The following is a 144,179-nucleotide window of genomic DNA, read 5'->3' as shown; positions in this document are numbered from 1 at the left end:
ACGAACTCAACAGGAGATCGAAAATAAGAAAAGTAAATACACTCTGAACAGAAAAGCGACCACTTTCTGGAAGGTAGGACGTGCGGAGAAGTGAATCCGAGGCGGTATTCGGGAGGATAGATGGTGGGGAAGTGAGCCTCCGTCGGCCACTTCTGGCAAGTGATAGAGCCGCAGAGCACAAAATCGGAACTTTTAGAAGTCGGCTCCACTGAGGGACGTTGCTCCAGTGGCTAAGCGGGGGGTGGAACCCTCGAGGGACAGTGTGGTCTCGGGACCCTCGGGGTCACAGAAAGACCAGGGGTGCCTGAGTGCGGCAGAGCTCCCAGGTATCGGAGCGGGGAAGCCGGCTGCAGAGACAGAGCTGAGGCGCGGGCTCTCAGCTCAGGGTTGCCATAAACTGTGATCCGCGGCCCAGTCGGGCCACTTCTCCTCCAGCAGGGACCCAACAAGTGGCAGAGCTGGGGAGACTCCCCTTCCTCCCTGGGGAGGAGCGGTGCGGGAGCGCACCGCAGGGATCTGCTGGGTTTGGAGACTCCACATGGGGTCGGGTGCCAGAGATAGAAACACTCCACCACAGGCCGGGCGAGCACGGAGTGCAGCTGGAGACCGGGGAGACGGGAGTGACTGCTTTTCTCTGGGGGCACACTGAGGAGCGGGGCCCCGAGTTCTCAGCTCCTCTGGGCAGAGAGTGGGAGGCCACCATTTTCACCCTGGTCCTCCAAAGCTGTATGGAAAGCTTGCAGGGAACAAAAGCTCCTGAGAGCAAACCCGAGCAGCTTGCTTAGCCCGGATGACAAGTGCGGGGCAATTCCGCCCCCGGCAAAGACGTTTGGGAACCACGGCAACAGGCCCCTCCCCCAGAAGATCAGCACGAACAGCCAGCAAGCCAAGACCAAGTTTATCGATCAAGGAGAATGGGAGAACTCCAGAGCTAGGGGAATACTGCACATAGAATTCATGGTTTTTTACCATAATTCATTAGTTTTTCAAAGTTAATTTTTTTTAACTGTTGGTTTTTTTTGAATTTTTCTTTTTCCCTTTTTCAAACAACACCTTATCAATCCCTTTTAAAAAAAAAACACTTTTTATTTTTCATTTTTAGAGTCATATTTTTATCCCTTCATAGTAGTTACCCTTATTTTTGGCATATATATATATAAGTTGTTCTCTCTTCAAAATTTTGAGATACAATTACTTCTAACAGATCAAAATATACCCTAAATCACTAGTGTATGGCTTTGTTCTATTCTCCTGCCTGATCACATTCTCTCCCTTTTTTTTTCTTTTTTCTTTTTCAATCTTCTTTCTTTTTAAAAAAAAACTTCTTATCAATTCCTTTTATAAAATCTTTTATAATTTTCATCTTTACAGTCATCTTCCATCCCTTCATTGTATCAACCCTTATTTTGTACATATATAAGTCTTTCTTCCTTTAAAATTTTAGCCGGCACTTTCTTCTAACAGACCAAAATATGCCCAAAAGCTAGTGCGTGGCACTGATCTACACACTAGTCTGATCATATTTGATCATATTCTGCTTTTTTTTTTGTTTTGTTCTGTTTTTGTTTGTTTTTATCTTTTTCTTTTCCTTTTTTTTTTTTTTCTCTTCTTTCTTTCCCTTTCTTGTCCCCTGGTTTCAGGTCTTTTCTGATTTGTATAGAGTATACTTGCTGGAGACGTTGTTAACCTGTTCACATTCTGTTGACTGATTCATCTATTCTCCTCTAGACAAAATGACAAGACGAAAAAAATCACCTCAGCAAAAAGAACAAAAGGTAGTACCGTCTGCCAGGGACCTACACAATACAGACATTAGTACGATGGCAGACCTAGAGTTCAGAATCATGACTTTAAAGATACTAGCTGGGCTTGAAAAAAGCGTGGAAGTTATTAGAGAAAACCTTTCTGGAGAAATAAAAGAACTAAAATCTAACCGGGTCGAAATCAAAGAGGCTATTAATGAGGTACAATCAAAAATGGGGGCACTAACTGCTAGGATAAATGAGGCAGAAGAGAGAACCAGCGATATAGAAGACCAAATGCTGGAAAATAAAGAGGCTGAGAAAAAGAGAGAGAAACAACTACAGGATCACGAGGGCAGAATTCAAGAGATAAGTGATACGATAAGACAAAACAACATTAGAATAATTGGGATCCCAAAAGAAGAAGAAAGAGAGAGAGGGGCAGAAGGCATATTGGAGCAAATAATAGCAGAGAACTTCCCTAATGTGGGGAAGGAAACAGGCATCAAAATCCAGGAGGCACAGAGAACCCCTCTCAAAATCAATAAAAATAGGTCAACATCCCGACATCTAATAGTAAAACTTACGAGTCTCAGAGACAAAGAGAAAATCCTGAAAGCGGCTCGGGAGAAGAGATATGTAACCTACAATGGTAGAAACATTAGATTGGCAACAGACCTATCCACAGAGACCTGGCTGGCCAGAAAGGACTGGCATGATATCTTCAGAGCACTAAACGAGAAAAATATGCAGCCAAGAATACTATATCCAGCTAGGCTATCATTGAAAATAGAAGGAGAGATAAAAAGCTTCCAGGACAAACAAAAACTAAAGGAATTTGCAAACACAAAACCAGCCCTACAAGAAATATTGAAAGAGGTCCTCTAAGCGAAAAGGGAGCCTAAAAGCAGCATAGATCAGAAAGGAACACAGACAATATACAGTAACAGTCACCTTACAGGCAATACAATGGCACTAAATTCATACCTTTCAATAGTTACCCTGAATGTAAATGGGCTAAATGCCCCAATCAAAAGACATAGGCTATCAGATTGGATTAAAAAACAAGACCCATCCATATGCTGTCTGCAAGAGACTCATTTTAGACCCAAAGACATCCCCACATTGAAAGTGAGGGGGTGGAAAACCATTTACCATGCTAATGGAGACCAAAAGAAAGCTGGGGTGGCAATCCTTATATCAGACAAATTAGATTTTAAAACAAAGACTGTAATGAGAGATGAAGAAGGACACTATGTCCTACTTAAAGGGTCTATCCAACAAGAAGATCTAACAATTGTATATATCTATGCCCCGAACATGGGAGCAGCTAATTATATAAGGCAATTAATAACAAAAGCAAAGAAGCACATTGACAACAATACAATAATAGTGGGGAACTTTAACACCCCCCTAACTGAAATGGACAGATCATCTAAGCAAAGGATCAACAAGGAAATAAAGACTTTAAATGAAACACTGGACCAAATGGACTTCACAGACATATTCAGAACATTCCATCCCAAAGCAAAGGAATACACATTCTTCTCTGGTGCCCATGGAACATTCTCCAGAATTGATCACATCCTAGGTCACAAATCAGGTCTCAATCGGTACCAAAAGATTGGGATCATTCCCTGCATATTTCCAGACCACAATGCTTTGAAACTAGAACTCAATCACAAGAGGAAAGTCAGAAAGAACTCAAAGACATGGAGGCTAAAGAGCATCCTACTAAAGAATGAATGGGTCAACCAGGAAATTAAAGACGAATTAAAAAAATTCATGGAAACCAATGAAAATGAAAACACAACTGTTCAAAATCTTTGGGATACAGCAAAGGCAGTCCTGAGAGGAAAGTATATAGCAATACAAGCCTTTCTCAAGAAACAAGAAAGGTCTCAAATACACAACCTAACCCTACACCTAAAAGAGCTAGAGAAAAAACAGCAAAGAAAGCCTAAACCCAGCAGGAGAAGAGAAATAATAAAGATCAGAGCAGAACTCAATGAAATAGAAACCAAAAGAACAGTAGAACAGATCAACGAAACTAGGAGCTGGTTCTTTGAAAGAATTAACAAGATTGATAAACCCCTGGCCAGACTTATCAAAAAGAAAGGAGAAATGACCCAAATCAACAAAATCATGAATGAAAGAGGAGAGATCACAACCAACACCAAAGACATACAAACAATTATAAGAACATATTATGAGCAACTCTATGCCGGCAAATTAGATAACCTGGAAGAATGGGTGCATTCCTAGAGATGTATCAACTACCAAAACTGAACCAGGAAGAAATAGAAAACCTGAACAGACCTATAACCACTAAGGAAATTGAAGCAGTCATCAAAAATCTCCCAACAAACAAAAGGCCACATGGCTTCCCAGGGGAATTCTATCAGACATTTAAAGAAGAATTAATGCCTATTCTCCTGAAACTGTTCCAAAAAATAGAAATGGAAGGAAAACTTCCAAACTCGTTTTATGAGGCCACCATTACCTTGATCCCCAAACCAGACAAAGACCCCATCAAAAAGGAGAATTACAGACCAATATTCTTGATGAACATGGATGCAAAACTTCTCACCAAAATACTAGCCAATAGGATCCAACAGTACATTAAAAGGATTATTCACCACGACCAAGTGGGATTTATCCCTGGGCTGCAAGGCTGGTTCAACATCCACAAATCAATCAACGTGACACAATACATTAACAAAAGAAAGAACAAGAATCATATGATCCTCTCAGTAGGTGCAGAAAAAGCATTTGACAAAGTACAGCATCCTTTCTTGATCAAAACTCTTCAGAGTATAGGGATAGAGGGTACATACCTCAATATCATAAAAGCCATCTATGAAATACCTACAGCAAATATCATTCTCAATGGGGAAAAGCTGAGAGCTTTTCCCCTAAGGTCAGGAACACGGCAGGGATGTCCACTCTCACCACTGCTATTCAACATAGTATTAGAAGTCCTAGCCACGGCAATCAGACAACAAAAAGAAATCAAAGGCATCCAAATCAGCAAAGAGGAAGTCAAACTCTCACTCTTTGCAGATGATATGATACTGTATGTGGAAAACCCAAAAGACTCCACCCCAAAACTGCTAGAACTCATACAGGAATTCAGTAAAGTAGCAGGATATAAAATCAATGCACAGAAATCAGTGGCATTCCTATACACCAACAACAAGACAGAAGAGAGACAAATCAAGGAGTCGATCCCATTTACGATTGCACCCAAAACCATAAGTTACCTAGGAATAAATTTAACCAAAGAGACAAAGGATCTGTACTCAGAAAACTATAAAATACTCAGGAAAGAAATTGAAAAAGACACAAAGAAATGGAAAAACGTTCCATGCTCATGGATTGGAAGAACAAACATTGTGAAGATGTCAATGCTACCTAGAGCAATCTACACATTCAATGCAATCCCCATCAAAATACCATCCACCTTTTTCAAAGAAATGGAACAAATAATCCTAAAATTTGTATGGAATCAGAAGAGACCCCGAATAGCCAGAAGAATCTTGAAAAAGAAAAGCAAAGCTGGCGGCATCACAATTCCGGACTTCCAGCTCTATTACAAAGCTGTCATCATGAAGGCAGTATGGTACTGGCCCAAAAACAGACACATAGATCAATGGAACAGAATAGGAGAGCCCAGAAATGGACCCTCAATTCTATGGTCAACTCATCTTTGACAAAGCAGGCAAGAATGTCCAATGGAAAAAAGACAGTCTCTTCAACAAATGGTGTTGCGAAAATTGGACAGCCACATGCAGAAGAATGAAACTGGACCATTTCCTTACACCACACACAAAAATAGACTCCAAATGGTTGAAAGACCTAAACGCGAGACAGGAGTCCATCAACATCCTAAAGGAGAACACAGGCAGCAGCCTCTTCGACCTCAGCCACAGCAACTTCTTCCTAGAAACATTGCCAAAGGCAAGGGAAGCCAGGGCAAAAATGAACTATTGGGATTTCATCAAGATAAAAAGCTTTTTGCACAGCAAAAGAAACAGTCCACAGAACCAAAAGACAACCGACAGAATGGGAGAAAATATTTGCAATTGACATATCAGATAAAGGGCTAGTATCCAAAATCTATAAAGAACTTCTCAAACTCAACACCCAAAGAACAAATAATCCAATCAAGAAATGGGCAGAAGACATGAACAGACATTTTTCCAAAGAAGACATCCAAATGGCCAACAGACACATGAAAAAGTGCTCCACATCGCTCGGCATCACAGAAATCCAAATCAAAACCTCAATGAGATACCACCTCACACCCATCAGAATGGCTAAAATTAACAAGTCAGGAAACGACAGATGTTCGCAGGGATGTGGAGAAAGGGGAACCCTCCTACACTGTTGGTGGGAATGCAAGCTGGTGCAGCCACTCTGGAAAACAGTATGGAGGTTCCTCAAACAGTTGAAAATAGAGCTACCATACGATCCAGCAATTGCACTACTGGGTATTTACCCCAAAGATACAAATGTAGGGATCCGAAGGGGTACGTACGTGCACCCCAATGTTTATAGCAGCAATGTCCACAATAGCCAAACTGTGGAAAGAGCCAAGATGTCCATCGACAGATGAATGGATAAAGAATTTGTGGTATATATACACGACGGAATATTATGCAGCCATCAAAAGGAATGAGATCTTGCCATTTGCAACGACGTGGATGGATCTGGAGGGTGTTATGCTGAGTGAAATAAGTCAATCAGAGAAAGACATGTAACATATGACCTCACTGATATGAGGAATTCCTAATGTCAGGAAACAAACTGAGGGTTGCTGGAGTGGTGGGGATGGGAGGGATTGGGTGGCTGGCTGATAGACATTGGGGAGGGTATGTGCTATGGTGAGCACTGTGAATTGTACAAGACTGATGAATCACGGATCTGTACTTCTGAAACAAATAATGCAATATATATGTTAAGAAACAAAAAAGAAGATAGCAGGAGGGGAAGAATGAAGTGGAGTAAGTCGGAGGGGGAGACAAACCATTAGAGATGATGGACTCTGAAAAACAAACTGAGGGTTCTAGAGGGAAGGGAGGTGGGGGGATGGGTTAGCCTGGTGATGGGTATTAAAGAGGGCACATTCTGCGTGGAGCACTGGGTGTTATGCACAAACAATGAATCATGGAACACATCAAAAACTAATGATGTATGGTGATTAACATAGCAACAAAAAATTATTTAAAAAAAAAATGTACACCCACCATATGACGCAGGCCTTTCACGCCTACCTGTTTATCCAAGAGAAATAAAAGCATATGTCCACACACCCAAAAAAAAAGATGTGTTAGCAGTATTCCATCCTTTTATTTCAAACTGCAGTCTCACTGAAATCAAGAATTAAATACATGGAAAGGTAAATAGCAGGTTAGGGCACACACCTGAAATCAAGATAATGACCTAATCAGTACACATGAGTTCATTTCCCCTTGAGGCCCCCTCTCTCCGTTTAACACTGCCAGATATTTGCCATGTGTGTCCAACCTTTCCCTTGGAGAAGTGAAGAACATCTCCAGCAAGGGCAACATTGGAAACTTCCTATTCCTGGATTTATTGTTACAATCAGAAACGGATTCAGAAATCAAAGTATAGAAGCAGATATTTTTGAGAGCTCTGGCAAACACAATGATGTGGTCTGCAGCTCCCTCTTCAAGAAGAGACCCACTGTCCAGCTGTGAGGAATGTGGTTAGCTGATAACCTCCAGCTCTTAGCTTCTTCAATGTCTGCCTTAGCTTTTGATCTAAGATCAATTATTTTACATTGGCTCTCAGTCAAAGACTGATTAAAGCTAAGGACAGCACTGCCCCCCAGTCAGCTTTCCTCTAACATATATCTTTGCCCCAGAGCTCCCTACCAGGCTGGCAGAGACATTCTTATTTCTTCATGGTAGACTGATTGCTTCTTTTTTACTCTTTTCCTTTTGTAGGTATTACCCTCCAGTAAAATATTTATCTCAGCATCTGATGTCCAGATCACCCAGTGGGCATAGTTGGTACCAGGAATGGTCTGAGAAGGCAAGCAATAAGATGGGGTCTGGGTAACTGTCACTCACTCCTCAGCTGGCAATGTAGATCCCACCCTCAGTGGCAAGTGGAGCATGGACAGCCTCTGGCACAAGGAAGTATTCCACGTGTTAAAACTTTTACTTGTGGCCACCTGGGAGACTATCTGGGGAGGGCTACACCATAGTGCTGAGGATTCAGGCATTTGAACTGGATGGGGCAGGGGCAGGTGGTTAATAAATATAAAGATAATGGAATTAAATAATCTTTACTGAGTTCATCGCTGCCCTAAAAGTAGATAATGAAAAGCTGGCAGAAATTAAGAAATAATTGAAAGCTAAGTGTAAGAGCAAGAGTCTACTTGGCAGCTAAAAAGCAGCCCACCACTCATGCAGTTTGCAAGCAAAAAAAGATGAAGATCAAGATCAGTATTCAATAGTCAGTTACTGAGCTTCAAAGATGGTTGAATGTTCAACAGAGTCAGGGTTCTTATGCTGACTTCAGATCCTAGGATGCTACACCATGCTTCACATCTAATGAAGATTTTTGAGTCCCCACCATTCTCTGAATGTACAGAATGATCCCCACCCTTCCCCATTAAGAACTAGCACACCTCCCACATGGAAAGATAATATAGAGGTTTCTCCCACACAAAGCAACAGATGCCCTCTCAGGAGTTTTCCTGACCTCTTCTCCTGACCAACAGACTTAAAGTGTTAAGACACAACAATGCAGGTGGGGAAGTGTTGGCCCTAATGAGAGGGGAAACAATATCCCAAAGGAGCTATGATATGTAGCAGGCATGCACACAGGGGCCAGGGAAGAACTTAGGGAACTGGATACAGCAGGTGCTCCATCAAAAGGGCTGGACCATAAATCTGGATCAGGAAGAGTTTATTGACTTGGAGATACAATTTAATATTCTGGTGAAAATCCAGGCAATGGCACAAATTGCTGCTTGGATTTCTAGTGGAAGCCAGGAAAAAGTCACCCAGAGTGAGTGAGGTTGAACTATGTGAATTGCTTCGGCAGCTAGTAGAGGAATAGATTAAAAGTCTCAGTGATTTGGGTCTGCTGGAACAGTTATGTTATGTGAGGCCACAGTATCCAAAAGAGAACTGTATTCCTTAAGAAAGCCCAGAGAACACACTGTTTACCAAGACCATAAGGAAAGGGATGCTAATGAGCATCATTAGCATCATAAAATGTTCAGTATAATTCTCTGTAGGCCAGGGCTGATGGTAGAGGCTGTCACAGAAATTAGTTTGCTGATGGCAGTAGGGCCCTGATGTAATAAAGGTCAGGTTGTGTGACTTAACTGCCAGAAGCCAAAGGATTATAATGATTTTAATAAGCAACAATATCAGAATGGCATCCAGGAATACCTAACCTGTAGAGCATTATAGAGATGGTTAATAGAACATGTTATTCCGGGGACCAATGCTGAGCTCTCAGTATGGTACGATTTCTTGGCAGGTTGGCTACATTGGGTCCCTTCTGTTCTGGAAAGGGCAATAGTTTGTTAGTGCAGGCATAGACAACTATTCTGGTTATAGGTTTGCCTTTTCTGCCTGCAGGGCATCGATCAGAACCACTACTTAGGAGTTTACAGAATGCCTGATCCCACACAAGATGGGCATCTCAACAGGAAATCCACTTTATAATAAATGAGATACTATGGCCATGGTATCCACTAGTCTTATCCCACACAACCTAGAAGCTGCTAGCCTAAAAGGACATTTTTAAATGGTCCAATGCACACAAAGGCACCAGCTCTGAGGCTGTGAGGATGGAGTGTCAACATAAACACCCTAAATCACAAAACTTTGTAACCTGCTGTGTCCCAAAAAGGACAGAAACATGGATCTGCGAAACTTGGGATGACAGCAGGAGTGGTTCCACTGACCATCATGTCCAGTAACCCACTTGGAGATTTTCCGGTTTTGACTTCCAGTCTCCCAGAGAGACTCCCTCTCCCCAGAGGAGGGAGTAAGCATCCATTGCCTATAAGAATTGGCTGCCAATTAGTCTCCATGTGGCTAGGAATCAGTCAGCAAGAAGAGTCACCAAACTTTAATTGCCTCTTATGGCAGGAGGAGGTAGAGTTGTTCTTACAAACGGGGGCAGGCGTGATCCTTTAAGGTCTTGCTTTTAAGATTGTTAGGGAGGACCAAGCTGAGTCAGTCTAGGCTGATTATTCCCCATGTCTGAGGCAAGACACTTCTGTGTACTATTCGCAATCCCCTGTGAATCAGGAAGTTTTCTATGTGGCCTGGTGGGAATAGGCATTCTTTCCTGCCTCAGGGGAGCCCCAAGCAAGGTTACCTCTATTCTTTCAGTATTGTCCTTTCCCTAGCCCTGGGCAGTTCTTTCATACACTGGTGCTGATCTGTACTCAGTGGAATATTGGTGAGGGACCTTCTGAAGATCTCTGGAATTTCCTGGCAGCTTTCTCCTCTCTGTTATTCCGTCTTGCAAACTTTAGCCACTTTGGCCTCCCCAGACTATCCGTTCCATCTTCTTATGAGGAGTCTGCCAGGTTTTGCCTGGGATCTCTCGCTTGAAAACGCTCTCAAGGCGTACGCTGGGGTAATAATAAGACTCATCTTGTTTGTTGCTTGTTTTTCAAGGATTATTGTCCTTTATTGGGAACTAGTGTGTGTGTGTATGTGTTTTGTGTGTATGCATATATACACATTTACATCTATCAGCCCAATTTTTTATTTCCTTTGTTTGTTATTTCAGGCGGTAGCATAAATCCAGTCCCTGTTACCCCATCTTGATCAGAAGCAGATACCTTCTCACACTTAAATACTTGATAAGTACCAATTTCTAATTAAAACGGTAGTTTTATAGATTTTCTGTTATCTGTTTGTTAAAGTAACTCTCCAAAGATCACTTCCTGTTGATATTGTCAGCTGTTTCACCTTTTTCTTTAAGGTGAAAAGTGAAAAAAATTAAATCTCTCTAGGTAAGCATCAAGAGATATTTTCACTGCTCCTTATATTCAGGGTGTCCTCTTTAAATATTAACTATATTTTGAGATTTTACTGCCCACAGCACACGGTAGCTTAGGAAGCATTACTTGTGGAATTATTTTCAGTGGGTCTATCTTATTCAAAAGAGAGGAAAAGCATTTCCCCAAGGAATATTTATAAATATGTTCTTTAAGCCAGGGCAGTAATAATTCCAAAGCTTCTGGCTCAGTGTGTAAATCAAATATGAAAATCCATAAGAACTTTTGAGACCTTTTGCTGTAGGCCTTAATTCAAGCTTTTCAATAAAGCTGGATTTAACCAACTAGCACTTAGGTTTAATTCAATTAAACAAGTGTATATTGAGAATCTGTTTTGTGCAAAGTCCCAAAGTACCATGAGGAGGAGTGGGCAGAACCAGTCCTTAAGGTGCTGACATTATTACCATGGGGACATTTTCTTTAGGACAACTTCAATACAAATCAACACGGGAAATGGCTTTAAGTGGTGGTTCCAATAAAATCTCACCAAAGATCAAATTAGCTCTCAAGAAGAAATGTAAAACTTGAAATATGCCTTACGGAGTTTCCACCAGAAATAATAGGACAAGGCTGTTGAGAGAACGGGATCAAAATCAGCAAAGACACAAATGACGAATATAAGAGTGTATTTAATAAATTCAGAAAAAAATGGATGCAATTAATTCAGATTGGTAAGGGTATAGCCTACATGCATGAGAGTAAGCTGGAAAAGTGAAAGCTGCATCCTCTTTGTTGAAGGCCTTTGTTGCCAAGCAGAGAAGGAAGTTTCTGCCTAATGACAATAAGGAGCTTCTGAAAGATTTTGAACTTGAGAATAACTGTCAGAAAAACAAATAATACACAATGGTATGCATAAAATAATGGATTAGGGAATTGGGGCATTAAAAGTATATATAAGAGATACCAGAAAAAAGAAAAGTTAAGACAAAGCAAAAAATGTTTTACAGAATATTTTTTATAACATGCTGCTTTTAAAAACTAAATAAAATTCTGAAGCAGGAGAAACAACATCAGCCCAGAAAGGAGATTCAAAGGAAGAGTAACAGTGGTGACTGGTCTCTAAAAATGCTCCTGTTTACAGAAAGTGTAGGAGAATTTTTAGAAAACAAAATAGAAATGTCTAACAAACTTGAAAAATGCTTAGAAACAAATTAAAACAATAAATTCCATGTCACTTTTAAAATGATCAAATGTAAAAAAAAAAATGAGAAGACTTAAATGTTTAAGGACACCCTGTAGGCATTACATACCATGAGGCTTAAATTGTTTAAATCCTTATCGTGGTAATTCCCCTACAAGGATTCTATCCTAATGAAATAGAAACTCAGAAAAAAGTTATGTGCAAAGACAGTAAACATATTATTACTTGCATTCTTAAAGCACTAAAAATAATTGTAGGTGTTCAAGCAAAGGAAAATAATACTTTGAACCACAAACAAAGTCATCTTTTTTTTTTTTTCCAAGATTTATTTATTCGAGACACAGAGAGAGAGAGAGCATGAGCAGGGAGAGAGGCAGAGGCAGAGGGAGAAGCAGGCTTCCCGCTGAGCGGGGAGCCCGATGTGGGGTTCGATCCCAGGACCCTGGGATCATGACCCGAGCCAAAGGCAGACACTCAACCATCTGAGCCACCCAGGCGCCCGGAACAAAGTCATTTTTAACCCTTACTCCTACACCTCAGAAAGTTACCTCCCAGTCCCATCCATTTAACCATATTTCAGTAAATTATAATCTACACCACTTAATGGTGTAGATCTACACCACTCTTATACTATAATGGAAGGATATTCCTTTCCCACAGATTACGTGAGATGAAACATAAAGACTTCCCAGCACCACAGATCAAAGCACAAACACATGTATAAGAAATACAGAAAAGAAAATGACTTAAAAGAAAAAGAGGAATGAATATAAAATTATATATGAAGTAAGCATCTTTGGTAATAATTATTTTAGAAAACCCTGCAACTTAAGGTCTGCTAAAGTGATTTAGGCATTCTTCTGCTTTAAAAAGATAGGAATACAAAAGTAAATTAAATACGATCTTCACTTTCAAAGATCTCACTGACTATGGGAAGCACAAAAAAGTAATTGTGAAAATATAATTGAAAAGGTCGAACTCATGGTACTCTACTCAGATGGTCTCTCATCTAAAAAATATCAAAAAACAATGTTTTAAGCAATTTTAAATGAATAATTGTCATATGCTATTAAGAAAGTCAGTTACTTATAGCTTAGAACTAAATTTAGCACACAACTCAAATTTACAGCTATATGTGGGGGAAAAAACTTCTTTACAAATTATTTTAAGTCTTATCCTGAATATAAATTGGTAGAGAGAAAATGATTTTTTTCTTTTAGAATACTGTTCTTCTTTAGAACACAACAGATGGAATTTTGAATTTATTCAAGATTTATAGTACCCTGTTTGTAGGATCCCCATGAGCATATCTATAATTGAAATTGCAATCTTAGGAACTATGTTTTAGGAAAGGTGTTTTAATTTATTGGCAGGCTAATAATGAAAGGTGGACTAATTTGTTTTTCCATGTCACAGATGGACTGTTTCAAAAAGCAGAATTTGCTGATAGACTTATTGCTAATATTATAAGTGATACCATAACAAGTTTATAAAGTTAAACTGCTATTCCTGGAATAACTGAACATTGAGATACCTACTACCTAGAACATCATAAAAATTGAAGTGCTTATATTATAAAAGTTTAGTACCAACAGTTTATAGATAAACTATGCCATAAAGAACCAACCAGTTCTTGAATCTCTCTTTGTGTTTCTCAACCCATATAATTAAATGGTGAAAATGCTGTTATGTTTTCTACATTAGTTAAGAAAAAAAAAATAACTAATATTGAAAGTTGAATTTACTATTTGAAACATTATTCTGATTTATATTCCATACCTAATACTGTCTATACTAGCAAAAACAAATAAAAATTATATATATAAGATAAAACACTGCTCCTGAATTATAGATCTAAAACTAGAAGTGTTTTAAGGCAGGATTTTAGTTCAAAATCTGCTTTTAAGCCAGGAGACAGCAAATGACTTTTTCAAAGCCACAAAGGTAGGAAGTGTACAAGAAGATTCACGGTTGTTTCTTTACCCCTAGTACAGCAAGCACTATTTCCACAACACCGTGAGCTCTCCCAGAATTAAGAAGGAACGTAATTTTAGTTTCTTTCATTAATGAAACATTTTATATTTTTTGGCTAGAAATTTAAAAACTTATCTAGAAAGAAAGATGAAGATGTTAATACTTTATTACTATTTATTACTCTTATAACTTCTTATATTATAAAAATACCTCTCTCATCTAAAAAAATTAAAAAACAATGTTTTACATAATTCTAAATGTCAAAAAATATATGTGATGATACATTATATATACTTAAAGATAACACATGGAAACTTATTCAGTGGAAACTAAAGATAAACACTACACTAAACATTGACTATGTTTACCAACAGTTAGTATATAGGGTCAACATTAGTAAAGTTCAGAGGAGATATTTTCCAATACTGCACTATCCGTCATGCCTGCTACTGCTAATAGTAAGTAGGCCCAAGGAAGAAGGCGAGGTTGAAAACCTAAATTACAGATGCCATTTACCAACCACATTTTGTTCTATTAGGATATATGAAAATAATTGTAAAATGATCATCCAGAAAACAATGAAAGAGATGTAAAGGAGTCTTTTTTCATAAAGGTATTGTCCTAGTTGATGCACAACAAATATTCCTCATTTCTATGCCTCTAAATACAGTTTCAGTTATTGACAGAAACAACCTAATGTAATTGTTGAATTTCAGGGTTCCATTATTTACTCATAAATATGAGGGTTTTGTTATCCATTCATTTCTTTTTATTTAGCTATTTGGGGATATTTATTTGGCTATGCCTTATTTATTTTCATATTTCTATTAATATTCTCTTCTGGATTAATCATAGTAGTGTATATATACATACATATATGTAAAGAATGTCACTAATTTGCAAACATGTTTAATTCAGCAAGTTTTGAATTGTCCCAAACACTTATTCTTCCTTCTTACCAAAGAGCCAGATAAACTGATAGAGAGATACCGGATCCTTTCATATTTCATATTTCAAAAGAAAACTGTTCTTTTGCCCTAAATTAATAATTCCCAGAAATTGGTGATTTCAAGTAGTTCTTCCTCTTCTGTAGATGTTTGACAACAGAGATATTCCTCTTCTAATGCAGATATAAAAAGAAAAAAAGCCACTGTTGATCTCTAGGGCATCCCAAACTTCAGTGTATGTATGAATCATCTAGGCATCTTGTTAAAATGCAGATTCTGACTTAGTAGGCCTGGAGTGACCCTGAGATTCTGCCTTTCTAACGGTGGTGATGCCACTGTTCCATAGACCACATTGAGGAGCAAGAAATAAAACCACATTTCCCTTCTTTTTTCCTTTAGCCTTTCCCCAAACCATGTGAGTTTCAATAGCCCTAGAAATTTATTTCTGACATTATTCAGTTAGAAATCAGAATGCATTAGAGAAAATAAACAGTTGTCCTTCCTCCCAGGGTTATGATTTTACATTAAATAAACCTGGAATAGTACCATTATACCATATTTTAGGTTATTATCAGTTAAACAGTTTTTGCTGGAGTGCCTTGCAATTTAATCACCATTTATAGCCTTAATTTTTTGGAAATATAAATCCTAAAATCAAAACAACTGACTTAATAATGAGCTTTTAGAACGATGCCCATTTAATTTAGAATCCACTGTATTTTACAAATTCAAACAATAGAAATCCAAATGTACCAAGGAAATATTACAATGGGCCAGGTAAAAATACTATGATATATAAGAAGTATTTAAAAATAAAGCCCATGAACTGTATTAAACATAATTTATTTGTATAATATAGGGAAATTATGGAAAATAATAAAAAAATTGAATTATAAAGTGAAATACTGACAGAGTTTATAAAATACAATTTATATAGCAATAGAGTATATATCACATTTCTAATGCATATTCTTAATGCGTTTACCTTAGTCAAATATATTCATTCATCAAATATGTATTGAATACCCCCAACCTAGACAATGGGGATATAAGTAATAAATAAAGCATAGCCCAGAATCTCTAGAATAAGACAGTTTAATAAAAAGTTTAACACACACTATCAATGCAACATGACAGATGTTATTAGATTAGTATGAGCAAAACAGGTGGGAGTAGTTCTGCTTACTAAAATCAGAGAGGGTTTCATCGTGGAGATAGGACATGAGCAGGATCTTGAAAAACAAGAAGTTTCCTTAATGGAAGATGGAAACATCATTTGCAAAGGCACAGAGACTGGAAAGAGCTTTTAGGTGTTAGTAAATAAGTCAGTAAAATCACATCCCTGGACACCCAAGGTAGGCTCTGCTGGAGGAGAGGGTAAGGAAGGTGGGTTGTGCCACAACTAGGAGGGATCTATGCCAGGTTAGGGAGCTGAGACTTGAGGCTCTAGTCTGAGCCATTGGTCTTCACATTAGGCAATGTATTCCCTGGAGTACACAAAGACTTTCCAAGGGCACACAAGCAAAATAATCAAAGCCATATATACTCTTTCCTAAAACTGATCTAAGAAAGAGACTGAAATTCATAATTTTCTTACTCTTCTCCCTCTATTCTAAAAGAAAGGCATCCACCTAGATCCTAATATAGTACATCACCCTAAGGAGTAAAACCTTCCCTGAATCGAACAAAGGTGACAGTTGATATAATTCTTTCCTTGTTGAGAGAGTACCTCTAATACCATATAACAAAACCACTAGCAAATCATACTATGCTTTCCATGTCTTTGCTTTCAAAAATATTAAAAAGTAACCTAATTGAGTTGTCACATGATAGATCATTAAAAATAATATTTGGTGGTAGATCACCATATGATATTTGGCATATAATTCTAGGACTCTATGCAACCCCAAATTGAAGGATATTGCTAAGAAAAAGAAAACAAAATATTTCTATATCCATCTATTAGTATTTGAATAAATTTTCTCAGTTTTTCTATATATAAGAAAAGAAAATAAAAAGACCCTGCCTCCTAGTATGAGTAATATTTACTTGTGACCATATGACATCATTGATAAAAGCTTTATCAAAGCTTTATAGAGGCTATTTTCACAAGCAGTTAAACAGAAGTTCATTAGTAAAAAAACCATGACTCACTAAAGGATTTTGTGACCATTAAGAGAGTCAAAATACTTCCCTTAGATAGGATGAGAGTCCAACTGATTTGATTTTCTCTCTCTTTTCCCCTCTCCCTTCATCGATTACATGATATTCAAATTTCTGGGTCAATGTACAAAATTTTCCTTTCATGAGTTTGTCTTAATATAATGTCTTCTTTTTCCCTTCAAGTTTCAGTGTGGAAAAGATTTCATCAAGTTCCTGGTGTAGTAACTGGTATAGTAATTTGTCTCTATAATTTAATATCTACTGATTTACATTTAAATTATCTGATAAATTATTTGCTTTATAATATAGTGTCTATAAAACAGTACTCAGTGGTGGCATAAAACCGGTAGCAAGGGGAAACTGGAATAGAACACATGAAGTATTACTAGTCTGCAACAGGTAATGAGCAGCAGATTGCTAAAAATTCTAGGCTTGCTAACAATTTGCATATATGACTAATTTAGGAAATATATAGTTGAAGCAGTTGCCTACATTTCAAATATTCCTGTGAAACTCAGTAAAAAAATTACTTATTGGGGTTTGTTTCACAATCCCTGCTTTTATTACTCTACAGTTTGCAAAGAGTTTTCCCAAACAAGTTGTCAATCATGATATAAATTCAGCTCTCTTTGAAAAAAGTTATCCTCAAATAATTGTAAACTTGGAGAGACTAACTGAGTAAATCAGAAATCTGCAGCTGAAATATGCATGACTGAGAATCTTACCATAAATGATACGTATTGACAGAGATTACTAATTTTTTGGCATGGCAGAATTGTTAGATATTATTTAATTCAAATAAAAAAGAGAAAATAGATCCATACTAGATGAACTTCACATACAAAATGACAATAACTGTCTGTAGAAGATGAACTCAATACTGATTTTCTGCTGGGTACTGTACTTGCAGGCCGGTAATATCCGGTGGTCCATAAACATTGGTTAACTTGAATTTTCAGTGAAGTTACAAACCAGATACAGTTGTCTGAGACACCCTCACTCTTTTGACTGATGCCACTGATGAATATCAGGACCAAGTATTACACCAGTTGGGGTTTTTACAGTGAGTCCATAGAAAGAGTCCCCCCTTAACTGAAATTAACTAGAAGAATGTCCAGCTTCAAATTCCTGTGCCCTAGGTCCTGACCAATAAACCAGATTAACCTCACTAAAGCATCTAAATCAATTAAATTATGAACAAATCTGCTGTAAGAAAATAATTACCGTATGTAAATAATACTGCCAACTTTAAGCACTTTCATATCTCTTCTTTCATATACTCGGAAGGTTTTAGAACACAAAAACACACTCTCATCTAATCATGCTTTCCTTATAAGCATCAATTCTACTCCCTTCATCCACTCACCTTCTTCTCTCCAATCAAAAATGAATAAAATCAACTTATAGTCACTGAGGACCTACTCTGTCCCTACTCTGTGCTCTATCAGGTACTAGGAATTCAGTGGCAAGTCATAGTTCCTACCATCTTGGCATTTACATCATAGCCCCCAAAGTAGACAATAATTAAATAATTAGTTATTATAATCACAGTTGTTATTACTACTATAAAAGACTAATGTTGCCATGAGAGAGGATGACAGGGGCACTTGTTCTCTTCAAGTAATCATGGCAGATATGTTTGGGCCTTCCTGGAACTGCTATTTTATTGCTATTGATGTCTGATGGATGAGAAGTTGGCATGTCAGAGGGTGGGGATGGAAGAAGGTTGTGCACAGAGCACTCCAAGCATTGAATGAGACACTCAGTAAGAAATAGTCCCACACTGGGGCGCCTGGGTGGCTCAGTCAGTTAAGCATCTGCCTTCAGCTCAGGTCATGATCCCAGGGTCCTGGGATCAAACCCCGCATCGGGCTCCCTGCTCTACAGGGAGCCTGCTTCTCCCTCTTCCTCTGCTCGTGCTCTCTCCTTGCTATCTCTCTCTCTCTTTCAAATAAATAAATAAAATCTTAAAAAAAAAAAAAGAAAGAAAGAAAGAAATAGTCCTGCATTATCATTCCCAGGACCAAAGAGCCATTTCAAAACCATGAGAACTTAAGAGAATGTATAATTATATTTTAACCAGCTTGAGATCTATTGTTAGGCCTGAAGGAACTGAAATAAGTTAAAATTTTGTTTTCACAATGAAACAATTGCTTCTCAAAAGTTCTTTCTCCTTGTCAGTAATGCTTATGCATTTGTGAATACGAATCTGTCTTTGTGAACTATATATATAATTAAGCTGTGCACTCTATCTGGCAGCAGTTATTCACATACAACTAGCACAAATTTCAATGAAGTCCTTTTTCTATAGTAAATTGTCATTGTTCACTTAATCTCTAACAAAACTGATGTATACAGGAAGGTTTTGGAATCAAGGTAAGAAGAATAAGGATAATCAGGAATCATTGTTTTCATCTTTTAAGGTTTGAAAAGAGTTTCTAAAATGACTATAAGAATAACACAGTTATTACAATTGTGAAAATTTAATCTTCTTTGAGGTCTGTTTTATACCAGTGGAAAGAAGACCTTTAGGGGGAATTTCTAAAACATAGGGTTATGAAAACAGAATTAGGAAATGTTTTAAGTAAAAAAAGATTTTAAATACAGATAAATTGTCATATTTAACCATTATTCTTTATGAAATGCTCTGAAATTCATTTGCATGGCATATCAATTTTATGAGAGCAAGATAAAACTGAAGAAACAAAAACTAAACGTATAAAAAAAAAAAACTAAATGCATTTACAGTCTGTTATCTCCAGGTAGCTATGTATCATGGAAATATGATTGAGAATATCACAAGTTTCAAGACATTTATTATAACTATTCTTCTTTCCTATATATCTACATATATGCTTATTACACTCACATACAAAATTACTTTTAAAATACCTATACAATAGTAAACTAAATTTTTACAAAGTAAGAGATTCATTGAATTACACATTTTGTTTATGTGGCTCAAAAAGATTGGTTTGACTTATTTTTTAAATTGATATATATCTTTAAGAGTTTCACAAATTCTGTAACTTCATTAACATGGGATAAACAAAATCCCATCATGTCTTAATATGTATTATTTAATGACTTTGATAAGCATGTCATGCTAAAGTTGCAGCTGTGTGACAATCTTGCTCTCTAGATAATCCATCTAATTCCATATAATCTAACATTGGCACTGGTCTCAGGAGACACGAGATGCTGAGTATATGGTGACCAGGCCTGCCTCCTCAGATCTCAAGTTCACTTAAAAGGTCTGCTTAAAAAAGGTACACAAAGAAATATATAAAAAGAAAATTATAAATAGGGTGAATGCATGATCTGTTTTGGTCAGGATTTTCCAAGATTATACCAGTTATCCTAAGAAATATGATTAATAGCTCACCTTTCACTTTCAAATTATATAACTAGGTGACAAGACAATCACATCCAACCTAAAAAAAAATAGATAAAGGAAGGAAGCTCAAAGATCTGAGGCCCCAACATGGTATTTCCCTTAATGAAACTGGCCATACCTACAATCACAGTAAATTCAAAATGGTCTAAACACTCCAATTAAAGACAGATTGTCATATTAAACAAACAAGAAAACCAAGAAACACTTATATTGTTTATAAGAAACTTAGTTTAAATATAACCATAAAAGGGACCTGGGTGGCTTAGTCAGTTAAGTGTCTGACTCTTGATTTTGGCTCAAGTCATGATCTCAGGGCCATGAGATTGAGCCCACACTGGGTGTGGAGCCTGCTTAAGATTCTCTCTCTCCCTCTCCCTCTGCTATTCCCCCCCCCAAAAAATTGTGTATATATATATATATATATATATATATATATATATATATATATACACACATACACACACATACACATACCATAAAAGAGGCAAAAAGTAAAAGAAAGACATTATGCTAACAATAGTTTTCGTAATTAGGAGTGACTATTCATATTAGACAAATTTTATTTTATAACAAAAATATTAGGAAACTCATAAAGATAGGCAAGTTATTATTCAAATGACAAAATCCTAAAAATTTATGCACTTAATAACTGAGCTTCAAAATACATGAAAGAAAAACAAGATAGAACAAGAAAAAAACAGACAAATCCACCAATAAGTGATATATTTCAATAACCTATCTCAATAATTGATAGCACAAGTAGAATATCAGTAAGAATATAGAAAACTGGAACAATACTACCAATCAAGTTCACCTAATTTGTTTCTAGAACACTCTACCGAGCAGCAGCAGAATGCACATTCTTTGCAAGTGTCCACAGAAATATATTCTGGTCCATACACAAGTCAGAAAAATAAAAAATGATTCAAGTCATACCATGTATATTATCCGAACACAATGGAATTAAATTAGAATTCAGTAATAGAAACATATCAGGAAAATCCCCAAACACTTGGAAACCAAATAATACACTTCTAAATAACACATGGGCCAAAGAAGAAATCTAATGAGGAATTAAAGATTTTGATCTTAATGAAAATGAAAACATAACACATTGATCTATAACATCAATGTAATCACAATCAAAAGTCCCAGTAGGGTTTGCTTGGTTTTTTGTTTGCTTTTGTTTTTTGTTTAGAAATTGAGAAGCTGATTCTAAAATTAATATAGAAATGGAAAGGACTTGGAATACCCAAGACAACTTAGAAAAAGAATAAAGTTGGAAGACCACATACGGTGTGATTTCAAGACTTACAAAGCCACTATAATCTACCTTGTGATATTGACATAGAGATAGACAAATAGATCAACGGAATAGAATAAATTTCAAGCATAGTCCCACACAGATATAGACAATTGATTTTTGCCAAATGTGCAAAAGCAATTCAGTGAAGAATAGATGGTCTTTCCGACAAATGGTGCAGGAACAATTGGTTATCCATGCAAAAAAATACAGACTTCGTGTTAACTTCTTAACACATACACCCAGATACAAATAGGGAAAGGGTAAGAACTTTATGTTTAATTTTCTTCTTACTGGAAGAGAGGGAGATAAAGGCCTTATTAAAGGTTACTTTTATGAAATGGGGGGATTACTATCATTCATTAAGAAATTTGTAGCCTTGGGGTTGCATTACTCTGGGGTTTAGTTACTGTGATTCAGAGTCTAAAACAATCAAGGTGGGTCTCCAAGAGTCTCAATACCTCTTCAATCAGAAGGAAGAACTCTTTTTTATGTATTTTACATATTAGCCATCTTTTAAAAATTTCCTTTAATGAAAAGTTTCTGCTACTAAAGAAGTATTGGAAATCACTTCTTTATTCAATCATAACAATGCAAAATAGGTTTTTCATCAATAAATTTGAAACCAAATTTTTTTCTGCTTGTCTAGATTGTGTGTGTGTGTGAGTGTGAGTGCATGCACATGCACTCACACACATACACACCTCTTCCTGTGTTACTGATAAGCCAGAAAACCACTCATTTGTAGATAGGTACATCTATCTGGAAGCGATGACCATTATAGTTTCCCTTATTTTGCCACACTTGAAATTATTATGACTATTAAATGCTGTTTAGTTTAACAGGATATCTATATACAACTATAACATGGTGATATTACACAATACTAAATATTCTTGTCATTTTTTGAAAAGCTTGAACAAAAAGCAAATCTTACTCAAGAGCTTGTGCCCTCCTCCATGTTATTCTGTCTCTCCAAGGGTATAAAATCTCAAAATTTTATGGACATAAGCTCTGCCTATTGTGCGGACTACACTTTTGGAACTTGAACTGTCAAAACCGTCCTTTGAAACCTTTTTCTCTTGTCATTTTGTTCTCACTTACTTGTTCTAAGTAAGATTCTAAACACTATATGATATATTCTTTCTGGATTATAACAATAGACAGCATTTCTGTATGGATTAGGTAACACACTGTGATTTGATACCCCCTTGAAGTAGTGAAAAGTTATTCCTACCTGTATTACCAAAGCTTCCTTCTAAAGTTCAAAATGGAACTTTTTCTATCATAAAATACTTTAGTTTCCTCTTTTATTGAACAAGCAACTTTCTGCAGTAAATATAGATACCGCATAAAGGCACAATATTAAAACATGTGTTAAAAGGAGACCTACATTCACAAAATATAGGTATCTTCCAAATTCCTTATTTTAATTGATGAATTAATTCCTAATAGCAACACAAGTCCTTCATTAGTTCAATCTGGCAGCATTACAGTGTCAAAAATGTCAAAATAATGTAAAGTGTACAGACAACTGCATAACACATAAGACTGTGAGCTACTACAGGACAGGGATATTAATTAAGCCTTTTCATTGTTCTTATCCCCAGCAATTGACATATTGTCAGGCACAAAGCATATAATACACTAATAGTTCTGTGAGTTACATTCCTAAAGAAGCTTCCAGTTTTTTTCATTTTGATTTGGCAAGGAAACAACTCTATGAATCCCATAATAACACATGAGAATAAAGTTTTCCAAAACATTAATATTAAGATAAAAATATGTTAAGTAGTGAATCCTTGAATGAGATCATCCCATAACTTATTGGATATGAAGTCAAATATCTTCAGAAGAGAAAGTAGTTTATCCACTAACACTGCAAGAATTACAAATGATCGAGGAAATTAATATTCACAGCCACTCTCACATTACTACCACCCAAATTATGTTGAGTTTGCACTGCACTGGCACCCTTGCAGTTTATCATTAGTTATAAACCTAGTAACCTCTGGACTTTTAAATACATAAATATTATATTTTTTTTCTTTTTAAGGCTAGAGAATTTTGTTCACATAAGCTGCAAAATGAAAAGCATGTATTATATTCCTGAGGTAAAACAAATTGGGCTTTTAATACAGACACGGTGAGATAACTAATAACCTTAACATGCAACAGAAATAATTGAAGGGTATGGAGTGGAATGAAACAAAATGTTTCATTCACACAATATTACATAATGCATTGCTGAGGTAACCTTTGGCTTGTAGATTTGTTTTCTGGACTACAGAACAAAGTGCATTAGTGCCCTCTCCTGGCAAGTATAATGATCCTGAAGAGGAGGTTTAACTTTCAATAAAGCCCCTTACTTAATAAGCAGTCCATATTTATAACACGGTAAGTGGAGAGGAGAGGAGAAGCCCATACATTTCTCCTCCAGTTGCAATAATTACTAGTTCTTAAATACAGTAAATACAAGGAATAAAATTTTCACCTATAAAAAAGCTAGGTTGTTGTTGGTTTTTTGTTTTTGTTTTCTTGTTTTTATTTTTACCTTTTTAGTACCTTACCTCAATTTACATCATGAATCACTGTAGCTTTAATATTAAAAATATATACTGAACTTACATGGACATGTGTGAGTTGTCTCATATTATGATACTAACTTCTAGACTGAAGCCAGTAGGATTCATGCCTCATGAAAGCCAATGTAATTTCTTAACCTCTAAAATTAGAAGGAAAGATGTTAGAATCTTGTACTGAGTGTCTCATGCTCCCATACATGAGTTTTCTGTACTTTTTAAAAGTATTTTCCAATGAAAAAAGCTTTAGTAGCTTCTTCAGAAACATTTTTGTGTGTCTAATTTCTATTAGAAAGTTCATTGTTATGAGTTCTGCCACCCTCATGCTCAAATTTAGCCCATTTCTTCATATTTTTAATTCAATGGAAATATAGAGAAACACATTTTATTGGGGGGCCTGGGTGGCTCAGTTGGTTAAGCGTCTGACTCTTGATTTCTGCTCAGGTCGTGATCTCAGGGTCATGGGATCAAGGCCCCACATCAGGCTCCATGATCAGTGAGGAGTCTGCTGGAGATTCTCTCTCCCTCTCCCTCTTCTTCTGCCCCTCTCCTGCTTGTGAGCTCACACAAGCTCTCTCTCTCTCTCTTTCTCTCTCAAATAAATAAATCTTTAAAAAATTTTAAAAAGAAATGCATTTTATCTTTTTATCCATTTTAAGTTGTGGGTGGTTTTTACTGCTCTGCCATGAAATTACTAATATTTTATATCCTTTTTCAAGGAATTATACCAAACTGTATATACAATAAAATATTGTTGCCTAAATAATTAATTAGAGATTGCTGAAACTTAGTAAGCCAAAGACTAAAAATCTTCAGTGACTGTAAGTTCCATGAAGGTAAAATATTTTCTATTTGGTTCAAGGGTATATCCTCAACATCTAAGATAATATATAGTAGATGCTCAGTGTATATTTATTGATTTTTTAATGAAAGTTAATTGGGCATAGGAATTTATTAATATAAAATTAAAATTAATATAAAATTAAATCTGAGGGTTTTATTTGAACCTCTAGTTATTCCTTATGTCTCAGAGTATTTCAAATGGAATATACACACACAAATACATACTTATACACCATACATAAACTACATTAATTTACATATAAACTCTTAATATAAGGTTCTGTATTTAGCCCTCTTCTTTTCTCTGTCTGCCCATGTTTGCTTAGCAATTTTATTTATGTTCAAGGTTTCAGTTAGCTCCTCTATATGGATGACTCCAAAATCATACCTACAGCTGTAGCCTCTCCTCTATGCTCTAGTATCAACCCACATTTCAAACTTTCTGCTAAATATATCTGTATACATACCTGATATATCTGCTACATAAACTTGTTCTATAAACAGCTCAACTAGCAATATACAAACCTAAACATATGCCCCATAAATATATTTTCCCTTATTCCATATTTCTGTTAATAACAGACCATCCTCCCAGCAATTCAGATTTGAAATCCTAGTCAACCTCATATGCGTCTCCCACATCAGATATGAACACACACTTATGCACACACACACACTCACACACCCCTTTCCATTTTTGCTGTCATGTGCCCAGTTGAAACCCTGATTAATTCTTACCTCGCCACAGTCAGTAATCAGCCTCATGGCTTAGAAGCCTCTAGTCTTCCCTCACTGCATAGCCTCCTAATTCTTGTTGTCATTTCAATCATCCTAAAGCAGCATTACTTCAAAGCATCTGAAGCAAAACACCAACTCAATATGTTAAGAGAATAAAAGTCTCTGGCCAAATAAGTTGGAAAAAAACTAGATTTTTTTTAAGAAGCAAAATTGATATATTTACTTTACAGCCTGAAATATGCTAATGTGAATGTGCATTTCCAATCAGGGAAAATACTATACAGTTTTTTCCTCTCTTCCTTGGACTCTGAATTTGTTTATGTGAGACCATCTCTTCAACTATTATTCCATGGAATATGTTTTGGAAAGTACTGCGGTAGAGCATCATCATGATAACGTCTCTCCTGTGCTCAAAAATGGAATGATAAAGAGAGCGCACTCCAGAGCAGGGCTGTCCAGTCCATAGACTATTTAAATTTAAATTTAAGTTAATCAACATTAAATAAAATTTAAAATTCCAGTCACACTATCTGCATTCCAAGTGCTCAGCAGCCTCATGGGGCCAGTGGCTACCATATTGGATAGCACTGCTCCAGAGTAAGACTAACTGGGTTCAATCATTTGGTAGTTTAACCAGGGACAAGTTACGAAACTACTCAGGATTTCAATCTTCTCATCTACAAATTGAGGAAAATGATAGGAATCAGCTCATAGAGTTGTTGTGAGAATTAAATGAGTTGACGTGCTGCATGGAGCACTGGGTGTTATACGCAAACAATGAATCATGGAACACTACATCAAAAACTAATGATGCAATGTATGGTGATTAACATAACATAATTTAAAAAAGAAAAAGAAGAAAAAAAGAATTAAATGAGTTGATCCATGGCAAGTGCTCAGAACAGAAACTGGCACATAGTAATAACTCAGTAAATGTTAAGTAATATTATCCATTAGCATTATGAAAAACCAAGCTTTTTAATATGTTTTTGGTCTGTCCCCACTTGTCTTTTAGCCTGTCTTCTATTTTCTTATATGCAGATTGGCTTCTAATCCACCTCACAGGTCCCCATAAATATCCCATAGTTTGCAGGCTCTGTACCTTTGCTACACTCTCTCCTTTCCTGGAAATGCCATCTCCGCTTCCTACCATCACTACATCTAAATCCTGTTTATTCTTTAAAATCAGGATCAAATTACACCCTCACCACAAAGCAAGAAATAAACGCTCATGGCTCTGATTCCCATGGTTTGCTGTCAGAATCTGCTTTTGGAAAACCCAATCTTGTTTAATGGTTATGTGTATATGTGCTTTATTTCTTCGACATAAATTGTCTTACAAATCATAGTATATCTTATACTCTGTGAAGGTGATTAATAAATATGTTCTAAATAATTAAGTCATACTTTAATTATAAAGATCTTAATTTTGCACAGGTTAGCCCTGCCCTTACTAAATGACGTATATAGACTGCTTACAACTATACCTTTTATCTTATTCACTATCTTTATATGGCTTAAAATTCAGTTTCAGTAGACATGTGAATAGTAAGAAAATTTATTCTTCCAATGAGAAAAAATGAGATCATGAAAGTGCATTTATTTGAATTATTAAGGTGAGGGGTGCCTGGGTGGCTCAGATGGTTAAGCGTCTGCCTTGGGCTCAGGTCACAATCTCCGGGTCCTGGGATGGGTGGGGCTCCTGGCTCAGCAGAGTCTGCTTCTCCCTCGGTCCCTCCCCGCTGCTCACACTCTCTCTCTCTCTCTCTCTCACTCTCAAATGAATAGATAAAAAAATGATTAAGGTGAATAATTTCAAAAACAAATTTATTTCGCAGTACCTGAATCAAACTATTAATCATTTATTCCTTAATGCCAAATAATTTAACCAAAAACCATCTTTCATGTTTTCTCCTGTTCCATCAAAACTTACTCTTCCAGGGCAAACTTCGGCTAGTTGTTAGAAGCAACACAACTGATGTTTCCATGTGTGGAGTTGAAATGTTCACCAAGTCTTGTCCTAGTAAAACTGTGTAGTTAAACTGTCAGCCTTCAAATTTCCTTATTCTAGTGGTCATTCCCCATCAGAAACAACATCATAGTGAACACAATCAAAATCTGTGTTCAAATTAAAAATAAAAAGCATCTCATCTTTCACTAATTATATCATATGAGAGTGAGCTAAATTCAAAAGCTTTAGACAAAATACATCCTTTTACATCTAATATACCTAATTTTAATAATGAGAGAAATAAAAGAAAGGGATGTAAACATATACATATAACAAATATTAATTCATGGTCATTTTAATATAAAAACATTTGTTCAAATATTTGTGGTATATTTTAAGCATATAGAAAAGTAGAATAATATAAAACATTTGTTCATATATCTCACTTCCTTGTCATATCTTAATATTTTTCCATATTTGCTTCAAGTCATTTTAAAATTATCCTTGGATAACACTCTATGATCTTATTCTAATCATTCCTCCTCCCACATAAAAAATAGTATAATTTTTTTTATTCTAATACCTGCTTCCATACTTGACCAATTATCTATACGTACATGAAAACATATGTTTTATTTGTTTTTAAACTTTATATTTAAGGCATCCTTCTGCAAAACTCCCTTTTCTATCAATATCAATTTTATAAATTTTTTTTTGTTCATTGAAACTATAGTATTTGTGGATAAGTATATTGTATATTGCATGGACATACCTTGATTTATATTAATTGTTCTCTAGTTAGTGGACATTGAGGTGCTTTTCGGTTTTCAACTACTACAAAATGCTGCACTGATCAATTTTGAACATAAATCCTTATTTATAATGGCAACATTCCCTCTGTGGAAACGGAATTCCTGGTCAATGAATATGCATGTCTTTAACTTTACCAGTATTTACAAATTGCCCTTCTAAATGTTTGCACTAATATGGAGTTCCACTAGTAGTTTATAAAAGCTCTGATTGCTTCCTGTTCTCACTAATAATTTATATTATCATACTTCTTAATTTATGACAAATGAATGGTCATAAATTATAATCCTAATTTTAATTTGCATTTTCCAGATTGCTAATGAGGTTAAGTATCATTTCATATTTGTAGGTGGGACATTTGGTAGTCCTCTGTTATAAATTAACTCTCAATATTTGGTGATTGGGTTATTGACTTCTAAGATTAAATATGTTCTGTATACTAATCCTAATTGGTTATATTATTTTCAAAAAAGCACATTCAATCTTCCCTTTGTCTTTTTACTTTTTAATGAATTTTTTAAAGTACAGTTTTTAATTGTAATATTGCCAAATCAGTTAATCTCTAGGAGATGAGCTTTTTGTGTCCCCTTTAAGATATCTTTCACCTACAGCAAATACATAAACATATTCTGCTATATTGTTCTCTAACAGTTTATAAGTAAACTATGGGTTTTTATTCTTCCTAAAATTTATTTTGGTATATATTGTATGCTGTTGCATAATCAAGTATTCAATCTTTATCAGGGCCCAGATAAGAGATATTTGCCCAAAAATGGCTTTGCTGTCCTCCAAACCCCTACAGGCCTGCATGGTGTACATGTTCTTATTAAGGTTCCTGGTCATGGCAGAGGTGTAAGAAGGACACATATCAGAATATCTGACCTGGCTTTTCATATTACACACATGCCCTTTTCCCTCACCCCAATACCAGTTCATAATCACTGATTCCTATGAGAGATGCTATGGATGGGAGAGTGTTATACCTGTGAAGTATAGTATAGAGAAAGAAAAAGCTAAAAATCAAGCTTAAAGAGACTGGCTTTCTAGCCTGCAGCATTCTCTTGTAATTTGATTGGAAATAATATTAAATGAAAGACTGTATTCATCTTAATTGGATAAGGACAGTAGTAGAACATGGAAAAAAGGGATGCTCAGAGGTAAATTTTGGTAACATTAACCCATAGAAAAGTGTCCCCCTCCATGTCAAGTATCCTGTCAGCTGTCAGGGATACTTTATTGGGGCCATTAAACACTTGAGTCTTATAGATGGTAACCTTGTTCTGATTTCATTGAGTCTGAGAGAATTAAAGGCCTCCATGTAACATGCTTACCAGGAGTGAATGCACTGGTATGATTAACAAATATCCAGTCCACCTCCACATTTTTATTCTAACTAAACTAAATTGAAATCTTGATTTTCTGGGCACCTGGGTGGCTGAGTCAGTTAAACAGTCTGCCTTCGGTTCAGGTCATGAGCCCAGGGTCCTGGGATCGAGTCCTGCATCAGGCTCCTTACTCAATGGGGAGCCTGCTTCTCCCTCTCCTTCTGCTGCTCCACTCACTTGTGCTCTCTCTCTCTCTCTCTCTCTCTCTGTCAAATAAATAAAATCTTAAAAAGAAAGAAATCTTGATTTTCTACACTGGGTTCTTCTGAAATTTAATAATATGTCAGCTTCCTTAAATGCAGTTAGTTCTCAGAGCACTTATGAGAAGGAATTCCTGCCCTCTCAGTACGTGAAGAGTGTGTATCTGGACAGTGAAGACATCACAAGGTGAACATAATGACATGGATCGGAGGGATGAAAAGTCAGGTTTCTCCAGGCAACACATGCCTCGGCCCCTTCCAAGTGTTCTTCTTACGGTCTTCCCGCGTGTTTTCTTCCATGTGAAATGGCCTTTGTTCAACTAACCACAAACCAAGCCTGCCCTTCAAGACACAGTTTAAAGATAAAGCTATTAAAAAACCGTTCCTCTTCTCAAATTCAGAATTATACACCATGACTCAGTATAGCCTTGGCACTTTATGTACACATTAATCTCTCCACTTTACTTGTAACTTGCTCAAGTTAAGAACTATACCATATTCCATGTCTTTGGTCCTAAAAGAATCTTGAAGTATGACTTATATAATAGTAATTTCATAAATCCAATCAATTAGAAAAACTCAAGGTTCTCTACTGCACCTTGATTCATACAGCATATGGAAAAACTTGACATCAGGTATTTTCTCTTCTTTTTTTTCTTTTAAAGATTTTATATATTTATTTGAGAGAGAGAGTGAGCACAAGTAGGTGGGAGGGGCAGAAGGAGAGGGAGAAGCAGGCTCCTCACTGAGGACAAGACCATGGGGGTCAATCCCAGGACCCTGAGATCATGACCTGAGGCAAAGGCAGAAGCTTAACTGACTGAGCCACCCAGGCGCCTCAGGTATTTTCTCTTCTAACTATGAAGCATTCTTACCAATCAAATAGGAAGAAACAAACACAATATAAAATAATAAATAATGGTAATTAATAAAATAACCACAAATGTGTAAAAAAGTGTATGTTCATGGATGTTCAGCAGAACATTCTGTGTTCTCTTTTTTCTCTTAACATTGCAGCATGAACATTTTCCATTCCTATAAAAATCCTTTATAAATATATTTTAATATTTATTTTATCATGTATGTATAATGTCCCCTTAGAGTGCCATACTATGATTTACTTAGTATCACTTTAATGTTAAACATTCAAGTTATTTCTACATTTTCATCATTATAAATAATGCTGCAGTGAATATCTTTTTCTGCATATTTCTTTACAATAAGGTCCCTGAGGATAAAGGGTAAGAATATTTAAGCCACTTATACACACTTTCAAATTGTTTTCTAAGTACCTTTGAGTGTTCCAATTTAAGCTCTAGCCAGCAACACGTATGAATCCGTCTCTCCATGACGTCCTCAGTTGTGAGTATGGAAGTTTTTAAGCCTTCTTTTTACGCAGATGAAAAAATGGTTTACTATTACTGCCATGTTTCTTCTTCTTTGATTACCTGTAAGGTTAAACCTTTTCTATATTTATTGGTAATATTTATTTCAAATTTTATAATTTGTCTTTTCTCTGCCTTCAGTCATCTTTCTGTGGTCCTTAGGGGTGCCTCTCATTGATTTGTATGAACTTTATATAGCAAGAATATTACCTTTTTGACACATGCAGGTTTTATAATTTTATGTGTTCAGATCTATACTTTTCAAGATATATATTAAAGATTATATGTTTAGAAAATACTTGTCTGGCAACTAAACAAATATTCATCTACATAGATTTTTAAATTATTTACATCTATGCTTTAGCTCACCTGGACTTTCCTTGGAGTACACTCTTAAGTGAAGGTAGGGTTCCAAATAATTTGCTAATTTTTCCAATGTCATTTGGTTAATAATTTTTAAAAAAACCCTTCCCTTCTTATCTAATATATGAGGCCTCCTCTATTCAATATTAATTTCCTATACAAATCAGAGTCAGTTGCTGGATTATATGTTTTGTTCTATTGTTTTGATTCTCCTTCCACCATTTTGACAGTTTTCATAATTTGGTCTTTGTAATCTATGTTTTAATATCTATTAAAGCACATTCCCTGTCATTACATCTTAAAGACTGAGTATACAGATGGACAAAGGTCAGACCATCTATGACAAGAAAATTCTAATGGACAACCACTGCAGCAACCATCCTGGGAAGCCCACCCCCAACCCTTGCAGCCACTGAAGAGTAAGGACTTGATCAAGGACCGCGCCTTCCCTATTCTGCCGCCACTTCCAACTCAGAGCCAACCAGAGAAAGTCAAATAAATGTGCTTCCTAAACCAATCACCTAAGCTGTCTTCTTCTAGGTCGCTCATCCCCGCTTCTCCAGGCCAACACCTCCACTTAGAGCTACCGGAAGCTGTCCCTTCCTTTCACTCTACAGTCTTCCCACTTCCTGCTTGCCTCTGAATTTTGCAACACAGACACAAATACCAGGGATGGTGGCTACCTCCCTTTCTGTGGCAAGCTCCGAACAAACAGCCTCCGTTTTCATCTAGGTTTTCTTCATTTATTTCCACGCAGCTCTTTTTCAAAATTTTCATACCATTAATATCTCTTAATACTTCAGAGAACCACTTTTGAGGCTGCCTTTCCCGAAAGAATATTAATCTTAAACACCAAAGAATTCCCACGTGTTGTGTTTTTATGTATAAAACTAAAATTTTTCCCCAAGGGTCAATCCTTAAGTCAGGTAGCCACCTGGGCCTGGGGGACCTTTTCAGAGATGTTATAATGGATAGTGCCAGAAGCTCTACCAGGGCCTGTTGCTTTTGTGTTGGGTACAGATTATTGGACACAGAAGCAGCCTTTATTATTAAAATGCTGTGTTTGCCATTTGAAATATATAAAAGTATAAGATTAAAGAGAAATTTTCTAGTACATATATTGAGCCTTTCTTGGCAGCCAAGAAAGGCCCAATATGTACAGTAAATTATATTGCTAACTATAACCTTCAGTAGTCTTCAGTCAAGCCCTTGAAGAGTTGACCAAGCTGGAGGTCTAGGAAAACAGAATCCTTACAAACTGATATGTCAAAAGCTTAGGCTCAGACTAGATCCTGCTTGCTGGGATAGAGATGACCTGCCTTGGAGACAGAGGTGGGGAGGGAGTGATATGTGGAGGTACAGAGTGGAGGGAATGAGGGAAGAACTCCCTGCCCTCACATAAACACAAAGAAGAGGAAGGACTCAGGTCCCAGGGGTAAAAGCATTCTAATCTAAAGCCCAGGAGATGAAGAATCAAGTTGAATGTTAATCAGGCTTTGTTTTGTATTTTTTTTTAAATTCGGCTGAACTAAACTATAAAAGTAAACACAAATATGTCTGATAGCTTTTAGCAAGTGCCTTGAGCTAACTTCTAGAGCCTTTTTTTTTTTCTGACTTTAATGTTTAAAATGACTTCTATATGTAACCTGGAGTAAAAAGTATGTATAATGTAGTTCTGTTGGAACATACAATAAGTCAACTCTTTCTTATTATTATTTACCAAAACAATTATTCGAATCAAATAAAAGTTATTGATTTCCTCTTCGACAAAGATGTTATAAATCCTGAGATTGCACTAAATTATATAGGATACAAAGTACTTCTTTGAGGAAAATAACTGCATTTTTGTTTCTCTTGCAGAGTCTAATGTTTAGAAAAAAATCACTTAGGCAGCAGGAAGCAATGCTAGAGGCTATACAACCCAGCAAAATGATAGTAAATGTCAGATCCCATAGGGTTTAATGAGGCTGAGGTGGCTGGAAGATACAGGGCAGAGTTCCAAAGAGAGAGGAGAGCTATGCAGAAAAAGAGTCCCACTCATCACATACGGGTGCCCCTGAGTGTTAGGACAGGGCATGCATGCAGTGAAACACCAAGAGCTGGGCAAAAAAGTTAGCGGAGTTATAAACTAAACAATTCCCAGATGTTCCATCTCTGCAGCCCAGAATGGAGTCCTCAATTATTCTGCAGGACATTCAGTCATCAGAATCCCCAGAAGGACCAAAGACAGATATATTGTTTATATAACATATATACATACACATGTATGTATCTATATGCATATATAGGGAGATATACATTATATTACATATTGTATATATGATGATATACTCTGCATATGTGCATGCATACATGCAGATATTTGTGTGTATATATATATATTGCATATGTGTGTGTCTATACATAGACATATATATATATTGAGAGAGAGAGAGAGAGAGAGAGGAGAGAAAGCAGTTACCTACTTGATAATCCAACCTCCCAAAAAATTATTCTTCTCTAGATTGGTTGAAGTTCTCCTTGAATTCCTATTCATGCCACTGTTATGTTTATAGCTTTCTTATTTCAAACAAAAACACTCCTGGGAAGTACGGTTAAACCATTAACACCTTGGCCCTGAGATTCTAAGATCACTGATGAAGGACCCTCCAGAAAGTCTGGGCAGAGCTCAGTATTTAACCCTGACTTCGAGGAAGGACCAATTCTGGCTCTACACTATCCCACCATACAAAGGCATAGTTTAAACTCTACAAATGTGATTAAATTACACTCCATACTAATGAAGAGACTTTAAGAATTGCAAAGTGCCACATCATCAACGGCTAATTTCTAAAAGGAGTTTTAACAGCATGTGGTCATTAAGTTTTTATAATTCTTAAATTAGTTGAAAAGAGAACAAGTCATGTCTGATCATTTTTTTGTGTCTGCATGTCAATCGGCCAGACTGATGGATTCTGAAACAGAACTAACCATCTTCTTGATTTCCTCCTAATCAAGATACTTACTTTCACATCTCATCTCACCCCATTTAGTCTAATCAACCTGCCCTCCTGTGTATCTGAGCCTCTTACCATTGTCTCTGAATCAGCGTTTATAACCAAAAATGTGTATGTTGTAAGTGCCCCCTCCAACATATCTCTGCAATTGTAAAGGACATTATGCAAAGAAACAAAGAGAGCAACATGCATGGTGTTGCTTTGAAAGTACAGAATTATTTTAAATTAAATAATTTATTAATAATGATATTACTTATGGAGCCTGTGGTAGGTTCCTGACACACTTCTCACATGTTGGATTCTCATGCCAACCTGGAGAGAAGATACTGTTATTCTAATACACACTCTGCAAATGAGGAACGTGAGAGGAGGAGATTCTAAATAATGTAGACTAAGGTCACTTTTGTAAGGTCATTTTAAAAGCCAAATAGATCTATTCATTACATTTTGATTTTTAAGTATTTGAAGTATTTATTTTGACAGAAAAATCCTCTAGGACTAGAAATTGATAACTGTTAATACTGTAAGAAGATAAGGTAGTAGTTATCCTGCAGCTAATCAAATTAGAAAGTGGAGGCCCAAGCATGGTATGTTTTTATCTGCTTTCTAAAAATTAACCCCAGGCTGCTTTTACCCTTAGGAAGCCTGCAGTCCCTGTAGCCCGCCATCCCTCTCCCACAGGAGACTTTTCCAGCAGAGTAGAGCAGCTCTGGCAAATTCTAACTGCTCTCATACACTCAAAAAGGACTGTTTTTCACAGGTTTAGTCTGACCTCTGTCCCACCAGTAAGAAAATCAGACTAAATTTATGGCAAACAATTTTTAATAACTTTGATGAGAAATATTTTTACCAACAGCAGCCTGGTCTCTATCTAACCTTTGGCATATTTCCTCATTAATAAATATCAGCACACAACCAAGAAAACTAATTTTGTAAACAATTTAGTAATTTTTCCCTGTTGAAAATTCTAATCTATTTGGAAAATGATTCCATGGTTATAATTTTAAAACAGCCAAGAATGCTACATTTGTGGACGTTAATAGATATTTACTTGTTTTTGTTTCGTGTTTATGGTCCTTGAGCATCATCTGCAGAACAATGAGTCCAATTAGAAGTGTTACTATCTGTCCAATTAGAAGTGTTACTATACAAAAATTGCTGGTTCAGATGTGGACTAACTTAAAAGATATTGAGTAACCACCATGTGGCAAGCTTAGTTCTATGTGCTTTTCCATACTTTATCTAGGCCTTTTTTTTGTTTTCTAACAACTCAAAGCTCCAGGTGGCTGGCCATTTCTGTAGAGCAAAACTCAATGCAATCTAAAGTTATAATAAAACTTACATATAAATAAAGTTTCTGAATATTGCCATAGAATTTTTCATAATGGGATTTTAGCTGCTATTTAAAATATTTAGCATGAACTATTCTTATATCAGCATGAACAATGGACAATGATTATAATTCTTACTCAGGCTCCAGGGTTCAGGCTGGTTTAGAGAAACCAATAACTCTGCTCTGGTGTGACAAACTTTGTTCAAAATCCAGGAAAATTCTCTGTGTCACTTGACCTGGGGTCTTCAAAACAAGGGTAAATGAATCCAAGCACCATAATGGTTTAAGAATAGTGCTATTATTGATATAGACATCAGAAACAAATTGGAATATGGAGGAGGATTTGAGTAGTAGAAACATTTAGGAAAGAGGAAAGACAAACCAGTTAACTTGTCAACTCTTTCCTCACAGAAAGCATGAAGGAAATGGATTCTTCCATGAGTAACTAATATTTCCAAGTAGTGCCAATTGCCTATTTTTTCACTTCTCATTTTGTTCCAAATGGAGTTTGCAGAGATATTAAAAAATTAGGGTAGTATATGAAACTCTTGCATATGGCAGTTAGAGAATTTTTGCAATATTAAACAATTCATATTACTATTTAAGTCATATAAATGTTAGTCTAGAGGAACATGCATGAATATAATACTGACTATTTTGCAGACTAGATACTGAATGCCTCCCAATGATGAACCTTCCCATTGCTCCACACCCTTGTCAACAATTATTATTTTGAGTCTTTTTAATTTTAGCCATTTTGGTAATGCTGTAGTTTTGCTGGTAAGGGGAAAGTTATGAAAGCAGTAATTTTCCCTTAAATCCAGATGCATTCTTTGTGCCATACATGGCAGCCAATAGTTTGGATTTGTTACTAGGCAAAATGGTCATGATGGTAGCTACAGCTCTGACAGTCATCAGAGCAGTTCAGAGATAACACATAATATTTTATGAATCTGCTCAAAGATGAAAAATCTTGAGTAAATGTAAATCAAATTTGACATTACAACAACTTTTGGGCATATGATAGAAAGGTCAACTAAATCCTGGTAAAGGAATTAGAGTTAATTTAGACACAGAACAAGATGACATAATAAGAATTAAGTGAAACAACAGAAGATCTTCAAGGAACAAATTTGTGGTCTTTCACATAAAACAAAATTAATTTTGAATTTGTAATATCCAGGGCTATTTAATATGAACTATACACTATTGATAGTGTAAGGAAAATCTATAAAAACAAAATCCAAACAGGTCTAAATTTGGCAATTTCTCTTTTAAAACAACATTTTTTTTTCATTTGGAGAAAGTGTTTTTTTAATCAAAAGAAATTTCATATGAAATATGCAAAAGTCATAGGTAGTTAAATATAAGAACAATATTATGAGACTATATTAGAACAATAAAACAAAAATAGTTTGCATGACCATGAAAGAGAATATTTACAAATTATCTTGAAACTAATTTTTATGAAGAATATATTTCTGGTATTATGGATCAAAGTATACACCTTAACTGAAGAGAGAGTTTAACAATTTGAGCAACACAGAATAAGTTGCCAGATCCAACTCCCGATTCAGGTTAAAAGCCATGGTTCAAGTGGAAACAAACCATAGGCTCTTGAGGATTATTTCTCAAAAAGAAAAAACTGGAGTGGATCAAATCTATTTTCTCTCTCTCTGTTCATCAAAGATGTCAGTTGAAGATCATAAAGAGATGCTTAGACCCTGGGATTGAGAGGTGATAAGGAAGGATCTTGTATAGAGAAGGAATAAGAATAAGGTAGTGAGAGAAGAGGAGGGAACAGACTCACCAAGATAAATGGAAATGAGAGACCAGGCAAGCTCATAGTAGAAAGTGGTTGGGGAGCCTAGAGATCTGAAGACTCTCCAGCTCTCTGTTCCAAGTGAACTTCTTCCATGAGAATTCTAAGAGATTTTCCTATAAAGAAACCTTGGTCCTATAACACTTGGTTCCATAGTACTTACCTCCTTGTGATTGTTAGTTTCCATTTCTGTCTCTCCAGCAGACAGCTCTAGGGGGAGTAGAATCTGAATCTGATTTCCATTTCCATCTCAATGCCTAACACATACTGAATGCTCCAAAGCTGTGTAAAAAATTAATAAAAACTGATATCATTTAAATCAAACCCCAAGTCCTCCCACCCTTTAAACTTTGCCAATCAAAGCAGAAGAACAGAGCTAATAACATCACAAGTTGAGACATGCAGCGGGGAAATAGAGAGGGAATTGGGAGTTGGGAGACGGGGGAGGAATTGAACAGAAGGAAAAGAATTTTAACAGTACTAGCTGAAGGCAGTGCTTCTCAGACTTTATATGCATCAGAATCACTTGGAAGGTTTGTGAAAATTCTGATTACTGGGACACATCCCCAAGTTTCTGAATCAGTAGATCAGAGGTAGGGCCAAGAAAGTTCATTTCCCAGGAGTTCCCAGATACTGCTCATACTTCTGGCCAAGGACCTTATGTAGAAAACCACAGGCTTAATTAAGGGAATGGGAGGTGGGGGAAAGATTGAAGAAGAAATAGAGGACAATAGGAGAATTATAATTGGCTTCATAGATTAAGAGGCATTAAGGTATAATTCTCTGTCAGAAAAACTGATTAAGAGGCTGTAATTGGTATCTTGGAATTGATTGGTAAAGTTTAATTGGTATTACTGTTTTAAGCAAGTAGACTTAAGATGACCATATGTCTAGGTTTGTCTGGGAGGGTCTTGATTTTCTCCTATATCCCAGCATAATAATTAATAGCACTCCCTTTCTCTCTCAGGAGTGCCCCAATTGGGACAATAAATTATATGGTCACCTTGCTTACTTATAAGAATGAAATACAAAATGCGTGCAAGCTGTGAGGGGTGTTGCTTCTTAGTCTATCTGGGCAAGAGAATGAATGAGCTGGTGAAAAGGAGAAACAAAGATCTTTATCTGTTTAGTGCCCTTTCTAAAGGATCTTTGAAAAATACTAGTAGCAGACACTGTCCAAAACAGAGAGACAGCACTCTGAAAACCAGGCAAAGAAAAAAATAAGTGCCAGACCTGGAATCAGGATGATTAATGGCTAGGTTTTTCTTAGCCCAGAAGAAAGGTATGCCTTTTGATGACTAGGCCTTTTCAGGACACACTTAAAAGGAGGAGAAAATATTAATCCCCAGATATCCTGACTCAGAATGGCTGGTATGATGGCTGAGAGAGAATCCAGGAAGGAATTTGTTTTCTCCACAAACATTTCAGGAAATTCGGATGCATGTCATCCATTGAACATACTTTAAAAAAATTTTAATAACGTGGGCTAGGTCTAATGTGTTATTCTTTCCAATAGCAAGGACATTTTAAAATCTTAACCCAAAGAGGGGTCCTTGGGTGCCTCAGTCGGTTAAGCATCTGACTCTTGGTTTTGGCGCAGATTATGATCTCAGGGTCGTGAGATAGAGCCCCAAGTCCGATGAGTTTCTTGCTCCCTTTTCCTCTTCCCCTTCCCCCACTGGCGCTCTCTCTCCTCTCTCTCTCTAAAACAAATAAATAAAATCTTTAACAAATAAAAATAAAAAATAAAAACTTAGCCCAAAGGAATAAATTTATAATAGAAGAAATCTAAAAATGAGATGAGTGTACAAATTCTTCTCTTCATCACCTTGATAATCTCAATCCCATTCTTCATTACTAAAACAGGAGAGCAGGCTGGAAGGAAAAAAGTCATCACAGGGACAGGCCTTGGAATTAGAGCATTTTAACAGCTTCATCCTCTTCATGAAATTAGAAGTAAGTTGCCTAGTACTATCAACAAATCATGGTGAAAGAATTACTTCCATAAAACTCCCTCAAGTCCAAGGACATCAGGCTTTGTCAGTGGGGGTGGGGAAATGCCCCAGAGTTGTCACTGGAGATATGATAGCACCTTATAATCTGAAGGCACCTTGACTGGCATAACTTGAAATTATCTTTATTCAGTAGAATTAACATAATCTTTACCGAAGTTTTCTGACTTGATTTCTCTTCTCTCAGTAATATAACATTTGCATGACTCAATTTCAGCATCTTAAGAAGATCTACATAAATATGCATCTTCCATTGAATTTATGATATAGCCATGCAGAGCATATCCTTGGACATCATGTCACCTTCGTGGTCACACATTGACATTATAATGTTATTTATTATAAAATTGCATTGACAGCATCTTAGGAGTATTGTGACAGCATTGTAGTCACCATCAAAGTGAATAATGAAAGCACATTCTGACAATATTCACTGGGAGGAAAAAACCCACTACCGATTTGGCTTCAACATAATCATTACAGTAGCTACATACATACACATACACATACACACATAAAGATGGAAAACAATTTAACTATTGAATGCTAATTAGCAGTTTATTGTGGATGAGGAAATGAACTTTACTGGGAAGGTCTTCCTCAAAAAATCTAGAAAGGAAATTCATCTACCCCAGGAAGCAGGACAGAAGCCAGAACCTCCTGCTTTTATATTCAAGTACAAGGCAATATTATTACCCCCCTCTTCATAGGTTTTGCCAGATCATTGTATTTAAAATGATAATCCATATTGTAATAGGTATTCTGTAAGTGTGCATTTAAAAATACACGTTTCAGTATAGAGTTAAGCAGCATAGACTACCTCTAAAATAAAGTCATTTTGTTTTAATTGTAGAGTAGGTCAACAATCTGTTTAATCCCAGTGATTCACTTTGAACACATTTTTCAGGTTTAAATTGCCAGTATTCCCTCTTAGACTTATTTACCTGTTGCCTTCACACCACATGCTGCTAAGTATTTTTTGCAGCAGAGAGGAAGAAGAAAAGGCAAAAGAGTAATAGCTAGCATTTATGGAGAGCCAGCTATGTCCTAACCAAGTGCATTGCATACAAAATCTCATTTCAAGAATAACAAGAATTTCATGGGGAAATGCAATTATTATTCACAAGCTATAGATGAGGGAACTGGGCCTTTGAGAGAAGAAACTTTTCTTTTTTTAGTGAGTAAAGCGATCGATAGTTTATTAAGTGAAGATACAGAAAAAGCTCTCATATGTGCTTCTCAAGGCACATGGCCAGTAAATAGTGCAGCTGGGATTTGAAAAATGCTGGCTTCGGTGCCCCTACTATCATTCCTCTTTGAAAGGAGTGAAAGGGGGAAAAGTGAGGCCAGAGGCATATGTATGGTAGGGAGTGGTTGAGCACATCCGCAAATGCTTCCAGCCTGTGGGCAATATTGCCATTTTCTTTTCCATTGAGAAGCTGGTGGAAGGGAAATATCTCTCACCCACAGCAATGTTGAGGATTTACCAGACCATTTTTGAAAGGGATTGCTTAGGGTCATCACCTGAGAAGTGTATTCAGAACAGACCGTCAGAGCAAGGGAGTCCAGGGTTCCTACCAGAAGCTTAGTGAATGGTCTGATAGCCAGGAAAATGTGGACAGCTGGACAGGAGTCCCTCTAAATAAATATCAAAGACAGCAGCAGCTGGGCCTCACAGGTTGGATCAGAGTCAGTAAATTATGCATATCTATTTAATGCTCAATTATGGGCAGCCATATTACCCTAAGGGCTTAGGTGAGATGTGATTTTAGTACCAAATTCTTCTTTTCTTACGGTTAGCTAAAATATTTGTCAGGACCTTCTGTCCACAATATAATCCTGTCAAGTACCATCCAGGTTAATTTCTGAACATCAGTGACTTCTTTCCTAAGAATGTCATTTGCTGAGCCACCAAGGGACATGTGAACAAGCATTTGACTTGAACTTATTTAGGACAACAATTATGTAAACTTCTTTCTTGTTCACTTATTCAACACTAGGATACAAATTAAATTCTTCAAAAGATTGAACCCACTCAATATTGTTAAGATGGTTGATATGAGCCTGTAATATACTGTCAGCTTTCTGCATAAACCCTGCAAGGCACTCACAGCAAAGATTGGGAGAAGCTTGAGAAGTCTCTCTCATAGGGAGGAACTGGATGGGGAAGAGCACCAACATGGTGCTCTATATATTCATTATATAGTCTATGAAATTCATTATATAGTCTATGAAATCTCCTTTTATATCACTGGATCACTCTCTCCAAAAATCTGATGTTCTGCTGATTTTCTTGGTACTTATATTAACTCATCTCATTATTTCTTAGATACCTTAGAGTCCTCTTCAAATTCTAACATTTTTGACAGCTCTTTTGAGACATAATAATTGACATACAATTAGTTTCTGATTTTGAAATATTTCAAATTTAGATATTTTAAATTTAGAGAAGAGCTCTAAGAATAGTACAGAATACCCCTATATCCTTCACCTAGAATTTCCTAATGTTAACATTGTGCGGTGATCAAAATTAAGAAATTAAAATTGGTATAATACTATTTACTAAACTGGAGACTTTATTTGGGTTTCACCAGTTTTCCCCAAAGTGTCCTTTTTCTGTTTCAGAATCCAGTCCAGGATCCTGCATAACCTTTAATTGTCATAGTTCTCCTCCAATCTGTAATAGCTCCTGAGACTCCTTATCTTTCATGACTTTGACACATTTTAAAAGCAATTGCAGGTATTTTGTAGAAAGTTCCTCAATTTTTAGTTTGTATGATTTATCTTTATAATTAGAATGAGATTATAGATTTTTGAAATGAATATCATAGAGGTGATATGCCCTTCTCAGTGCACAATTTCAGGGTGTACATGATGTAAATATCTATTATTACTGGTGATGTTAAACTTGGTCATTTGGTTAAAGTGATGTCTGCCATATTTCTTCATTATAAAGTTATTTTTGTCCCCCTTGATAAACAATATTTAGTAGAGATACTTTGAGACTATGCAAACACCTCATTTCTTACATTTTTTGCTTAACTGATTTTTAAAGATCTTATTCAGATACCATAGCTTTCAACTCAATAAGTTGGCCCTCTTGGTAACGCAAGTACTTCCCTGCTTCTCAACCACGGATAGATTTCTCTGGTTCTGTTCTCCAGCTGTAGTCTGTTTTCACTAGTTGTTCTAAAAGCAAATCTCCCCACAGAGGAGACAGAGGAAAAGGGTCCTGATGGAGTTTAATGCCCCTACTACATTGGTGCTCTTGCCCATCCAGTTTTTCCCTATGAGAGAGACTTCTCAAGCTTCTCCCAATCTTTGCTGTGAGTGCCTTACAGGGTTCATGGAGAAAAAACCTGCACTAGGATGCAGATTTCATTTCTCCTGCAATTTGTTCTCTAGTTCTAATATTTCTTCTCATTATTTTTAGGCTCACTCATGTTCATAGTGTATTTAAGTGTCTAATTGTGCACATTTAAGACTGAAGAAACAGAAACATTTATTGCAAGCTCTGTCTATGGAGAGAGGCTTGTGGATGGCAGGCCCTATTTCAGCATGAGTTTATGGGGCACCAGGTCATAGGTACTCTATGCTGATGGAATCCTATGTAGACAAAATGAAAAGGGTTTTGTCCCTAGCATTTACTAGAGGGAGGGTTGGGAAGATGACTGGTCTTCATTTGGATTTTAATCTCTCTGTTTTCCACCTCCCGGGTATCACCTCTCGCAAATTCAGGGGTCTCAGATTCTACCAGGCAGGTCAGGCCCCTGTTAATCAACATACCTCTGAACATATTCTAGGCTGTGACTTTCTCATACTGTTTCATTTGTCTACACTCTTCAATAACTTTTTTACTTCAGAAATGTATTTAAATCTATTATCTGCTGATTGCTTACATGTACATTTTTGTAGGTTTGTATGTCTTCTAAAATATCCTTTATCATTTTTATGATTTCTTAGAAAAAAAAGTATTAAACATGAGCAATCGATTGGGCATCTTGAACCAAAGCTAAAAGTTTCATTTCTGATTTAATAAAAGACTGATATCTTCAAGGATGAATTTTAATCATAAATATGGTGATTAGTGGTTGTTACTCATCAAATCATAGATTTTACAAGTTCTTAACCCTTTTTTTTTTCTTTTTGGCGTTACTGTAAATGGAGGCATCCAGAAACAGGTATATAATATGAAGGACTTTAAACTATGAAACAAAGCAGAACGTTTCCTTTGGAAAATGTTATGTTGCAAATACTTTTCTCCTTTCATAAGTTTGCATGAGTAGGCAGTGGGATAGAGTGAAATGAGCAATGGTCTTGGAGTCAGTAGACCTACATTCTAATATCTACCTCAGTCAAATCTCAGCCTTCACATATTCGGTAGTTTGCCATGATAATTACTAAGGTCCTTTTCCATTCTAAAATTTATTGTTCTAAGCCTTTGATCCCCTTATTTTGTTGTCTTCAGTGAGGTTCTGAATCCTTGAAGCCATTAATTCATCTTCATTTGTCAAAGTTGTTTTTTAATTTTTCATCACCTAACTTACATAGCAAACACAATTTTAACTATTTAAGCATTGTGCATGCCTTCCTATACTGCACAGTATAACCATAATGCCTCCCACTTCCACAGTCCTTTTCTAAGAAAATTTTCCCTATACATAAAAATTTAAGGCAGGATGAGGGAGCAACTTCAAGTAGTTCATTACCTACAGGAAGCCACGTTCTATACTACAGCATCCTGCCACTTAGGAAATGGACCAGGAAATAGCAACTGACCAAAGGAAAGCAAACTTACAGGTTGGCCAGCACTAGAGTGCTAACCCAATGTGCATGATGGTAATTAGATAACTTATCAAATTTCTCCTTTAGGAATCTAAACATGTGCTATAGAAAGAGTTGAAGAGTTGGTAGCAAGAACAGGAGCTGAAAATATGCTCTTGAGTGGAGGTTATGAAGGATCAGGGGTCAGAGTGGGCCACAAGTAAGAATATGGTTATAATCATATTAAAAGTTGAAACTGAGATCTATAAAAGATGTTCATAATAGTGAAGAAAGTGATTAGAGCAGAAGGAGAAACAAAGAAGAGTGTATATTTCTGCAGCAGGGGATGGAAGATCTACTGATAAGGGTTAAAGCTTAACTGGATTTGCATAGATTCTAAACTATTTTGCTCTCTCTATGATCTCTGACCTGTTTCTGGATTCCCATTAGACTACACTGTCCTCATTCTCATGTGCAACAAACTGTCATCTTACTATTAAATGTAACCTGAGTGAATCTCTCTTTCTAGGCACCAAAATAACCTAGCACATTTTCCCAAGTAGATCATAGGCTCCTCATGTATGGGACAGTGTCTTCTTTGTACCTACTGCATCACTTCGGGTATAAACATCAGGGCTTCTTGTCATGGTCTGTTGAGGATTCTAGAGACTTGAAGAAATTTGATACTCCAATTTAGGTACTAGAGAAGCAGTGCACATACCTGCACTCTTTCATACTACTATCAAGTATCAAAACATTTACTCTTGATATACACACTACAAGAGTAATTGGAGTTTACTTAAAGTACAAAATGTGACAGGCCATAACTTGTACTGGTTATCACCAAACCACCATACTTTGAGACATTCTAAAACATTCCTACAGTGAATCAACAGGAATCTATAAATCTAGTTAAGATGCTTGGATTTGTCCTCCCTCAGAAGACAGTAATGCAAGACAGGTTGCTGCCTGAGGTCATTATGCCTTTGATTCATAACATTTTTCTTGTTAGGTTATATCTGCTAAAAATGAATAGTCTGAAAGTTTCTTACACAGAAGTAATGAAAAAATGGGAAAGGAGATGTTTAAACTAAGAAAGGAACAGAAATGAAACATAGAAAAAGAACTTGTGGTATAATCTTGTGATGTTAAAATGTTTATAATAAAAAATAACTTGTATGACATTTTATGATGTTTGGCTTCAACATAAAAGTTTTATCTTTAATATTACTTCAAAACATATTACTATGTGCCAGTGAAGGGTTATCTATAAACCCTAGTCTACTTTACTTTAATACATGGATATTTTACATATGAAAACAGTTTTATTATTAATCACATTAACATAATAATAAGTTTTGCTTGTTTTCTCAATATTCCACATATGTAATAAGAAAGTTACATAGATTCTACATAGTTCTAAATTTTAAAAAAATCCCAGTGAATATCACATTTTGTTAATATTTTCATTTGGAATTCAGGACTGAATTTTCATTTCCAATGAGATGAGTGAAGATTTTTTTACAATCCACAATAAATAGACCCCATCTGTTTCTTCAATAAGGTCGTGTAGTATATAAGCCATCGTTACTTCCACTATGATTAAGAAGATAAAAATAGAGTGCTTTAATATGTGTTTATAAAGTTGAATTAATATAAATTGTCAGTTGTCCCCAAAATTTATTTTGATAGCAATAGTTTGACTATAATATGATTTACTCTCTAAGAAAATGGCCTTTTTCTTAGACCTTGATATTGAGAGCAATTCACTATGAATGAAGACACTCCCCGAGAGAAAAGTGGGAATGCCATTGACTGAACTGCTACATGGCACACATTTGATAGGCTTTTTCGCAACCTCTGTGGGGAATTTCAAAATTAATATTGTGACCTTGTTCCTTAGAAAAAAAGATTGAGAGTCATACTTAATATATTTAAGTTTGGATGTTATATTTTGGTACCACTTGAGGTGAGTAATTTAGAGATAAATCTATGCTGTCCACAAGGCCTAGCCACAAAAAAAGTGTCAATTCAGAATATTTCTAAGTTTAGTCAGCATAAACAAGATTAAAGACCAAAGGGTAAGGGATAATATAGGAGCCTGGTCAAAAATTGAGACTACAGCTTTTTTAACACCCTTCCTATTTAGATGAAATTCTGAGATCATAACAAGCCAAACTATTCAGTGTTATAATGCTTAGCTCTAGAGAGTTAGTAAGCCCAGCAAAGTCATGATCTCAAGATGGGTTAATAATATCCCAGTTGCTTCTGTCTTGAAGACAGCAGACCATGAGGCTATCCTGCTTTTAATTAAGGTGAGAAACTGTGTTGGAACAAAGGATTAGTGCAAGTCCTTCTCTCCCCATAGCACCAATAAATCTCCCTCCTACCTTTTAAAATCAATCCATGTAAATGAGATGGAGTTGATTAAAATAAGATCTTTCCTAGAACTCTTAAATCTTGAACCAAATTTCAGGGACCACATAGAATAACAACTTCTGAAATATCACTCACAACCATCCCATATGGTGGGTCCACTGATAAAAAGACTGAAATAACTTTCTGAGCAGGATACTCTCAGTAAATGGCAAGAAAGAGGCGATGGAGCCTTGGCAACCAATTCCAAAGTTCCTGCTCTAACCCTCTGCTGAGTTTCAACACCACAGTCAGCTATAAATATGGTGAGACTATGTAGACAGGGAACAAATTTCTACCTCTCCTGCAATTCCAGAGTTCTTTTTTTTTTTTTTTAAGATTTTATTTATTTATCTATCTGAGAGAGTGGACGTGCGCGCAAGAGAGAGCATGAGAAGGGGAAGGGGCAGAGGGAGAAGCAGACTGCCCACTGAGCAGGGAGACTGATGCAGGGCTCAATACGAGGCGAAGGCAGATGCCTAACTGACTGAGCCACCCAGGTGCCCCAACTCCACTAAGTTCTTTTGGGGATGATCTTCTTGACTTTAAAGTATAGGTCTTGGTCTGGATGCCCTGCTATGTTTTACACACATGCATACATGTTTGTATATGTGTATGTGTTATCTATGTATGTATGTATTCCAAATATGTGCCATTCATTGAGGCTATTCAGTATGGATAAATTCTCTAGAGGAGCAACTTTTCATATTCCACTCTTTCTTCTGAAGTCCCTGTGAGTCTTGAACACAGGAGAAGAGGGGCCCTGTGCATGAGCTTGCTAGAGAAAAAGCTAGAATAAGGATAATAAGTTAATAAACACTTATGTTTTCAAATAAATATCCTCTGTAAGTAACTTCAGAGCATATAGATACTTCATATATTGCATAAAATGAGAAGGGTAAAACTTTTATAATTAATCATTCATCACCATATGAAAAATTAAATTCTGTAAGTATGCATCTTAGGTTGTACATTCCAATATTGTATCCCAAGTGCTCTTCCAGAGGAAAGGAAGAGAAATGAAGCATTAAGCAATGAGAAAAGAAAACTGAAGGATGAAACGTTGGGTATATTAGTGATAACCAAAAATATATTTTTGGTTTCTAAATATATTTAGAAGTCATGGATACTAGATACTAGACTTTTATAGTAACTTTCCATCTATATTTAGTAAATAATCTTGGTTTTAAATTTCAAACCCTATGTTTGTGCCAACAGAACTAACAAGTCCCACCAAGATTAAAAGGAGAAATTACTTCTCCCTCAAGACCACTTTTAACTTGGCTACAGGAACATGGTAATATTACAGACAAGCTACTAAAAGATATATTTAAAGAAATCTATTTACTCTGACAATATTGCCTTTGAGTAAGTGGAAAATGCACAAACTTTGAAATCCTCAAGAATGAAAATTCAGGAAAAGTCACTTCTATTGACATTAAAAAATTAGAAGTCATCATAGAAGAAATGACTGGCTAAAGCTACCACCTGCTATTCTGCTTTCAGAATTTAAACAAAGACACAAAATAAATAACACCATCAACTCTGCACACAATAGAATAATTGTATTATTTAACTCTAAACTTAGAAGCAGGAGTTAAGTATTTAAGTAAAATGCTGAAGAATGTAAGGAACCTGAGTCTCATTCTTTCCCTGCACAAAGAACAGAGAATGGATCAGGAGCCTCAGGAAGACTCAGCAGAGGCTGCGCAGAAGGAATGGGAAAGGTATGTAAACACATCCTCTTGCCCTCTGATCTATGAAGAAAAACTTTCCTTAGCTATTCTACAAAGTCCAGACTGTGGCACTTTAATATTAATTTAGACGTTTAGTTGGGACTCTGGTAAGGGTCTAACATTTATTGACTTCCTAGTATGAACTAAGGCCAATGCACAGCCCTGAGCAATCAGAGATGACCGCTGCCTTACAGGACCAGGTAACCTGGTAGGGAGATAGTCACCAGGGAAAAATAATGTCAAAGTAATTCAGAAGATATTATAGCAGTGATAATTACTGGTAATTATATAAATAATATTAAAATGTGATCATTGGAATTGTAACATTTATTACATACTTATAATGTGCAGGGCACTACTCTAAAGTAATTTATAAGTATTACCTCACTGAATCCCATGCAAGATAAAAACTACTACTGTTATGAATATCCCATTTTACTGCTGAGGGATGGGAGGCCTTGAGAGGTTCAAGTTACCCAGATAGTAAAGGGCAGATTGTAAGATCAAACCTGGCCTGAGCCAGGACTATCAATCATACCGTTGTCCTGCCAACCAAAGAGAAGTTCAGAGTCCTACTCAGAAGCCTAGAGAGGGAGCTAGCCTCACTAGCATTCTGAGAAGATGTTATAGGAAATAGGAACAGATGGCAGGAGTGTGGAGGTATGAAATAGTCCCAGGGGTGTCGCACGACCACAGCATGAACTGAATGAGGCTGGAGGCCCCAGTAGATCAGGGAGAGGGGATGTTTGGATGTTTGACCTCCTTCTGGTGGGATACCAAGAGCCTTTAAAGGATTTCTAACAGGGGAATAAATATCGGGTTTGCATTAAGAGAGATCTGCTCAGGAGCTGTGTGTCAGAGCATGGAGAAGGCTTTGAAGGGAGTCAGACGGGGGAGAGGGGGTGAGTGAGAGCCCAGTGAGCAGCAACAGAGGACAGTGTTGTTAATTTATGTTTGCAATCCAACACATAATAAGTGTGGAGGACATGTTAGGCTGTTACATTTCTCCCCCAAATAACTCAGGCCTTAATAAATTACCCACTAATCATGTATTTCCTCCCTCTGCCCTCAGTTGACAATAACCTAAATCCAGCATAGAGATTAAGATATCCTTCCAAATAAGCAAAATATATTAGATTTGTCTTCTATTGTATTGCCAGAGGAAGGAGAAAGGAAGAAAATCCACATGGTCAGTGCCCCAATCTGCTATCTCAATGCTAGTTCCCGCCTCCTCTACAGAAACAAAGCTCAGAAGAATCCAGGGAAGCTGGATGAATGACTAACCACATAAAAGTGAGTTGGAAACTCAGAGTGCTAGATAAATACAAATGAATACCTAAAATTCTGCATATTAAATATTTATATTTACCAGCTCTGTTTGATTGCTCAAGTTGTGGCTTAAAAGATTAGCAGAAAAATGAAAAAACTAATGTCTTTAATCAGTCTGTGAATGCCATAACAGAAACCTTGGAATTAAAAACACAAAAGTGCTGAACCAAGAGAGGATCCCTTTATTGTTGAAATCCCAAACCTGCTTAGACATTAATAGCATCTCAAGACTCTATTAACGTTAAAATAAAACTTGTGAAGAAAAGTCATCTTTTATACATGTATTTGTTTCATTTATGACAGTCAAGTTTCTATTAGCAATAAAAGAATGCATACTTAAGAGTGAATTCTTTCTAAATAGTTTTGTTTTCAAAAATAGATTTTCATTTGTTTATGCGACTGAATAAAAATCATTTGAAGTTATTATTATAAATATAATTCTACCTAACCATTGATGGGGTTTTCATAACTTTAAAAAATATTTTTAATAGAAAAAGCTAACTACCACAGTTATTTCATTTCAGATAAATGGATATTTTAATGTACATCTTTCTTGTTTATCTTAAATTATTATTCCTATTTCCTATATATAACTCCTTCTACTGAGGTTCTTTAATATTTAATTCACTGGACAATAGCCATGCTAGATAAAATATCTACTAGCTTAATGTTTCCACATGGTTAACAATATAGATTATGTCTCAAGGTCAACATCAAAGCATCCATACATTGGAATCTACTAGGATATTTTGCTTCTGACTGGGTTTTTCATCCTCTGTTTAAAATGTTACTCCATGCTGTGTGTACAACATACTCACAAGCTCCAAATCAGGGCCAGGGATGGCCCCACTGAATATTTACCAATAAATAGATTGAGTCTGATATCAGTGAAGCACCAGGTAAAACCTTCCTGTCTTCTTTTTGTGTGTTTATTACTAATTACATAAATACAACCTGTCAAATTCTGGAAGCAACAGTAGGGAAACAGTAAGAATCAAGGATCTGAAGTGTAAGGAAATCAAATCTACAGCTGTTTATCAAACACCCACCATGTGCAGCATCCTGATAAGACCACAAAGTACATGGGAATTTGGGATAGGGGAAGACCAGATTTCAGAATCTAAAAACCACTAAGTAGGACATCAGAGTAAACCGGAATCAGAAACAAAGCAAGCAAATCCCCAGCAAATGCAGCAACTCAAAAGTCAGGAGAAAGAACTGGGTTATTTACCAGGAAGAGGAGCAAGAAGGAAGTCAGGGAAAGTGATCAAATAACTGGGAAAATTCCTCAGAAACAAGGGTACACAGAGTAACTGAAAATGTCATGCAGATTGGAAGGTGAAAAAATGTCAGACACACTAACAAGGGCAATCAGTGCCTATGTGGAGACAAATACTAAATCCAGCGGGCAGCACCTAAGGTAAGACATTTTGAGGGTTTAGGCTCTTGATTTCCTGCCCTAGCCTTTCCAGAAAGTTCTTGCATATAGTTTTCTTGGGTAAAGGTGCACCAAATTTAAATATTACCCATATTGGTACCTAAAAGGTGAAAAATAATAACTCAAAAGATAACTTATTCCATGTCATCTTAACTGAGTAATATAAAAAGCACAGTAAAACCAACCAATTTAGAAAAGCATGCTTACTAAAAAGGCAAAAAATATCCTAAAAATTAATTCAAAGTTTGCATAGCCAGTATTTTTTTTTCTGCAGCCATCAAGAAAAGTTGTTGTTATTGTTGTTGTTACCTGTTTAAAAACCTTATCAGCAATGGTAAAGGAAAATTCAAGTTTGTTTTGCCCCTACTAGACGCCAGAAACTATTTAAGGTGTTTTACATATGTTATCCCATTTAAGAGCTTTTATGTTAGAACTATGAGGAGACTGTGTCACTCCATTGAAGCTGGGTAAAGATGTTTTGCAACAGTTTATGGTGCAAGAAGACTCGAGGTCGTAATTACAATAGACACTTTTATTTGGTGCTAGACAACTCGTACTTATTATCCATTTCAGTCATAGCTTCTTCTCTTGCTGTGTTTAACTGTGATACTCCCCATGGCTTTGACAAGATGATGCAAAACTAAGTAATATCATTAATCTCAATCCATGACCAGTTACTTTGACCTAAACTAATTTATTATGTACATATTCCTGACTATCTTACATTTAGCTAATAAGAAATGATAGCCTAAATACTTTGAAAACAAGATTAAGGAGCTAGTTAACAAAGTACAGTTTGCAAGGCTTCATACCATAGAGAATATATAAACACAGAGAAATTTCACCCATCAGTTATCTGACCCAGATCACACAACCTATTTGTGAAATTAGAAGACTCTTTTCCTTAGCCACTTAAGTTTAGTAAGTTGACTACATTCTCCCTTTAATACATAAATTTCTTTCTATCACAAAAATAGCTCCTTAAGTTTTCTGCATACTTGAGAGAATGAACTTTGCCCAGGGATGAAAAAAGTGAACCAGAAACCAGGGTTCATTTACCTTATTTTTCAACTGTACTGATCCTATGATATTGAGTTGAAAATAATTTCACTACTCTGCATTCTTATTTATTTAATTGTCAAATATGAACAGTACACCCCACAGTTATGATGGGAGAAAAATTCTTACTTATGTTTTTACCAAATGTTGTTTTTTTTTTTACTGTAGACAGATTCTGTATAAATTGTTCATCAAATAAGGGGGCAAGAAAACAGTTATAGAAGGCATGTAATTAAAGAAAGATGCTCCCAAGAAATGGACCTCCATAAAATTCAAAAGCATCTCTTTATATGTCTCACGTGGTCCCAGAAATAGCTCATCTCTACATCCCAAGTTCCTTGTGTTAATATCAGAAGTCCATTTTATTCCTGTTGTCCATAATGTAAATTTCCTTCTTTCCTTCAGTTATACAGATCATAAAGTATAGATGGACATCTCAGAACACTGCCTTTAGGATTAATGCTTGGGAGACCCCTTATTCTTTCTTAGGTTGCCAAATAGGCATTGTTGTCTGAGTAGAGTCTAAGGATAAGTTCAACGTTCACTGACTGGAGTCACTTTGGTTTTAAGGGAAATGTCAATACTAATCTCAGGTGGTGCTTTCTCTTGACTTTTTGTCTGGAAAAATACTTTGATGGACATCTTTCAGCATGAAAGATAACTGCTGTATTTATACCTCCACTATTGTCCAGGGTGTGATTTGGAAAGAGAGGATAGAACAAAGAAAAACATAAAGGTTCTGCATAACTAAGAGGGGAAAATGTGAGGTTTTGGGGAATAGCCCAAGAGAAAGGAGATAGTGGGGGGGGGGGGGAACTAGGTCCAGCAATATGGTAGGAGGAGAGGAACATCCATAGAGACATGGCAAGTGAGAAAGACCAAGTGTTAATAATGGCAGGAAGTTTCTAGGAACACTGATAAGTGATTAATTGTTAAGTTTTTTTCTAGGCTCTCTGCAATCACCACAATGTCAATAAAAGACTGCCAGGTGTGACAGTCATGGGATGATTCTGTGGAAAAGTGAAGGAAGAGGGATGGTATCCAGCATGAGATGAAGCCATACAGGGAAGAAGGAGAGTAGTGGCAGGTGCTGGGAGTGACAGCTAAGTCACTGATTGACAAAGATGAAGGGTTACCTCTAACTCCCTTTAAGCAGGAATCACCAAAGATATGATTGATGGTAAGGGCACCAGTGGACTTCCCCAAGTAAGCACTATGGATGTCAGTATATTCTTTTTGAATTTTAAGATAAGGTGGCCTGACAACAGTAGAGGACAGGGAGGTAACAGGAGAACCCAGTGTGATTCCTTCAAGTCCTGGCTTATGATTCATTTCTCCAGCAGCCATGACTATTGCAAATATCCACATGGAATCAAGAAAACATTTTGGTAGGACACTTTATTATAGCCACATATATTGGGATGAACAAATCATGTTCATGAGCTGTTTAATTAAAGAGAATCACTTTGGATATTAACATACTTTTACTGCATTTCCTTTTCTGCCAGATTATTATCCTCCAAAAAATTTTCAGGTCATTATGTAAATGATGGCTATACTAGTGAATCCTAAGCATAATTATAATCATAAAATCATTTGTTTCATTTAATAAATTTAGAATATATGATAATTAAAAGATGGAGGTAAAGTTTATATTTCCCTGTCAATATTAAAGAGTCACCAAGAAATTAGTCATAAAATATGTAGATAGAGTAATTTTTATTTCTTAAACAATTTCATATATAATAGCTGTCTTTGCAAATGCAAACAACTCACTAGAAAGGGTAGTCGAACCTGATGGCTTAATATACTGATTTTACTGGGTTTTTAGTGTTCCTCCAAAACTGTCTACCTGGATCCTCAGAAAATCACCTTACTTAGAAATAGGGACTTAGTACATGTAGCTAGTTAAGGTGAGATCACTGGAAGGGGGCTGGCTCCGATCCAATGACTGGTGTCCATATAAGATGAAGGAAGAGGGATATGTGGACACAGAGAGACCCACAGAAGAATGCCATATGAAGATAGAAGGAGAGATTGAGGTGATATATTGACAAGACAAGGAACAGCAAGAATTGCCAGCAGCAACCAGAAGCTAAGAGAGAGGCATGGAACAAATTGTATCTCAGGGACTCAGAAGGAACCAACCCTGCCAACACCTTGATTTTGGACTTCAAGCCTCCAGAACTGTGAGAGAATGAATTTCTATTGTTTTAAGCCACCCAGTTTGTGGTACTTTGTTACCAGAGACCTAGAAAACTAATACATTGATCATGAACCATTTCCATCTGATAATAAATAAAGACATTTAATAAGGATGTATTTTAAGCTTATTTGAGTAACTGTGTGAATTTGAAATGAACTAACCTTCCTTTATTTAAATCAATTTTGAAACTCAGTTTTTCCAGTCATTCAAACCAGTGTTCTGTCAATTATTCATGTTAGTAAAGCTCTATTAATATTTTTAGTTTTGAGACATTTTTTTTCCTGTCATTTTAATTCTTGCCTCTTGACTTGTAGATGAACTCCTAGGTAGCAGTGATCTAGAAATCAAGAAAACAGGAAACTATTACCTACTTATCTCTCTAAGCTGTTCATTTCTGGTTTAGTCATCATGAAAGTTACCCCTCAGCTCCCTTCTTCAGTAACCAAAAGAGTCTCTTGGAATAATAGTGTATATACCTGATGTTTGGGCTGTCCACCTGTCACATCTAACTAGATGGCACAGAAGCAGACAGGTTGTTTCCTGATGGTGTCCAGTCACTTGCTTTCCTTGTGAAGTTGACTGAATTTAAAAAGTGTTGCTCAGGAGTTCTTTTTCAGTCAACTCTTTAAGAAAGCAAAGGAAAAAGATGGTTCATTGACTTTTGGTCTTTTTATGCTCCTCCTGGGGCCATCAAGATAAAAAGGCAATCACAAAATTCCTGAATCCTAAAAAAATATTATTATCAGTGTTCTCTAGCTGTACTGTCTACTTTCCTCTCATCATAGAAAATAATCATATTCATACAGCACACTGGGGTAACCAGAAAATGCCCCAACTGTCCTCTTCACAGCATGGTAGTATACAATGATGGGTGGGAAGTTTGGTCAGGCCATTCTATTAAAAGTATCAAGGAAACACATTGTTATGTGTGTGTGTGCATTTACTGTAAGATTATTTAAATCTTTTGAAGAAAATAACTAAAAGAAAATTCTCTCCTTCCTTAAATTCAGCATTTGCTTATTTAAAGCATCATCTGAATATCTATTAATAACGTATATCCATATGAATATCTTGATATAATTTTTTACCCCTTTTTTTCTCTTTTTAGCTTACTGCGTACCATCAACATTTGGAAGAAAAAATGCACACACACACATATTCTAAAAGATGTAATGCATAAAATCTTTTTTTCCTCCAAATTTGATGCAGTATGAAGTGGCATATCCATTGTGGGATTACAAATCTTACATAATAGTAATAGAGACTCTAAAATCAATCTTACATAAAAATAATAAATCTTGACAATAATGTAGTCAACATAAGAATGACCCAACACAGTTATGAAATGTTCTTTCCAAGCATCTGTACTAAAAGCTAGGTGATTTAATTTATTCTGTTTTTATTATAAGCAAATTTCCTTTCATCTTTATATTACCTCTAGGAAATGGGAGAAATTAACCTTCCTTCCACAAGTTTTCATCCCCACAGAAGTCAACCAATTCACTAATTCACATAATTCATTTATTTCTTCTACTCTATTGACTGGTTCTTGTTTTGTCTTTATGACACCATTTTAAGGAGCTAGCAATTGAGGGGAAGAAAGAAGAGGAACTGAGTATGAGAGAGAGATTGAATTTAAGAATAAAATTAAACATGAAAGGGGCAGAGCAAGATGGCGGAGGAGTAGGAGACCTGGGTTTTGTCTGGTCTCAGGAATTCAGCTGGATAGGGATCAAACCATTCTGAATACCTACAAACTCAACAGGAGATCGAAGAGAAGAATAGCAACAACTCTCTAAACAGAAAAGCAACCACTTACTGGAAGGTAGGACGTGCGGAGAAGTGAATCCGAGGCGATATTCAGGAGGAGAGACGGCGGGGGAGGGGCCTCCGTCGGCCACTTCTGGCAAGTGCTAGAGCCGCGGAGCACAAAATCGGAACGTTTTTTTTTTAATTTTTATTGTTATGTTAATCACCATATATTACATCATTAGTTTTTGATGTATGTTCCATGATTCATTGTTTGTTCATAACACCCAGTGCTCCATGCAGAATGTGCCCTCTTTAATACCCATCACCAGGCTAACCCATCCCCCTACCCTCCTCCCCTCTAGAACCCTCAGTTTGTTTTTCAGAGTCCATCATCTCTCATGGTTCCTCTCCCCCTCTGACTTACTCCCCTTCATTCTTCCTCTCCTGTTATCTTCTTCTTTTTCTTTTTTCTTAAAATATGTTGCGTTATTTGTTTCAGAAGTACAGATCTGTGATTCAACAGTCTTGCACAATTCACAGTGCTCACCGTAGCACATACCCTCCCCAATGTCTATCACCCAGCCACCCCATCCCTCCCACCCCCAACCACTCCAGTAACACTCAGTTTGTTTCCTGAGATTAAGAATTCCTCATATCAGTGAGGTCATATGATACATGTCTTTCTCTGATTGACATATTTCACTCAGCATAACACCCTCCAGTTCCATCCACATCGTTGCAAATGGCAAGATCTCATTCCTTTCGATGGCTGCATAATATTCCATTGTGTATATATACCACATCTTCTTTATCCATTCATCTGTCGATGGACATCTTGGCTCTTTCCACAGTTTGGCTATTGTGGACATTGCTGCTATAAACATTGGGGTGCACGTACCCCTCCGGGTCCCTACATTTGTATCTTTGGGGTAAATACCCAGTAGTGCAATTGCTAGATCGAATGGTAGCTCTAATTTCAACTGTTTGAGGAACCTCCATACTGTTTTCCAGAGTGGTTGCACCAGCTTGCATTCCCACCAACAGTGTAGGAGGGTTCCCCTTTCTCCACATCCCCGCCAACATCTGTCGTTCCCTGACTTGTTAATTTTAGCCATTCTGACGGGTGTGAGGTGATATCTCATTGAGGTTTTGCAAAATCGGAACTTTTAGAAGTCAGCTCCACTGAGGGACGTCACTGCAGTGGCTAAGCGGGAGGTGGAACCCTCGCAGGACAGTGTGGTCTCAGGACCCTCGGGGTCACAGAAAGACTGGAATGCCTGAGTGCAGCAGAGCTTCCAGGTATCAGAGCGGGGAAGCCAGCTGCAGAGATGGAGCCGAGGCGCGGGCTCTCAGCTCGGGGTAGCCATAAACTGTGATCCACAGCCCAGCTGGGCCACTGCTCCTCCAGCAGGGACTGAACAAGCGGCAGATCCGTGGAGACTCCCCTTCCTCCCCCGGGAGGAGCAGCGTGGGAGCACACCACAGGAATCTGCTGGGTTTGGAGACTCCACACGGGGTCGGGTGCCAGAGAAAGAAACTGTCGGTCATGGCCAGATCACTCCCTAACACGGGAGTGACTGCTTTTCTCTGGGGACACACTGAGGAGTGGGGCCCCGAGTTCTCGGCTCCTCCGGGTGGAGATTGGGAGACCACCATTTTCACTCCAGTCCTCCAAAGCTGTGCCGAGAGCTTGCAAGGAACAAAAGCACCAGAGAGCAAACCTGAGCAGATTGCTTAACCCCGACCAACGGGGGCGGGGCAATTCCACCTCCGGCAAAGACATTTGGGAACCACGGCAACAGGCCCCTCCCCCAGAAGATCAGCACGAACAGCCAGCCAAGACCACGTTTACCAATGAAGGAGAACGGGAGAACTCCAGCGCTAGGGGAATACTGCACATAGAATTCATGGCTTTTTTACGATGATTCATTATTTTCAAAGTTGATTTTTTTAACTGTTTTTTTCTTTTTTTGAATTTTTCTTTTTCCTGTTTTCAACCAACATCTTATCAATCCCTTTTTAAAAAAAAATTTTATTTTTCATTTTTTAGAGTCATATTTTATCCCTTCATAGTAGTTACCCTTATTTTTGGCATATATATATAAGTTGTTCTCTCTTTAAAATTTTGAGATACAGTTTCTTCTAACAGATCAAAATATACCCTAAATCACCAGTGTATGGCTTTGTTCTAGTCTCCTGCCTGATCACATTCTCTCCCTTTTCTTTTTCTTCTTTGTTTTTTAATCTTCTTTCTTCTTTCAAACAACTTCTTATCAATTCCTTTTATAAAATCTTTTAGAATTTTCATCTTTACAATCATCCTCCATCTCTTCATTGTATCAACCCTTATTTTGTACATATATAAGTCTTTCTTCCGTTAAAATATTAGGAGGCACTTTCTTCTAACAGACCAAAATATGCCCAAAATTTAGTGTGTGGCACTGATCTATACACTAGTCTGATCATATTTGATCATATTCTGTTTTTTTTGTTTTGTTCTGCTTTTGTTTGTTTTTATCTTTTTCTTTTTCTTTTTTTTTCTCTTTCTTTTTTCTTTCTTTCCCTTTCTTTTCCCCTGGTTTCAGGTCTTTTCTGATTTGTATAGAGTATATTTGCTGGGGACGTTGTTAACCTGTTAGCATTTTGTTCTCCCATTCATCTATTCTCCTCTGGACAAAATGACAAGACAGAAAAAAATCACCTCAGCAAAAAGAACAAGAGGTAGTACCGTCAGCCAGGGACCTACTCAATACGGACATTAGTACGATGTCGGACCTAGAGTTCAGAATCATGACTTTAAAGATACTAGCTGGGCTTGAAAAAGCGTGGAAGTTATTAGAGATGCCCTTTCTGGAGAAATAAAAGAACTAAAATCTAACCAAGTCAAAATCAAAAAGGCTATTTATGAGGTGCAGTCAAAAATGGGGACACTAACTACTAGGATAAATGAGGCAGAAGAGAGATTCAGCAATATAGAAGACCAAATCATGGAAAATAAAGAGGCTGAGAAAAAGAGAGACAAACAACTACAGGATCACGAGGGCAGAATTCGAGAGATAAGTGATACGATAAGACAAAACAACATTAGAATAATTGGGATCCCAGAAGAAGAAGAAAGAGACAGAGGGGCAGAAGGTATATTGGAGCAAATTATAGCAGAGAACTTCCCTAATGTGAGGAAGGAAACAGGCATCAAAATCCAGGAGGCACAGAGAACCCCTCTCAAAATCAATAAAAATAGGTCAACATCCCGACATCTAATAGTAAAACTTACGAGTCTCAGAGACAAAAAGAAAATTCTGAAAGCAGCTCGGGAGAAGAGATATGTAACCTACATTGGTAGAAACATTAGATTGGCAAGAGACCTATCCAAGAGACCTGGCAGGCCAGAAAGGACTGGCAATATATATTTATAACAATCTACTTCTAAAGATAAATTCTTCTTATACATACACATTTAAATGACTGTATACATGAAGAATATATCATAAAGAAAAATAAATATATTCATGAGGAATATATTGATAAGAATTCTTTATAACAAAAAACATGCCCTTAAAGGAGCTTGGGAAGATGGCAGAGTAGGAGCACCCCGAGCTCACCCTGTCCCACGTTTTCATCTAGATATAATCCACGTCCAAGTCAACAAGAAACATGCCCTTATGCCTACCAGTCTTTCCCTCTCTCTGGCTTTTGGTCTGTAGCTCCAGTAGAAGCAAAAGGAACATTGCGTAGCAAATTGGAAGAGAAATGAATTGATCATTACTTAAAAAGCTGTTGAAGACAAAATCAAAACTATTTGACTAAAACTAATATAGTTAAAAGAAATAAGGTCATTTTAGTGAAATTGCTTTTGGCTAATTGACCTACAGCCCATTTCTACATAAGCTTGGCTCTTTAAAAATGATGTTAGCCAACATTTTAATAGAAGTGGCTGAAGCCACGTTATGCTTCATTTAAATAGGTAACAGTCCTCTCATCTGCTCCCCATTACAGTGTGTTTTGATATAATCCTCACTGGGGATCAGTTTATTTTCATCTTTCTCTTTCTGCCCAATTTTATTTTATCACTCAGATATTCTCTGCTCATTGAGCATAGAGAAACTTACAGGGAACATCACAATGAACAGCCCTCTATTCAAACAGCCTGATATCTCCAGAATCCCCAGGAAAATTATATTATACTCATTCTACTTTCTTTGAAGGGGATTGGCCCCACGCATTAGGCATATAGATATTTATTTATAGAATTAAAATTTGTTTTGGGTTTTTAGAAGTTCCTCATAATCATTTTCTATTCTCAGTTTGCTGAAATTTTGCTTTTAAGTAGCCCATTTGGTTGTTCAGAAAAATCTGCTGATTTGTCATTGCACACAACTTCCATTACAGTTATTTGAACATTTAGATGTATCCATTCTCATTCCCTCATCTCTGCCATTCTGATAGATATAATAGCCCTAATAGGTATTCTTGTGGGGACCCCTCCCCAAAGTGGATCCTTATAAGCTTGAGTAAACTGTATCAGTGATTATGTATTTTGGGGATTCTCCAACTGATTTTATAATAATAAGCTGTTTTTCTCTAAGTTTCCAGGAGTTGCATTTCAAAAGCAAATTTCAAGATTATATTAATGATTACCTTTAAAAAAAAGTATCACAATTTTGTTAATGACATCTCACTTTCAAATCAAGGTGATAACATTATAAAACATAATTTTCACAGTAGCAGAAAAAGGTAGCAACATCTCTAATACTTTAAAAATGAATTCTATATGTACCTAACAAAATGACATCAGTAGAATATTAATTTAACTAAATAAATAAATAACTTACCTTGAAATATTTCTAATATTCTAGTAAATAAAATTTCAAAGTCCAGTTTGATGTATGGCAGTTCTAACATCAGCATCACAGTGTTTGTAGGGTTTTTACTACAAAGTGTTTGCAAAATTTGAAATATCACCAGAGCAGAATGAATAGCTTCTTTATCTAATCAGAATAGTCAGAGCAGCTGTTTGTTAAAAAGCATTTCAAAATCCTTTTGTTTAGAGCCTCTTTCTCAGAATTTTTCAAACTGGACCAGCATCTATGCACTTCATTTTTAATAGATAGACATGCCAGTGTTTTAAATTTTAATATAATTTTAAAATTTAAGGTTCAAATAAAATAATACAATGTTCTTATACATATTTATAACTCCTACATATAGAAGGACATTGGATTTCTTTTTAATACTCAACTCCCATTCTCTTTCCCTTGATCTGATTTGCTGCCAGCTCATTTTAGAATATATACACAACTAGAATAATACCAGAATTGAAAACAAGGAGACAACTACTAGACATAGTTAATTTAAATATCTCTATATTGAATTCTTGGATCTGGGGTAGAAAGATTTGTTTTCAACAGTGGAATATTACTGAATCACCATTTTTCCTTTATGCCCTAAAAATACTGGGCTTATCAATATGGGAGGGTGACATTTCCCTCTCCACAGAAACAGAAAGAAACAATGACAAGATCATGGTTTGAGAGGTTTACTGAAGACAGGTCTGAATCTAGAGTTAGACTCTGGCCAGCCTACCCTCCAAATAAATATTCTTTAACATTATATTCAGTCTTTGTTAATGGGAAAAGTTTTAGTTAATGGAGTGCTAGTTCTAGTTGATTGGCAGAGAAGGAAAAATAAAGGGAGATGGGAAGTTGGAGCCAGTGTGTAAAAATGCCTCTTAAAAGAAACTGGGTATTTAAGGAGAGCAGAGGAAAGACAAGTCTTCAGCAAGGCATTTGGCGAAGTCTTTCCTGACATCATCACACACATGCCAAAAAAAAAAAAAAAAGGCACCAACATAAGTTAGATATAGGTATAACCAAGTGGACAAATACATAGGTGATTGTTCATACCCAAAGGGTACTGAATAATGTGTTATGAGTCATTCTAGAGTTTTTTAGTCAATGCCACATGGCTGTCTTCAGACTTTTCTTATTTAGCATTTTAATCCCTGATACGAACAAAGACACAAATTTTATCACTTTTACTCACACAGTCAAGTCATTGTAAATGCATTGGATAATAGAATCAAAATCTCATAAAGACCTTACAATGTTAAAATAATATACTATATATTTCACGATGAAAAATTAAAAAATGCAGAGTCCTACACTTAGATAAATGATAATTACAATAATTCAAGGTGGAGACTATGGTTTAGTGACAGACCTTATAGAAAAGAGTGAAGGTGTTCATTAAGTATACTTCTCTAATATGTATTTTTGTTTGGTTGTTTCACTGTTTTATTTGCCTAGAAGAGACTCCAGTGTATAGTATGCATTCAATAAATATCATTTGAATAAATGAGTCAGTGTAAATTGTAACTACAGAAAGCCATTAAAACCTTAGATTGCTTTAATAGAAATGGACAGGCATAGAACAAGAGAAGATACAGTCCTGTTTGCGCTCTATAGCCAGACCACAGACATAGTAGGACTATGTCCTTTTCTGAACAAAATACATTAAAGTTGTATATATAAAGCCAGACTATTCAGAGGGAATTTGCCAGAATAATGATGGTATTCAAAACCCAGCAGAAATTCCAGAAATAAGACGTGAGTCGTCAGGGTCACTGTCTTTAAATGTACAAAAATTTGTTTATATAGAAGAGGGGTAGATTCATTCTGGATGGTGTCAGTGTGGAGGACTAAAACAAGTGATAAAGAGTTCAGCTCAGTATAGAGGAAGGATCTTCTAGAACTAAGACCTATCCGAAGATGCCAAAGATGCCTTAAGAAGTAAGAAGCTCCTGCATTTTGAAGTATACAAGAATAGGATGGACAGCCAGTAGTCAAATGTTAGAAGAAGGATAAGAACAGCATAAATTATTGGACTTCAAACCTTTAAGATACCTCCAGTCCTTATTCCTTTAATAATTTCTAAATAACATTATATCAAAGGTGAAAAAACTGTTCTTACAACTCACAAAAACCATGAAAAGATAAAACAGAAAATACAACAAATCCATTTATCAATAAGTTATATATATTTCAAAAATATGAGCCTGGTGTTTTTATCTGAGGAAACTTGATGGGCTAGAATATAGTGATATAAATATATTTGATTTTCAGCTGTTGTTTTCTAGAAGCAGTTATACACTTATAAATAAGTGGACAAGAATAAAAATCATTTTATTCTAATGCCTTCACAGTTAACCTATGATAATAATAAATGTAATAAAAATGATAAAATTATAAAATATTAATGAGAGAAGGGAACTTAACAGTTAAGATATAAGCTAAGCCAATTCCTTATAAAAGTTCCCCAAAGCATCAGTCTAGACTCTGATTAAACACTGACAGTGTGGAGAAATTCATTACCTCAATCCATTTTGAGGTCTGGCCTAATAGTTAGAAATTATCTTATGTAAAGTCGTATGTTCCCTTGTCAGAATTTTACCTATTCATCCTGCTTCTGTCCTTCAGAACTTCATAAAATTAGTCCAAACCTCTCTATACGTGAGCAGCCTGCAAATAATCAAAAACAGTTATCAGGTCCCTACTTCTTTCCTTCACCAAGCAAACTATCTTCAGTTCCTTCATGTCTGTCCCCATTGACCCAAAACCATGCTCACTGCCTAGCCATGTACACTACTTGTTTTTTTAAAGATTTGTTTATTTATTTTTGAGAAAGCGAGAGAGAAAATGAGCAGGAAGGAGAGAGACTCTCAAGCAGACTCCACGCTGAGCACGGAGCCCAATGCAGGACTCAATCTCAGGACCCTGAGATCATGACCCTGAGCGGAAACCAAGAGTTGGATGCTTAACCAGCTAAGCTACCCAGGTTCCCCTACACTACTCAATTTGATTAAAGGAAGGCCTTTAATTAAAAGAGGTCCTTCAATCAAACTGAGGAGTTCACATGGCCAGGCAACGAGCTCAGAACACAGTGGTCTGGTGACATCTGCCCATCATGGAGTTGAGAAGCTATATCCCTGCCTTCACCATGGATATTCAACTCCTCTTATTTTCAACTAGGATTAAAATACATCTCACTCCTCAGTATAAATCACTACCTTACCTACCAGTGATATTGATCAGGCCAAGGAGTTGTGTAAGTAGTACCATGAGATCCCTCCATATTATTTTCAGTCATGTGTGGGGTATAACTCAATCAGTCAATAATGTGTAGGAGGCAAATATTATCCCCATTCACAGATATAAAACATGAAACCCAGAGGTTGAATGATTCAGTCAAGGTCACACAGCCAAGAAGAAACAGTAGTAAGTCAAGAATTCTCTGCATCTAGTGAGTGCGCTGCACTTTTCACTGCACGGTGCAACCTTCCTCTGTATCGCCTATATTCTTCATCTATAGAATAATTTATAACAAAATTATTCACATATTGACATAGAATTCGTTTACAAAATAATTTAAACATATAACTTCACTGTTTTTAATCCTCCTGAACATTTTAAAAGTATCTGAACAAAAATTTTCAGCTTATTTGGTACTTCCAAACAGCAAGGTTTTCATACAATATTTTTAAAAAGAGGCTACCTTTAATTCAACTGGCAGGTAATTTTTCTTAAGGGTCTAGAATGATGAAAGTAGCATTTTATGCTAAGGCTCTTGAGACTGTAAACAAAATAAGAAGAATTATGTGTTTGAACCAAAAATTATGAACTATGGATTCAGAATTTATTAGCACAGACCTAAAAGCCATTTAAGAGATTGAAAATGATGCAGTTTTTACTAGCTTTTCAGTTTCTTTCCAGGAGGGAATTGACAATTCCATTAGAGCCATAAACCTATGTCTACAGAGAAGGTTCAGGTAGGATCCTACCTAACAAAGTGTACCAGATGCCTAGGAAGAAAAAGGAAGCCTGAACTAGAAAACCAGAAGAACCTGGTGTGTGAAATTTACACACCACCCAATGGTCCTAGAAAATCTATTTCTCATCAGCCCAGAGACATGTAGATGCATTTACAATGATTTTTTTTAACTGCTGTGGTATATTCGGGGATGATGTCACAAAGTTCATTTGACAGAGAACCACAGTCTCCCCGAATTCACTGAGATTTCTGTTCCCAGTCCTGGTGCAGCTTTGGGGAAAATTAGGTGAGAGCCTGTTGTTTCCACCTACTCAATTTCTCTCAAGAGTGGGGGCACCCTAGTCAGTTATATCAGGGTGACCATTATGGCTTAGCAAAAGATGCTTATTTGTAACACATTCGGCTATAATGACTGCCTCCCACCTGCCCAGACCATGATACTCTCCAAGGTCATCTGAAGGTCAGGCATTTTACATCATCGTATTTTACCATATTCTTTTACCTCTTGCTCTCAGACACTTCCTTTGTCCCTGTTTGACCTTGATTCACACCCCACAACCGAGAGTTTTCTCCTATAAAACATTGATTAAGTTGTGGAAGAAAATTTTTCCTTATAGTTTTATTCTCTCAAAAACAACTGAGCAAAGCATCTTCTCCCAGGAGGATTTAATCACCTTTCCTCTAAAGATGCCTAGCTTGTGACAGCCACAAACCTCCAAAGTACTGTGGTATAGTATAAAATCATGGAAAGAGCACTGAACTTAAAATCAGAATATGTGACCTTGAATACAGTCTCTGTTACTCAGCTTGGTAATATTACTTCATCTCTCTGAGTCTGGGTTTTATTCACTGTTGGGTACAAAAACAATACCTGCTTCCAAGCTATTGTGATCAAAAAAATTAGACAAATCATCTAAAAAATAAGCAGGTATCTAAAATGTGTGAATTTTCTAGTTAGAGATATAAGTTTTCCAACTAAGGCTATTGACTTTTTAAGTCCTCAGAGCTCCAACTGCATTGTAAATGTTCATCAAACAAAAATTATTATCCAGGGAAGTAAAAACCAATATGGTAACAGAAGGTAGTAAAATCTCTACCGAGCAAATTAAATGTATGCTACTGACTGCATTTTACATATTGAAAACCTTATTAGAAAAAAATCACAGGGGTATTATTACCTCCCAGACTTTTTTTTTTAAGCCAGGAAGATTTATTTTCAAAAGTCCATATTTTATATTCCATCAGTCAGAAATAAAAGTTCGAAACCTATAGTAATCAAAGACTTAAGTGCAGAGTTATATCTTTAGGTCACAGGGAACTGAAATTTGATTAAAAAAATACTTTCTTAGCTCTTGCTCCCTCCCCTATGCCCCATCATTTTCTTACTAATAACTCTTATCATACTTAGGTCTTGTTGGCAATATGGCATGAATCAGGTCTAATTTTCTATGATTAATTGGCTATACATTTTAAAAATAGAATGCTCTTGATATCAAGAGATGTCTGCTTTATCTTCCTTAAAAGAGATAGGGTTTCCTGCAATTATGCCTCTAAGGAATACTGGTGGAAAAAGAGTTGGGTGACTCTGATTTATTTGCTCTAAATTAAGAAATCTCCTGCTTCAATAAAATGCTCAATACTTAGGAGGAATGTAGCTACAGGGTTGTTATCACTGAATATATATATATATATATATATATATATATATATATATTTCTGTTTTCTATTACATCATAAAGAAAAAAAGGTTTTTTTCATGGAAAAGTCGAGATTGGGCAATTCTGCGTCCTCTTCTATCAATCCTCAGAGAAGTCATGGCTCTTACTGTTTAATGGGACAAAGAAGGGCATTAAAGACCTTTATCTGTACAATCTAAATAATGGAAGATTTATTCAGAAACTTTTTAGGGCACTCATGTGTTTATAAAATGAATATACTGGCAATAGAAGGGGACATATTCTCATTATTAATATAAACTTTTTTTTCTCCTGAGGAATGAATGATAAAGCTACTGACAATTTCCAGGTCTTTAAAAAAAGCCCACAGCAAGCTGGATGCTTTACGTGAGTTCAAATTAAAAAGAGGCCATCCAAAGTTTCCAAATGGAAACACTTTGATTTTGGCAAGGGGGGCCCCGAAAGCCTGAAATCCTAAGGTAAAGTGGAACAATGATCCCTGTGGGATGTGCATCTGACATAGACTTTGTTGTATCATTATCCTGATCTTCCCAACCACTGGGCCATTCCTCGAAGGCCCCAGTATATTAAACACACAGAACAAAGCAAAATTACCATTAACTCACCCAAACTGGAATTTTCCTTCAAATTTGAAAATAATTGTTTGCTTTCCTCCCTAAAGAAATTTTGTTCTACTTTTATTTATTGCTATGGGTAGAATTGTATCACTTACCTATCAAATAGTACAGAGAGGGTTCTACAAGCTGCTAATTGACTTTGACAGTTTCTCTCAATGTATATTCGCATTACTTTAACAGCGATGCATCATGAAAAAATTATTTTCCTTCTATTTCTCACAGCATGTGTTATTTTACAATGAATCTTAAGTAGTCTACTTCTCATTCAACATGTATATGATTACATTCAGTTATTAGTTTTCTGTGCTTACCTCATGTGCTATGCCTTGTTTTTAAATATTAGTATATATTTTTCTATTGAAAACTGGCAAAATATTCCGAGGGAAGCATGCAATCACAGTTCTCTTGTACTTGAGAAAACTGAAATACTCACTATGATTTTAGTGAACTTTTCTTTCTTTTTCAGATTTTATTTATTTATTTGACAGAGAGAGACGCAGCAAGAGAAGGAACACAAGCAGGGGGAGTGGGAGAGGGAGAAGCAGGCTCTCCTCCGAGCAGGGAGACCAAAGTGGGGCTCGATCCCAGGAACCCTGGGATCATTTTCCTGGGATCATGACCTGAGCCAAAAGCAAGCTCTTAATGACTGAGTCACCCAGGTGCCCCTTTAGTGAACTTTTCTTTGAGTTTGCACACTAATTTTATTATGTCTGTCCACATATTAACTTTTACATTATATTTTGTCCCTATTAAAGTCTTTATCAGGGGCATTAGTTTCAAACTATTTTCTGTCCCTATTAGAGCTTTGTTTAAAAAGTTGGTAAGTTGTCACTGATATGAGGAATTCTTAATCTCAGGAAACAAACTGAGGGTTGCTGGTGTGGAGGTGGGGTGGGAGGGATGGGGTGGCTGGGTGATAGACATTGGGGAGGGTATGTGCTATGGTGAGCGCTGTGAATTGTGCAAGACTGTTGAATCACAGATCTGTACCTCTGAAACAAATTATGCAATATATGTTAAGGAAAAAAAAAAGAAGAAGAAGAAGAAGATAGCAGGAGGGGAAGAATGAAGGGGGGAAATCGGAGGGGGAGACGAACCATGAGAGACAATGGACTCTGAAAAACAAATTGAGGGTTCTAGAGGGGAGGGGGGTGGGGGGATGGGTCAGCCTGGTGATGGGTATTAAAGAGGGCACGTTCTGCATGGAGCCCTGGGTGTTATGCACAAACAATGAATCACGGAACACTACATCAAAAACTAATGATGTAATGTATGGTGATTAACATAACAATAAAAAATTTTAAAAAATAAAAAGTTGGTAAGTTGTGCTCCATATCTTTTCTAATGCTTCAAAGATAAATCCAACCCATTTAAAATCCCTCAGCATAAAATGAATTATTTCTACCAGAGATAATGATTTTTGAAGCTAGAATTTTTTCACTTTCCCAGGTCATCTCCTTTAGAGATGTGTCATATACATATAGCAGTCTTAGTCCCCATGTTACATCACCCTACAAAATTGGAGTAATATAAAAAATCACAAGCATATGCAATTAGAAAATTTGTCGAATGTAAGACAAGGTAGTTTCTTTTCTAAATATGTGGAGCTCAGCTTCAGAAAATCTATGTCTTCTTGAAGCATTTTTTTAAAATAGCAGAAACCAATTTTGTTTGGTAATGTGGTGGGAGGAGAGGAAGGACAACCAAGAACAGAAAAATATTCACTTATGTGTAAATGGATTGACCAAGTTGTCCAAATATAGATAACTGCAGACAATAAATACTTCCTCTATATTTTCCTAAGGAGCACTTCCTGGAACATTTATACTTTTGCATTTCCCAAGATCTGGAAAAGAACTCTTGAACTTTTATTCTACTAATAGACATGGGGGAGGAAGAAAAGGGCTCAGTTAATGACATTTTGCACTCTTTCCTCTGGCCCAGCAAGTAGTCAAGCAGTCCCTGGGCAGCAGGACAGGGGCTGCTGCTAGGCTGGCTTACCATACTCCCACAGATTTGGCTGGCAAGGGGATAACTAGTTCAAGTGGATTTAGATAGTTTATTGCCTATGACACAGCAGACAGCATGATCTTCATGTTTGTACTGGTTCCCTTCACTCCCATCAAGTCCACAGGGTGATGAAGAGGCAGGCCCAGGTAGCTGTTGCACACACAGCAAACCTGTGTCACAGTTGAGAAACGCTGTATTTAGAAAGTGCCCAGCCTGCCATCCTGGCTCCATCCAGCATTGTGTATTTAAGGCCAACAACCTGTAGGCTCAGGTCTATCCAGAGCCTAAAATGATCCTGCCTGACTAGTCCAGCAATATTTCCTTGGTTAGGTTTAAAATTTATTTTCCTGCCTCAAGCCTGGTGCACCTAGGGGAAGCCTCAGAACCATTTTATCAAAAGGTTAAAATGAGCTACTATATGTAAATTACCCAAATTACAGTAAGTATCCTAGTACCTCTTTAACCCCAAGAGGTTTTGTTTCTGCCTTCCTTATGACAGTTTTGTCTTTACAAATTTGGTTGCCCTCCAGTTTCCCCTGTAAAGCAAAGCAAAACAAATACAAACCTGGAAGCCTACATAAATCCCAGTCCATTTGGCTGATATACTGGTGTCTTATCTCACTCCTATTAGCTCCACAGTCTTATATCCCAATCCCCACAAACTGGAATGCTACTATAACACAGATATCTTCCAAGTTCAGACCATCATCATATAGCTGACAATAACCACTACTTTTTCCTAAGATGCCTCTTACCACCCTATAGCCTTGGACCAGTTCCACTGTGACACTGACACCAGCCAAGATGGTAAACAAATTGCATCTCATGCTGGGATACAACTTTCTGATCATTCTATAGAGGACTGTACCAGAAGATTAAAGAGCTTCCCCAAACCCAACTACATCCCTGCCCTACTCATCCTTTCTCTCCTCCTTAAGTTATAGCACATCTCAAGTGCTGACCTTTTACAAACTCTAAAGCAATGAGAAATAGGACAGATCCTAATTTTTTTATATCTCCTACAAGTTCCTTTCATCCATTTACAGAAAATTTTCCTTTCAGGAAACAGGTATAGAATTTCTGCTTCTAGTATTACTAATTATTCTCCTACTGGATCAACCTTTCTGCAGATAATTATGAACACTGGCAGGAAAAAAATCTTTGAAGACACTGGAGAGTGAACACTCATAGATTTTGGAGGAGAGTCAACACATGGAAGAAGGGAACCTCACAGGGTGAGTTTTCCATTTTTATGACTTTAGTCTGAGTACAGCCAATAATTGGCCCCTGACCAAAAACCTACATTCTCTGTGGTCTGAAGAGCCAAGAGACAGAGTTTGGGACAACCAAATCTGCTATAAAGTGAGTGAGGTTCCAAGAAAGGAGAAAGCCAGAGAGTGAACCCAAAGTTGGAGTAAATATCCTGCCAAAATCTCTTGTTGAATCCTGAACCATGTATGAACAATTGTTCTGAAAGATAAAGAAGTGAAAAAAAAAAAAAAAACCCAAGTTAATAGAGTCTTATGTACCTGTATGAGAAAATCAAAGTTTAGCATACATGTAATGCAAATCCCAGAAAAAGAAGACAGAGAGGGGGACAGTAAAATATTTGAAAAAATAATGGCTCAAAGCTCTCCAAATTTAGTTAAAGACATAAATTTATATTTTTAAAAGATTTAACAGTATTTAAATATGAAGAAAATTATGACTAGTCACATCACAAAGGCCTTAAACCAAAGATAAAGTGAAAATATTGAAAGCTTCCAGAGATAACACATTATATATGAGGAAACAATGGTTAGAATTTTTACTGACTTCTCATTAGAAACTAGGGAGATGAGAATATAGTAGAACATCTTTAACGTGCAGAAACAAAAATACTGTCAATCAAGAATTTTAGATCCAGCAAAAATATCCCTCAAGAATTATGGGAAAATAAAACATTTTCAGATAAAATAAGACTAAAGAAATTTGTTACCAGAACTTTATTATAAGATATGCTAAAGTAAATTCTTGAGGCTGAAGAGAAATGATTCCAGAAGGAAAAATGGATTTTCAGGAAGTAATGAAGAGTATCAAAAATGATAAATATTTGAGTAAATATAAAATAGTATTTACCTGCATTTCTTAAAATGCATATGACCAGTTTAGACAAAAATTATATATTGTCTTGTGGATTCTATAGTGAATATAGAGATAAAACACATGACAAAAGAATGGGAGGCCAGCAAATCAACCTATAAAGTGGTAAATTTTCTCTACTTCATTTTATGTAAATAGATACAATATTAACTTTAAAGAAAAGGTACTAGTGTGGACAGGGAGGGAAGTTATTTTTAAAAAATTGTTTGCTTCTTGAATTCTTTTATATAGCTAGGCCATTCTCTTATTTGGTTAACCAATGTGGCAGAGAATGAATGGCAGAGAAGAAAGGTCAGAAATAAAATAGTCTTTAAGAAATTTTCTAAGCTTTAGCAGTCACTATAAAGACTTTCAAGAGATCCAAGAGCAGAGGAGGAAGAAGATATGCCTCACCTTGCAAAAGATCTCTCTGGATGTTTTGTTGAGAATAAACTGAAGGCAAGACTGAAGGCAGGAAGTCTGATTGAGAGGGTATTATAATAATCCAGGTGATCGATGGTGGGAGTTGGACCAGGGTGGCAGCAGTAGAGAGAGTAAAATGTAGTTGTATTCTGGGTATATTTCAGGATGGTATCCTATTAGTGAAACGAGGAAGTCTAATTAGAGACCAGAGAGGTGGGCAAGACAACACAAGTTTAGACAGATAGGTATGGGATGCTCTAAGTGCCTTTAACCTTGACAGCTGAAACGGCTCAGGCATTTCCTCAAGGACACTGTCTAATAAAGAACTTCTTCAACCTTATCCTGCTGCCCGGCTGTATGATGATTAAATGAATCACTATTCCTTTATCTATTTGAAGACCTGTATTATAATTTCCCTTGAGAGGAGCCACACATATAATTTTAAAGTCTATGCAAACTTCAATTGGATCCAGCTGTATAAATGAACTGCGAGGGTATATGTATATACATGTTGGACTATGTTGTACTGACTATGGTAGAAATATGGTAGCAAGTCCAAGACATGCCTCAAATGGTAATGAGATGCTTCACAGAGAAAGCATCCTAGATCAGTGATCTAAAGATGTAATAATACATGGTGGAAGGAAGGGAAGATTTTCTAGGTGAACTTGACAAGGACACTGGAACCATGGCCATTTCATGGGACACTTAATGCCCTTCTCTGACTTCCCAATCTTCTGTATATTGAGATGAGTGATTTTCAATGGGGTGGGAGTTGGAGGCCTTTAGTGGGAACTCCTTCGAAGGAGAATGTTCCATAATTTGTGGAGGATAGGTAATTGGAAGAAGCACATCTGCCAAAGATCCCAGCCATAATCTAAAACTCTGGGTTCAGATGATTTACAAGATGGTTCAATGAATGGAAATATAAAGTCAGAACTTTTAGTTTCTCAGGCCAAGAGGAAATGTTTAGCAGGCGTGGTACTATGCAATCCAGGGAAGAAAAACATAATCTGTATTTTTTTAAAGAGACTATCACATATAAGACACTCTGTTAGGTGCTTTACACTGTTAGTTCATTTAATCCCCCAAACAAGTCAAGAAGTAGGTATTGTCACCCTCATTTTACAGATGAGGAAACCGAGTCTCTGTAAGATCATGTCACTTGTCCAAGACCTGAAGCTTAGATTCAAACACAGGACTGCCTGATGCTCTTTCGAAGTACTAGTGCTTTTTCCACCAGTTCTTTTTTTTTCCTAGCAGTCCCAGCCCCTTAATTCAAAGTATTTTTCTCCTGTTTTGCTTGAAAGTATTTATACACACATACACACACACATCGAGATAGGTATTGATATAGATAGATAAAAATGAATTTGCTACTCATAAAAAAAGTGAAGTGATCTGTAACTTAAAGTACAGAAGATTTCATACCATTGCTTTGTACCCTAACATCTAGTGGGACATATTTTACTATTATATCTTTTTTAAGATCTTATTTATCTATTTATCTATCTATCTATTTATTTATTTAGAGCATGAGGGGGGAGGGACAGAGAGAGAAGGAAAGAATCCCAAGCAGACCTCGAGCAGAGCCCAACACAGGGCTCAATCCCATGACACCGAGACATATTTTACTATTTTAAATGATAACTGAAGTTTTCAAAGCACTTATCCCCATAAGCATATAATGAATGTTTATTAAATTTCATTGTCTCTCACCTCCTACTATTTTGTTTTTACAATATATTATTTGTCTTAAATGTTACTAATTATAACACTGATCCTTTAGGGGGAAATGTTGTTCTCCTTTAGAAGTCGCTGCTTCAAATTATGGTTTCTATGAGTACAGCAAGGTTAAAAAAGCAGGGACTGAACATAGTTTCATTTCAGAAAACATCTGGAAAAGGAATGTGATAAGCAGCATTAAATTTCTCCAAGACAGTTCCTTCTGCAAGCAATGTAAGTTTCTTTCTTATATGTGCACAGCTTCTGCTATCCTTGAAGTATATATCTTTGTCCTTAGAAGAGCACTCAGAAATGGGACTGCCATCTTTGGAAACACCCACAGCCACAAGCTGCCACTTGTGCATATTTCTTTTTTACCACCTAGTTGTCCTTTCTTTCCACCTCCTTCATAAACGCCTTCTCATTCGTGTCCTCTCTACAGATCCTTTTATGCTTGTTTCCCAAAGTCTTTAACATCACCTGCCCTTATAAGCTCCAGGTGATTTATGATTTAATTCTGCTCAAATTTCCTTTCCAGTCTCTGTTCTCCATTAATATGTTCAGCCTTAAGACAACCAGGAAATCATGTGTCCCTCCTTCTCACATATTTTGTGAATAATGGCATTTTGGTTGATCACTTCTGTGACCTGGCTTCTTATATCTAAAGCTCTCCAAATGCCAGGGCTCATGCTCAGATGCTCTCATATTTTAAATATGTGTGGAAGCCCTATAAATGCAATGACCTCTTTCTTCCTCTGTTAAATTTTTGCATTAAATATCTTACTCCTTTTTCATTTTTTCATAGATCTGTATCTACCAAAATCTAGCCTTCCCATACTTAGTTAGGCATCCTTCCAGTTTTCATATTATTTTGCATTATTGTTATAGCCATATTATAATGCTCCTATTATTGTTTCATTTTAGAACAAAATGTAATCCCTGCTGGCTTAACAACATTACCATTCAATTTCTCTAACATTATCTTCCTTGTTTCGGGGCAAACCCTTTCTAATATAATTCAAGAATCAACTTTCTATATTCTGGATACAATGTGATGTTCAAATATTTTCTCCTGGTCGGTGGCTTGTCCTTTCATTCTCTTAACTTCTTTTCAGAGAAAATGCTTTTAATTTCAACATAGATGTGAATGTTTATATCAGCACTCTTTACAGTTCCCTAAAATTGGAAATAACCCAAATATACTTCAATGATTGAATGAATAAGCAAACAGTGGTACATCCATACAAAGCAGTTCTAGTCATCAACAAAAATGGATGAACTGTTGCTGTACACAATAACTTGAATCTCTAGGGCATTTTCCTGAATGAAAAAAGCAAGTCTCATACATACCAAAGTTACAGTCTCGTACATACCAAAGTTACATACCAAATGATTCCATTAATGTGACATCCTGGAAAAAATAAATATTGGAACAGAGAACAAATCAGTGGTTTTCATGGGTTAGGGGTAGGGGAGAGGTTCTGATTTAAGAAATCAACCAATAGAGAAGTATCTGGCATGTTGCAATTGTGGTATAACCAGGTGACAAGTAGCTACAAAAATCTACATATGTGTTAAATCTCATAGAACTCTATGCCCCAAGCAGTGAATACTACTGTATGTTTGGTTTTTTAAGAGTAAGATACTAAATGCTTGAAAGGAAATCAAGTTTGACTCTGGGCACAGGCATCCATCAGCCCCACCTCATAGTTTCCTCCACAGGATTGTAAAACCTGAGAAAGGAAGCACTGCCCTCTATGCTAGCTAAACAGTTTATGCTGACAATTGCGATTATGTTTAAATTAATTACCACGAGTTATTCCAGTTGAAAAACAAATGCTTATAATAATTATCATAATCATAATAGTTATAATATTCAGAATGGAAACAATATATGACTGACTAATTTAGGATGGTATCCACATGAATCTTTCTTTTCTAAAGTCTTTGGCCTTCCACCTGCAGACTTACAGCTGTGTATCTTTACTAACTTTCCTTAGCCTGTTTCATCTGGAAATGTTATTGTTATTTTCCCATGTGCATATTCCAAAATTCAATAATCTTTATTTCTTTCTTTCCATTAAATTGCAAACTCAGTCAGAGAATAAACAGGATCTTAAAATTCCTTTTGTATCTACCACTTTACCTAATTCAATGCTGGGCACACCAAAAGAGCTCAGTAAACACTTGTATTTAATTATTTATTGTATATTTCTTCTATCACCTGATGACCCAGTCTACTTCTGGACCTTGTTCCCACACTGGAACCTGCTTCTTTTCAAAATACAAATTGGATTTTTCTACAACATACTTAGATATTTACATATCAGATACATGTTGGAGTCCCTTTAATTTGTAATATTACATATTCTCCAAACTTGAACCAGGGTCCTTACTAACGCTGGTAGTATAATACTCTTATTATCATTAGCTAGCATTTATTGAACAATGATTTTGTGTCCGATACTATGGTAAGCAACTTATAGTCATTATTGCTTTCATCTTGTTTGCTGCCTTCTGATGTCTTAGGAAGATGACAGTCATACTGGTGGACATTTGAATTACTAATGGGAAGCACCTGAACAAAATAAGTTGCCATTGGTCCCATGTGCAACTTTCCAAGCATTGTAATTAGCTGGCATTGACTTTTGAGTAAGTCACTGGTCATGAAAAGGTAGACACAGATATAGATTAGAGGACTTGGCTCTTTTTTTAAGCTTTGTTTTTGTTTTTGCATTTCCCCATTATGTAAACTCAAATGCACATCTCAGATATCTCTCTCTTTTTTTTTAAAGATTTCATTTATTTGAGACAGAAAGAGAGAGAGAACATGAGCAGGGAGAGGAGTGGAAGAGGGAGAGGGAGAGGGAGAAGCAGGCTCCCCACTGAGCAGGGACCCCCTCTCTGGGCTCCACCCCAGGACCCTGGGTTCATGACATGAGCCGAAGGTAGACGCTCAACCAAATGAACCACCCAGGCACCCCTCAGATATCTCTTTAAATGTTTTTGTTTATTCATTTTTTTCTTGTATGAGAGGAAGACACAGCACATCAAATTGATGGAGTGGTAGTCGGTCCTCATTTATAAATAATGATTTTTGTGAAATGTTTGTTGGAATATTTAGGTGTCTAGCAATTGATGAACACCTAACAATAGGAATTATAAATTAGTAAATTTTGTATTGATCATTTAATTTCTAACCAATTTATTCACTTAACAAATGGTGGTGGTCATATTGAAGGGATAATGAAACATAAAGATGATTGTTCCTGAACTTGAAAATATCTTGGAAAAGTCAGGAATTAGACAATAGCTTTATTTCATATGAACTCCAAGGCATAGAAAAAGAATTACACCTAGGAACATGAAAGTCTGGAATTGATGCTGTCAAATATAGTAGGCACTAACATGTGACTACTTAAATTTAAATTAACTAAAATTAAACATAATTTAAAAATTCAGTTCCCATTCATACTAGCCACATGCTGAGCGCTCAGTAACCACAGAGTGGCTCCCTATTGGAGGACACAGATGTAGAACATTTCCATGATTGCAGAAAGTTCTGTTGGCACAACAGTAGATAGTGTGCATGATAATGCATGAATGAAGAGCTGTTGTTCTTTGGAGCAAATCTGTGACTTAATTTATAAAGTAAGTTTAAATTGTTCAGATTTAGAATTCTGTTAAGTAAATTTTGGTTAACTAAATAATAATTATACTAAAAATTGTACAGAAGTACTAAAACCAAAATTAACTTCTATACTCACTAAATATATATGGAGTACCTCATAACTAATATATTTTCAAGGAAAAATATTAAAAACTCCAAAGCTTCTATGACTTCTAAGAATTTTTACTGATGTCAAAAATGTAAATCTTTGTAATTATATAAAAAAGCCCCTTTTCCTGTAAATAAGAATGCTTAAAAGTCACAAGATGAACTACACACTTTTATTTTGGTCAAAAATAATACTTGACTACTTTAAAATTAACTTTAACTGTAAGTTAAATTCTTCTTCACTGATATAGTGAATTTTCCATGTCAAGAATTAAAATATGATTGTATATACATAAGCCCTTGCCAAAATCAGACATTTGCTATATTTGAATCTTGAGTAATGCAATATAATCTTGGATGTTTGATCATTCATTCAAATGGAGCTGAAATATACCAATGCACTCTCAATAAAGAATGGCTTTGCCAAACAAATTGACTTCCCAAATTGATAAATGATCTCCAAAGTCATTTTTAGCACTAAAATTCTAAATCTAGTTCCACTTCTTAAAAAAAATAAATTGTATGGACTTTTAGAAAGCTTAATGCTTAAACCAAAGTAGATGCAAGTATTTACAAATGCAGTTCCATCCATTTGTTTTTTAAAGCAAGGACATTGAGATTTCTACCTGGAATTATCTTAGCAATTAAATTACTGCATATGCTTGAAATAAAAAATGTTCTTTTTTATAAGATTCCTTAATTTACACATTTAACATCATTCTAAAAAATGAATCCTTCCAGCCATACCCCAAAATAATGAGTTTTTGCTATAGTAGTGTATAAAAACAGGATAAATATTAAGGCAGCTAACCATAACTGGGAGTATTCAGAATATTATCTTAAATGGAAACTATAAAGTAATTTTGTCCAGATAGGGCAATCTGCAGAGTTCCCAGAAAACTGGTGGTTACTTTTCAGGTTTCAAATGACTTTCCTCCAAATTTGGGTGTTGACATAGCTATACTTTTCCAGTTGAGAATGATGATTAGAGCCAAAGAGAACAAAGTTTTAGGACATGGGTTTAAAAGTGAGTGCTGGATGTTAATATTACAAATGTTAGGAAATATATTGAATGTGATTTCAATGTAAGAAAATGGTTGCTGATAACTTTATATAAATCTGTTTATTTTCTCTATATTAAATTATTTCTCAAGTAGCATAATTTCAAAAAGTCTTATTGACTATGTTATTTATTTAATATCTATTACTTTTGTCAACTATGAGGAATTATCTTTACAACAAAAAGGTCTATCATTTGTTTTTGGTTCGTTCTTAGGATTTCCATCTTTCTGCTTACATTGCCCACCCATTCTTGCATGCTGTCTACTTTATCCATTAGAGTCCTTCACATATGCATCACGGTTATTTTAAATTTCCAGTCTGATAATTCTAACATACCTTCCATGTTGTTCTGATGCTTATTCTGTCTATTCAAATTGTATTGTGTGCCTTTTGGTGTGCCTGGTAATTTTTTCTTTTTGTGTGTGTTTTTGTCTTTTGTTTGTTTTTTAGAGAGAGGGATGGGGGGCGAGGGGCGGAGAAAATCTTAAGTAGGCACCACGCACAGCATAGAACCTGACATGGGCCTGGATCTCAGAATGCTGAGATCATGACCTGAGCTGCTATCAAGAGTCAGATGCTTAACCAACTGAGCCACCCAGATGCCACGATATGCCTGGTAGTTTTTTCTTGATAGCTATGATGTGGTTTTGGAATATCGGTGAGGTGAGGTCCGGAGAATTCTTGAGACGTCTTTGGTGCAAATAGGTGGTTTATTAAAGCACGGAGACAGGACCTGGGGACAGAAAGAGCTGCTGCACCGGGGTTGTGAGGGGTGGCTGGTTATATACTATGGGGTTGGGGGGAAGGTAAGGAAAAACGGAGGTTTCAAAAGAACTTTCATATGCTAAAGAAGATTCACAGGACACAGGAGGCTTTGCCATTGTCAAGTTAAAGTTGTTTTTCCCTCTAGCAAGGTATCAACATGAAGATAGTTGGGAACTTCCTGGAGGAACATTAACACTTTGCCCACTTCAAGTATCTGTCAATGGGTTGCAGATTATAAGGACATTTAATTGTATCTACATTTTTTTCTGGCAGCTAGGCCATTGATAGAAATGCTTTGTTCTTGTAAATTGCTAAGACATTTGTAAAACTGAGGGAGACTCTTGTCCTGCAGGATTGTGATCTCCATAAGTAAACTATTTTTTTTTCCTTCAACCAGGAGTGCCTGGGTGCCCATGGGGGCAGTTGTGGGGTGTCAGCTTCTGCTTTGTCCTCAGCTTGCCTTCTGTTCCCTCATCAGCTAGACAGAATGTACCAGTAAAAAGAAGTGCTTAAATGGGACTTTAGTAATGTGGTGGTTATTTGGGGGGGGAAGGGAAGCATTTGATAGTCCTATGATTAGATCGGTCTTCTCATGAACCTTTGCCCCTGGACTGTAGACTTCACAAATTAGTTTTTTTCTTTCCACGTTGGTGAGACAGGAGGCTAAAGTGGGCTGGAGTTGGGTACTTCCCTTCCCCAGGTGTTGGGCTCTGATAATACCCCAGCTGGTTAGGCCTAGGTTAATTAGTTTACCCTGAGGGCAGGCCTTGTTAGTAGAACCGAACGCTCTGTCTCATTTCAAAATGGTTCCTTTTCCCCTCCCTCTGCTAGAAGTACGAGGGGATTTTTTCCATTATTTACTGTGAGAATCTGGTTGAATTCCTGGAGGTAAATCTCACGATATTGTGGGGGTCCTATGACTGGATCCCCCTGGAGTTTTAAACTCTGACTTGTCCACACGGAGCCTCCAGCAATTTGTCAATTACACTCCCGGTTCTCAGCCCCGCCCCGCCCCGCCCCGCCCCGCCCCGCCCCGCCCCGCCCCGCCCCGCCCCGCCCCGCCCCGCCCCGCCCCGCCCCGCCCCGCCCCGCCCCGCCCAGTGTTTGTTGTGGAGGCAGCTTCTGTTTGTGAATCCGGTAAGTCGTGGCTCCCTGAATTCAACTGTCTCTCTAATCTTGAGGAAGGAGGTTTGCCCTGTGGCCTCCCCTCTCTTAAGGACCCAAAAAGAGTTGTTGATTTTTTTCAGTCTGTTGAGCATTTTCAACCAAGCTCCTTATGATGTAGTTTTGGAATGTTGGTGGGGTCCGGAGCGGACAGCCAAGAAAGAATTCTTGAGGCGTCTTTGGTGCAAAAAGCTGATTTTATTAAATCATGGGGACAGGACCCATGGGCAGAAAGAGTGGCATGACAAGTGTGAGGGGTGACTCATTATGTACTTGGGAATTGGGGGAGCTAAAGGAAAAGGGAGGTTTCCAAAAGAATTTTCATGTGCAAAGAAGACTCATGGTATACCAGAGGCCTTGCTACTGTCAAGCTAAAATTGTTTTCCCCTCCAGCAAGACATTAACATTAATATAGTTGGAAGTTTCCTGGAGGAATGTTCTATTATGCCTATCTCAAGTATTTGTCAATGGGTTGCAAGTTATAAGGAGATTTAATTTTACCTGCATTTCCTCCTGCCTTTGTTTTTAGGGCATCCAGGGGTGCCTGAGGAATGTCACACATATCCCACCTGGTTGGGGAGGGTGGCTTTGGGAGGTGTCAGACTGTGCTTTGTCTTCAGCTTGCCTTCTGCTCCCTCATCACTTGGATGCCAGAACCTGGAAGCCAGAAATTTATTCTTGGTACCTAACAAAACTAGAAACTGCTCAGGGATCAATTAATAGTAAAATGGATAAGCAAAATGTGTCGTATTCTAAAATGGAATGCTATTCAACAAGAAAAGGAAAAAAGTCATAATGCATGCAGTAGCATTGATGGATCTTGTCATGAGCACACAATGAAGGCGCACACACAAGATGTGTCTTTACACAGTGTCAGCTTTATTCAGTCATAAAGCAAAGTTAAATCACAATATAAAGCAGGTCCAGGATTCCAAACTCCATGACAATTCACCATGTGATTAAGCTTGGCTGCTTACATAGCACAGGGAGCAGGACAGATGACAAGCCACACAACAAACAAGACAACAGAAGGGTGCAGGAAGTTCATGAACCGAACGCAAAGTCAGGCTGGGGGCGCACAGCTGAGCTAAGGCCTCCGTCTGGTCCAGGTCAGCTCTCGGCACTGACTGCTTCTGATGTTCCAGCAGGGAAGGCTCTCGGTTCTGTTCGAACATCCATCAGGCAGAGCCTTCGGCGGCAGTTGCCTTTTTTAAGGGGTCAGACATAGAGGGGTCAGGTCTGAAGAGTCTGTTTTCTAACCAAATCCGTCCCTTTTTAAAGAGAATGAATCGGTTTTGGGTCTCTACAGCCCTCCTCTGGTTCTGCTCTGTTGTCAGTGCTGGGGGTTCAGCTAGCGTGGGTGCCGGCGATGTCTCCTGGCTGCAGGACCTTACCTGCTTGCGTCATTGCTTGACACAGGCTCCTGCTGGACAGGAGAGACTCCATTCTGCTCTCTACAGATCTCTAAACGGTATGCTGAGTGAAAACTTTACTGCAAAGAGTATATACTGTATCACTCTATTTATATAAAGTTCTAAATTAAGCAAAATTAGTCTAGGGTAGAAAAAAATCAAAATAATTCTATTTATTTATTTATTTGAGACAGAGAGAGAGAATGAAAGAGAGAGAGCACATGAAGGGGGAGGGTCGGAGGGAGAAGCAGACTCGATCCTGGGAGTCCAGGATCATGACCTGAGCTGAAGGCAGTCGCCCAACCAACTGAGCCACCCAGGTGCCCTGAAAAATCAAAATAATTCTGATGGAGGAAGGGGATTTGCTGGTAAGAGACATGAGGAATCGTTCTGAGTAATGTTCTGTATTTTGACAGGGATTTGGGTTGCACAGATGTATGCATTTGTGGATGCTCACCCTGTAGTTTGCTTGAGATCTGAGCATTTCATTTTATAGAAATGTTATTTTAAGATATAAATAAATACTAAACTCTAGTTAATATACATCCAGAAGTATTTGAGGGGAAGTGTACTGATGTCTGAGATTTACCTTAAAAGGCACCAATTAAAAAATGGATTAATGGATAATAGTGACCTAGATAGTTGGATATGTGATAATATGTTTTATTTTTATTTTTATTTTTTTAATTTTATTTATTTATTTCAGAGAGAGAGAGAATGAGAGATAGAAAGCACAAGAGGGAAGAGGGTCAGAAGGAGAAGCAGACTCCCCCCCGAGCAGGGAGCCCGATGCGGGACTCGATCCCGGGACTCCAGGATCATGACCTGAGCTGAAGGCAGTCGCTTAACCGACTGAGCCACCCAGGCGCCCTGATAATATGTTTTAAATAAACACAAGGATCCAGTTAGAAAGCATATATACATTCAAGTTTGCTGAATGTTTGGAGAAGTAAATAAGGGGAATTATAGAAATGTGATTAAACAGGCAGAGCTTTGGTCTTAAATTCAGAAAAACAGGTTTAAATGCCAGCTCAGCTACTTCCCATCTGTGAACTCATGAACGAGTTCCTTGACCTTCCCTCAGTCATGGTTTTCTGTTCTGTGAAATGCAGATACTGGCACTTAGACAACAGGGTTGTAAAGATGTTTAGGCAAGAGAAGATACTGGCCCTTAGCTTCAAATGCCTCATCATTCCTTGAAGTTCCTCATCAGTTACAATTCCAGGGATCACCGTGCTTTTGGAAAAGATTTTTTTTTTCAGTGAGTTAGAATATTTGAACTTGGGGACCTCTCCAGGTCTCTTTTAACTAGGATTTCATGTTTGGACAAGTCAGTGATGATACAGTTTTTGAAGTAGTGTTGATGAGGCCCATAGCCAACGGCCAAGAAAGAATTCTTGAGATATCTTTGGTGCAAAATGGTGGTTTTATTAAAGCATGGGGACAGGACCCGTGGGCAGAAGGAGCTGCTGCTGCCCCTGGATTGTGAGGAGTAACTGATTATATCCTTTTCAGTTGGGGGAAGTAAAGGGAAGGGAAGTTTCAAAAGGAGTTTCATCTGCTAAAGAAGACTCATAGGCTACCACAGGCCTTGTCCTTGTTGGACTAAGATTGTTTTTTCCTCTAGCAAGGCATTAACATTAAGACAGTTGGGAGCTTCCTGGAGGAACTTTATACTCTGCCTGCCTCAAGTATTTGTCAAATGGCTGCAGGTGATAAGGACATTTAATTTTATTTACATTTCTTTCTGCCTTTGTTTCCCACATCAGGTGATTCCTAACTGAATTTTTAATATTTTTTTTAATGAAAGGCCTCTCTACATTTATTTTTCCTTATATATGTGCACAGTTTACTCATCAGGACATTATTAAACTTACTGCTATGTACCCCTTCCACTCACTAGTAAGCTAACATGCCACACACTACTTTGAAATTTCATAGCAAAATTGTAGCAGTCCCCAAAAGAACATAGGAAGTATATTTCTTTAAAAAAAAAAAAAAGATTTTATTTATCTATTTGAGAGAGAGAGAGAAAGAGAGAGAGTGTGTGCACAGAGGGAGGGGAAGGGCGAGAGGGAAGGTGGGAGAGAATCTCAAGCAGACTCTCTACTGAGCGCGGAGCCTAAATGGAGCTCAATCTCAGGACCCTGAGATCATGACCTGAGCTGAAACCAAGAGTTGGACACCTAACTGACTGAGCCACCCAGGTGCCCCAGGAAATATATTTCTTAATCTTTTACTTGATTTATAATTTTTTCCTCAAGATTATTTATCATAATGATATGATATCAAAGAAATCACTGACACAGTGGAGGAAACTCAAGTTCTGAAAAATAAACCACTCTTAAACCTCCAAAACAAGAAAAGAACTTTGAGATTTATAAGCCAGCAAAAAACAAACAAAAAACAAAACCATCATGTTCAAAATAGAGGGTTTCTTTTTTTTTTTTTTTTAATGATTTTGTTCATTCACTCTAAAAACTTAGGACTCTGACACAGAAGTGATTGCACAGAACTCCTTGAATGAGCTTACATGAGCAGTGCTCACTTCATGCTTGGTCATAGTCATTGCCACCATCAGTTATAGCTCATTACACTGACTCCAAAAGGAAAGAGCCTGCCTTGAAACACCAACACAGCTGGGAAACACTGAAGATTTGGCATGAGAAAGCAGATTTAATTTTTGTTCCTTTCTATCAGAAGAGATTTTATAGCAAGAAGAAGTATAATAGGTGTACTTAACATAGTCATAAAAAAGGTTTAAATTTGAGACTGCTTATCTTTTGGAATGAAGCCTTTGGGGAAATAACAGTACTCTTTTATAGTATGACTTTTAGGAATTTTTTAATAATGAAGAGTTTTTATTAGCAAATTAAATGTGTTGAATATAACGTTTATTGTCTTAAAACACAGGAAAATTGTGTTTGGGTACATCTTTTAAAATATTACCTTTTGAGGAAATCTGATTTCTCTATGTTTAAAACAAACTACTTCAAAATACTGACATTTTGAATTTTATTACAATTTTTATCTCTCCTTTTTCTTTGGTGCTGAAATGGTAAAACATTTCAGCTTTGTTCTTTAAGCTAAGCTCCACTTTTCTTTTGAATTTCTATTCTCAGATATAATAGAACAATAAATTTGTATATAAACATATTCATGTAAAAATATATAAGAATAAGCTACATTTGTATATATTTCTGTTTAACCTAAAGGTTGCCTTCTTAAAAGATCCTCCCCCAAGGTTTATATCTGTCGAACTAAGAGAAATTGCTGTAATACAAAACACCATCAATGCGTTTTTCCAATGGTAAATCATTCTTCATACAAATAAAAAAGGGAACACAAAACCTTCAGTATGTGTGGTGCATATTAACAACCTATCCCAAAAGAAATTTAACTCTGAATTACATTAGCTCCTTTTAGAAGGTAGTTCTCAACTGGAGGTGATTTTCGCCCCTATGACACATTTGGCACTGTCTAGAAACATTTTTTGTTGTCATGATGAGGGCAGAGGGATGCTTACGGGCATACAGTGGGTAGAAACCAAGGATGCTGCTAGATATCCTACAATGTACAGGAAAGGCTCCCAAAACAATTATCCATTCCAAAGTGTCATTAGTTGTTACAGTTGAGAAACCCTGCTCTAGAAAAAGAAAACTCAAAGGACAAAGCCCATGTAGTCCATTAAAGATAGACAATAAGACACTTGATGAAGGTGGTAGCATACATAACAGTGTACAGTTTCGTATTCTACCAGTTCCAGTTTACATTCCCACCAGCAATATACAAGGGTTTCCTTTCCTCTATATCCTTACCAGCATGTATCTTTTATCTTTTTGGTAATAGACATTCTAATACATGTAAGGTGATATCTCATTGTGGTTTTGATCTGCATTTCCCTGATGATTAATGGTGTTGAGATCTTCTCACACCTGTTGACCATTTGTGTGTCATCTTTGGAAATATGTTTAGTTCCTTTGACCATTTTTTAATCGGGTTATTTGGTTTTTTTGCTAATGAGTTGTATGATTTTCTGAGATATTTGGATATTAGCCCCTTGTCAGATTAGTGGTTTACAAACATTTTCTCCCATTCCATAGCTTGCTTTTTCATTTTATTGGTGGTTTCCTTTGCTGTGCAGAAGCTTTTTAGTTTGATATAGTTTCACTTGTTGGTTTTGTTTTGTTTTTACTTTTGTTGCTTATGCTTTTGGTGCCAAATCCAAAATATCATTGCCAAGACCAAGATCAAGGATCTTACCCTTATCTTTTCTTCTAAGAGTTTTACAGTTTCAGTTCTTACATTCAAGACTTTAATCCATTTGAGTTGTTTTTATGTGGCATAAGATAGGAGTCCAATATCATTCTTTTGCAGGTGAATATTCAGTTCTCCCAGCACCATTTTATGGAAAAGAGTACCGTTTCCCCATTGTGTATTCTTGGAGCTATTGTCAAAGATTAATTAACTGTATATGCATGGGTTTATTTCTAAGCTCTCTATTCTGTTTCATTGATCTATGTGTCTGTTTTTATGCCAATACCATATTGTTTTGATTACTATAGCTTTGTAATATAGTTTGAAATCACTGCAAGTTTGTGCAGAGGTCCTGGCAGGCCCTTGCCATTAGCAATCAATCTGTTCTGACAATCATTCTCCCAGTCAGCTGGCTCCACTGGCCTCTGAAGCATCCACACCACCCATGGGACATAGAAACCTTCAGGGACAATGGGAGCCCTGGTTGTAAGGACAATGAGGGATATGGCAATAAGGGAAAATGAGTCATTCACAAACCCGCAAACCTCTACCCCTTCCCAGTTTCTGGGCAGACAGAGACTCTCTGTCTCTCTGTGTTCAGTAGCCTTTCCCCCTAGCCTCTCTTCTTCAAAAGTCTTAGGCTTTGGGGGTCCAATTTCATTCCTTTGCAGTGGATATCCAATTTTTCAAAACCATTTATTGAAGAGACCATCCTTCTTTGCTTTTGTCAAAGAAGACAAGAGCCTTTGAGTTCAGGCCCTTGTGCTTCACATCTTCCCCAATTCCTAAGGCAGGATATCCCCAAGCCTAGCAAACCTACTTAAATTGGGGAAGAGGGAAAACTACAGGGAGAACAAATATTCAAATTAATATTTCAGTAGATTTTCCTTTTACACATCGTTTATTTATGATTTCAGTATGTGAGCTTCACCGGGTGGTAAATGCAGATTTAGTCACATCAGTATTCAAACCACAGTGTTCCAATTACCCACCTGCTGACTATGGGAAATTCAGGCTTTGTCATAGAACCCCAATCACGTGTTGCTGTGCTAACAAATCAGGACTGATTTCACTGTCCCACAATAAAGATAGCTGAGTTCCACAGCAGAATCTGGAATTCCACTCTCATCTTTGTTGCCATACTACGGAAACTGTTGCCAAGTGAAGCTTGAAATCTGTTAACATCAGAGTTGACAAAAGTAGGCTCTACCTTTGAGACCACTGTGACTGCAGTTGCTAAGTAGAAAATCTACTTTATTGCTCTTGAGAAGAAGAATGAATCTTCTGTGTTACATTTAATAGAGGTAGGGAACTTATCCTTTGTTTGAAATCTAGAATATTCTGGTGACTAGTGGTAACAGCTTTTTCGTTGGTCGTGACAGTAAGCCAAACTGGGATTTCAAAGCTCAGGATAAGACAATTCTGTGGGGTGGCACTGCCCGTGTATAGCACACTATTTCCTCTGGTTCTAGTACCACCAACAATGCCACAACAGTGTTTCAGCAAAGATTTCCCAAGTAATGAGGTGAGAAGTAGTAAAACTGCCAAAAATCAGCTGTGTAGTTTTGAGTAGAATCTAAACTCTGCTAACCAAGCCTCTATTGCTAGATCACCAGATTCCATTTTCCCTTTTTCTCTGCAAACTAGCATTTATTGGAGCCCCCTTAACCATCAAACTGTCTGAGTCTCATTGATGAACAGAGGTTAAGACTTTTTCTTTCTGAGCTTCATGACCTCTGTGGATGTTAGGAGATGCAAATGGGTATTTGGAATTGGGGCACCACCAGAAGCCACTGAGCCACAGTATGTCAAATCCTGATTTAAAGAACCTCTCTCTGAGTATTGTTAAATCGAGATGCCTTACAATGAGGGCTCTAATTGGTGCCCAAAGTAGAAAAATTCATATAAGAAGCAACCATTACAAAAGGCTATTTTAATAAAGTTTATTTTTGTCAGTTTGCTGATTATTCAGCTATTGTCCACTTATCTTGCACCAGATAAGTTCTAAGATGCTGAAGCCTATGGACTGCATCTGTGGATTGCATGTGCCAACTGGCTCCCATTTGTAGTCAGCCAATTGGAGACATCAGTAAATTAGAGGATGCTAGAAAGAGGTTTGTGTGTTACCCATTCCCTGTCTTCTCTGAAATGTGTTTCTTGGCAGCGTTTCACATCCCCTCCACAGCTTCTGTCCTGCACTCCCTGTCTAGCAACTCCCACTCTCAGTGGGCTCCTAACAACATCTCTATATTTCTAGTCTCTAAATTCCTCAACTTCTTTGTTGGTTTCCTTAATCTTGCCATAATTCCTTAATTTCTCTATTCATTAAAGTCTCATATCATTTGAGTTTGATTCTGTTTCTTTGTAGGGTTCTGATTGTTACAATGACTATTCTACTTATTACACATATTACATGAGTTTTTTTTTTTTTTAATCACTCCATTCGTGTTATAATTTAGTCTTCTTGAACTACAGTAGTAGATGAAACTCTTCATAAACAGCACTTACCAGAAAAGGGGGGGAACTCACTGCCATCCACCACCAAAAACATTATAATAGCTCTGATTTAGCAGTTAAAGGATTAGCTTTCATATTACTCAGATTACTAGGGAACATGAAAAACAAGATCTCCTTAAGACTTCCTACAATACAGAATGTTCACTAATGCCAATAAAATTAAACTAATCTTAGCAGTAGATCATTTTGCATGGACAGCCATTTCCACTGGCGATGTGCCTATCATATCACTGTGTTATTTTCAATATATAGCAGGGCTGGAGATTTATTAGACAGTTTATAGCACCAACAGGTTATGCTGAGCTCAGCAGCATTGCCAAGCGAAAAGAAATATTTGAGGGCAGCATTTGTTCTAAACAAAAAATCTAAGCATATTTCTTCCTTATTTAAATTTGTTCATGGAAACCATTTTCCACAGGTAAGTGAACAGTGAATGTGTTTGCAATGTGCTATTGCATTCCTACCCAGTGCAGACAAGAGGGGAACCATGTTTTCATAAATAAAAAGCGACAGACCATGTCATTGGCCTCCTCTTTAACTCCTCTCCCCATGGGTGGATGTGTGGTAGGGGAAGGTTCTGCTTCACACCAGGCAGGGGAATTGAATATTGATGGAATTTGCTGACAGTTTGTGGATGAACAATTCAGCAGAGAACACAAAGGTCATGTTTGCTCTAAATTTAGTGAGTTTAATTTGATTTGGCTAGTTAATTATAAATATAGTGCTTGCAAAAGTAAATCAGGTTTTAAAAAGAACCACACTTCAAGGAATCTATATATTATTTAATTTTCAGCCATGTTCTTTCCAGTTACACAACTTTTTTGGCATGGAATCCAAATTTTAAAAGTTAATGTACTTAAAAAAAATCTGGGTATAGTATTAAATCATTTGTAAATGTCTTTGATAATTTATAGATAGCATAAACTAAGGAGTAGAAGGAAAACCATTGTTGAGACATGATTTCTTAAGTCACCTAAAATTTATTCTTTGTGTCCCACATAAGTCAAATTCACAGTGAATTCTGAGAGACTGCTCAATAAGTCATTGTGTTACCTCCCCTGTTCTCAGGACTTTTCTTTCACTTATGCTAATTATATGCAAGGTCTTAGGCAAAACATTTGCCTCATTACCTAGACCTGGCATCTACAAAGATATTTTAAAGATACCAGCCATCTCAAGTATGAAATGTAATTAGGGGCCTCCCTATCTTTCTATTACAATGGATTAAATTTATAGAAAATAAATAACTCAAAGAGGTTTAGCTACAGTAAATCCTTGGATAGCATAAAAGTAAAAGCTGAAATAAAATATAACTTCAGAGTTAAATAAAAACCATTTTGTAATCTGGATGCATAGCTTAAGAATTTATTTTTACAGATGAAAAGGCTAATTTAAGTCCTTATCTATTTATATAAACAGATTATTTGTAATAGTGCTTGACACTCTAAAGGACAAAAAGATATAAAGCACCACCACTCAAAAAGCTGTGCTTACAGAGATAAAATATATTCACATATTCCCACAAAAATTATTCAGTATCCGATGGCATATGACAATGATGTGATAGCATATTGCTGTGAAATGATGTCTTAGTTTGGGTTTTTAAACCATGCATTCACATCCTACGTTCAGTATTGGTATCAACCCCTCCCGAGGCACTTCATCAAGTGCCAAAGCCCGCCCTTCCAGCTCACTCACCTCTCCTAAGGCCGTCCTTACCTTCTCTAGTGAAAATAAGCCCTCTTCATGACAGTTTCTGCTGGTCCAAACTCCCAGCTCAAAGATCTCATAGCAATGTTTTGATCAAGTAGGGTGAGACTGACAATACAGAACATTTCTACCCTGAGTACGGAATTGCAAAGTGAAAAGAGGAGGGAAAAAGTTTTCTTCCACCTTTTTGGTTTTGGGGTTTTTTTTTCCTTCCCTTCTCTTTCTGTCTCTTTTTTTTTAATTTCCTGTAACTGACAACTGCTGGCTAGATATTACTGGCAATTTATATTTAAGACTCTTCTAACATATAACTTGAATTGATATATTGAATTCATTTTTAAAAATTTTATTTTCTAATGAACACCAAAAAAAAAAAATAAGACCCCTCTTATAGAATAGGTTACACATATGATCTTTAACTTAAATTAATTCTCATAACAGATCATGTTGTAGATGAAACTGAGGTTTGGTTTGGAGACCTACCCATGATTTCAGAGGTCAAAAATGGCTGGGCATAGATTCAAATCCAATCTCTCAATGGAAAACCTGGAATTTTTTCTACCACTCATTGAGTTAGGGTTTAGGATTTTATCCTGTTATGTTGGGGCTAAAGATTGAAGACCAGGACCCAGATAATCATAGCAAGGCTGGAAAGTGGATTTCTTCATTGGTCTCTTTTGAAGGGTTACGGGCTGGTAGGCACCATGAAAAAAAATGACAACATAAAATATATATTCAGAATAATATAGCCTAGTGGTTCTTAGGGAAGAATAAAGTCAACAGCTCTGAAAATGTATGTGAGTTTACAACAGAGAAATAACACAGAAGTCTAGTCTTTTATTATTATTACTATTGTTTTTTAACTGGGGTAGAGGTAGCCAACAAAGACCAAACATCTGAAAGCAAGAAGTGATTACTCTCACCTGATGTGGTTCCTCAGACTTTAAATAGCCCCACAATAAGTTTCAAATCCTAAGGGAGAGGAACAAGAAAACATTTGGTGCCTAAGGATATGAAAGAATGGACAAAGTTCATAGATGTGGAAGGCTAGTTCCAAATAATGTAAAATTTATTAGAAAATAAAGTTATGGTGCAGAAGCTCTTCTTGATGAAATCCTAAGAGTTCATTTTTGCTTTTATTTCCCTTGCCTTTAGAGACATGTCTTACAAAAAGTTGCTTTGTCCAAGGTCAAAGAGGTTGCTGCCTGTGTTCTCCTCTAGGATTTTGATGGATTCCTGTCTCACATTTAGATCTTTCATTCATTTTGAGTTTATCTTTGTGTATGGTGTAAGTGAGTGGTCCAGTTTCATTCTTCTTCATGTGGCTGTCCAATTTTCCCAGCACCATTTATTGAAGAGGGTTTTTTCCACTGGATATTCTTCCCTGCTTTGTCAAAGATTATTTGACCATAGAACTGAGGGTCCATTTCTGGGCTCTCTATTCTGTTCCATTGACCTACGTGTCTGTTTTTGTGCTAGTACCATGCTGTCTTGATGATCACAGCTTTGTAATATAGCTTGAAGTCAGGCATTGTGATGCTCCAGCTTTGGTTTTCTTTTTCAACATTCCCCTGGCGATTTAGGATCTTTTCTGGTTCCATACAAATTTTAAGATTGTTTGTTCCTGCTCTGTGAAAAATATTGGTGGTATTTTGATAGGGATTGCGTTGAATGTGTAGATTGCTCTGGGCAGCATAGACATTTTAACAATGTTTATTCTTCTATCCATGAGCTTGGAATGTTTTTTCATCTCTTTGTGTCTTCCTCAGTTTCTTTCATAAATGTTCTGTAATTTCTAGAGTACAGATCTTTTGCCTCTTTGGTTAGGTTTATTCCTATGTATCTAATGGTTTTTGTTGCAGTTGTGAATGGGATAGATTCCTTAATTTCTTTTTCTTCAGTCACATTGTACTTCATCAAGATAAAAAGCTTCTGCACAGCAAAGGAAACAATCAATAAAACTAAAAGGCAACCTAGGAATGGGAGAAGAGATTTGCAAATGATATTACAGATATAGGGCTTCTCAAACTCAACACCCAAAAAACAAATAACCCAGTCAAGAAATGGGCAGAAGACATGAACAGACACTTCTCCAAAGAAACATACAAATGGTCAAAAGACACATGAAAAAATGCTCCACATCACTTGCCATCAGGGAAATACAAATCAAAACCACAATGAGATACCACCTTACACCAGTCAGAATGGCTAAAATTAACAAGATAGGGAACAACAAGTGTTGGTGCAGATGTGGAGAAAGGGGAACCATCTTACACTGTTGGTGGGAAAGCAAGCTGGTACAGCCACTCTGGAAAACAGTATGGAGGTTCCTCAGGACATTAAAAATAGAGCTACCCTATGACCCAGCAATTGCACTACTGGATATTTACCCCAAAGATATAGATGTAGTGAAAAGAAGGAGCACTTGCACCCCAATGTTCATAGCAGCAATGTCCACAATAGCCAAGCTGTAGAAGGAGCCGAGATGTCCTTCAATGGATGAATGGATAAAGAAGATGTGATTCATATACACAATGGAATAATACTCAGCCATCAGAAAGGATGAATATCAACATGGATGAATATCAACATGGGTGGAACTGGAGGGTATTATGCTAAGTGAAATCAGTCAATCAGAGAAACACAGTTATATGGTTTCACTCATATGTGGGACATAAGGAATAGTGCAGAGGACAATAGGGGTGGGGGTGGGGAAACTGGGAAGAAATCAGAGAGGGAGACAAACCATATGAGACTCTTGACTCTGGGAAACAAACTGGGGGTTGCAGAAAGGGAGGTGGGTGGGGGTAACTGGGTGATGGGCATTAAGGAGGGCACATGATGTGATGAGCACTAGGTGTTATTTTGAACTGATGAATTATTGAACATTATATCAAAAATAAATGATGTACTATATCTTGGCTAATTGAATTTAAATTTAAAAAATAATAATAAAAAGAAAATAAAGTTATGGGGGCTCACTTGGTTGGGCAGCCTACTTGTGATTTCCACTCAGGTCATGATCTCATGGGTCATGGGATGCAGCCCCATGTTGGGCTCCAAGCTCAGTAGGGAGTCTGCTTGAAGGTTCTCTCCCTTTGCCCCTCCCCCAACTCCAGCGCATGTGCTCTCTCTCTCTCTCAAATAAATAAATCTTAAAAAAAAAAAGTTCTCTGTTACTCATATATTGAATACTTATGCTAGTATTTCTACACATCTGCATAATATTAACTAAAAAAAGAAAAGTTAACATATGATATGTGTTAGAATTTACTAGATTTTAGTTATGTATAAATTATAATACATTAAAGGGACACAAAAATGCATTATGAAATCTACAGGTTATTTTTATATTTTTCCCAAAAAGTAGCAGCTTTCCCAGTGTTAATGTCAGAAAAAAATAATGTGTATTATTTCAGTCAACAAATACTTAACAAATCTATTACAAACTGTAAGGAATACAATGTATGTAAGTTAAATTTGAAAAATACATTTCCTAAAAGAGCCATGAATCATCAATTTTATTTGTGAAACTCAGATGCCACCTATTGTTTAGAAAAATAAACACATCATTTTTGTTAAAATTCTATTTTTCTAACAATTTTCATGTCTCTGGAGAAATATGAACACTGTACACAGAGAACAGAACCTGGCTCTCTAACTGTACAGAATAATTAGAGGTTTCAAGGACACAGAAACACTGAGTGAAGCTCTCTGATATTTATATTAGGTGGGAAGAAGTAAACTATTCTTCAGTACCTGTATCTTCAGAGGAGCACATTTTGCCCTAGTAATTATTTTTATATGTATATAATTTTCATTTTTATTTTTTTATTTTTTTAAAAGATTTTATTTATTTATCTGACAGAGAGAGACACAGCGAGAGAGGGAACACAAGCAGGGGGAGTGGGAGAGGGAGAAGCAGGCTTCCCGCTGAGCAGGGAGCCCGATGCGGGGCTCCATCCCAGGACCCCGGGATCATGACCTGAGCCGAAGGCAGACGCTTGACGACTGAGACACCCAGGGCGCCCCTAATTTTCATTTTCAGATCATTGTAATTTCCCATGCAGTTGCAAGAAGTAATAGAGAAATCTTACTTATCTTTTACTCTGGTTTCCCCCCATGTAAAACTATACTTGAGTAACCAGGATATTGATGTGGGTAGGATCAGGGCATAGTATTTTCATCATCACAAGGATAACTTTTGTGGCCTTTTTATAGCTACACCCGCTTCCTTCTTACCTCCCGCCAGCTCCTTAATCCCTCATAGTCACTAATCTGTTCATTTCTGTAATTTGGCATTTCAAGAATGTTATACAAATGGTATCTACCATACAGTATATAGACTTTGGGGACTGGCTTTTTCACTCAGCATAATTCTCTGGAAATTCACCCAGATTGTGGTGTGTATCAGTAGTTCATTTGTTTTATTGTTGAGTAGTATCCAATGGTATGGACATACTATAATTCTTTATTCACTCCTTGAAGGACATCTAGGGTGTTTCCAGTTTGTGGCTATTACAAATAAGGCTACTATTAACATGTATGTACTAGTTTCTGTGTGAACATAAGTCTTCATTTCTCTGGGATAAATTCCCAGGAGTGCAATTGCTGGTTTGTATGGTAGTTACATGTTATTTAAAGAAATTGCCAAGTAAGTTTTCCAGAGTGGCTATACCATTTCATGTTCCCATCATGATGTGTGAGTGCTCCAGCTTCTCTGTACCCTAACCAGAATTTGACATTGACTCTGTTACTCATTTTAGCCATTCTGATAGTTATGTAGTGGTATCTCATTATAGTTTTAATTTGCATTTTCCTAATGATGTTGAAAATCTTTTCATGTGCTTATTTGCCATCTGTATATCCTCTTTGGTGAAAGGTCTTTTCATGTATTTTGTCCTTTTTCTAACTGGATTACTTTATTTCTATTTTTTTTTTTACTCTCCAGTTTTGACAGTTCTATATGCATTTCAGATACAACAAGTGTTTTGTCAGATATGTAATATGTAAACATTTTCTTCCAGAATACAGCTTGTATTTTTATCCTCTTAACAGATGATAAAACAGGGTCTTTCACCAAGCAAAAGTTTTAAATTTTTATTCAGTCTAGTTTATCAGTTTTTCCTTTTATAGACCATACTTTTGGTTGTCAGGTCTAAGAACTCTGCCTAGCTTGAGAGCCTGAAGACTTTCTCTTGTTTTTGTTTTCTCTAAAAGGTTCCTAATTTTACATCCTAAGTCCACAATCCATTTTGAGTTCATTTTCATATAAGATGTGAAATTTAGGTCGTTTTATTTTCTGGCTGTGGATGTCCAATTGCTCCAGCACCATTTTTTGAAAAGGCTATCTTTCCTCCTTTGGATTGTTTTTACAAACTTGCTTTGTCAAAAGCTAGGCATATTTGTGTGAGTCTGTTTCTGTGTTCTCTCTTCTATTCCATTGATATGTATGTCTGTCTCTCCACCAATACCACAGAGTCTTGACTACTGTCGCTATATAGTAAGTTATTAAGTTACATAGAATGATTCTTCCCACTCTATTCTTCAAAATAACTTCAGCTCTAATATTTCCATTGCCTTTCCATATAAGTTTTAGAATCTTAGCTATATCTACGAAACATCTTGCTGAGATGTTGATAAGATTGCATTAAACTTGCATCTCCTTCAAGAGAACTCTCATCTTTACTGTGTCTTCTAATCTACAAACACATTATGTCTCTCCATTTATTGAGATTTTCTTTGATTTGTTTCATCAACATTTAGTGTATACAAAGTTCTGTACATGTTTTCTTAAGTATTTCATTTGTTCATTGCTAATATATTAGAAATATTGATTTTTGTATGTTTATCTTACTCTTGCAACCTTGACCAACACTTATTTTAGTAGTTTTTTGTAGATTTCTTCAGATTTAATATGTATTTATCTCATCTGAAAATAGGGACAACTTTATTTTTTCCTTTCTCATCTTTATGCCTTTTGCTTTCCTCTCTTGCCTTCATTCACCAGCTAGGACTTCTAGCACTATGTTGAATAATTAAGTCATCTAAATTTAGAATTTTCTTTGTGGGAAGGTATTTAGCTATATATCTATATATCTTTAACAGATGTCTATTCATGTTATATATTTCCTCTTGAGTGAGCTTTGGTAGTTAACATCTTTTAAGGAATTTGTGCATTTCATCTATGCACTTAAATTCATTGAAAGTTGCAACATTATTCCATTATAATCCTTTTAATGTCTTTAGGATCAGTAATTATGCCCTTATTCATTTCTGATTTTAATTTGCAGCTTCTTTTCCTTGATCATTCTGGCTTTAGGTTTAGTAATTTTAGTGTTGCTGATTTTCATTGCTATTTCATTGATTTCTGCTTGTTTATTTTTTTCTTCATGCTTTCTGTTTTTTTCCTAGTTTAAGGTGGAATTTTAAAGCATTCATTTGAGACAATTCTTCTTTCAATATAAGCATTGAGAGCTATAACTTTCGTTCTAAGGATAATTTTAGCCACTTTGCTAAAGCTACATAAGAAGCATTCTACAAATTTTTACAGGTTCTCAATTCATTTTCTTTTAATTTATTTTTTAACGTACCTTGTGATTTCTTTGAGATAGGATTAATTAGAAGTATGTTGCTCAGTCGGTTAAGCTTCTGCCTTTGGCTCAGATCATGATCCCAGTGTCCTGGGATTGAGCCCCACTTTGGGCTCCCTGGTCAGTGGGGAGTTGTGCTCTCGCTCTTGATCTCAAATAAATAAAATCTTTAAAAAAATAATTTCAAAATATTGAGGGATATTCCAGATATGTTTTTATTGATTTCAAGTTTCATGGTTGTCATAGAACATAATTTTAATATTTCAGTCTTTGTAAGTCTGTTGAGATTTGTATTTTGCCCCAGAATATGGTCTCTTTGGGTGAATATTCTATGTACACTTGAAAAAAAAAAAGTGGGTTCTTCTGTGGATGGAGTGTTCTATAAATATCAATTATGTCAAATTGGGTAATATTCTTTCCATATGCTTACTGATGTTTTTGTCTACTTGTTCTATAAATTAATGAAAGAAGGGTGTTGACGTTTGAAACTAGAATTGTAGATGTGTCTCTCCTTTTAGTTGTATCAGTTTTACTTAATGTATTATGTATACTTAATGTAATCTGTTACCATATGCATACATATTTAGGGTTGGATTTTTTTTCTTCATTAAATGAACCCCATGTCATTATGCAATGTCCCTCTTTATTCCTGGTAATATTTCTTGTTCTAAATCTACTTCACCTACTATTAATATAGCTAATATAATTTTCTTTCAATTATTGTTTATATGGCATATCATTTTCTTATGTTATTTTTAATCCCTCTTTGTCCTTATTTTAAGGTGGGTGTTTTATAGATAGTATAGAATTGGGTTTTGCTTTTTTCTCTGATATTGATATTCTCTGCCTTTTGACCAGGTGTCTAGAACATTTACATTTAATGAATTATTGATATGTTTAAATTTAAATGCCATATATTACTTGTTTTCTACTTATCCCCACTTTTTGGGCCTTTTTCCTCTTTTCCCACCTTCTTTTGGAATAACTGCATATATACTTCTTATGACTACATCTTATCTCCACTATTGACTTATTGGTTATATCTGTTATTTTTAATTTTGAGGTTGCTCCTAGAATATAATATGCACATACACCTACACACACCTTATCACAGTCTGTCTTCCAATAACATTATACCATTTCACATGTAGCATAAGAACCTCATAATAATATGTTACTATATCCTCTACTCCGAGTCTCAAATCAAGATATCCATAATCTGTATTCTTATCTGGTGCTCAGGGGTTTCTTCCAAGCTCATGTAAGTGTTGGAAGAATTCAGTGATTTGTGACTAAGGTCTCCTGTTTCTTGCTGGCTCTGAGTTAGGTGATGCCCTGAGCTCCTAGAGGCCATTCTCATGTTCTTGCCACATGGCCCCCTTCATCCTCAAAACCACTAAGAGAATTTTTCTCTCTTCAAATCTTTCTCATACTTACATCTCTGACTTCTGAGTCTGGATCCCTAGATCTATATTTAAAGGACTCCTGTGATTAAATTAGGCTCAGATAGAATAAGCTCCCTTTTGCCATTTAAGATAACGTAATTACAGAAATGATATCCCACTGTATTCACAGGTTCCACCCACATTCAAGGTATGCATCACTGGGAATCATCTTATGCATTCTGCCTATCATACAAGGCAGGGGGACTCATATAAGCTAAAACATAATTCGTAAAGAAGAAAAATAAGATATTTTCCATCTGTAACTTCTCCAGTTAACCTTACCGGACAGTAAAATTTTTTTCATCTTACAGTGCCATGTCTACTACATGCCAGACATATAATGAGAACTCAGTAAGTATTTGTTGAATGGAACACCTGACTCTCTTTGTAAATAACAGAAGTTTAAAGTATACATTGATTAATATTATTCTCCAGCAGTCTCAATTGCCTTAATTACTCAAGGCAATCAGGTGTCCTAGATTCCACTTGTAGGGCCTCACTGGTTGAATACTCCAACAAAATCCCAAGTGAAATCAGTTTCTAATAAAAGAAGCATAACCCCACTCACTATGTCCCTGAATTATGAGAGCTCTAAATAAGAAAAATGCAAAAGGAAAAAAATCACTCATCACCCATGCATATGTAAAGTAAATTATACATTGATGATAGTAATCAGGAAGTACGATCTATGGAGCACTTGCTTGGAATCTGGCAGACAAAATCAGAGAGGCTGTGCTTCGAGATAGGTGATATACTGCAAACCATTTCTAGTCTCTCTCCACTCATCTTTCGGTTCTTTTGAACACACTTGTAATGCCCTTTCCCATTTCAGCTTTGTCTAGTTGCCTCTTTTGCCAGCTCCCTCTATTTCTTCTTTGCTGCTTCTTTCTGCCTCTTCATTTTCCTTTCTCTCCACGTATCCTCCCCTCTCCATTTCTCCTCTCTCTCATTAGATCCCTGTTCTCCTCTCCAGTATATACTGCCTCACCTCCTCTCCCCAACTAGTATTGGCTCTTTGGAACAATTGTTGCTTACCTTTATGTGAATCAGCTCTTCATCTTCTGTTTCTGAATATTGTCTATAATAAGAACAGTATGTTTTATCTATAAGTATATGTATCTCTAATATCAGCCTATAAAGACAAAAAGAAAGATTAAATATTTTTATCTTATATAATCTGAACTGGTACACAGGAATGGAAATCACACATTGCCCCAGAATATCTCTGATCGGTTTCCATCTCTGTATACATCCTGTATAGAACCCTTTTACAAAGCTGAGCAATACTTAGATTGTCCACTAGATGGCAAATGATCACATAAGGAGACTGACCATAGAAAAAAGATTTTTATAGAATTAGAGATTTGTTATAAAGAAAAGGCAGATTTTTTTAATAAATAAAATAAGTACCAAATAAAATATCCTAAAACACCTTAAGCCTTTTTCCAGGACAAAATCCTTCCAAATTCCTATTACCTTATAATTATTTATGAATCAGAAACAAAGCAAAAATAAATAAATAAAAGGTTATAAAGAGGAAATGTTTCCTAGCTATTGGGACTAAATAAATGGTTCACAATTATTCATCATTGAAACAGAAATAAATAAAATGAAAATGTACCATAAGCAGCCCTGTCAGTAAAATGGTCTGGATTTACAAACACTGTAATCACTTATAAGTAGTTAACTATGTCTAAAGGGGAAATATGAATGATCATATGAATAGGAAATTTTTTTTTAAAGATTCTATTTATTTATTTGGCAGACACAGCGAGAGAGGGAACACAAGCAGGGGGGTTGGGAGAGGGAGAAGCTGGCTTCCCGTGGAGCAGGGAGCCCGATGCCAGGCTCACTCCCCGGACCCTGGAACCATGACCTGAGCTGAAGACAGGCACTTAACGACTGAGCCACCCAGGCACCCTGAGAACATATTTAAATAACATAACAGTTTAGTGAAGGATAAATATATTAGTGGGGGTGTTTATTACTACAAGGAATTGCCAAATTAAAATCTATTAAACCAATTAAAATCATCTCTAAATATGCAATAAAAATGACAAGTAATACAACAGTAGCCTTAATATTCAGGTATTCATACAAATCAATGAACAAGAGGGACTACATCAAACTAAAAAGCTTCTGCAGAGCCAAAGAAATGATCAATAAAATGGAAAGGCAACCTATGGAATGGGCTAACATACTTGCAAATCATATATCTGATAAGGTGCTAATATCCAAAATATATGAAGAACTCATACAACTGAAGAGAACAAAGGCTAACAACCTGATTTAAAAAATGGGCAGAGGAAATGAATAGTTTTCCAAAGAAGATACAAAAATGGCCAACAGGTACATGGAAAAGTGGTCAACGTACAACTTACTTGGGAAATTGTGGATCAAAAGTATAATGGGATATCACCTCACACCTGTTAGGGTGGTTATCATGAAAAAATACTTCTCTACAAGATAAACTATTACAAAAGGAAAAAATATACGATTAGGGTAAGGGTCTTGAGATGGGAGACTATCTTGGATTTTCTGGGTGAAACCAATGCAAATAGGCTCCTTAATTTGTGAAAAGGGGAGGAAGAAGAGTCAGAGAAAGAGATGTGAGGATAGAAGCAGAGGTCTGAGTAATTATTTCTGGTATTCTAGAGACAAGGAATGTGGTCAGCATCTAGAAGCTAGAAAAGACAAGGAAACTGATTCTCCCATGGATCTCCAGAAAGGAAGGCTGACATCTCAATTTTAGCCCCGTGACACCTGTTTTGGGCTTCTGACCTCCAGGACTGTATGATAAAAAAGTTTGTGTTGTTTTAAAGCCACTGTGTGTGTGGTAAATTGTTACAGCAACACTAAGAAACTAATGCAACTCCTTAGGAAAGAAATATCAGCTATTTCTTTTAAAGCAAGAAAGTGATTACCTAAACTTGAGTAAGATTCACTTAATATCTCAGAAAAGACTACAGGATAAAAGCATCCATCTCATGTAACAGATAATGAAATTTTTTCCCTGTAGCTGGTAAAATAATTGTGGAGAAAGGCCTGATTTCTTGATAATGTTCTTAGGTAAGCACATTTTAAGGGAGACACACACTCTGGAGCTGACAGGTTGCTTGCGAATTTCATAGGCAGGAGGAAAACAATTCTGCATAATAAAAGAGACTGATAATGGAGTGCTGGAGTGAGCTACTCTGGGACAACTAGGGGAGGGAGGCAGAATCCAGGAGTAGAACAGAGTTTATGTCCTGGGGACTGGATGAATGAAATGTCAGGAGCTACAGAACTCCCTTTCCATTTCTATACTGATCAGCTTTTGCTAGGGTAAGAAACAATCTCGTAGTCTCAGTGGCTTAAACAATAAATTAAATGTCTCGCTCATGAGTGTTGGTTGTGGCTCTGTTGGGCCCAGCTGGGTTCCTGGTGTCAACTAGGCCTGGGTTCCAAGCTGAACTATGTGTGTCTCATGTAGGGACCCAGGCTGAAGAAGTGCTATCTAAGCATAGTGTTCTCACAGAGGATGGTAAAAGTGCAGGCGGGTGATGGGCTTCTCTTAGAAGAAGGCAACCTGTCACTTCAGGAAGAGGAGAGTGAATATTTGCTGACCAATATTGCAATCTACTATAATCCTATAACATTTCAGGCAAACTGGGAAACTAATGGTAGACCTGGTGTCGCTGGAAATCTGGTGAAAGCCAGTGTATGCTGAGTTTTGCACTGAAGTCTGCACAGGACTGAAACAGTAAGCCTGAGTAAGGAAAACAGCCAAAGAAAAAATGGGGCTAGTTTTATTTCTTTAACCCAAAGGAAAAGAAAAGTGAACCAACATTTTGATAAGTAACGTCTCTTTATCAGGTACTGTGTTGAATAATTTCATTCTCATTTATTTTCACAGGTTTTTGAGGTAAGAAAACAAGCTTAGAAAGGTTAAGAATATTGCCCAAGTTCCTATGGTTTGTATTCCATGATGGTAATTCAGGAATGTATCATTAAGGAAAGTTGAATTAAGGAGTCAAAGGGCATAGGAAGTGACTCTTTAAAAATGGAAGGCTAGAAAAATATAAAAAGATTTCAACCCCCATCACAATTGGGAAGGACTTGTTTTGCATAGAAATGAGGTTAAAACAAGCTGGATCAGTAGACCAGGCAAAGTCATGGTCCATGGATTTCTGGAACACAGTGGTGCAGCTCCAGCCCCCAGGAGACTGATGCCAACCAAAGCTACAGTTTTAGAGAGATAACCAAGGAAATAAATTCAGAAGAATTTATAATGGAACTGAAATAGGGGCACTACTGGCCCATTAGAAGTACCTTTGAAAGTTAGAGAAATGTGCCTTTTCTTCCTTTGTCACAGACCTGTGTCAAAGTACATGGTTTGGCCAATCCCATTATGCCATCATCCTAGTTTGGTTGGGGTAAGAAGGGGGAGGTAGAAGTTAAGGACTCCAATCATAAAGAAGGGTATTCCTCCAAGCTGTCCACATGAGTGAGAAAAGTAATCTATTTATATGGCTGTGTAGTGGAGGTTTAAATAGTCACCTAAAGTTGGATATGTATTAGTTGGTTTTTGTTGTTAAACTTTTTTTAAAAATTATTTATTTATTTTTATTTGAGAGAGAGAGAGAGAGCAGGGGGAGGAGCAGAGGGAGAGGGAGAGAGCGAATCTTAAGCAGTTCCTCGCTGAGCACAGAGCCCAATGTGAGGCTCCATCTCACCACCCTGAGATCATGACCTGAGCCAAAACCAAGAGTTGGATGCTTAACCTACTGCACCACCCAGGCACCCTTGTTGTTTAAACTTCTTAAAGAAAGAATAAATGTGCTCTCTTTTAGATATTCCCCAGCACACTAAAAAGTAATTCACAATTTGGCAACATTCTAAGATTTCAGATACTTAGGAGGAGAATTCACAGCAATGAGTCACAATTAGACTCAAATATCATTGCACTATACCTATGCTACAACATACTGTTTTAAAGTATGCATTTTCCCCAAATGGGTAATTAACATGAATTTAGTTAAAAAATATACAAAGTTCTTTCGCTATTGTATCTATTTTTTTAGTTAGATATACCATATCAAAATTCCACCCAACCTTCAGGACCCATTTCAGATCCCAGACTAACCTTGGTCAAGGTTCCACAGATGATATTGGGTGATCCTCTAATTCTTGGGTGTTTTGCTTATGCCTCTGTTATGAATTAACTTTTATGATGATGGGTAAGTTTTTATTGGAACACTCAGAAAAACTCGGCTTATCCTTCAAGCCCAGCCCAAGAACTCTTTTTTATTTAAAATCACCTTTGGTACCTACTCTAGGTAGTTTGTCATTCCCTCCCTTTATGCTAATATTAAAGGTAGAGCACACATAATCTGACCCTCACTAACTTATATAGTTGAGAAAGATTGGGGAGGGTGGAGGTTAACTAAACATTTGTGAGCTCATTGAAGGCAGAGGACGTAAAATACCTTTTTCATCTTTGCTACCCTGAAATAATATAGAACTTAGATCAGAGTTTTTGGGAACTATTGACACTGGGGGCCAGGGAAGTACTTATAGAGGGTTGCCCTGTGCATTGTGGGATATTTAGCAGTATTCTTCTTCAGTCTGAACAACCAAAACTCTCTCCAAATGTGGCCAAATATTCCCTGGGGGATAAAATTGCCTCTGGTTAAGAACCACTGATCTAAACCATACCGTGTGTTGACCTGATGTCAGGAATTGTCACATTTTTTCCTCCACTTTACATCTTTCACATCGTGCAGCACTAGAAAGGAGTTCAGCAAATGTATTTGAATAAGTGATTTAAATAAGTTGTGAACAATACTAAGATCTTTCCTCTGAGCCATTAAAAATAGGGTTTACAGCAATAATATCTATTCATGAGAGAGATGATGTGGTATACTGGCTAATGAGGCAAATTTTGGAGTCAGACTGGGTAGGTTCAAATCTATGGTACACGCGTTTATATCCCAGCTCTTAGCTTCCTGGTTCAGTAACCCTGAGCAAGTCATTAAACTTTGCTGTACCTCAGTATCCTCATTATAAAATGATGATACAAATAGTACTTACCTCAACAAGACTAAGTGAAGATTACATGATAAGCTATGTAAAACACTTGGAGCAATATGTGACAAGTGTCGGTTGTTATTACATATGTGTATGTGTGCATGTGTCAGTGTACTACTATATCATGTCTATTATAGAACAAACATATACAGTCATTTTCAAGGCAACATAGGATAATAGGTATAAAGAAGTTCTGATATTTTCTTTCCCCACCCAGTGGATTATTTTGTTCGTATGTCTTGAGTGCTATGTGTTGCTCTTTGATGAGTTCTGCTTTTAGGATCACGCTGAGGATAGATTTGGGATTGGCATTCCTCATGGCCAGGAAGCTGCCTACTGAAGGCTCCTGTGGAGATGGACTGAGGTTTGTGATTTGGCAAAGAGTTAGATCCAGTGGGCCGTTTCACATTAAGTTTTGTGTTCACTTTCTCATCTGCCACCCTCAAGTTTCTGTTTAAACAATACATCCTGGTTTTTACCTCTGCTCCATGAAATTAAGGGACAGTTCTGTGTCCAAATTTGCACTAACGAATTTAAAAGGTAGATAGAAACAGAGGTTATTATTTAAATGTTTATCCGTTCATTTGACAGACATTTACTGAGCACTTAATGTGCCAAACCTTGTTATGGAAGTTGAGAATTAGCCTGGAACAAAGCATAAAAACTTGCTGCCTTCTCAAGACTTACATTAAGATAGCAGGAAGAGCACTTTCGGAAAGGAGAACAACAAGGGTAGAGGCCATTAGACAGGAATACGCTTAGTATGTTGGGGAACGACCAAGAAACCACAGTGGTTGGAGCAATGGGAGCTTGAGTAAGAGGAAGGACTTGAGGCCAGAAGGGTGGGATCACCCTTGTTGGAGTAGGGTCACAGATTGCACAGGGCCATGGCGTCAGTATAAGAAATTTAGCTTTTATTGCAAGGGATTTAGGAAATAATTGAAGTATGTTTAGCAGACAAATGATATCATCTGAAGGCACTTTAACTGAATCATTCAGGCTGCTGGGTTCCAAATAAACTGGCGCAAGGGTGGTGGGCAAGGGCAGAAGCATGAAGACCAGTCAGGATTCTCCTATAAAATATTAAAGTAAAATAGGGCAAATAAAAAAATATGATGTTGTCCTGTGCTACATGGATAGCAGTGGTCAAACTCTGTATGTATTTTGGAGGTATTGTATTTAGGTTTTGCTGACTGATTAGCTAACTGATGTAGCCACTGAGAAAGGGGGAAGTTAAGGAAGTCACTAAGACTTTTGACCTGAGCAACTTTTGACCTGACTTTTGAAGAATGGAGTTACCTGTTCTTAAGTAAGAAAGACAGGGACAGAGTGGAATGGGAGGAGGTCAGTTTAGATGTGTTAAATGTGAATCTGTAAGCAACTACATATAGTAGTCTGGAGTTCAGGAGAGAGGACCAGATTAGAACTCTCAGTTTTGGGGCGGAGCAAGATGGCAGAGGAGTAGGAGACCTAGATTTCGTCTGGTCTCAGGAATTCAGCTGAATAGGGATCAAACCATTCTGAACACCTACGAACTCAACAGGAGATCAAAGAGGAGAGTAGCAACAACTATCTGAACAGAGAAGCGACCACTTACTGGAAGGTAGGACGTGCGGAGAAGTGAATCCGAGGCGATATTCGGGAGGATAGACGGCGGGGGAGGGGCCTCCGTCGGCCGCTTCTGGCAAGTGCTAGAGCCGCGGAGCACAAAATGGGAACTTTTAGAAGCCGGCTCTGCTGAGGGACGGCGCTCCAGTGGCTAAGCGGGGGTGGAACCCTCGCGGGACAGTGGGGTCTCAGGACCCTTGGGGTCACAGAAAGACCAGGGGAGCCTGAGTGCGCCGGAGCTCCCAGGTATCAGAGCGGGGAAGCCGGCTGCAGAGACGGAGCTGAGGCGCAGGCTCTCAGCTCGGGGTGGCCATAAACTGTCCGCGGCCCAGTCGGGCCACTGCTCCTGCAGCAGGGACCCAACAAGCGGCAGATCCGGGAAGACTCCGCTTCCTTCCCGGGGAGGAGCGGCGCGGGAACGCACCGCAGGGCTCTGCTGGGTTTGGAGACTCCACACGGGGTCGGGTGCCAGAGATACAAACGCTTGGTCACAGGCCGGGTGAGCACGGAGTGCGGCCGGAGACCGGGGACAAGGGAGTGACTGCTTTTCTCTGGGGGCGCACTGAGGAGCGGGGCCCCGAGTTCTCAGCTCCTCCGGGTGGAGATTGGGAGGCCACCATTTTTGCCCTGGTCCTCCAAGGCTGTACGGAGAGCTTGCAGGGAACAAAACCTCCTGAGATCAAACCTCAGCAGCTTGCTTAGCCCGGACTGACAAGGGCGGGGCAATTCAGCCTCCAGCAAAGACATTTGGAAACCACAGCAACAGGCCCCTCCCCCAGAAGATCAACACGAACAGCCAGCAAGCCAAGACCAAGTTTACTGATCAAGGAGAACGGGAGAACTCCAGCGCTAGGGGAATACTGCACATAGAATTCATGGCTTTTTTTTACCATGATTCATTAGTTCATCAAAGTTAATTTTTGTTAACTGTTTTTTCTTTCTTTTTCTTTTTCCCTTTTTCAACCAACATCTTATCAATCTCTTTTTTAAAAAAAAAACAAAAACATTTTTTATTTTTCATTTTTAGAGTCATATTTTATCCCTTCATACTAGTTACCCTTATTTTTGGCATATATATATAAGTTGTTCTCTCTTTAAAAATTTGAGATACAGTTTCTTCTAACAGATAGAAATATACCCTAAATCACTAGCGTATGGTTCTGTTCTAGTCTCCTGCCTGATCACATTCTCTCCCTTTTTTCTTTTTTTTTTTTAAATCTTCTTTCTTTTTTCAAACAACTTCTTATCTTATCAAGTCCTTTTATAAAATCTTTTATAATTTTCATCTTTACAGTCATCTTCTATCCCTTCATTGTATCAAACCTTATTTTGTACATATATGTCTTTCTTCCTTTAAAATTTTAGGAGGCACTTTTTTCTAACAGACCAAAATACGCCCCAAATCTAGTCTGTGGCACTGATCTATGCACTAGCCTGATCATATTTGATCACATTCTGCTTTTTTTGTATTGTTCTGTTTTTGTTTGTATCTTTTTTTTTCTTTTTCTCTTTCTTTTTTCTTTCTTTCCCTTTCTTTTCCCCTGGTTTCAGGTCTTTTCTGATTTGTATACAGTATATTTGCTGGGGACGTTGTAAACCCGTTAGCATTTTGTTCTCTCATTCATCTATTCTCCTCTGGACAAAATGACAAGACGAAAAAAATCACCTCAGCAAAAAGAACAAGAGATAGTACCGTCAGCCAGGGACCTACTCAATACGGACATTAGTACGATGTCGGACCTAGAGTTCAGAATCATGACGTTAACGATACTAGCTGGGCTTGAAAAAAGCATGGAAGTTATTAGAGAAACCCTTTCTGGAGAAATAAAAGAACTAAAATCTAACCAAGTCGAAATCAAAAAGGCTATTGATGAGGTGCAATCAAAAATGGGGGCACTAACTGCTAGGATAAATGAGGCAGAAGAGAGATTCAGTGATATAGAAGACCAAATTATGGGAAGTAAAGAGGCTGAGAAAAAGAGGGAGAAACAACTACAGGATCACAAGGGCAGAATTCGAGAGATAAGTGATTCAATAAGACGAAACAACATTAGAATAATTGGGATCCCAGAAGAAGAAGAAAGAGAGAGAGGGGCAGAAGGTATATTGGAGCAAATAATAGCAGAGAACTTCCCTAATGTGAGGAAGGAAACAGGCATCAAAATCCAGGAGGCACAGAGAACCCCTCTCAAAATCAATAAAAATAGGTCAACATCCCGACATCTAATAGTAAAACTTAGGAGTCTCAGAGACAAAGAGAAAATCCTGAAAGCAGCTCGGGAAAAGATATATGTAACCTACAATGGTAAAAATATTAGATTGGCAACAGACCTATCCACAGAGACCTGGCAGGCCAGAAAGGACTGGCAAGATATCTTCAGAGCACTAAACGAGAAAAATATGCAGCCAAGAATACTATATCCAGCTAGGCTGTCACTGAAAATAGAAGGAGAGATAAAAAGCTTCCAGAACAAACAAAAACTAAAGGAATTTGCAAACACGAAACCAGCCCTCCAAGAAATATTGAAAGGGGTCCTCTAAGCAAAGAGAGAGCCTAAAAGCAGCAAAGATTGGAAAGGAACACAGACAACATACAGTAACAGTCACCTTACAGGCAATACAATGGCACTAAATTCATACCTTTCAATAGTTACCCTGAATGTAAATGGGCTAAATGCCCCAATCAAAAGACACAGGCTATCAGATTGGATTAAAAAACAAGACCCATCCATATGCTGTCTGCAAGAGACTCATTTTAGACCCAAAGACACCCCCAGATTGAAAGTGAGGGGGTGGAAAACCATTTACCATGCTAATGGACACCAAAAGAAAGCTGGGGTGGCAATCCTTATATCAGACAAATTAGATTTTAAAACAAAGACTGTAATAAGAGATGAGGAAGGACACTATATCCTACTTAAAGGGTCTATCCAACAAGAAGATCTAACAATTGTAAATATCTATGCCCCGAACATGGGAGCAGCCAATTATATAAGGCAATTAATAACAAAAGCAAAGAAACACATTGATAACCATACAGTAATAGTGGGGGACTTTAACACCCCCCTGACTGAAATGGACAGATCATCTAAGCAAAAGATCAACAAGGAAATAAAGACTTTAAGTGACACACTGGACCAAATGGACTTCACATACATATTCAGAACATTCCATCCCAAAGCAACGGAATACACATTTTTCTTTAGTGCCCATGGAACATTCTCCAGAATTGATCACATCCTAGGTCACAAATCAGGTCTCAATCGGTACCAAAAGATTGGGATCATTCCCTGCATATTTTCAGACCACAATGCTTTGAAACTAGAACTCAATCACAAGAGGAAAGTCGGAAAGAACTCAAATACATGGAGGCTAAAGAGCATCCTACTAAAGAATGAATGGGTCAACCAGGAAATTAAAGAAGAATTAAAAAAATTCATGGAAACCAATGGAAATGAAAACACAACTGTCCAAAATCTTTGGGATACAGCAAAGGCAGTCCTGAGAGGAAAGTATATAGCAATACAAGCCTTTCTCAAGAAACAAGAAAGGTCTCAAATACACAATCTAACCCTACACCTAAAGGAGCTGGAGAAAGAACAGGAAATAAAACCTAAACCCAGCAGGAGAAGAGAAATAATAAAGATCAGAGCAGAAATCAATGAAATAGAAACCAAAAGAACAGTAGAACAGATCAACGAAACTAGGAGCTGGTTCTTTGAAAGAATTAACAAGATTGATAAACCCCTGGCCAGACTGATCAAAAAGAAAAGAGAAATGACCCAAATCAACAAAATCATGAATGAAAGAGGAGAGATCACAACCAACACCAAAGAAATACAAACAATTATAAGAACATATGAGCAACTCTATGCCAGCAAATTAGATAACCTGGAAGAAATGGGTGCATTCCTAGAGATGTATCAACTACCAAAACTGAACCAGGAAGAAATAGAAAACCTGAACAGACCTATAACCACTAAGGAAATTGAAGCAGTCATCAAAAATCTCCCAAGAAACAAAAGCCCAGGGCCAGATGGCTTCCCAGGGGAATTCTATCAGACATTTAAAGAAGAATTAATACCTATTCTCCTGAAACTGTTCCAAAAAATAGAAATGGAAGGAAAACTTCCAAACTCATTTTATGAGGCCACCATTACCTTGATCCCCAAACCAGACAGACACCCCATCAAAAAGGAGAATTACAGACCAATATCCTTGATGAACATGGATGCAAAAATTCTCACCAAAATCCTAGCCAATAGGATCCAACAGTACATTAAAAGGATTATTCACCACGACCAAGTGGGATTTATCCCTGGGGTGCAAGGCTGGTTCAACATCCGCAAATCAATCAACGTGATACAATACATTAACAAAAGAAAGAACAAGAATCATATAATCCTCTCAATAGATGCAGAAAAAGCATTTGACAAAGTACAGCATCCTTTCTTGATCAAAACTCTTCAGAGTATAGGGATAGAGGGTACATACCTCAATATCATAAAAGCCATCTGTGAAAAACCTACAGCGAATATCATTCTCAATGGGGAAAAGCTGAGAGCTTTTCCCCTAAGGTCAGGAACGTGGCAGGGATGTCCACTCTCACCACTGCTATTCAACATAGTATTAGAAGTCCTAGCCACAGCAATCAGACAACAAAAAGAAATCAAAGGCATCCAAATCGGCAAAGAGGAAGTCAAACTCTCACTCTTTGCAGATGATATGATACTTTATGTGGAAAACCCAAAAGACTCCACCCCAAAACTGCTAGAACTCATACAGGAATTCAGTAAAGTAGCAGGCTATAAAATCAACGCACAGAAATCAGTGGCATTCCTATACACCAACAACAAGACAGAAGAGAGACAAATCAAGGAGTCGATCCCATTCACAATTGCACCCAAAACCATAAGATACCTAGGAATAAATTTAACCAAAGAGACAAAGGATCTGTACTCAGAAAACTATAAAATACTCAGGAAAGAAATTGAAGAAGACACAAAGAAATGGAAAAACGTTCCATGCTCATGGATTGGGAGAACCAACATTGTGAAGATGTCAATGCTACCTAGAGCAATCTACCCATTCAATGCAATCCCCATCAAAATACCATCCACTTTTTTCAAAGAAATGGAACAAATAATCCTAAAATTTGTATGGAACCAGAAGAGACCCCGAATAGCCAGAGGAATCTTGAAAAAGAAAAGCAAAGCTGGCGGCATCACAATTCCGGACTTCCAGCTCTATTACAAAGCTGTCATCATCAAGACAGTATGGTACTGGCACAAAAACAGACACATAGATCAATGGAACAGAATCGAGAGCCCAGAAATGGACCCTCAACTCTATGGTCAACTTATCTTTGACAAAGCAGGCAAGAATGTCCAGTGGAAAAAAGACAGTCTCTTCAACAAATGGTGTTGGGAAAATTGGACAGCCACATGCAGAAGAATGAAACTGGACCATTTCCTTACACCACACACAAAAATAGACTCCAAATGGTTGAAAGACCTAAACGTGAGACAGGAGTCTATCCAAATCCTAAAGGAGAACACAGGTAGCAACCTCTTCGACCTCAGCCGCAGCAACTTCTTCCTAGAAACATCACCAAAGGCACAGGAAGCCAGGGCAAAAATGAACTATTGGGATTTCATCAAGATAAAAAGCTTTTGCACAGCAAAAGAAACAGTCCACAAAACCAAAAGACAACCGATGGAATGGGAGAAAATATTTGCAAATGACATATCAGATAAAGGGCTAGTATCCAAAATCTATAAAGAACTTCTCAAACTCAACACCCAAAGAACAAATAATCCAATCAAGAAATGGGCAGAAGACATGAACAGACATTTTTCCTAAGAAGACATCCAAATGGCCAACAGACACATGAAAAAGTGCTCAACATCGCTCAGCATCAGGGAAATCCAAATCAAAACCTCCATGAGATACCACCTCACACCCGTCAGAATGGCTAAAATTAACAAGTCAGGGAACGACAGATGTTGGCGGGGATGTGGAGAAAGGGGAACCCTCCTACGATGTTGGTGGGAATGCAAGCTGGGGCAACCCCTCTGGAAAACAGTATAGAGGTTCCTCAAACAGTTGAAATTAGAGCTACCATTCAATCCAGCAATTGCACTACTGGGTATTTACCCCAAAGATACAAATGTAGGGACCTGAAGGGGTACGTGCACCCCAATGTTTATAGCAGCAGTGTCCACGATAGCCAAACTGTGGAAAGAGCCAAGATGTCCATCGACAGATGAATGGATAAAGAAGAAGTGGTATATATACACAATGGAATATTATGCAGCCATCAAAAGGAATGAGATCTTGCCATTTGCAACGACGTGGATGGAACTGGAGGGTGTTATGCTGAGTGAAATAAGTCAATCAGAGAAAGACATGTATCATATGACCTCACTGATATGAGGAATTCTTAATCTCAGGAACAAACTGAGGGTTGCTGGAGTGGTCGGGGGTGGGAGGGAGGGGGTGGCTGGGTGATAGACATTGGGGAAGATATGTGCTACGGTGAGCGCTGTGAATTGTGTAAGACTGTTGAATCACAGATCTGAAACAAATAACGCAACATATTTTAAGAAAAAAGAAAAAGAAGAAGATAGCAGGAGAGGAAGAATGAAGGGGAGTAAGTCAGAGGGGGAGACGAACCAGGAGAGATGATGGACTCTGAAAAACAAACTGAGGTTTCTAGAGGGCAGGAGGGTAGGGGGATGGGTTAGCCTGGTGATGGGTATTAAAGAGGGCACATTCTGCATGGAGCACTGAGTGTTATGAAGAAACAATAAATCATGGAACACTACACCAAAACAAATTATGTAATATATGGTGATTAACATAACAATAAAAAATTAAAAAAAACTCTCAGTTTTGGAGTTGAGAGCACACGGATGACTTAAAGCCATGGGCGAAATACGATCACCCAGAAGGGATCTGGATACAGGAATAAAACAAATGAATTCTGGATGTATTTTGTAGTTAGAGTTAACAGGATTTGCTGGCAATTTAAATGTAGATGTAAAAGATAAGACTCAAGGATGACTCCAGGGGTTTTGGAGGGAAAAAAAAAATGAAGCTATTGATAGACTGATCCTGGGGCTCTCCAATATTAGAGCTAAGGAGGAATCAGCAAACCAAGAAGGAATGGTTAGAAAGGAAGGAATCAAACCAGGGAAGTGTGATATCTTAGAAGCCAAGTGAAGACAGTGTTTCAAGGAGCAAGCAATGGTCCTTGAAACCTCTGTCAAATGCTACTGGATTTATATGAAAACTGAGAAATGAAAGTGGGATTTCACATGATAGAGATCACGGGCAATCATACTGAAAGCAGTGTCAATTGAGAGAGATGGGAACAAAAGAATGGTTGCTAAGAGAGTAAATCTTAAAAGTTCTTACCACAAGAAAAAAGTTTTTGTAACTTTTGTAACAGATGGTAAGTAGACTTACTGTGGTGATCATTTTGCAGTATATTCAAATATCGAATCATTACGTTGTATACCCGACACTGATATAATATTATATGTCAATTATACCTCAATAAAAAAAATAGGCAATGATAGGATTTGCTGTGAGAACAGAGGAAGAAAAATTATAGACAGAGATTACAAGATTATAGACAATTTTAAGGAGTTTTGCTGTAAAGGAAATGAGACAATGAATGGTTACAGAGAGAGATGTGATCAGTTTGATTTGTAGGCTGGACAAATATTAGCGTGTGTTTATGCTAATAACAATTAGTTACAGAGACAAACTTTATAGAAACATGAGAAAGTAAGAGGTTGCTTAAGCAGTGTTCATGGACAGGCTACAGAGGATGTGGTCTAGTCCACAAGAGAAGGGCTGGCCTTTGCTAGAAACATGGACACATCATCAATAGGAACAGAAGAGAAGGTAAAATATTTTTTGGGAAAGGATAGGCAGATAGGTGGATGTCCTGGGAGACCACAGAATTCCTCTTCTGATTAATTCTCTTTTCTCAGTGGGTCAGGAAACCAGGTCATCAGCCAAGAATGAGTTTGGAGAGAAGTTATGAAATGGTCAAGAAAAGTGTGAGTATGAATGGATCAAGGAAATATTTGAGGGTTGCTGGAAAGCATTCCAATCCACTTAGATGAATTTTCATGAACTAAAAGTGAGACAGGACAGCATGGCTTTGTTTTTTCCTTTAGTCAGAGTGGCTCAGGACAGACCATTTTAGATGGGAGTTTTAGATTTAACTAGGACTGAGGTTTAGGCAGAAAGTAAGAAAAAGATTGAACGCAAACATTGAAGGTACATGCAGGGGAGTGATGATGATGATGAACAATGGAACTTAATCTAGTTAAGTAGGCTAATGTGTACACAGAGTGGGGTAATCAAGGTCAGTGAAAGGTGGTAGAATTAATGGACTGTAGGTGCAATGAATTGGAAGCCTTTTTGGAATTTTGTGACATGAGAAAACGAACTGGAATATGAGAGGTAGCATTCAAAAGTAAATTTGAAATTGAGATTATAGAGGGATCTCAGTTCAAGTCATTAGGTCTATCCTCGAAGAAGAAGGGGTTATTTGTAAGAAAGTTGGTAGGTTTCTGCCAAACGGCTCTTGATCTACCAGTAAGATCGAAAGTGTAGCAGACAGAGATTTTAACTGAGAATCTGGGTCTGGACGCCTTCAGTACTGAGTCCCTACAGGTGTCTGGAGTGCTGCTGCTGTGCTAGGCCCTGGGCGTTGCTAGGCAACTGAGGAGGGTGTGTTGCCCCAGGCGAGTGGTTCAATCCCTTTCTTGTCTAGATCACTTCCTGTCACTGGCCCACTTCCGGTCTCTGGCTAGCTTGGACTCTGGGGTGAAGACATGCCCAGAGACGCCCTCGAGCCGGGTAGGGGGTGGGGTGGGAAGTGAGAGGGTGAGGGGGGTGGGGAGGTAGGGAGGGGCCAGGCCCAAGGGGCAGGTGGGGCCCTTGGGAACTTCAGGGACACCCGGATCCTACTGAAGGACTTGTTTCCTGTGCCGCCATGAAGAAGCTTTTCACTTTCTGGAGAAGGAAGGAGGAGCCCCACAGCCCCTCCTCACACCTGCCCATAGGCCAGGCCAGCACTCATCACCCCACCCAGCCAGGCTACAACCTTCGAGATAAGGATTTAAAGAAACTTCACAAAGCTGCTTCAGTCGGGGATTTGAAGAAGGTGAAGGAGTACCTTCAGCTCAAGAAATATGATGTGAATATACGGGACAGAGAATACAGGTGACCAGACTGATGAAGGGCAGTGTGGAGAGGAAGCCAGCTCCACTGGGTCCTGTAATCAGTAACAGGACTTGTCTGGGCTGCTTCATTGGTTGTCACTCCGAGTTTCCCATAGTGGAGAGGTCTGATAACCATTGTCAGGGCGTCACACTCCCAACTTCCAGCTTGTTACTTCTTAAAATGCTTACCTGCATATTTGAGGTTATTTGTGTCCTCCCTGATTGCCTCCACTCCTCCCACTGCATTAATCTCCACCTGGTACTTCACCCTTTACCCAAACTGCTGGTTTTTAACTTTATATATATTTATATATATATATATTGTCCCCAGTCACCCAAGATTTACCATAGTATTAATGTACTAATAGGAAAAATGTAGAGGAGACCTCCCAGAACAGTGGTTGTTAAGATTTTTAAGACATTGAGACCGCAAAACAGTTTTTTCTTATGTGGATCTTTTTATGTGGATCTCCTATGATTTTTTTTTTTCCAATTGCAGAATATCTTCAAAAAGCCCATCACAACCACTTACTGCAAAAACAAAAGTAATTTTATATATTAGGAAACAAAGAAGTTACGTGTTTGGTATTAATAACAGCAAATATGTACTGTCTATACCTACCTTAAAATCTCATGGGAAGTTTTCAAGTCATAGAGTATGAAAAACATCATTTTTCATCACAATTGGGTAACTGGAAGCTATGGTTATAAAGAAGGTTTATGTCAGTTTGCCAATAGTTTTATGTCCTTCCCTCCCACAAAAACAGAGTTATCTAAATTATTCCAATTTTTATCCTATACCACTCCATTGAATTACATTACGGGGTCATGGGTAACCTCAGTATGACTTCATTCAGGGGTCAATTCTCAGTCTTACCCAGCTGGCATCTCAGCCAAGTATCTTACTTGCCCTATCGGTAGTATTTGAAATAATGTCTTGTCTTTCAGGACCCTTGGTTCACCTGGCACCTCTCCTACTTCTGTGGGCACTTCTTTCCAGACTCTTTTGCCGATTTCTTTTCCTCTTCCTGTCTGGTAAATATTTGAGGGCTCGGAACTTGAAATGATTCTGTGTGTCTTAATCTTCACCTGCCTGGTGAAGAGAGATTATCTTTAAATGTCTATATTCTAGTGCCTTCCAACGTTTTTATCTCTGGCCAGACCTCTCCCCTGAACTCTAGATTCATGTATATAAATACCTACACTTCAAAGTGGATATCTGATAGACTGTGGTGTGCTGGTAAATGAGGGTGGGGGCAAAGCAAAGGAAGGAGAAGCCCCGATTTCAAGCTACCAATGTGATGTCATTTGGCTTGAATAGTTCCTGAAAATTTAACAATTGGCTTGTGAGAGCCACTGGCTCCATCACATCCCTCTTTAAACATCTCAAATATCCCCAAACTGTGCTCCTGGTTTTCCTCCTCAGACCTGCATCTCTCTTTCTAGAAATACCAAATTCTTTCTTTGAATTGTTAGACCAGAAACCCTAGCTTCATTCTTGACTCCTCTCTTTCTTTCATATCATCCATCTGATCTTGTTGGCTCCACCTTCAAAATATAGCTAAATCCAACAATTTCCTGCCACTTTCACAGTTACCATTCTAGTCAAAATCTCTATCCTATCTTAACCAAAATCACTGCAGTGGCCTCCTAGCTAGTTTTCTTTTAACCTTTTCAGTTTATTCTCAATACAGTAGCCAGAAAGATCCTATAAAATACATGTGAAATGAGTCATTCCTTGCTGTAACAACTTCCACTGGCTTTTCATCTCATTAAGGGTCAAGGCCAAAGTCCTTACAGTGGCTCATTCAGCTTTACATGACATGTACCCCCATCCTATTATCTCTCTGATCTTCTGTCCTACAACTTTCCCTTCATTCATCTCCAGCTTCCCTGGTCTCCTTAGTGTTCCACAGAAATGCCAGAAATGTATTTAGGGCCTTTGGACTTGCTATTTCCTGTGCCTGAAGTGCTTCTCTCCCCACCCCCTCACCCCCAGATATCCACATGGCTTCCTCTCACTCTCTCACTCCCTTCCGGGGTTTATTTAATTATCACCTTATCAGCAAGGGCTACCTTGTCTACTCTTTGTACAATGGCAAGTTCTCTGTTTGCTGACATTTCCTATCTTCCCTGCCTGATTTTTCTCTTTAGCACTTAATACTGTCTGGCATGCTTTCTATTTTAAGCTTTTTGTTTACTTCTTCCACTAGCAGGTATGATCCATAAGAGCAGGTATTTTTGTCTCTTTTGTTTGCTGCTATATCTTCATTACCTAGAACCCTGCCTAGCCATAGTAAATGCTTACTAGATATTTTTTGATGAATACAATGTACACATATATACATACATACATATGTATTTTTAACTCATTATAAACTTTCCTTGAAGTGAAACCAGTTAAATATTTGATCTTAAAGGCATTTGCATGTCCTTTTTAATTCAGTAGAAAGCAATTATAATTAATATAACTTGTATATAAATATCAATAAGTACATGAAGCAAATACTATAACAGTATATGATCTGGCATGTTCTTGAGTATGGTAACTTCTCAAACTAAGACTTAACCTCTAACTTTGTGTTTTGTTATGTTGATATAGAACACCTTTGCACCTGGCCTGTGCTAATGGATATTCAAATATTGTATCTCTCTTAATTGAGAAGCAGTGCAAAATAAATGTCTGCGATAGTGAAAACCGGTCTCCATTGACTAAGGTGTGTTAATTTTTCCTTTTCAGTTGGAATGCGTTTGAGTTCTAGTTAACTTTTGTTGGATTTCATAGTTTAAAGCATAGTATTAAATGTTAGTTTAATATATCACATCCTGAGTAGTGAGTTGGTTACTCATCTATTCTTGTTGTATTGACAGGCCGTACAGTGTGCTAAGGAGGATTGTGCTACTATTCTTCTAGGCCATGGCGCAGACCCAAATCTGGCGGATTTAGATGGCAATACTGCTCTCCATTATGCCGTCTGTGGCCAAAGTGTCTCATTAGTTGAAAAATTGCTTGAACACAAAGCTAATCTTGAACATCAAAATAAGGTAGTCTATTAAAAATAACATTATATTTTGAAAGCAATGAAAGAAGGTATGTATTGCAGATATTCATATCTGTTGAAACACACGTTAGATGAAGCGTGAGTTTTCCAAAATGAAACTGGGGAAAAGGAGAAGAAGAATGAGATTATCAAACACTGATAAGGTTTTCCTTTTTAAAAAATCTTGGTCCATTTCATTTCAACTATAACACTGACCTCGAAAACAATACTATATTTAACAATGATAACTGTTCAAAGGCCTCTATCAAATGAGAAATATCTGGTTTCCCAATAAGTTGATATTGGTTAAAGATCATAAGCCTACATTTTTGCCTGTCTTATTTATATACTCATGGATAATGATATTAGGGTTAAATTAGAAAATCACTTACTGTACTAAAAGTAATCCAACTCTCCTATTGAGATGAGTTTTGGTGTTTTTTAAGCTTCTTAACACTTAGGTTCACTGATATTTTGTCTCTGACAGCCCAAAGTAAGTGTCAGCCTTGGAGATCTATGGAATCTCAATGATAACATTATGAAATGTGAATTGATGGTTTGTAATACTTATATTAAATGCTAGGTGCTCTTCGCTTTAAATACTCCAGACTGCTCTTGCCCACAATTTGAATTAGGCCTAAAGTAAAAACTTTGATTGTATTTTTTTTATTTTTTTTATTGTTATGTTAATCACCATACATTACATCATTAGTTCTTGATGTAGTGTTCCATGATTCGTTGTTTGTGCATAACACCCAGTGCTCCACGCAGAACGTGCCCTCCTTAATACCCATCACCAGGCTAACCCATCCCTCCACCCCCCCTCCCCTCTAGAACCCTCAGTTTGTTTTTCAGAGTCCATCGTCTCTCGTGGTTAGTCTCCCCCTCCGACTGACTCCCCTTCATTCTTCCCCTCCTGCTATCTTCTTCTTATTCTTTTTTCCTAAAATATCCTCCATTATTTGTTTCAGAAGTACAGATCTGTGATTCAACAGTCTTGCACAATTCACAGAGCTCACCATAGCACATACCCTCCCCAATGTCTATCACCCAGCCACCCCATCCCTCCCACCCCCCACCACACCAGCACCCTCAGTCTGTTTCCTGAGATTAAGAATTCCTCATATCAGTGAGGTCATATGATACACGTCTTTCTCTGATTGACTTATTTCACTCAGCATAACACCCTCCAGTTCCATCCACGACGTTGCAAATGGCAAGATCTCATTCCTTTTGATGGCTGCATAATATTCCATTGTGTGTGTGTGTGTGTGTGTATATATATATATATATATACCACATCTTCTTTATCCATTCATCTGTCGATGGACATCTTGGCTCTTTCCACAGTTTGGCTATTGTGGACATTGCTGCTATAAACATTGGGGTGCACGTACCCATTCAGATCCCTACATTTATATCTTTGGGGTAAATACCCAGTAGTGCAATTGCTGGATCGAATGGTAGCTCTATTTTCAACTGTTTGAGGAACTTCCATACTGTTTTCCAGAGTGGCTGCACCAGCTTGCATTCCCACGAACAGTGTAGGAGGGTTCCCCTTTCTCCACATCCCCACCAGCATCTGTCGTTTCCTGACTTGTTAATTTTAGCCATTCTGACGGGTGTGAGGTGGTATCTCATGGAGGTTTTGATTTGGATTTCCCTGATGCCGAGCGATGTTGAGCACTTTTTCATGTTTCCGTTGGCCATTTGGATGTCTTCTTTGGAAAAATGTCTGTTCATGTCTTCTGCCCATTTCTTGATTGGATTATTTGTTCTTTGGGTATTGAGTTTGAAAAGTTCTTTATAGATTTTGGATACTAGCCCTTTATCTGATATGTCAATTGCAAATATTTTCTCCCATTCTGTCGGTTGTCTTTTGGTTTTGTGGACTGTTTCTTTTGCTGTGCAAAAGCTTTTTATCTTGATGAAATCACAATAGTTTATTTTTGCCCTTACTTCCCTTGCTTTTGGCGATGTTTCTAGGAAGAAGTTGCTGCGGCTGAGGTCGAAGAGGTTGCTGCCTGTGTTCTCCTTTAGGATGTTGATGGACTCCTGTCTCACGTTTAGGTCTTTTAACCATTTGGAGTCTATTTATGTGTGTGGTGTAAGGAAATGGTCCAGTTTCATTCTTCTGCATGTGGCTGTCCAATTTTCCCAACACCATTTGTTGAAGAGACTGTCTTTTTTCCATTGGACATTCTTGCCTGCTTTGTCAAAGATAAGTTGACCATAGAGTTGAGGGTCCATTTCTGGGCTCTCGATTCTGTTCCATTGATCTATGTGTCTGTTTTTGTGCCAGTACCATACTGTCTTGATGATGACAGCTTTGTAATAGAGCTGGAAGTCCGGAATTGTGATGCCGCCAGCTTTGCTTTTCTTTTTCAAGATTCCTCTGGCTATTCGGGGTCTCTTCTGGTTCCATACAAATTTTAGGATTATTTGTTCCATTTCTTTGAAAAAAGTGGATGGTATTTTGATGGGGATTGCATTGAATGGGTAGATTGCTCTAGGTAGCATTGACATCTTCACAATGTTGGTTCTCCCAATCCATGAGCATGGAACGTTTTTCCATTTCTTTGTGTCTTCTTCAATTTCTTTCCTGAGTATTTTATAGTTTTCTGAGTACAGATCCTTTGTCTCTTTGGTTAAATTTATTCCTAGGTATCTTATGGTTTTGGGTGCAATTGTGAATGGGATCGACTCCTTGATTTGTCTCTCTTCTGTCTTGTTGTTGGTGTATAGGAATGCCACTGATTTCTGTGCGTTGATTTTATAGCCTGCTACTTTACTGAATTCCTGTATGAGTTCTAGCAGTTTTGGGGTGGAGTCTTTTGGGTTTTCCACATAAAGTACCATATCATCTGCAAAGAGTGAGAGTTTGACTTCCTCTTTGCCGATTTGGATGCCTTTGATTTCTTTTTGTTGTCTGATTGCTGTGGCTAGGACTTCTAATACTATGTTGAATAGCAGTGGTGAGAGTGGACATCCCTGCCACGTTCCTGACCTTAGGGGAAAAGCTCTCAGCTTTTCCCCATTGAGAATGATATTCGCTGTAGGTTTTTCACAGATGGCTTTTATGATATTGAGGTATGTACCCTCTATCCCTATACTCTGAAGAGTTTTGATCAAGAAAGGATGCTGTACTTTGTCAAATGCTTTTTCTGCATCTATTGAGAGGATTATATGATTCTTGTTCTTTCTTTTGTTAATGTATTGTATCACGTTGATTGATTTGCGGATGTTGAACCAGCCTTGCACCCCAGGGATAAATTGTACTTGGTCATGGTGAATAATCCTTTTAATGTACTGTTGGATCCTATTGGCTAGGATTTTGGTGAGAATTTTTGCATCCATGTTCATCAAGGATATTGGTCTGTAGTTCTCCTTTTTGATGGGGTTTCTGTCTGGTTTGGGGATCAAGGTAATGGTGGCCTCATAAAATGTGTTTGGAAGTTTTCCTTCTATTTCCATTTTTTGGAACAGTTTCAGGAGAATAGGTATTAATTCCTCTTGAAATGTCTGATAGAATTCCCCTGGGAAGCCATCTGGCCCTGGGCTTTTGTTTGTTGGGAGATTTTTGATGACTGCTTCAATTTCCTTAGTGGTTATAGGTCTGTTCAGGTTTTCTATTTCTTCCTGGTTCAATTTTGGTAGTTGATACATCTCTAGGAATGCACCCATTTCTTCCAGGTTATCTTAATTTGCTGGCATAGAGTTGCTCATAATATGTTCTTATAATTGTTTGTATTTCTTTGGTGTTGGTTGTGATCTCTCCTCTTTCATTCATGATTTTGTTGATTTGGGTCACTTCTCTTTTCTTTTTGATCAGTCTGGCCAGGGGTTTATCAATCTTGTTAATTCTTTCAAAGAACCAGCTCCTAGTTTCGTTGATCTGTTCTACTGTTCTTTTGGTTTCTACTTCATTGATTTCTGCTCTGATCTTTATTATTTCTCTTCTCCTGCTGGGTTTAGGCTTTCTTTGCTGTTCTTTCTCCAGCTCCTTTAGGTGTAGGGTTAGGTTGTGTATTTGAGACCTTTCTTGTTTCTTGAGAAAGGCTTGTATTGCTATATACTTTCCTCTCAGGACTGCCTTTGCTGTATCCCAAAGATTTTGAACAGTTGTGTTTTCATTTTCATTGGTTTCCATGAATTTTTTTAATTCTTCTTTAATTTCCTGGTTGACCCATTCATTCCTTAGTAGGATGCTCTTTAGCCTCCATGTGTTTGAGTTCTTTCCGACTTTCCTCTTGTGATTGAGTTCTAGTTTCAAAGCATTGTGGTCTGAAAATATGCAGGGAATAATCCCAATCTTTTGGTACTGGTTGAGACCTGATTTGTGACCTAGGATATGATCAATTCTGGAGAATGTTCCATGGGCACTAGAGAAGAATGGGTATTCCGTTGCTTTGGGATGGAATGTTCTGAATATGTCTGTGAAGTCCATTTGGTCCGGTGTGTCATTTAAAGTCTTTATTTCCTTGTTGATCTTTTGCTTAGATGATCTGTCCATTTCAGTCAGGGTGGTGTTAAAGTCTCCCACTATTATTGTATTGCTGTCAATGTGTTTCTTCACTTTTGTTATTAATTGCCTTATATAATTGGCTGCTCCCATGTTCGGGGCATAGATATTTACAATTGTTAGATCTTGTTGGATGGACCCTTTAAGTAGGATATAGTGTCCTTCCTCTTCTCTTATTACAGTCTCTGGTTTAAAATCTAATTTGTCTGATATAAGGATTGCCACCCCAGCTTTCTTTTGGTGTCCATTAGCATGGTAAATGGTTTTCCACCCCCTCTTTCAATCTGGGGGTGTCTTTGGGACTAAAAGCAGTCTCTTGCAGACAGCGTATTGATGGGTCTTGTTTTTTAATCCAATCTGATAGCCTATGTCTTTTGATTGGGGCATTTAGCCCATTTACATTCAGGGTAACAATTGAAAGATATGAATTTAGTGCCATTGTATTGCCTGTAAGGTGATTGTTACTGTATATTGTCTCTGTTCCTTTCTGATCTGTGCTGCTTTTAGGCTCTCTCTTTGCTTAGAGGACCCCTTTCAGTATTTCTTGTAGGGCTGGTTTCGTGTTTGCAAATTCCTTTAGTTTTTGTTTGTCCTGGAAGTTTTTTAGCTCTCCTTCTATATTCAATGACAGCCTAGCTGGATATAGTATTCTTGGCTGCATATTTTTCTTGTTTAGTGCTCTGAAGATATCATGCCAGTCCTTTCTGGCCTGCCAGGTCTCTGTGGATAGGTCTGTTGCCAATCTAATGTTTCTACCATTGTAGGTTACATATCTCTTCTCCCGAGCTGCTTTCAGGATTTTCTCTTTGTCTCTGAGACTCATAAGTTTTACTATTAGATGTCGGGGTGTTGACCTATTTTTATTGATTTTGAGAGGGGTTCTCTGTGCCTCCTGGATTTTGATGCCTGTTTCCTTCTTCACATTAGGGAAGTTCTCTGCTATTATTTGCTCCAATATGCCTTCTGCCCCTCTCTCTCTTTCTTCTTCTTCTGGGATCCCAATTATTCTAATGTTGTTTAGTCTTATCGTATCGCTTATCACTCGAATTCTGCCCTCATGATCCTGTAGTTGTTTCTCTCTCTTTTTCTCAGCCTCTTTATTTTCCATCATTTGGTCTTCTATATCGCTGATTCTCTCTTCTGCCTCATTTATCCTAAGCAGTTAGTGCCCACATTTTTGATTGCACCTCATCAATAGCCTTTTTGATTTCGACTTGGTTAGATTTTAGTTCTTTTATTTCTCCAGAAAGGGTTTCTCTAATAACTTCCATGCTTTTTTCAAGCCCAGCTAGTATCTTTAAAGTCATGATTCTGAACTCTAGGTCCGACATCGTACTAATGTTCGTATTGAGTAGGTCCCTGGCTGACGGTACTATCTCTTGTTCTTTTTGCTGACGTGATTTTTTTCGTCTTGTCATTTTGTCCAGAGGAGAATAGATGAATGAGAGAACAAAATGCCAACAGGTTAAGAACGTCCCCAGCAAATATACTCTATACAAATCAGAAAAGGCCTGAAAGCAGGGGAAAAGAAAGGGAAAGAAAGAAAAAAGAAAGAGAAAAGAAAGAAAGAAAAAAAATAAAAAAGGAAAAGATTAAAAACAGAAACAGAACAATACAAAAAAAACCGAATATGATCAAATGTGATCAGGCTAGTGCATAGATCAGTGCCACAGACTAGATTTTGGGCATATTTTGGTCTGTTAGAAAAAAGTGCCTCCTAAAATTTTAAAGGAAGAAAGACTTATATATGTACAAAATAAGGGTTGATACAATGAAGGGATGGAAGATGACTGTAAAGATGAAAATTATAAAAGATTTTATAAAAGGAATTGATACGATAAGTTTGAAAAAAGAAAGAAGATTTAAAAAAAAAAAGGGAGAGAATGTCATCAGGCAGGAGACTAGAACAAAGCCATACACTAGTGATTTGGGTATATTTTGATCTGTTAGAAGAAACTGTATCTCAAAATTTTAAAGAGAGAACAACTTATATATATATGCCAAAAATAAGGGTAACTACTATGAAGGGATAAAATATGACTCTAAAAATGAAAAATAATGTTTTTTTTTAAAAAAAGGGATTGATAAGATGTTGGTTGAAAAAGGGAAAAAGAGAAATTAAAAAAAAGAGTTAAAAAATTAACTTTGAAAAACTAATGAATCATGGTAAAAAAAGCCATGAATTCTATGTGCAGTATTCCCCTAGCGCTGGAGTTCTCCCGTTCTCCTTGATCGGTAAACTTGGTCTTGGCTTGCTGGCTGTTCGTGCAGATCTTCTGGGGGAGGGGCCTGTTGCCGTGGTTCCCAAATGTCTTTGCCGGAGGCGGAATTACCCCGCCCTTGTCGGTCCCAGCTAAGCAAGCTGCTCCGGTTTGCTCTCAGGAGCTTTTGTTACCTGCAAGCTTTCTGTACGTCTTTGGAGGAGGACAGTGAAAATGGCGGCCTCCCAATCTCCACCCTAAAGGAGGCAAGAACTTGGGGCTCCGCTCCTCAGTGCGCCCCCAGAGAAAAGCAGTCACTCCCGTGTCCCTGTTCTCTGGCCGCACTCCGTGCTCACCCGGCCTGTGACTGAGCGTTGCTATCTCTGGCACCCGTCCCCATGTGGAGTCTCCAAACCCAGCAGATCCCTGCGGTGCGTTCCCGTGCCGCTTCTCCTTGGGGAGGAAGGGGAGTCTTCCCGGATCTGCCGCTTGTTGGGTCCCTGCTGGAGGAGCAGTGGCCCGACTGGGCCGCGGATCACAGTTTATGGCCACCCCAAGCTGAGAGCCCGTGCCTCGGCTCCGTCTCTACAACCGGCTTCCCCGCTCCGATACCTGGGAGCTCTGCCGCACTCAGGCACCCCCGGTCTTTCTGTGACCCTGAGGGTCCCGAGACCACACTGTCCCGCGAGGGTTCCACCCCCCGCTTAGCCACTGGAGCGACAGTCCCTCCGCGGAGCCGGCTTCTAAAAGTTCCGATTTTGTGCTCCGCGGCTCTAGCACTTGCCAGAAGCGGCCGGCGGAGGCCCCCTCCCCCGCCATCTATCCTCTCGAATATCACCTCAGATTCATGTCTCCACACGTCCTACCTTCCAGAAAGTGGTCGCTTTTCTGTTCAGAGAGTTGTTGCTACTCTCCTCTTCGATCTCCTGTTGAGTTCGTAGGTGTTCAGAATGGTTTGATCCCTATTCAGCTGAATTCCTGAGACCAGACGAAATCCAGGTCTCCTACTCCTCCGCCATCTTGCTCCGCCCCCCTTGATTGTATTTTTGAATGACCCAACTCCAGTTTATTTTCTTAGTCTCTGAAATCATATTTTGGTATATATCAAAACCTTTTTAAAATTAAAGTGTATATTCAGACGTTCGTTACTAACACACTTATCTCTTAAATTGAACTTAAATCTAAAAGGCATTGAATGTTAGTACAATATTTTAAATAATCATTTTGAAATAATCTTTTCAGGATGGGTATACTCCACTGTTACTTGCCATTACCGAAAATAATGCAAAAATGGTAGAATATCTTCTGAAGAGAGGGGCAGATGTGAATGCTTCAGATAAGAATCAAAGGTATAATAAATGCTAAATAAGACCATACAACTATAGCCACCTGACAAGATAATATATCTGTGTGTGTGTGTACATTTTGTGATATTGATAAAAGATCTGGCCATATATTTTAGATAAATTACCTAGATTCCCAGGATCTGTTTCTGTAAAATCAAACAGTTGGTCCACATTGGTAGGTCATTATTATTCTTTATAACATTGGAATTACAGTCTTACACAGAAACTCAATCTCTAAATCCTAGATGCTGTAGCTAAATGGGAGTAGGTACCCAGAGCCCCAGACATGCCCCTTCCTGGCATTTTGAGACATCTTTAAAAAAAAAAACAAAAAAAAACAAACACTATGATTCCAGGGAGCAGGGATTAAAAACCATTGAGCTAGGGCACCTGGGTGGCTCAGTCTGTTAAGTATCTACTTTTGGCTCAGGCATGATCCCAGGGTCCTGGGATCAAGCCCTGCATTGGGCTCCTTGCTCAGTGGGGGGCCCGCTTCTCCCTCTCCCTCTGCTGCTCCCCCCCTGCCCCCGCTCGTGCTTTCTCTGTCAAATGAATAAATAAAATCTTAAAAACAAACAAACAAAAAAAAACATTGAGCTAGCTGCTTCCTAGAGACTCTTATTTTTAGATTCTGTAATATAATGTGGTTGGTACACCTTTTTGAGCAGATCTGCCCCACTTTTTACATTCTTGCCCTGACTCTTTCCCTGATAGTCTACATTTGAACAGTAAATTTGGAAGACTAACTTTTAAAAAAAAGTACAAGACATGTTTTTAAGATCTATAAATACATGTTTATGTATCCCTCTTGCTCCAGAACAGCCCTTATGATTGCTCTAAGTGATGAACCAACAAATTTAGTCAGTCTTCTTCTTCAGCAAGAAGTGGACCTATCTCGCCAAGATATTTACGGATTCACAGCTGAGGAATATGCTTCTTTCAATGGTTTTACTGTGTAAGTGGTACTGCATATCTTTTAACAATTGTATGGGATTTGATCATAAGGAAAGAACCATGAGCTCCCAAAGTACAAAGCTGACAAAGTGCAAAGCTCTGCAGTAGGGGTAACCATATTATGAATTCTGGCCACAGGGATCCAGGGATCCTTGATTTCACCTGTTTGTAGGGTCGAATCAATATAAGAACTGCAGGTATGCTGAGTTTGCAGATTAACTCCTAGTGGCATGGGAATTTGAAGTATGTCAGGACAGTGATTTCAGCAAATAGTGACATAGCCAATAATAAAACATCTGGGTAATAGTGTTGGGCCAAAGATGATTAATCTACACAAGCCTCCTTCATTGTTTTTACACATTAGTAATGTAAAAATTTTATTCAAGTTTTGAATATTATTATTGTTTTGTTAGCTAACTTTAGTTTGATAAGTTTTCAAAATTCTTAAGTATATATTCTCATTAACCCAAAAGACAGAACTTTTCATGTATAAATATGCATTTCTAATTTTAATAGTCAATGAGAAAGTAAGATGAAATGAACAGAAATTTACATATAGCTAATGAAGTTAAGTAAAGGTATTTTCCTTATAAGTTCATTTTAAAGTAAAATTTTAATTATACATAGGTATTTTTTTCTAGTTTATTGTTTTCTTGTTCTTCCACCTACCTTATTCATATTTTAGTGATATCTTTTAATCATTAATTCCATATGGACATCATAGGGGTGGGAGGAGAGGAAAAAAAAAGAAAGGAGAGAGAAAGAAGTAATTTATATATATATATTCAGATGTTTATTTTTTAGTCTAAATTGAACTTTATAAACTAAGGGATTCATAACCCATTAAATATATAAACCATAATTGAATACAATATTTTCTTTGCAATCCTGGACATATGTACCTTGCTTTACCTTGGTTTAAGCAAACCATGTTATAAAACTTTAAGTAAAGAGATAAATTACTGATGACTATCTATGCTATGAAAGGATTCTTCATTTTATAAAAAGAACTCCTGTTCCTTTTAAATAGGGAATTTTCCTTATCTTTTAAAAAGTTTGGATATAGGGGCACCTGGGTAGCTCAGTCAGTTAAGCAGCCAACTCTTGATTTCAGCTCAAGTCATGATCCTCAGGTCCTGGGATGGAGTCTGCGTCAGGCTCCACACTCAGTGGGGAGTCTCTTTAAGGATTCTCTCACTTTCCTTGTGCCCCTCCCCCTGCTCATTAAGGCCAAGTGTTATGAGCTGAATTGTGTCCCATTCCTCCCTCCTCAAAATCATGTGTTAAAAAGCCCTAACCCCCAGTACCTGAGAATTTGGATGATTGTATTTGGAGAGAGGGCTTTTAAAGAGATGTTAAGTTAAAATGACTGTGCAGTAGAGTGGGTCCTAATCCAGTTTGACTGGTATTCTTGTAAGAAGAGATTAGGACATAGAGACACCAACAGTGCTTGTTGCCAGAGGGGCAACTTTTAGGTGAAGAGTCAGCAAAGCACAGTCATCTCCTAGCCAAGGAGAGAGGCCTGGAACAGATCCTCCCCTTACAGCCCTCAGAGGAAACCAACCCTCCTGGCACCTTGATCTTGGGTGTCCAGCTTCCAGAACTGTGAGAAAATAAATGTCCGTTGTTTAAGCCACCCAGTCTGTGGTATTTTTGTGAGGCAACCCTAGCAACCTAATACATCAAAAATAACCTAAAGCTATTTTTTCTACCTTGCTGGTAATTTATTTGTGATAGCAGGAAGAAAAGTACCAGAGAATGGGAGTATGTGAAATAAAAATGGTGTCTGTTAAGGGAATTGGCTTGAAAGGAGGCTTGAGGTCAGCAGCAAGTGTAAGACATACTTAGGAAGGCATCAGCTAACGTCTAAGGTTTTGATCTGATGATTATGTATTATGAATTTAACTATTTATGAATCCTGGAATTCATATATATTTTCTCTTTCTGGATAGATATCATCAATTAATTGCCAGTTATGGAAAGAAGAAGAAAGTTGAACAGACCTCTAACTCTGAAGATACAACCTTGGGCACTACATTTGATAGAGAAGAACTGAAGGAAGGTAAGAAGATACAAACTAAACAAATAGTTTTAATGGTTTGCTTTTTAGAAAGGGACTCAGTTTTCTCAAATAATATTTAAATTCGGAATAGAAATTTTCTCCCAATTTTGAAATGCTAAATATTTTTAAGAACTGTTCTTTGTAATTAAAACGTTTTGACACTGTGTTGACTGAAAATGTAAAGAGATATCAAATGATTAAGATAATTTTTATCCATAGTCTAGTTATAAAAAACAAAATATGACTAGTTATAATAATTACCAGTTATAAAAAACAAAAATTTTAATAAATATAAAGCTATTAGTAAATTTCTAATTTTATTCTAAAAACACTTCAGCTAAGTATATTTTATTGTTAATATAATATATACTTAATCATTACATGAAACTTAAAATTAGGTAGCAGTATTTGTGAATTGAAAATACTATGCATCTATTAAAATAATTTTTGGTGCTTATTTTCAAAAAAAACAAACAGTTATTTAGGTCTGTAAAACATAGCTTTTTTTCTTTGTTTGGTTTTTGGTGGATATATGTTACACCGACATTTTTTTAATTGGACGACATAAAAATTTTTACAGTTATACTCTGTGAATACACCAGCAAACACACTCCTTCCCTACCCTTCAACTATAGTGTAAAAAAGAAAAAAAAAAAAAAAGGAAATTTAAGATAGAGAGGGAACCTGATGGCAATAGGAGATCATATGACTGTCACAACTACTCACCCTTTCTTCATCCCCTCAAATCTATCATTATGATACTTAGAACAGTGCTTGGTCCTATTGCCTTGAGGTAACTGAATTTAAGAGAGAATTTACCTGAATTTTCCTTTGTAACTTAATCTTACACACTCAAGAAATTTTGTTTTTTGGACTCTTGTTCTTCATCCTTATATGCTCCTCTCTTACCGTCTCCTTCTGTCTCTCTCTCTCATAATGTTCACGCAGCTATAAGAAGTAAAGAATTTCTGTGGTTTATACTTCAGGTCTTTAGGGAAATAAAGCTGTAGAAAGTTAAAAATACCACTCTTATATTTTGAGTATCTCCTGAGGCTAAACAATTAAAAACACCCCCATTCCTCTTACCCATGGCAATACATGTTGCAGTTTTTAATGAAATGTTAATCTTTGTATGTTTTGAAGCATGATAGAAATATTAGGTCAAGAAAATTGCCCAAACATATTAAAAAAGATGGTAAACATTAAAGGTTGTATTTCTGTCAGATTCCAAGGGGATAATTTAATTATTCATTTTTTTAAATGACCATAAAATACAAAAATATTGATGCTAAATTATAATTGTTTTGTAGTTGAGGCGTAGAATTTAAGAAATAGGAGTGAAAATATTTGAACACAAATGAAGACATTACAAATATTACTTGTTTTCTAGACATATAATCTCATTTCTACAAGTCCTTTGCTGCTGCCTTGAATTAGAAAAGTCTGTTTTGAAAGAGCAATTAAATGAAATGTCACAGCATTTCACTGACTACTTATTTGAAGAAAAGTTTGTTAATGGAGAACAATTTTCACCTTAGAAGATGTGAAGAGATTTCAAAAGACAAACATCTATATCATGAACTATCAGTTGAAAGGATACAATTTGTAATCAGCTTATAGTCAGCAAAAGTCTTTTTAGTCAGAATTTTGAATGGCATATTCATAAGTGTAAACTTTGAAACATAATGTGTTAAGCATGCATTGGAACATTTAAATAAAGTAAAATTATTAATATATCAGCTATAAAATAGAGGAAAACATTATAAATAACCCTGTGTAAATGGAAATTCTCTTTTATTTACAAGCACTTTCATTGACAAAACCTTTTTTCTTTTTTAGAAATACCACAGTAATACATATTAAGAAAATTTAGGTATTACAGAAAAGAAAAAAGGAAATAAGAAAAGGTATCAATCATAGTCTCATGACCCAAACAAAACATCTGTTAAATTTCTGGCATGTTTTTGTAATCTTTTAAAATCTGCTAAAGGGACTTTACAATTTTGCATTTAAAAACAAAATACCAAGCACATAGTTTTCACTGTGCTCCTTGCCATACCTTGAACACATCCAGCACAGTCTAGCTTCAGGATGATTCTGGGGAAGACTCTTCCTTTCATTGTATCCTGGGACATTCCTCCCCTCGTAAGGGACATCAGTGAAGCCTTTTCTGGTTGCCTTGCCATTCTGTCACTTACAGTGCTTTATTATCTACTCCTCTCCCCCTTGCCCTTTGGGTCACAAGATCCATGAGAGCTTGAACTTTTTTTGTTCATAGTCAAATCCTCATCACTTGTAAAATGTCTGATGATAGTAAATATTCAATTGCCAAATACAGTCATACCTCATTTTATTGTACTTTGGAAATATTGCCTTTTTTTTTTTTAATAAGTTGAAGGTTTGTGGTAACTGCATCAAGCAAGTCTACTGGCACCATTTTTCCCACTGCATTTGCTCACTTCATGTCTCTAGGTCACATTTTGATAATTCTCACAGTATTTTAAACTTTTTCATTATTATTATATTTGTTATGGTGATGTGATCAGTGATCTTTGACGTTACTATTATAATTGCCTTGTGGTGCCATGAACCACACCCTTATCAGGCAGCAGACTTGATCGATCAATATGTGTATCTTCTGACTACTCCCAACTTGCTGTTCCTCCTGTCTCTCCCTCTCCTCGGGCCTCCTTACTCTCTGAGACACAACAGTATTGACATTAGGACAATTAATAACTGTATAATGGACTCTAAGTGTTCAAGTGAAAGGAAGAGTCTCAAGTCTTTCTCTTTAAATCAAAAGCCAGAAATGATTATGCTTAGTGAGGAAGGCATGTTAAAAGCTGAGGTAAGCTGCAAGCTAAGCCTCTTGTGCCAAATAGTTGGCTAAGTTGTGAATGCAAAGGAAAAGTTCTTGAAGAAAATTAAAAGTGTTACTCCAGTGAACATATGAAAGATAAGAAGCAAAACAGCCTTATTGCTGATGTGGAGACAGTTTTGGTAGTCTGCATAGAAGATCACCAGATACAACATTCCTTTAAGTCAAAGCCTAATCCAGAGCAAGGCCCTAGCTCTCTTCAGTTCTGTGAAGGCTGAGAGGGGTGAGGAAGCTGCAGAAGGTAAGTTTGAAGCTCACAGAGGTTGGCATAGGTTTAAAGAAAGAAGCCATCTCCATAACATAGAAGTGCAAAGTGAAGCAGCAAGTGCCTATACAGAAGCTCCAGCAAGTTACCCAGAAGATCTAGCTAAGGATAATTAATAATAATTAAGATAAATAATGAAGGTGGCTACACTAAACAACAGATTTTCAATGTAGACAGAACAGCCTTATATTAGAAGAAGATGCCATCTAGTATTTTTATAGCTAGAGAGAAGAAGTCAATGCCTGGCTTCAAAACTTCAAAAGATAGGCTGACTCTCTTGTTAGGGCTAATGCTGGTGACTTTAAGAGGAAGCCATTGCTCATTTACCATTCCAAATATTGTAGGGCCCCTAAAAACAATGCTGTATCTACTCCGGCTGTGCTCTGTACATGGAACAACAGAGCCTAAATGACAGCACATCTTTTTTCAACATGGTTTACTGAAAAATTTAAAGCCCACTACTGCTCAGACAAAAAGATCCCTTTCAAGATGTGACTGCTCATTGACAATGCACCTGGTTACCCCAGAGCTCCAGTGGAAATGTGCAAGGAGATTAATGCCTACTTTCATGCTAACACAACATCCATTCTGCAGCCGATGGCTCAGGGAGTAATTTTGACTTTCAAGTCTTATTATTTAAGAAATATATTTTTGTACAATTTTGTAAGGTCAGAGCTGCCATAGATAGTGATTCGTCTAATGGATCTGAGCAAAGTAAATTGGAAAAGATTCACCCTTTTAGATGCCGTTAAGAACATTTGTGATTCATGGGAAGAGTTCAAAATATAAACATTAACAGAAGTTTGGAAGAAGTTGATTCCAACCCTCAAGGACGACTTGGAGGAGAAGGGTTAAAGACTTCAGTGAAGTAACTGCAGATGTGGTGAAAATAGAAAGAGAACTAGAATGAGAAGTGGGGCTTGAAGATATGACTGAATTGCTACAATCTCATGATAACACTTTAATGGATGAGTTGTTGCTTCTTATGGTTGAGCAAAGAAAGTGGATCTTTGAGGTTAAATTTACTCCTGATGAAGATGTTATGAAGATTGTTGAAATGACAACAAGGATTTAGAATATGGTATAAATTTAGTTGATAAAGCAGCAGCAGGTTTTGAGAGGATTGATTCCAATTTTGAAGGAAGTTCTACTGTGGGTAAAATGCTATGAAATAGCATTGTGTGCTACAAAGAAATCATTTGCAAAGTCCATTAATGCAGCAAACTTCATTGTTGTCTTCTTTTAAGAAATTGCCATAGCCACCCCGCCCTTTAGCAACCACCACCCTAGTCAGTCAGGAGCCATCAACATTGAGGCAAGACCCTCCACTAGCAAAAAGATTAGGACTCACTGAAAGCCCAGATGATGGTTAGCATTTTTTTTAGCAAGGAAGTATTTTTAATTAAGATATGGACATTATATTTTTAGACACAGTGCTATTGCAGACGTAATAGACTACAGTACAGTGTAAACATAACTTTTATATGCACTGGGAAATCAAAAAGTTCATCTTAGTTTATTACCAAGATGAGAATAAATAGCCCAGGAACTCAATAGGAAGAGAGCAGAGTTCAGACCGTGAGGACTTTCTATGTTAGCAAGGACTCAATAAGCCACTAAAAGCAAGGCAGAAGTCTCCATGGGACCTGCGTCCAGTTGAAATTGGGATCTGCAGTGATAGATAGATGATGCAAATCAAATCTTGCTGGGTGGTCTAAGAAAACTTTGGAAATAAAAGATAACCCAAATGAGAATAAATAGAAGCTATTCAGAGGCTGTAGTGAGGGAGTCAGCCATCATCACTTACATTTGATGGAGACTCAAAGGAAATCAGGAAAGTGGAAAAGCTCTAACATTGAAAAAAATGGAAGACTTCATACTTGAAGTCTAATTGGAGGTGGTTGGCATGGGGAAGCTGCAGATTGGTTAATTAGAAGTGTTGCATCTTATGTGATTAATTTGAAGAGCATATTTGGCTTTCTCTGGTTAGTGTTGAGTTAGAAGCAGAAAGAGGGGGAAGTGAAATATTGGAAAACTGGCAGTCATGACAAGGTTTTGGTCAAAACCTTCATTCATTGAATTCTGCGCTGATTTCAGAGATTATGGATCAGAGTTCTATTTTCATATATGGTCTGGCTATTGTCCATTTGAATAGTCACTCTTTCACAAATATTCTAAGATTAATTTATCTCCTGACTTCTGAATTTTAAGCCTTGACAAAATGTAAGTACTTTATCAATGAGTTATTAAGATTTTAAAATGAGTTTTCTGCCTTCTACAGTCATTATAAGAAAAAAATTTGCCAACTTCTGTACTTCCTATATATATATATTTATTATTCCATTGATGTTTTAGTAGCAGAGTGGAAAAGATGTAGTAGACTCAAAAACCTACCTAGCCACTTAGAAGCAGAAGAATGTTCAAGCTTCTTAACTATAGCCTCAGTTCCTTCAATGTAATAGAAAGAAGATAAACTAATCACTTCCCAAGATTGTTCTCATGAGGCAGATCTTTTCTCCTTTATACTACATTTATACTACTTCAGAATCCTTGGAATCATGTATCTTTGATATAAATTATATTGATTGGCTACATGATACTCTAATTCACTATAATTCACTCAGACATTCCCTTACTGTGAGGTATTACATTTTTTTCCCATTTTTTTCCTCCCACCATTAAATACTGAAAACCTTATCTTGCTATCCATGTTTTCTTCTTGGGAATTATGTCCGTTGGAGACAGTTCTATGACTGAGATTACTAGTTTACAATGTATGAAAGTATTTATGTTTCATAAAATACACTACCAATATTTTTCCAAAGTCTTTCAGTGTTTTAAGATCCACTTGAATCAAAAGTTGACTGAAAAAAAGATTTGACTGTATTGAAAAATATGGAAGACCAGAAACCATAAGTGACCAAAGCTACTTTCTTGTTATATTTTTTTTATATTTGTTATATTTTTTTATAAGAGCAGGAGGAGAGAAACACATTAAATAGATTTATATGAAAGATTCATTTTGAATAATAAATTTTAAAATGAAATTCCTTAACGCAAAACCATTTTGCATGTAATTAAGCTGGGTACAAAAGTAGAGGGTTGATGATGTTCACAGTTCTTTAAAGTTGTAGAGAAATTTCTTTAAATTGTGTCAGTATCACTCTATGACTGAATTCATGAAACTCATTTGGCATTAGGAATAAAGTGTAAAGCTTTTATTGAGTGAGGCAGAGCCAGAAGAGGAGAGGAGAGACTGTGAAATGCCTTTTTTCTTTTCATCTGGACAGGGTACTTCCCCCTTTGTCCTCATAGGTTTCCCTTCAGGGACACGTGCTATCAGACTCTGAAACCATGGCAGGGACAGGGGTTGCTGCATGGGCTCCCAAATTATAATCCCCACTACCTTCCAGATGTGGGAGTGGAGTAAGCTCCAGGAATGAAGCTTCTGCCACTAGAATCGGGGTAAAAAATTTCAGGGTGCCTAGGGAAGTTTTCTGGGTGATGAGGCTTTCCCAGTGTTGCAGCCCCAGGTCGGCAGGGCCCTGGTATTGTGCAAGACACCTTGTCCATAGGCTCTACTGCCCACCTGAACGCCACTCCCCCCCACCCCCCCACCCCCATTCCAACCACTCTGCTATCACCGGGTCTAGCAAAGGACACAGCAGCCCCCGGACTTTTCCTAAACCAGAGAAGGGGGCCGACCAGCGCCTGTGCACTGGGTCCCTGCAGCTAGAACATGTGCACCCGCCCAGAGCTACTGCCTCGTAGTTAGGATTCGTTAAAGAGTTTCCTTAGCTTCGTTGCCTTCCCCGAAAGTACGAGGTTATAAGCAGCGGTGCTTTGATGCTGGGCGTCACCACTGCAAGAACTGCTTCTGTGACCTTGTGCTCCCGGGTGGGATCAGGCGGCAGCGAGAAACGGGAAACTTGGGGAACATCTGGATTCATTCAGGCGATCCTCAACCCACTCCCCAGGACGATGAAATAGGTTGTGTTTTTTCTTGGAAAGGAAGGGCAAGTGGCAGTCCAGGTCCTCTTCCACCCAGAGGAGAGACTGCGGGGACGTGGGCGTGAGTAGTGACGGGCCTGAGTCCCACTAAGAGAGCTCAGGAAATCCACAGGGGTGCTGAGTGGGGAACATGAGGTAAGTGCCCTATAGTCTTTTGATGGGGATCCATAGCCTCACCTAAGAGTCATAAAAACGAGATAATAGGAACAGTGTGATAGGAGGCCGATAGGGCACGGCCGGGAAGTGGTAGAGACATATTCTGAGAAAAGCCTGGTGCGCCTGCCCTGACTCCACATACAAGTGCAGCTAGACATGGTCTGCGTTCCCAGTGAGGCATTTTTTCCCTTTCTAAGGCTCCTCAGCATCTGGGGCATCGTAGCACTTAAAATAGTAACTTCACATAGGATCCCAGACAGTGTGTCTCTTAGTCATTCACAAATCAAAATTTCAACATCAACAGCCGCAATAACAAACTTTTAGCGGAATCCTGATCCTTTCATTATACGACACATTACTGACAATTTTAAAGAGGTTTAACTAAATTTAAATAGTAATAGAAAGTACATAAATCATCATTTCCTTTTCCAGTATACACATTTTAAATTATCAAATATTAGCATATATAGGAAAGTTTGTAATGAGAGAAAAAAACTCCCATAATATAGACACTTCTGAAGTAAAAATATTTTTGATAAGATCAGAGATTTTTAAAATAGATTTTATATTTTAGAGCACTTCTGGGTTCACAAAATTGAGAAGTTACAGATATTTCCCATAAACCTCTGTCCCAACACATGCATTGCCTCCACACACTATCAACATAACTCACCAAAACTGTACATTGGTTACCAAGGATGAACCTACAGTGATACATCAGAGTCACCCCACTCTTGGTCTTGTATGTACTTTAGGTTTGGACAAATGTATAATGTATAATGATATGCATCCAACATTACAGTATCCTACAGAAGAGGTCCATTGCCCTGTGTTCTCCCATTCATTCCACCCTCCCTCCAGCCCTTGACAACCTCTTTTTACTGTTTCCACAGTTTTGCCTTTTCCAAAATGACGTTTGCTGGAATCATATAGTATGTAGCCTTTTCACACTGGTTCTTTCACTTAGTAGTGTGCATTTAAGTTTCCTCCATGTCTTTTCATGGCTTGGTAGTGCATTTCTTTTTAGCACTAAACAATATTCTATTATCTGGATATACCACCGTATCCATTCACCTACTGAAGGACATCTTGGTTGCTACCAAGTTTTGGCAATTATGGATAAAGCTGCTATAAATGTTCATGGGCAAAATTTTTCGCAGACATAAGTTTTCAACTCCTTTACGTAAATACCAAGGAGTGTGATTACTGTATTATATGGTAAGAGTATGTTTAGTTTTGTAAGAAGATGACAATCTTTCAAAGTGGCTGTACCATTTTGCCTTCCCACTGGCAATGAATGAGGGTTTCTGTTGCTCCATGTCCTCACTAGTATTTGATGTTTTCAGTGTTCTGGGTTTTGGCTGTTCTAATAGGTGTGTAGATCTCTTTGTTGTTTTAATAACACACTTTAGGTAGGTAGGTAGGTAGATAGACAGATAGGTATAAACTGTATGCTTTACTAAGGCATCTAAGAAAAACCTTTGGGTGGAGAGGTGCTCCATGTTCTTGAACAAAAAGACTCATTTATCTAAAATATGTAAACTTTTATTATTTTAGCAATTTCCTATAAACCAAATCAAAATATCAAGATTTTAAAAATTAGAATTATTTGTGATGCTGGTATACTTTTATGATGATATTAAGAAAAATTTTGAAAAAAGATTTTTTTTTAAAAGATTTTATTTATTTATTTGACAGAGAGAGACACAGCGAGAGAGGGAACACAAGCAGGGTGAGTGGGAGAGGGAGAAGCAGCCTTCCTGCAGAGCAGGGAGCCTGATGTGGGGCTCGATCCCAGGACCCTGGGATCATGACCTGAGCGGAAGGCAGACGCTTAACGACTGAGCCACCCAGGCACTCTGAAAAAAGAGATTTATAAATTTCCACTAATTATTGTTTTACTGACAGCATAATAGATGGACAAATGAATGGAATAGAATAGAAAGTTTAGAAACACATCCAAATATCAATGAGAATTAGTATTTGATCATTATGAAAATTCAAATTAGTAGAGAAAAGCTAAATTATTCATAAGTGCTGGCCCAGATCTCTAGGAGTGAACCATACTTGGACTCTTAGAGTATAGCTCTGTTAGTGCACAGCGGAGTGCTCAGGTATTGTTTCCAAAGCAGTCCCTCATTTCAGTCAGAACTTTACGTGAAGCCCAGATCATCCCCCAGATCTTCAGGCTAGATTCCCTTTTGAGACCTTTGTTGTTCTTGCTAAGAAATCAGGGCTGTGACTAGGATGAGGCAAGCAGGATACTTAGGGTGGAAATCCAAGGATTGCTAATAGGGATCAAGCTGAAGCCATCAGATTCAGATAGTATTGCAAAAAGGCATCAGTTTCCTTTCTTTGCTCCTAGATGGTCTCCCAAGACCTAAATCCTTTGTAGCTGCCTGTGTCAGACTATGCAAATTCCTGTCATCTTCCTCCAGAGCACTGGGGGATTGTTTACCTTAGATTCCCACTACTAAGGTCATTTACTCAAGTCCTAAATTTGATATAGTAATGAACACCTCCCATGTGACTCCTGTCTGTACCTCAGTTTTAGGAGAGGCTGCCATAATTTTCAAGGTTCAACAGGATCCTCTGAATCTAGAGGAGCTGTCTCTTAGGGAAGGTTTATTCGAACCCATCCATGTATCACAATCCAAGTATAAAAAGTAGTTTCCATCTTCCAAAACAATTGGGGATCAACATGGAGATTGAGCATTATTCTCACAAAGATTTTCTGGTTTGGAATGTGAGTGAATAGAATGGGAATAGTTTTCCACATCAGTCTTGACTTGATCTGTTAGCTGTCTCCCATTAGCATGATTGGCCACTGTTAATGGAGACCCTAAAGTTTCTTATATACAATCACAAATTTGTTATCTAATGATTTATAATATATGTAACTTTAGTTACAAGTGATGTAGTAGCTGAGTGCAAGTCATGAAATTACAAACCACAAGCAATAAACCACCTAATAGAGTAATATTAGGATTTAAAACATTTTGTGAAAACTGCAGAACTTTGAGACCTTAGCAACTATGTAAAAACAGACAGTGAGTTTTATTGAAGGATCCAGAATAGGACAGTAATAAAGTTAATGAGCACATTCTTCTGTTGCTTCACTATCTCACAAAACATTTGTATATGTTATGTCATTAAATCCCCACAACAACACTTGGGAGTTAGGAAGGTCACGCAAGAGCCACATTTACAGGAGACAAAGAGAAAGTACTTTACCAAGAAAAGATAGCTATGTGTCTAAACTGGGAAAACTAATTTCAGGACTTCAGGATCTTATCATGTGACCTCTGGTTAATTTAATGAGTTGTACTGCTTTCAGTTCAGGACTACTCAGTGATAATTCTTCATTTAAATGCTAATATAAAGCTAATATAGCTCAGAAGTTTGAAGTGTATAGAAATTATATACCAATTTTATATAACTGAGTTATGAGCTTCTGTCTGTTATGAGAAATATGAGTATTATGTAATATGGTTGGTACATCATATCAGTATTAAAATAGTAATGTTTTTATATATAATAGTCATGTGATTTCTAAGAAAAAAATAATAAAGGAGATCCAAATATTCTTTATTTCAAACATAGCTATCAATTAAAACTTCTGGTAGTGGGTTTTCTCTTGTTGATTCTGCCAAAGATATAGAAAGTAGGATTATGAAAGTTTTCATTATAAAAGAGCTGTTTAAAAATCAATATGTAGGGTGCCTGGGTGGCTCAGTCGTTAAGCGTCTGCCTTCGGCTCAGGTCATGATCCCAGGGTCCTGGGATTGAGTCCCACATGGGGCTCCCTGCTCAGCAGGAAGCCTGCTTCTCCCTCTCCCACTCCCCCTGCTTGTGTTCCTGCTCTCGCTATCTCTCTCTAGGTCAAATAAATAAATAAAATCTTTAAAAATAAATAAATAAATAAAAATCAATATGTAAATTTGTTTTTCTTAAAATTCTACAATTTATTATTTAAGATGTTCATTGTGAGATTCTGAAATAATGTCTGAAGAGAAATTTAATTTCAGAAGTTTACTAAATTCATTAAATCCATATGGTGCCTTTGTATAAATTAGAAAACAAGTGTTATTTATTTCTATATAATTAGAAACAAAGTGGATGTTATAAAATGGGTTTATTATTTTTACAACAAATTATTTCTTGTAATAAATGATAGCAACTTATTCATCATAAAAGCACCTGTCCATTTAAACTGGGACTGTACACAAACACAAAGAAATATGAACTTCAATAAAAGATGTCAGGTTATATTCTTAATTTACTTTTGCAGATCAGTATAGAAGTTGGAAAAGCAATTCCTTATTGAGAATCACAAGTTCTTTTATATGTTGTTACATTAATAATCTATTAACCTTTCTCTTTTGTAAGTTGAAGAGAATGAGTTGTTCCCATTAGAACAAAATATTTTTCTCCCATTTGTTGGCTAATTGTCATGATTTACTGTCTTAATCCATTCGGGCTATTAACAGTACTATACATCAGTGGTTTAAACAACAGACATTTATTTCCCATAAGTCTGGAGGCTGTAAATCTGAGATTAGGGTGCTAGCATAGTCTGGTTCTTGAGGAGGGCCTTCTTGGTTTACTTTGTGTCCTCAGATGGCTGAAAGAGCTAGCTAGCGATCTCTGGTCTCTTATGGGGGCACTAATCCCATTCATGAATGTTTCTGTGACTTGATTACCTCCTAAAGGCCCCACCTCCAAATACCATCACATTGGAATTAGGGTATCAACATGTCAGTTTTGGGGGGACATAAACATTTAGTTCATAACATTTACTAATTTTGTTAGAACAAGACATTTTATTACATCAACCAGATTTGTATTTGTAGAGTAAATATATAAATATCCCATTTCTGGACTTGAAGTTTTAATAGAAGTGCAAAAATATGTCACAAAAACAAAATGCTGTAATGAAAATTGTGGGGCTTGAACTCACGACCCTGAGATTGAGACCTGAGCTGAGATAAAGAGTCGGACACTTAACTGACTGAGCCATCCAGGTACCCCTAAATGGTTGATCTTAAACTTACTGAGTAGAACCTCCAAGTAGTTCAGAGTAGGTAAGTTCTTAGCGTGGGACCTTTTCATTTATTCTTCCGAGAGAAGAAATAGCCTTGTTTGCAGGACTCTATTCACAGGGTACATAAAATGGCTAGAACTAAATGAGTTTACTACCATCTCTCTGAGAATAGGAAGGAAATACACTTGTCTCTTCTGTACTCCCTTCCCCTGGCCACTGGAAAGTTTTTGCAAGGATCATTGTCTCTTACCTGTTTTCTAATGTGGCAGAGTATGGTGCCTCTAGACCTTATGATGGGTTCTTCATGCTAAACTGAACAGTCTCTACCTACATTCCCTCCTTGAACTAAAGAATTAGCTAAGTATGCTATCTCCTTACTGCCCCTAATGGATGAGGTCTAGAAGAATTGTGCTGTTTAAATTTGTTGTTCCCCAATTGTAATACCAATTCTTTTCATGATGCCATTTCTGTTGATTTTATTGGGTTAGGATTATGATAACTATAATTCACTTGTATCAAATTTTGATAAATCACATTCTCCCTTGCATATAATTTGTGATGGTGGGGAGGACTTTAATGTATCAGTTGCCCACCAAGAGTATAATTAATACTCTGGAATATTTTCCAGTTGTGTTCCAAAGGGATAGTTTGTGGCCAGGCATAAGAGTATTGTACTCATAATATTATTATATATTTTCCTATTGCCGATTCAAATTCATTCTTACTTTTTAGTTATGGATGAGAGTTCTGAAGAAGACTCATTAGCAGGTAGGATTTCTATAGATTTATTACCTCTTAAATAAGGGAATGAAGAGAAATGGAACTAACATTTATTCATTGTTTTACTCTGAACTAGATAGGACATTATGTGCTTAACATGTGTTCTCTGTATAATAATCATAACAGCTCTGCAAAGTTACCATGCTGTCATTTTCTTCTTTTTATTAATTACAAAATTGATTTAGGGAACTTGATTTAATTGGCCCAAGATCCCACAGTTAAAATGTGCTGAACCATAATTTAACTCCAAGTCGGCCAGGCTTTCAGACCAACCCCCCCCCCCCCCCGCCCCCGCCCCTCCATGGTAGCTTTGTATCCACAGTATCAAGAGACAGGATCCAGTTAAGATCCTGGATCCTCGATCTTCAAGAAGTCAGATTTAACTGTATATGCTTTTTCTGAGAAAAAAAAAATTTAAACCAAAGCAAACACAGGTAAAGGCCCAGAGTTTGTTCTAAAATGTTTGATAGTTAAAACAGTAATCAGTACTTTGTTTTCACCATCAAGGGTCTGAGGGCAGATCTCAGTTAGCTCTGGTTTCAAGACTGTAGATTATTTGATTGCCTTTTCTTTTCTCAGATTAAAATCAGCGAAGGAAAAAGATAATTAGGGTGAAAACCCAGAAAAGCCAGTTATAAGCTTCCAGTAGTCCTCTCCCAGTGGAGTTGCACAGATAACACCGAATTTTCCCAGCAATAGTATTTGATGACACATGCCAAGTGTTGCTAACCAGAGAAACTCTCTCAAGTCTTGGTGTTAGGGGCTTTTTACCCGGGCTCTGTGAATACTGTTTATAGATACATAGACAAGTAGCTCCCACATGACTAACTTCCATTAGTCTCCAACCCCCAGAAGTTCAACTGAAACAAGCATGGCCCAAGACTTGAGGCATGCAAAAGCTCTTATCAGAAAGGATATTCCAAGGGCTCAAAGGTTATCTCCCCAGAAGACAGAAGGACAAGGCCCAGTCCTTTTTTTGGAGTGTGCAGGATTTGAGCTTTACTGCACAGATAAATCAGTCTGTT

General features: G+C 37.3%; 1 protein-coding gene across 1 annotated transcript; it reads left to right on the top strand.

Annotated features, from left to right (window-relative positions):
• The first annotated feature begins 82,040 nt into the window (after positions 1–82,040).
• Positions 82,041–143,142, top strand: ANKRD7 (ankyrin repeat domain 7). The gene is given in 12 exon segments (XM_027574289.2): positions 82,041–82,147; positions 82,376–82,509; positions 99,284–99,323; positions 114,653–114,721; positions 115,672–115,895; positions 118,497–118,611; positions 118,766–118,939; positions 126,901–127,007; positions 127,822–127,912; positions 127,914–127,959; positions 129,911–130,020; positions 143,107–143,142. Coding segments are annotated over 9 exon segments (876 nt in total). The 5' UTR covers positions 82,041–82,147; positions 82,376–82,509; positions 99,284–99,287; the 3' UTR covers positions 129,925–130,020; positions 143,107–143,142.
• Positions 143,143–144,179: the final 1,037 nt, after the last annotated feature.

Source organism: Zalophus californianus, chromosome 12 (genome assembly GCF_009762305.2).
Source record: "Zalophus californianus isolate mZalCal1 chromosome 12, mZalCal1.pri.v2, whole genome shotgun sequence".
NCBI classification, from domain to species: Eukaryota; Metazoa; Chordata; class Mammalia; order Carnivora; family Otariidae; genus Zalophus; species Zalophus californianus.
The sequence above is the reverse complement of the archived record's forward strand: the minus strand, read 5'-3'. Positions and strand labels throughout refer to the sequence as shown.